Source organism: Oratosquilla oratoria, chromosome 8 (assembly GCF_046742065.1).
Source record: "Oratosquilla oratoria isolate Oo_2021 chromosome 8, ASM4674206v1, whole genome shotgun sequence".
In the NCBI taxonomy this organism is placed as follows: Eukaryota; Metazoa; Arthropoda; class Malacostraca; order Stomatopoda; family Squillidae; genus Oratosquilla; species Oratosquilla oratoria.
In genome coordinates, this window is record NC_134784.1 from 37326928 (window position 1) to 37471106 (window position 144179).

Genomic DNA, 144179 nt, shown 5'->3' on the forward strand with positions numbered 1-144179 from the left:
CTTACGTCACCCACACTTTGGTGGGTGCTAACTATCGTTGTTAACGACGTAATAATTCTGATGTATGATCTTGTCCACGACTGTTTCAATATGTCAGTGTCCCTTATATCATAACTGTAATATTGTTCATACTTTTGTTTTGTATATACTGTTGACTGTGATATTATTAACACTGCTGTTTTATACATGCTGTTGTTGCCCCTGATTGTATCACCATGTCCTCCACCACTGTGTCCCAACCTCTGGAAATTTGTACTTGTCTACAAATTGCCGCCTCAGTCGAACAGCGTGTCCTGTGAGTCACGATTCTCATGTAAATAGTTAATTTCCTATGTACTAGGCTTGCCGCTCTTTGAGCGTAATAAAATCATTTAAAAAAAGATACCATCCCAATACCCTTTCATCAACCTATCTCCCAACTCCTTTTCCACCCACGTTCTCCTTACCTCTTCGTTTCTCATTCTATCCAACCTAGTAACCCCTATCATACTTCTCAGGCACCTCATCTCAAACACAGACTCCTCTCTTATGTTCCATGTTCCTGCCCCATACAGTGTTGTTGGCACAATAACTCCTTCATACAATCCCCTCTTAGCATCCATTCACAAATGTCTATTTTTCATTACATTTTTAATCCCCCAACGCATTTACTTGCTTCTCTCAATCTATATTCTATCTCCACCTCCACCCCTCCCTTTCCCATTACATTCACACCCAAGTATCTAAAACTGTCCACTTCCTCCAGTCTCTCTCCCTTTATACTCACTTCCAGTCTGCTGCCACCTTCTCCCCTCGTACATCTCATCACCTTACTTTTATCCATATTTATAATCAACTTCCTCCTTTCGCACATCTTCCCAAATTCTGACACTAACTTCCTCAATCCCTCCTCTGATCCTGCTACAAGCGCAGTGTCGTCAGCAAACAAGAACTGACTTATCTTCCATTTTTCTCCATTTTCTTTAACCATCCCCAATCCCCGACCCAGTACCCTTCCATTTACCTCTTGCACCACCCCATCCATGTATAAATTGAACAGCCAAAGTGACATAACACATCCCTGTCGAAGTCCCACCTTTACCTCAAACCACTCAGTCTCTCCATTTCTCATTCTAGAGGAGTGTCCAGACGAGCGGGCCTGATCGACGGACATGCGCGGTAATGGGCACATTTGACGGTCAAACGGTCAAATTGCCCGATTGCTCGTCGAGCGAAATCACTAAGGCGGTGCCCGGTAGTTGGAGCTTGGACCCTGCCAGACGCAAGTTAATATCGTGAACCCACATCCCACGTTTCTTTTTCTTTAGACACAAAGCGATTATCATGGTGTACAATGTCTTCTTGACAATGCTAGGTGCCATGTTTGTCGTACCGCACTCCACACGCTACTGGCATTGTCGGGCACGCCCAGCTATTCATCAATTCGGTCGTGTGGACAACATTCACTGGCAGTCTGGGACTGGCAGGCACGGCAGAATTTGCCCGCCAACCGCGCTGCCCGACGGACACACCCGATCGTCTGGACACGGCTTAACACAAGCTCTACTACTCTCGTAAAAACTCTTGACTGCTCTTAAAAGCTTTCCTCCTATTCCATATATCTGCAATACTTTCCATAGTGCCTTCCTGTCTACCCTGCCATAATCCTTTTCCAAATCCATAAATAAATGACCGTGATGAGTGAGGAGAAATAAGGAAGGATGAAGTCAAGGCAATTGTTAAGATGATGAGAATAGATAAGGCACCTGGTCTGGATGGATGCCATGCAGAATGTCTAAAAAAAAAAAGGAGGTACAGTGATGGTGGACTGGCTGGTGAGGTTATTTAATGTTTGCTGGAGAGAGGGTAGAGTGCCGGAGGAGTGCCTATATAGTTCCAGTTTACAAGGGAAATGGGGACAAGTGTGAGTGTAGTAGTTTCAGAGCGATTAGCTCGCTAAGTGTAGTTGGGAAGGCTTATGAGAGGATCTTAATTGAGAGGATTAGGAGAGGAACAGAGGGAGTGATTGGCGAGGAGTAGTGTGGATTTAGGACAGGTAGAGGTTGCGTAGACCAGATTTTTGTGGTAAGACAGATATGTGAGAAAGCTATAGGAAAAGGTAAGGATGTTTTTGGGCTTTTATGGATTTGGAAAAGGGTTGACGTGAAGGCACTGTGGGAGGACTTGCAGATATATAGGATAGGAGGAAAGCTTGTAGGAGCTGTCAAGAGTTTTTACGAGAGTAGTAGAGCATGTGTCATGATTAGAAATGGAGAGAGTGGTTCGAGGTAAAGGTGGGACTTCGTCAAGGATGCGTTATGTCGCCCTGGCTGTTCAACTTATACATGGATGGGGTAATGCGAGAGGTAAATGCAAGGATAGTGGGTCAGGGATTGGAGATGGTTAAAGAAAGTGCAGAAAAGTGGGAGGTGAGCCAGTTGCTGTTTGCGGACGACACTGCGCTTGTAGCAGGATCAGAGGAGGGACTGAGGAAGTTGGTGATAGTTTGGGAGAGTGTGTGAAAGAAGAAAATTGAAGATAAATGTGGGTAAAAGTAAGGTGATGAGATGACAAGGGGTGAAAGTGGCATCAGACTGGGAGCATTAAGGGAGAGCGACTGAAGGAAGTGGATAGTTTTAGATACTTGGGTGCAAATGTGGCAGGAAAGGGTGGAGTGGAGGTGGAGGTAGAATGTAGATAGAGAGAAGTGAGTAAATGCTTTGGTGGATTAAAGTGTAATGAGGAATAGACATTTGGGAATGGATGCTAAGAGGAGATTGTATGAAGGAGTGATTGTGCCAACAGCACTGTACAGTATGGGGCAGAAACATGGAACATAAGAGAGGAAGAGAGGAGTTTGAATGTGTTTGAGATGAGGTGTCTGAGAAGTATGATAAGGGTTACTAGGCTGGATAGAGTGAGAAATGAGGAGGTGAGGAGAACAGGGGTGGTAAGGGAGTTGGGAGATAGGGTGGATGAAAGAGTATTAGGATGGTTTGGACACATGGAAAGAATGAGTGAAGAAAGACTAGTAAAAGAGGTATGGAAGGCAGATGTGGAGGGAGTGAACATGAGGGGACGACATAGGATGAGATGGATGGATGGGGTGAAAGGGGCTTTGGGGAAGAGGGGAATGTCTGTTGAGGAAGGACGAGAGAGGACAGAGGACAGGGGTGAATGGAGAATGGTCGTATATGGATGATGTTGTGATGCATGAGGTGGAATATGTAGGGGGATGGGGGGTGAGGTAGTATGTGTGATCAAAATTTGACGCAGCCTGAAGGGATTTCTCCCCGTCTTCTCCTTTCTGCATGAGGGGGTGGATAGGGGGGGGTCGCCAATCTAATGAAGCGGCCTTGCTGTAGATCTTGCGACACTGCCTCTGACCTAGGGCAGTGGACAAGATGCAGAGAAGACCTGTCATCCAGTAGGAGCCAAGATAAGAGGGAGGGTGGAGGGGAGTGGAGTGTATTAGGAATGGAATGGGTGGGAATGTTTTTTTTATGCCTTTTTCTTTTTGGCTATCTCCCTTGTAAGGGGGAAATAGCCTTTGGTATATGTATTTATAAAGGCCCAAAAAACATCCTTACCTTTTCTATAAGCATTCTCATGTCTTACCACAAAAATCTGATCCACACAACCCCTACCTTTCCTAAACCCACACCCTTCCTCGGCAATTACTCCCTCTCCTAATCCTCTTAATTAAGACCCTCCCATAAGCCTTCCCAACTACACTTAACAAACTGATCCCTCTGAAACTACTATACTCAGGGCCCCAACAAGGGGATAGGCAGGGGGCAATGCCAGGGGGCAGCACTTTTGGTGAAAAAAAGGTAAGGCAAATTCCCCCAAATGTACTTTTAATGCATGGTTTTTCATGAGTTGTGTGTATAAATGTTTTGTGGATGAATGTTACATGTGAATCGTGCTAGTGACCATCAGATGTGGAAGGTGGTGGTAGTGGTGGTGTGTGGGGGGTGCAGCACTTAGCCACTTACCCATGTCAGGGCCCTGACTACACACACAGTTGTCCCCTTTTTCCTTGTAAAGTAGAACTATACAGGTACTCCCCCAGTCCTCCAGCACACTACCTTCTCTTATACAAACGTGTCCATACCAATACTTTTTTGAGTGACTGTACATGAATGGTGTGGTGCAGGAGGTAAATGCAAGGGTAATAAGCAAGGGACTGGAGACAAAGAAAATGGAGAAAAGTGGGAGGTAAACCAGTTGTTTGCTGAATTCACTGTGCTAATGGCAAGATCAAAGGCAGGATTAAGGACGTTTGTGGAGTTTGAGTTGTACGAGAGGATAAAGTTGAAGGTATATGTGGGTAAAAGTATGGCGATAAGATATACAAAGGAAGAGGATGACAGCAATTTGGAAGTATTACAGGAGAGAGGCTGGAGGAAGTGGATAGCTTTAGATACTTGGGCTCACGTGGTGGGAAACAGAGTGGAGGTTGTAGATTGAGAGGCAAGTGCCTTGGGGAATTAAAGTGTAATGAGAAATAAACATTTGGGAAGGGATGGTTTTGCTGACAGCACTGTATGGGGCAGAGACATGGAACGTAAGAGAGGAAGAATTTCAAGGTGTTCAAGGTGAAATGTCTAAGTATGGTTGGTGTGACAATGTTGGACAGTGAGAAACAAAGTGAGGAGGGCTGGGATGGAAAAGGAGATAGGGTTGATGAAAGAGTATTGGGATGGTTTGGACACATGGAAAGAATGGGTGATGAAAGATTAGTAAAAAAAAAAAGTGTGGAAGGCAGAGGTGGAGGTAGTGAATATGAGGGGACAACCGAGGACGAGACAGATGGATGGGATCAAAGGGACAAGCAGGAGTGATGACTGTATATGGACAATATTGTGATACAAGGGAGTGGGTGAGGGACAGGAGGGGGAGGTTAGGGAGTGGTTATATATGAATATTTTGGCACAGCCCAAAGGGATTTCTCAGTCTTCAATGTTGCTGCATGAGGGGATGGAGAGGAGGGGTGGCCAATTAAATGAAGTGGCTTTGCTGTCTTGCTGCATTGTTTCCGGCCCTGGGGGATAGGCAATATGCAAGGATTACCTATCATACAGGAGGAGCCAAGATGAGAGGGAGGGAGGTAGGGAGGGAGGGGTGGTGAATGGGGGTGGAATTATGCCTTTTGACTTGGCTACCTCTCTTGTGTGAGGGAAAAAACTCTTGGTATATGATGTATGTACTAAAAGTCCATCAGGAGATACTACTAACCCTTTCTGAGACAAGTACCACAACAAACTTACTGATGTACATATGATATGTACCTTCAAAGTAATCAGTGTTACATCATTAGAGATAAAATGTGGTGAAAATATATTAGGTTGTCAGTTCACTAATCTAGGTTGGTTTTTTTGTAGAACCACAGATGTTGGGGTAATATGGGAAAACAAATTTATTTCATAAAAACAATTTATTCTATTACTGCATTGTTACATACACACTTTCACTCGTTGCACATAAATGAAACATACTTGTATACTTCCATATCAAGCACACAGTATCCCACATCTGTGTCAACAATGCCATTAGTACCTTTAGTAATTCATCTCTGGTTGTCAGTATTTATGTATTTATCCATTTTTATTTTTTATTTATTCATTTACTTTTTTTTTTACAAAACCCTTTAGCCTCCTGAATATTAGTCCTTGTTTTTCTTTGGTGGACGGTAAACTCCTACAACTACAGCGTGATCTCGCTCATATGGTTCCAAAGTCAACTGCTCCTGTGGCTTAAGCTGGTCTGCCTGTAATTTCTTGATTTCCCCTGCAAAGACAGCTTCTGCTGGTGCTGTAGAGTCTATGCAATTGGCCTTGATAGAAATTACATAGTGCCCACCATTTTTCAGGAAATACTGAGCATTGATGGCCACAATACGGGCCTGATCAGGCTGTGCAACATCAGCAAATATGCAGTCTACCATGCTGACAATCATGCGGTATTTGTGAGGATGACGTGCATCCTCCACAATGGGCACAACATTGGTTCGCTTCTTTGCCATATTCACCAAATCACGTCCAGAGCGGTGTGAAAATTCCACAGCGTACACTACACCGTCCTGAAAACAAAAGGCAGGATGAAAACATTAATTTAAACAAACATCAATATGTGCCATATCATAAAGTGAACACCCTTCCAAGAGGCATTATAACAATTCTAATTACATTAAAAGAATGATGACCTGAGGAAAGGAGGGAGGAAGAAGGGGAACAGGCATGTCAGGGAAGAGGAAAAGATGCTATGGACTTTTGTTAACCAGCACTTCTTTCTTTGTGGACAATTGGACACTTTGTACATTATCATATATTAGTTGGTCAAGTGTATTTATAATTTGATTACTTGTCCTGCCCAGGTTTTGGTGTAAAGTCTGAGCTTTTAATGGGAAAAAATGGAGAGAAACGTGTTATTCTGCTTCTGTTAATGGACAATTGTAGTCTTTGGGAGGAGGTATAAAATCTGGGGTAATTGTGATTCAAGGGTAGTCTTACTTTACAAATGAAGAGCATACTGACAGTGAGACCTTTTGGTCCACAACTAAGTATGATTCAGATGCTAATAATAGATCAACAAAATGAACAATTATGGGTTCACCAATGGTAAGTCATGTGTAACTATCCTTTTATACGTTAATGGCTACAAGGCAGCACATTACAATGATAATTATGAATACCTTGACTTTAGCTAAGTGTTCGACAAGGTACTACCAGAGACTACTAAATAAAACTGCACCCCATAGCATTGGAAGTGTTTGAATGGATTTTACACATGCACACACGCACACACACATCATGAGGTTTTTCCCCCTTATATGGGAGGCATCAAAAGGCATATCCACTCACACCCATTTCATCCCCACATACTCCACTCCCATTCACCCCCACTCCTTCCCTCTTTACTTGGCTCATACACAATGATCCCTGCATCTCACCCACCCCCATCCCCCACCCACTCCCATTTATCACAGCATCATCTATAAACAACCATTCTCCACTCAACCCTATCTTCTGTCATTTATTCAGTGACCCCCCTCTCTGTCCCCTCATGCAGAAAAAGAGAAGACAGGAAGAAATCCCTCTGGGCAGTGTCAAAATATCATTCACTCATGCTCTGTAACCACCCCCCATTCCCTTCCATGTACACACTGAACAGCCAAGGTGACATAACACATCCTTGGCGAAGTCTCACCTTTACCTCAAACCACTCTCTCTATTTCTAATTCTAAAACAGGCTCTACAACTCTTGTAAAAACTCTTGACTGCTCTCAACAGCTTTTCTCCTATCCCATATATCTGCAAGACCTCCCATATTGCCTTCCTGTCTACTCTGTCATAATCCTCTTCCAAATCCATAAAGGCCCAAAAAAAATCTTAACCATTTGCTAAAGTTTTCTCATTTATGTCTTACCACAAAAATCTGATCCACACAACCCCTACCTTTCCTTAACTCACTTTGTTCCTCACCAATCTCCCTCCTAATCCTCTCAATCAAAACCCTCCCATAAACCTTTAACTACACACAGCAAACTCATCCCTCTGAAACTACTACAATCGCACTTGTCCCCTTTTTCCTTGTAAAGCAAAACTATGCAGGCACACTTCTAGTCCTCTGGCACTTTCTCTTTTAGACAAACATTATACAACCTCACCAGCCAGTCCAACATCACTGTATCTCCCTTTTTAAGATACATTGCATGACACCCATCTAACACAGGTGCCTTACCTGCTCTCACCATTTTAAAAACAGCTTTCTCCTCATTTTTTCATATTTATCCTGTTTTCCTCATTCACCACTGTCATTTTCTTTGTGCCTACCACTGCAACCACCTTTCTCTCCAAGTACTTCACATTTTGCAACTCCCTACTCTATTTTGGCCATCTTCTTCTTACTGCCACTTCTTCCATTATCATCTCTCCATCAGCACCTTTTACCTTTTCTTCTCCAATTGATTCATCTCCCCTTCCTCTCTTGATTTTCTTCCAAAACATCTTTTTATTACTTTCAAAAATTCCTGTCATACCCTTTCCCCATCTCTCCTTTATCATATTTTACTTCTCTTCTTTTTTCTTTGTACTTCTCTCATTAGCTACCTCCCTTGTAAGGAGGGAAAAAGCCTTTGGTATACATATATGTATATACTTATGTTTCTCATCCTTCTTTACAACCAATCTGTGATTACTCATTTTTTCTCTTCTATAACCATTTTTGCTTCATCATCCCACCACTAACTACTCTTTCCTTCCTTCTATTTCCTTCCATCCTCCTTGTTTCACACAGCATCTTTGCACACCTTGTGACTTCCTCCTTGAACCATCCCCATTCCTCCTCCACTCCTAGCTCTACTCTATCCTTCCCTTCCTCCTACTCTTCTCTCAGCTTCTTGTACTTTTCCTTCTCATTTAAGCAGTTTACTTTAAGCACCTCCCTACCTTCCATCCTTTCCCCCTTTGTCCATCTATACTCCACTTTCAACTTACCTTCCACCATTTTTTGTAATATTTCAACTTTTTTAAACAAGTTATGATAATGTTCTATTTACAAAAATATAATTTCAGGTGTCTGATGGCCATTGCCCAGGTCTCCTACAAGAGCCCAGGGACAACAGATTGATTTCTTCCACGGGGTGCTAAAATGAGAGAAGGAATGGGTTTTGACTAGTTGTGGGATCGGTGTGGGATAGGTACGGGATAGGTGAGGAATGGGTATGTGTATGCTTAAACACTGCCACTTCCCATATGTAAAAAGGCACATGTATTTCATCTACACATGAAATCCTCAAAGCCCCCAACTTTTTTGGTTCTATCTTCCAATATGCTGTGAATATGTCATTAATACCTACCCCAACTACCTTTAAACTGAGAAAACTTCAGTGCAAGGTAACAGTAACTAAGAAGACTTAAGGGAATGGAAAAGCTGTTGTGGTACAAGAAAAATTGAAAGAGGACAGTAATGAAGGACAAATATTAGTTATAAGTGGACCATCATTCCTTTATCATTGGAAATTTAACTCCAGTCTTGAAAATAACTTAGGGCTGCAGGGATATCACTGCATTCCCTACAGTACTGGCTACATGAAAATGTTCAAAAGATCATATATAACTAAAAATATGTACAAAATACTTACTGGCCCAACCACATCTGACACATGAGAGACTGTGGTTCCATTAGCAGCTCCTAGGTACAAAACCCTGGTACCTGGTGGCATCCATATATTACCGACACCACCAACAATTGCTGCTGCAAGTTTCGATCGGAAAGGATTCCACACTCTGTACTCTAACTTTTCACCTTCTTCCTGCAATTGCAATATTCAATATAACAATTAATATTAAAATTCTTTCAGTAAATAAGTAGGTTTTGTAAATAAAGGCTAACCCATGAATCCATGCACGTTAACAGGAGATTCAATTAGTTTCTTACTCATCCATATACAACATGAAAAGCATTCAATGTGACAATACTAAAATTCAGACTTATTAATCATATAGCTACTTTATATTTCATTTAGTTTGTTTCCTTTATATCCCAATTAGTTTATATCCTTAACTTTTCATTGGAGAAACATGATTGACAACAGGAACTCTAGTCCCAGTCAAGATCTACACTAGTTCACGTGCAAGTACATTACCAAATGCTATTGCATACTTGTTAATAATTTTCATTTTTCACAAATTCATGCATTCTCTTTTAGGTCAGCTTATCACTTGTGAGAGATATGTCATATCTACTAACCTCAACACTAATCCTTTTTTCACCATATACACTTTCTCCAACAACCATATTTCGTGTAACAAGAACATCTTCTTTCCCACGGGCAATGAAAATTCCCTCATGCCTGTGTGGTTCAACCATCACAGTACGTCCACCACGGAAACCACCTGCAACACAGGACCATTTCAAAGTTTATAAATTTCAGTTTTCAACATTAACATGGGTGTTAATTTCAAACAATGACATCATTACATTAATAAAATTTAACATACCTCTTCCACCTCCACGGCCTCTGCCTCCAAATCCACCACGGCCCCTGCCTCCTCCACGGTCACCGCCACCACCTCTTCCACCTCTAAACCCTCCTCTTCCACCTCCACGACCTCCATCGAATCCTCCTCTTCCTCCTCCTCTACCTCCACCCCTGCCTCCAAATCCACCACCTCTTGGAGAAAAACCTGCAAAATAAAATTGTTAACTCTTGAATTAAGCAAGATTTAAGTAAATATTTTTAAGTTCACCTGCAGTACATTTCTGGTTTAGGCTAGTAATGTACATACATATACCAAGGCTTTTTCCCCCTTACAAGGGAGGTAGCCAAAAAGGAAAAGGCATAAAATCATTCACACCCATTCCATCCCTGAATACACTCCACACCCGTCAACACTCCCTCTTATCTTAACACCTCCTGGATGACAGGTCATCCCTGTACCTTGTCCACTGCCCTGGGTCAGAAGCAGTGTCGCAAGACACAGCAAGTAATGTGACTCGTAAACAAGATTTCAAACCCATACCACTCAATAGCCTGTATACTTAACATCTAACATTTGAGTACCAAATGTAAAATTCTAACTGAATGAAAACACCTATGTAGATAAAATTCACTACCTGGTATGTATAGCTCAATGGTGCAGTTCCCAGTCTGTCATATTATTGTTTGGTAATATTGTGCAACTTTCTCAAATATTCAAAAACAAGTCTAGATTATGATTATCCCCATTGGCAGTTTAATATCATAGTTCAATTGCAGCATCATGAAATTCTCCTAAGTACACAGAGTATTCTGATAGTTTCTTGATTGGTCATTCTATGATCTATGATTCATGATTTACCTGAGAAACCCTAGCATAATGGTAGTTGTTTAAAAGCACCTAAATACTTCTTCCATTTTCTGAAATGTTCTATGAAGCCATATATAAACAAGGTTTCTCTGCCCATCCTCTCAGTACCAAATGGGGATGCCTTGTGTTCTTATTTCTCAAATATTGTCTGGAAGTTTTATTTTAACCACTTCAGTACAAGTCAAATTCTTACGTGCAGCATCAGCTGCCATTTGTGCAATGCATCATACTACTCGCATTATAAAATATAGTCATTGCTGTATTACTCATTCCCTTTTACTATGAGTAATAATAAACACAGAAAATGTGACCAAACCAGTTCACAGAATCAGGAGGTAACTTGTGTATATATATACCATTGGCATTTTTCCCTCTTACAAGGGAGGTAGCCAAAAAACAAAGTCATAAAAATCACTCCCACCCATTCCATCCCAAACATACTCCAATCCACCACCTTCCCTTCCTCTTATCTTGGCACCTCCAGGATGACAGGCCATCCCTGCACCTTGTCCACTACCCTGGGCCAGAAGCAGTGTCGTAAGACACAGCACATCCACAGCAAGGCTGCTTCATCAAATCGGCAACCCCCCCCCCTCCATCCCCTCATGCAGAAAAGAAGGTGGAGAGAAATCGCTTCAGGCTACATCAATTTATTTCTCAAAGCCCCACAAATTTACTAATGCTCACCATGACTACATAATTGCAGTACAAAACAGCCCGGTAATAGACAGTTGGAACAAGTTAGATGAGAAAGTGGTGTGTGCAAAAACAATACATGAATTTAAAAATAGTTTAGATAAAACGAGATATGAAAACAGGACACCATGAGCATAGCTCCCCTTCCCGTAAAATACAACTAGGTAAATACACTGTGACAGTACCATCAATCATACTTCCTTAAACTGTTTGCACCATGACGGTGCTGCCAATAACACACCGCTTGTTATTTGTACAGCCACAATGGGAATGCCATATTTCAGTATTTTTTTTAGAAGTGCACACCTATGCGATATAGCATTAGAAAATTATCAATTTTCTAAATCATAATACATCAATGTAATATACATTTTTGTTGGTGGAAATAAATAAAAAAAACTGCTAAAAACAAATATACTGCCAAACGAAGTTGCATGCATAGGATCAAAACATTGTCGTCTGTCCAGTCCAGTTACTGTCAGTTAGACAATGGCTTTCACATTGTGTATCAGGTGTTCTCCAGCTCTGGGTAAGCACTGTTACAAAGACAATAGGGCTTCTTTGGACTTCATGAGTGAACACAGGAATCTGCCGTCGTCTGTTAATTGCCTGAGGTACAATAATAATTAGGCCATCAGTATCTGTGACGACGACCCAGATGATCTTTAGAATTAGAGGTACCGAATTACTAAATACATGTTAGGTTACATAGGTTAGGTTAGAACAGACGAATCCATCATCCTTTCATTCCTTCAACCTCTGCATCTATCAAAACAAACATGGCATATCATTCAATCATCACTACTTCATTCATTAGTAAATCTGTCTTAGCAGCTTTTTTGTTATTGATTTCCGCCAAGAAAATCACGTTACATTGATGTATTATAATTTATGAAATTAATCATTTTCTATTGTTATATCGCATAGGTATCTCTAAAAATTTACCCATATTTCTTTTTCATAAACATGCATCTTTATATTCTCTGTGCACCATGAACTGCCATGTAATTGTCTAACCCAAACACTACTTTCCCATCATGCCCTTAAAACTAGGTTAGCTAGATCAACATGAAAATGGAATTCCTGATATTTGAGCTGAAGTAGTTCTCATTGGATGCATAAAGTCACTATGAGTACAATGCAATTTGAATTATCCATCTAGCTGTCCTAGTTCCCGAGATATTGCATTTTGAAAGGTACCAAATCAGGTCTATTTTGTCCCAGGAAATAGGGCCAAAGTGTGTAGCAAAGTCCATATACATAACATTGTTTGTAACAACACTTTTGGAAACGTAGTGCCAAATTGACCTGAGAGGTTGGAAGTGCCCTAGACTTAGTTTTACAAGCATCAGAAAGTTGGGAGAACTAAGAAATAACTATTACCTTGATTAGCCAATATGGCAGAAATCCAATATGGTGACCCAAGGAATGACATATCAGCAAGTACAGTTATTCACACAATGTTCAATGGCAAGATATAACTGGATTATACTACCTTACATTAGGTTAGAGTACCAGTATAGATCATGATAAAGCATGCAAAGATGATCCGACGGACACGTCTGCATCAGCGGCTGAGATGCCACAATACATTTAACGTTGTCGTTACCCGACCTGATAGAAAAACTCATTTTCTACTTATGATTTCTCAGCTCTCCCGTGATACCCTGCACTGATTTTGGTATCAGAATATTCTGTGAGACTAGTAGTTTCCGTTTATTTGGGTCTGTTACCCGTTTACTGGAGTTTTCTAGCTCATTTTTCTCGTTGAAACATGAACAAAATTTTGATTTACTGCTGAATGCAGGCTGCCATGTTTTTTGCATATTTCTATGTACCAATATGTAACTGATGATGTGATTGGTTGAAACTTTTTATGATCATAGTACAATACACTCACGAGACTTTTTTATTAATTAAATTTTCCGCAATATGTAAATTTGGCCGTTTGAATGGGGTGCGCATAAAATGACACGCTATTGGCAGATGTCATAGACAGTGTCGCCTCTAGCGGTGTTTGACCTAGCTAACTAGGTATTTATAAAGATGTATAATACTAATCTCACAGCTGTCATTCTTACCTATCATCTTGTCTTGTTGTTTTGGTGTTAACTCCATCTTTTGTATGATGAGAAGTGTATTTGAAGTTTCTTTGTCATGTGGTCATCTGCTAACTTTTATCATTCTAAGTAAGGTATATGTTCAGTTTTGCACATGGGCATGATATAGCTTTAGAAAATTAAATATTAATTTTGTAAATAATAATACATGAACGTATTATGCACTTTTCTGGTCAGAAATGAAAATAAAAACTACCTTGCTACAAGCAAATCTGCTAACAAAGTCGGTAGCATAGGATCAGAATGCCATCTTGTCGTCTGTCAAGTGTTTGCCATCTGCCCGGTCTACTTGAAACGTCAGTTACAAGATGGACATCACTGCCTCGGTACTTCCGGCAGTACCTCAGGAGGTACATTTTCTTGAAGCAATGCTATGGAGCTGAAATCCATGCATTCCTTCAAGCTGCAAAAACCTTGTACACCCCGCAATCTGAGTCATTGAAAAGCCCGCCAACATCTCTCATGACGATGACGAGGATGATCCAGATGACATATACACGGCAGGTACTGATTTATTAAACACAGGTTATGTTATGTTAGGTTAGACAAATTTCAATTTATCATCATTTCATTTCTTCGATGTAGGCATCATAACAAACATGGCGTACCATTCGTCTGGCGTGACTTCATTACTTATGAAATCTATTTTAGTAACTTTTTTTTCCGCCCACAAAATTGCATATTACGTTGATACATCATAATTTACATAATAATTCATTTTCTATTGCTATATTGCACCCATGTGCAAAACTGAACATTTACCCTAAGTAATTCTACCCCCATATATAAATATCTGCAGTTAATGGCTGAACACCTTTATATTTACCAAACTGGGTTAAGTTAGATTAGGTTAAGTTAGGTACTACAAATGCAATTCTTTAGCTAGATCTTATTATGAGTATTCTGAATCCCATATACAGGTACCACAAGTCATTATTAGCATAGCAATTTTTAAACAATTTTAGAAATTTTTCACAGGTTTCACAGCTGCAATTCTTTCCTAATCATAAGCTACCTCTATATTCTGAGTATTTAGAACCCATTACATAAGTACTGCAAAATTAACAAACATCGGTATTGGCTTTTAACAGGGGCTGCCAATTATCAATATTTACCCAAAACTTAAAACTGGTGGTTTTAAAACATGCCTGCAATATAAACTGGAATAAGCATTATTGCAATCATACCAAACACTATTAGACAACTTAAGCATTTTGAAATTTAATCTTAGCACGTTAGTAAAAATTCACCAAGATGTTAGGTTTGCCAGCCAACTCGGTCCATCGCCAACTTGGCCCATTAGCTGCTTGTGACACCATCTTCATTTTGATAGATGTGGAGCCGAATTGGTCAAGTAGATGGGCCAAGTTGACCCTACAGTACACCGTTGTTAGGGTCTGGTGTATCCCGGTCTCACTAAACGCCGACCAAAGTCGACCAAAACCACACAATGACAGGTTTTGCTCAAATGCATAATTTATATATATAAAATACCATATGGTTGCATTATTTGACCTATTTTCTTTAAAATGTGTGACTTCTATGTAAAATGATCAAAGAGAAGTTACGTTTTTATCCTTTGCAAAATTACCAACCGGCAACCAACGCCGACCAAACCCAAACAATGACGGCTTTTGCTCAAATGTATAATTTTAAATAAAAATTAGCATATGGTTGCATTATTTGACCTATTCTCTGTAAAATGTGTGATTTCCATGTAAAATCATCAGAGAAGTTACGTTTTTATCCTCTGCAAAATTACCAACCACCGACCAACGTCGACCAAAACCACACAATGACGGTTTTTGCCCAAATGCATAATTTATATATAAAAAATAGCATATGGTTGCATTATTTGACCTATTTTCTTTAAAATGTGTGACTTCCATGTAAAATCATCAAAGAGAATACGTTTTTGTCATTTGAGCAAAAGCTGTCATTGTTTGGGTTTGGTCGGCGTTGGTTGCCGGTTGGTAATTTTGCAGAGGATAAAAACGTAACTTCTCTTTGATGATTTTACATGGAAATCACACATTTTAAAGAAAATAGGTCAAATAATGCAACCATATGCTATTTTTTATATATAAATTATGCATTTGATAAAAAAAACATCATTGCGTGGTTTTGGTCGGCATTTAGTGAGACCCGTGTATCCAATGATACAAACACCAACTGGACAAGCGACTGATGAACCACAAATTTGATTTGATTTGGTTTATTTAAATAAAATAATTTCACAAGCAATTCAAGCCCATACCAATACAAATGAAGTAATAGACATATACAATTATATATTATATAAACTGAGTCACAGGTAAGAATATCATAATTTGATAATACACAACACTAACCAGGGATAACTAAAAAAAAAAAAAAATGAGTGGCTTACTTCCATTAAGGTCTCAGGATATACTAGCACATCTCCAACTACTCTGCGAATTTAGAAACAATGAGCTGACTTGGAGTTGATGCTTTCTCTCATAGCACGAAATCATACACAGTAAACAGCTATTTCTCCACCCGTGTTAAAAGCATATATATGACCTTACGCAGGTTTATTCAACTTTACTTCGAGCATACCAGGTGACTTCAACCCCATCTTTCTTTATAAATAATCCTTATACATTTGAGTTCGCTTTAACTCGCTGAAAAATATAATTTCAACTAAAACCCTTACCAGGCTTACCCATACTTAGCCCACGTGTTTCTTGTAAACAATTCGTTCTCGCTTGTACACCGCTGAACTCAACCGTCCCTAGTTCCCAACTCAATTAATTATTTTGTTTTAGTCGTTAGATTTTATGAAACATATATGATAATATATAATGATTATATAATGAAATATAAAAATCTATAATGACGTATTATGATATATATGGAATATATAATATATTGTAGGAAATATATACGATATACGATACATTATAAATAACATATAATACTTAATGAGGACCACAATGAAAATAAAGTTTCAAATTTTGCTCTGTGTCATCCTTACAATTTTATACATTGTATTTTTATATATGTGTATTCGATTGCAAAATAGAAAATAAAATAAACTAATGTGTGCATAACATATAATATTTAATGCGTAATACATATGATATATAATATACAATACATTATAATATATAATAATGTATAATATAAAATATATAATATTTAGTATATATTACACCCTATCCGAGAAGTGACACCTTGACTTGGTGGGTAGGCTTAAGATGCTAATCCTAATGATTACAAAAGTTATGTCGATTGAGAGGAAATATATGTAGGGTCACCCATATCGAACAGGTTTAAAAAAAAATCAGACAAAGCAGGTCACACACACAGTCGCAGGACCCACTGCTAATTGACATGTTCCTGATGGTGAGCAGGGAAATTCCTCATAGATATATGGGATGCCGTTATAATGACGGCGTGGACCATTTGGAACCCTATAGATATATAGGGCTTCACCTAATATAATGAATAAGGTGACACCAGAGAAATATCTCACCAGAAATCGGTTGGCAGGGAGGTGAGATTACTACCAAAATCCCTTCACAGCAACCATGAGTAGCACAACAAAAACAAAACCGGGTATTCCTCTTAGATCATCGTCTCCTAAAGGTCCAACCGCATAGCCTCGTGTGCTTACGGGCAATGTGCCACCGAATGTGAGCACTGTCCAAGCAGATCCAAGTCTTGGACATTAAACAACATGAAGAAAATCAAAATCTATACTTACATCGTTAGAACTCTTTCAGAAGACCACAGGCTAGAGAGTTTAATGGAAGAACTAGACAACATCAAATGGGACATCGTAGGACTGAGTGAAGTCCGAAGAGCCGAAGTAAAATTTATACAATTACAAGATGGTCACCACCTGTTCTACTATAACCTAGAGGTAAGGACAAAGAAAGATCTAGTGGAGTAGGATTCTTAATAAACCAAGAGGTTGCTGGTAACGTAATCAAGTTCAGTAGTTTATCGAACAGGGTAGCTTGGACTGTGATTAGGCTGTGTAAAAGGTACACTCTACAAATAGTTCAAGTTTATGCACCAACTTCACAGAATTCAGACGATGAAATTGAGTCCTTCTATGATGATTATGTCAGGGAATTAATAAAGAAAAAAGTAAGTACATGTTGGTAACAGGAGACTTTAATGCTGAAGTGGGGAAGAAGATGGGAAATGAATCGTGCATCGGGAAGTTTGGAGTAGGTGAAAGAAATGATAGAAGCGAGATGTTAGTAAAATTTGCAGAGAACTACAACATGAGAATAATGAACACTTTCTTCCAAAAGCATATAGGTCGTGAATAGACCTAGAGAAATCCAAATGGAACAACAGAGAACGATGTAGACTTCATATTAGGAGATGAGAGCAAGAGCGTTAGCAATGTTACGGTCATATACGAATATAAAGTCAACATAGGTAGTGACCATAGAATGATAGGTTGCACAGCTAAATGCAATTTTAGAGTTGAAAGAAATAAACTACTTTTAAAAAAAGAAAATAAGCCTTGCAAAGGTTAAGAATGATAAGGAGAAAATTCAGTTAGAAAATAAAAGTATATTCAAAGCTCTAATAACTATCGAGGACACCGTCGAAGATATGAATTTGAATTTAGTGAATATCATTAGGGAATCGGCAGAGAAAGTAGGAAGTACAAAAAATATTAGAGAAAACAAATACTCCAAAGCTACAAATTACCTAATTAAATGAAGGACCATGCAGATTAAAAACAGGAGAGACGAAATAGTAAGAGTAGAACTTGTGGCAAGCCCTTCCTTACTTAATTATTGTATATATTTATTGTATATGTATCTCCTTTATTGTATATGTAACACTTCGTTATTACACATGGGTACTTAATATCAACATATACTTATTGTAAATGTTTTGTATAAGTAAGCCTATGTAGTCATTACATTATATAAGTGCCCTATACATAATTATATAACCGATTATATATACGTCATTAGGCGTACGCTCCAGGCGTATGCGTCATGCCAATTGTACGTCTCATAGCATTGAGGTATAAAATATGTTACCCTCAACCATTTTGCATGCATATTCCTCAGTATATGTAATTGTTCTATTGTTTCTGTATATTCTTATGTATATACCTAGAGATGCTTGTATGTATTGTTTTGCCTAATCTTTTTCCCGCCTGGCAACATTGTATCAGGAAATAGGGCACGGGCGCGTCATGATGCCCCAAGCATTCGCTTGTGAGAGATCACTTCCTGCCATACTTGTGTATAGACCTACGCAATAAACTCCTACCAGAAAATACTATGTGTTTGGCACTTACCACAAACTAAAGAAGCTTATCAACAAAAGGCAGAGATCAGAGAAAAGAAAGAGAAACATGGATGAAATAGAGGAAAGTATTTGGAAAGGTAAAAGTATTAAAGGGACCGAGCGCAGACATGTTTTAGGAAGACAGCAAATTATATGTTTGAAAGATAGGTCTATGTCTTCCGTATTTGTATGTCATCATGGCTTATCGTCGTGCCGAGTGATTACCTTAATGTGTCATCAGTCCCGATATAACTCGTTCCCTCACACATTTCTTATATCTGGGACCCGTAATTCTGAGTGTTGGCTACTCTATTTTCCTACAATATCCTACAATGCAATATATATATATATATATATATATATATATATATATATATATATATATATATATATATATATATATATATATATATATATATATATATATATACCAAAGGTTTTTCCCCCTTACACAGGAGGTAGGCAAAAGAAAAAGGCATAGAAACCACTCCCACCCATTCCACCCCTAACATACTCAATTCCCTCCACCCTCTTATCTTGGCACCTCCTGGATGACGGGTCATCCCTGCATCTTGTCCATTGCCTTGGGTCAGAAGCAGTATCGCAAGACACAGCACATCCACAGCAAGGCCGCTTCATTAATTCGGCGACCCCCCCCCACTCTCCGTCCCCTCATGCAGAAAAGGAGAAGACGGGGAGAAATCCCTTCGGGCTGCGTCAATATATTTCTCATACATACTCCCTCACCCCCATCCCCCACCCACTCCCCTTCATGCATCATAGCATCATCCATACACAACCCTTCTCCATTCACCCCTATCTTCTGTCCTTCCTCAACAGACATTCCTCTCTTTCCCAATGCCCCTTTTACCCCATCCATTCATCTCATCCTAGGACGCCCCCTCATATTCACTCCTTCCACTTCTGCCTTCCATACCTCTTTTACTAATCTTTCTTCACTCATTCTTTCCATGTGTCCAAACCATCCTAATACTCTTTCATCAACCCTATCTTCCAACTCCCTTTCCACCCCTGTTCTCCTCCTCACCTCCTCATTTCTCATTCTACCTAGCCTAGTAACCCCTATCATACTCCTCAGGCATTTCATCTCAAACACATTCAAACTCCTTCTCTCTTCCTCTCTTATGTTCCATGTTTCTGGCCCGTACATTGCTGTTGGCACGATCACTCCTTCATACAATCTCCTCTTAGCATCCATTTCCAAATGTCTATTTCTCATTACACTTTTTAATCCCCCAAGGCATTTACTCGCTTCTCTCAATCTACATTCTACCTCCACCACACTCCTCCCTTTCCTGCCACATTTGCACCCAAGTATCTAAAACTATCCACTTCCTCCAGTCTCTCTCCCTTAATACTCACTTCCAGCCTGCTGCCACTCTCTCCCCTTGTACATCTCATTATTTTACATTTACCCACATTTATCTTCGACTTCCTTCTTTCACACACCTTCCCAAACTCTGTCACTAACTTCTTAAATCCCTCCTTTGATCCTGCTACAAGCGCAGTGTCGTCAACAAACAACAACTGGCTTATCTCCCACTTTTCTCCATTTTCTTTAACCATCTCCAACCCCCTACCCTTGCATTTACCTCTCGCACCACCCCCATCCACGTATAGATTGCACAGCCAGGGCGACATAACACATCCTTGACGAAGTCCCACCTTTACCTCAAACCATTCATTCTCTCCATTTCTAATCCTAACACAAGCTCTACTACTCTCGTAAAAACTCTCGACTGCTCTTAACAGCTTTCTTCCTACCCCATATATCTTCAATACCTCCCACAGTGCCTTCCTGTCTACCATGTCATAAGCCTTTTCCAAATCCATAAAACCCAAAAACATCCTTACCTTTTCCTATAACTTTCTCATATATGTCTTACCACAAAAACCTGATCTACACAACCTCTACCTGTCCTAAAATCACACTGTTCCTCACCAATTACTCCCTCTGTTCCTCTCCTAATCCTCTCAATCAACACCCTCCCATATATATTTTCTATCCAGACATTCCATATTCCATTGAACCAGTATTATAGTTTTTTTTTTTACCATTGCAATCTAATTTATTTACCATTTCCTCAATATGCCTTTGCAAATAGCTTCAAAATGCTTCTAAAATTGTTTACATTTCAAATCCCCCAGCTGATTCGGGTCGCTTCGCTCGCTTCCCACTCATGCATAGTTCAGCCACCCCTCAGTTATTTTTATATATAAGGCATAGTGAATATTTAATGAAGATATAGTGAACTCTAGTGAAGCTCTAATTACTTAATGGAAATTCCTTCCACATCATTCAGCTTGGTATGAAATAAAAGCTTAGAGTCTGGGGAACAAATCTTATTGAATATATCTTTTCAAACTAATACCTCTGATTTTTAATTAATTTTTCTCTAATTAAAAATGCTGCAAAATTCAGGCTTCATAAATATATTTTAATTCAAAATCCTTTTATTTTTTACTGTAGAAGATAAAGAGCATGTTTTCTTTCAAATGAAAAAAAATGAAAAAAATCCATAAAGAACAACCGAAGATATTACAACAGAAAGAACAAAAACATAAAATTTACAGGATGGGGGATCTAAATTTTCGCGGCCATTTGTTTGATGGTTGCAATGTATAGCAAATCTCCAATTTTCTCTTCTTTGCTGATGAGGTGTGAGGTGAGAGTGAGTGGTGTGGCGTGGGTGGATGAGGTGTAAGGTGGGCGTGGCTAGTAAATGCTTGCGGAGTGCTGGGTGCAGCTGTGCTTTTCTCTTCTTTCTTTTTCCTTCTTGTTTCTATTTCAGGCATTCACGGGACCTCTCTATATTCTGCCGCTTCACTCTCTTGTTTCTTGTTAATTTTCCCATGATCACAGCAACAATACAGGGCGAGGAATCAAAATTGCTGCATACGGTGAAAGCGCCAGGAGCGACGTTACCTTACTTTCACCTTTTAAAGAGTACTGGTGCCCTGTCCACAGTCTTTGTCGGGTATGCTGGTGGGAGTCGCCAAATATCTCCATAAACACAATTCTGTAGTAAGACGAAACGGCTATAGAAATGTTGACGTTATTTCAATATACAGAATGTTTTTTATGGAATGGGGTTGCCAGAGGTTGCCAATATTTTATCTATTTTATGCTGTTTAAAAAATAGAAACGAAATACAGTTGTACAACTTTGTATGAGTGTTGCCACCGTCATAGAGATTCCTTTGAAATTTTTACCTAAAATTCGCTCATGTACCAGAATTTTTCGAATGATCGCTGGCGACGCTCCCTTAATGAATAGATTACGTCTACGTAGATCGCCTCTGCCGGTTTCAGCACGCTTCCCTTTCATAGTGACTGTATTGTTCACTATTGTTCAATCTTGTATTTATATATATATATTGTTAGTTATGCATGCATGTCAAATTGTGTTATCATGATTCTGTTGTGATAATTGAACAATAGTTAATTTCGCTGGCCAGGCTGCTATTTGTTTACATGACAGTGAGGCGGCCATATTTGTTACATCACGTTCAGCCATTTTGCTTTATTTTGTTTTGTATGGTTACCTCTTGCAGTGCAGTTTTCCTGTTGCGAGTTATAGAAAATTTGTGTTATTATTGTCATCTTTTCAGGCATGATTTTCGTCGCTGGTCCAAGTTTTCCTTATTGGAGCATGTGTTTTTCTAAGTGGTCACACTAATTAATGCATTTAATAAGAATTTCTTGTTTTTGTTTTATTGCTATTAAGTAGATTACAGTTACCTTGCTCTACTTTAAATATATCTACAAAGAGTAAATTACCTTTGTTTATTAATCCCTGAACTCCATCCTTTTGCATCAGGATCCTTCCATAGTTAAGTTTTCAAGTCAAGATCCCCAATATAAGACTGCAGATTTCATTCGCCAGTGCATAGTAAAGTCAATACTAACATAACTACTGGGTCTGAGAAAATCTCATTTGTGAGATCTCAACTTGTGCTGAACTCGTTGGCTTCTGAAATGTCAGCCTCCTGTCTTGACCCCAAAACATTGAACTATAATTACGATACTTTTAAGAGCTAATTTCCTCAAAATATTTTCTGATACCCCTGTAGATGGTAATTTTCAATGGTGCTTCAAGTTAGTTGTCCTTACATCCCAATTGGGCACTCTTACCTATATGCATACTCAGGCCAGCAAGATTGCTTTCAAAACATTAGAGTCATTTCAATCAGATTGGGTAGATATGCTATCACTTTGGATAGATTCCACCTTATTTTGGAATTTCTTTTTTATATACTATTATTAGTGCCTTTTGAGAGAAGAGTACTTCTCAGCTATAAGATGGTTAAGTCCCTATTGTCTCTTGTAACTTTGCTTTCAAGTAAACTAAAAGTACCTTCTGGTTCTTTGTGTATTAGCAATGCACAACATACCAATGTTCCTAGTTCTCCTCCACCCCCTCAGCCATTAGTACCTACTTAAAGCTCTTGTCTACATTTACACCTGTACTTACATGTACTGTACCTATTGTAACAAGTCAGGTCACTCAAAAGCTTTTTGCTTTCGCTGTAAGCGTCATGACCAGAAGTCAAAGCAGTCCCCTGTCCATGGTAATTTCTCTGATGCCTCCCCTAATGTGACACCTGACCTCTCTATTGTACCACCTCAGGATAAACTTAGCTATTGTCATACCCATGGTCAATGTAAACATTTGACTGATCAGTGTTCAAAGATTCTGAAACTTAAAGCAGAGACCTCTCATCAACTTAGGCAAACTCAAGTCCTATTTTCACCAGCGCCCATATCACAAACCAAGGGATTGACCAGTAATACCTGGTTTCAGATCATCCCTTTGGTGGCTGCTGAGTCTTCTCAATTACTCACCTTCCAACTTCTTACAGAGAACACACTTAAAGTTTGATGAGTGGAGGCAAAGATGGGACCCCTTCAGGAGAGTTCCAACTGCATGTTCTACAACTAGGCAAACACATACATTCACTTTATGCTTACTTTATTACACTTTATCCCATATTTACATCTCAAATATACCAGTACTACATTTAAGATGCCTTAACTGTGACACTTGCTTGAGGGGCAATGGGTGGTTTGATGGCATTGGCTGCCTTTGCTTCCTCCAATATTCTCTTGGCTCCTTTCTCAAGGAGACTCTTTGCTAGAGTAATTCCTAATTCATATGACTGTTTGATTTTACTTAGTTCACCAGGGGCAGGCACTATACCACAGAAGGCTGGGGAAACTCTAGGTTGTTTTGCAGGAGTTCCTTCACTTGAGTTGTCAGAATCTAAACTTTCATTATCTTTGGAAGATAATATCCCTTTGATCTCCTCACTACCATCCAAACTCCAAACCCCACCTTCTACAGTAACTACACCATCTTCTACCTGTCCAAAATAATTAATTTCATATTAACAATACATCAAAATGTGTTAAAATATTACCATATTTCAATAGCATATCCAAGGAATATATCATATCAAACATGATCAAACAGGGCAATTCAAAGACTGAAGAACTCAATATATGTACAAACCTTTGTGCTAACTCCAACTGGTGCTGAACATCCTCCTTCTAAAGTGAACATAAATGCTCTTTCTGCTACAGTTGCCATTGTAGTGGGTTTGTGCACAATATGAGAGAGGAGGTCCAAGATGTCTTGGTCATTTTCCCGACACTCGACAGCAAGTGCACCCTGACCTACTGCATACATGCAACTATCTTTTTCCAAAGCCTGTATATTTAATAATAGTAAAACTATTTAGCAAAATTATAACAGAAAAATTACTTTTCAATAAATTTCTAATTATTCTACAAATCTTTGGGACCAACAAAGGTATTTGTTAAAGTTCTATGATATATATATATATATATATATATATATATATATATATATATCTATATATATATATATATATATATATATATATATATATATAAATATTTGTCGGTACCAGCTGATCAATCATACCTAAACATGTCTCAAGGCAATCCTATCAATAGACAACATGAAGCTACTTGTATAGAAGAAACATTACTGAATAAAAAAATAAATAAAAAACATAACAATAAATCCCAAGAGAAATACATCCATCATATGAAGTGGCCTAAGAAGAATGACTGGTTGTTACCATATCTATCTATATACCAAGGACTTTTCCCCCTTACAAGGGAGGTAGCCATGTCAAAAGGCACAAATTCACTCCCATCCACCACCCTTTCTTCCCTCTCATCTTAGCTCTTGGGAATCATGGAGAGAGCCTGCCTATGGTGATCCCTGCAATATTCCCAGGAAGATATGAATCTCTATCAGTGTCTCTGCTGTGAACCCCGACCCTAAGAGTTGCAGGCCAATCAGCTACAGCACACCCCTGCCACTGGCACTTACACAGGTGGCACCAATCCCTGGGAGCAGCTTTGGTTACCCAGGCCAGTATCCAGAAGCTTGGGTGTGTTGACTGTGGGGATGGTGGGCAACTGCTCTAGTGTTACTAATGTAGATTGTTCTCAAGTTTGGGAAGATAGGGCCCTTTTTGCTCCATTCACCAGTGAGTACTGTGGGACAAGGTGGAAATGCAACAGAGACTTTGGTTTTGGGACAACTAGTGGATCCTCCCTGCTGTTATTGTTATTATTATTCACACCTCATATGGGTGGCCTTGGTGAGGGGCTGCTCCCACACCCCTTTCTGGGGTCAGCAGAGTGGATCCTGAATAAGGCTACTTAGTTGTGCAGAATATTGCTGAGCTGTTTTGTTCTCTAATTCCACCACAGGGCAACCATTGTGCCTACACCTGCTGTGTGGGTTGTGACTAAAGAAGTCCAGAGGTCCCTATCTTCTGCCCCCATTGTTATGCACCATCACCCAAGGATTTCTGGATGTTAGCAGGAAGAACAAAGTTGTTAGTTACTGGGAGAAAAGCTTAACAATGACTACTGGATATACTGTCAATTTATTCTTACTACCTCACTTTCAGCATCAACTCCCAGATAGATATCAAACCCAAGGGCACAACAAGGTGAGACAGCAGTTGGTTTTCCTTCATTCTACTTTCAAATCCTTCTTTGTAATCTTGACCCCCTCTTCTTTGGCAGGACAAAATGGAGAGGGTTGCAAGGCCTCAAAATGGGATTCACAAGCGGTAGGGAAAACCTCACCCTACCCCAATCCTAAATTGAGAGAGAAACCAAAGACTTGAGAATTTTGGTGGAAATACATGTAACCAACTGTTTTAGGTATAAGACTACTGGAATAAAAAGTCATGATTATTAACCTGTGTTATTCTTTCTTCCCATCCCATTCTGATCACACCGGCAGCTGCAAGAATGAGGGCAGTGTACTTGTCTCCTTTATCTAATTTTGCTAAGCGTGTATTCAAGTTTCCTCGCACACTCTCAAATTTCAGATGGGGGTATTTTCTTTTTAACTGGGCTTCTCTCCGTAAAGAACTCGTACCTGTAAAATTTATAGAAAAGAATGCATGTTACCAGTATGATAAACCAAGATATGAACTCGACATATCAAATTAAATTTTTGCAACAATGACATACACCAGGGTCTCAATTTATGTGAGTTTGGTTCTGCCAAAACCTTGCATGAGCTGAATTTGCATAAATCAAATAAACCTTTACATTAATTGCATTGGTTTATATTCCATGACCATTTTTTACCCCCTTTATGGTAATATGAAACTGAATTTTTTTTTACCTTGCATTATGTGTGCATATGCATGTGCAAGTGTGCATGAGTGTGTTTAAAAGTAGACACTAAAATGGATAACCATGACTTTAGAAAACAGGCACATACTTGAATCATTATACATTCGTTTCCCTTTCAACCTTCCGGAGTAAGTACAGTACAAAGTAAAATAATTTCACTTATGTAAGAAATAAACTAAGCACATGAAGCTCTCTTCACTAAAAATATTTATACGAGACTCAAGTACAACAGCGCAATGAGGCATATGTACAGTGGTAGGAAGAGTAGGGTATATAAACTTTGTGCATCTGCCTCACACAGACATACTTGTCTTGCATTGTTTCACATAACTGAAGTTTTCTCACATAAAAAGGGTTTTGGTAGGTTTTGGGTCATTGCATAACTTTGAAATTTCATATACCAAACACATTTAACTTGAGATTTTAGTGTCCTTTACAGAGTATTCTACCAAACACCAAATAATTCTAAAAATTGGACCCTGTACTGAAGGGCTCCCTCAGTTTACTTCTTTACGATGATGATGCACTTTTAGATTCATTCCTGATAAATGCCACACAAATGTATTCAGATGAGTATTACAGCAATAAAAGATACCTGGAAGTGGTGGTCCTGCAATATAGACATCTCTACACTTCTCACCTTCAAAACCCATCTACACCCTCACATCCAACTGGTGATGACTCGAGTGGCTAATTTCTGTTTTAACTTCAAAGAGGTGGGATTAAGGCAGCTAGTAACAGAGTTTGGGAAGGAATGCTATTGGAGAAAGTTGAAGGCAAATGAGGGTAAAAGATGATGAGATGTAAAAGGAGAGAGGATGGAGGAAGCCAATAATTTTAGGTTACTCTAGGTCACATGCAGCAGGAAAGGGAGGGGTGGGGGAAGTAGGTATATTGTAGATTTTGGGGGATTATAAAATGTCATGAGAAATAGGCAGCTGGGAATGGATGTAAAGGGGTGATTGTGTCTACGACACAGCATGGAGCAGAAACTTGGAATTTAAGAGAGGCGGACTGGAAAAGTTTAATTGTGTTTGAGATGAAAAGTCTGAGAAAAATGGTAAGGGTTACAAGGTTAGATAGTGGGAAAGAGCGTGGCGGTGGAAAAGGAGATGGCAGATAGGGATGATGAGAGTATTTGGGATGGTTTGGACATATGGAAAGAATGAGTGAAGAAAGGAAAGAGCTGTGGAAGGCAGAGGTGAATGGAATGAACTTGAGGGGATGTCTGAGGATGAGATGGATGGATGGATGGGGTGAAAGGGGCTTTGAGTCTGTTGAGCAAGGAAGGGAGAAGGCAGAAGATAGGAGTGAGTAGATAATGGATGTGTATGGATGATACTTTGCTACAAGGAAGAGAGGAAGTGGGGATGGGGGGAGTAGGGAAGGGTTGTGTGTGGTTGACATCTTGATGCATCCCAAAGGGATTTCTCCCCCCATTATCTCTATTTTCAGCATGAGGGGACAGAGAGGAGGGGTCATAAATTAAATGAAGCAGGCTTGCTGTGGATGTGATGTGTCTTGCTATATTGCTTCTGACCCAGGGCAATGGGCAGGAGACAGGGATGTCATCCATGATGACCTAAGATAAAGAGGGAAACATGGGTGGTGGATGGGAAAAGAATAGGTGGGATATAAATAGGTGGGAGTGGGTGTGTGTCTTTTGACTTGGCTACCTCCCATATAAGGGGGAAAAAGCCCTTGGTAAATAGATTGATAGGTTGAAGAGTGTGACAGATGAAGGATGAATCAGCAAAGTACCATCCATTAGCCTATTCCTCATGGCTCAAATTCCTGAAGATGTGTGGCCCTAAGGAGATGGTACCTGCTCTATAGAAAAGACCTAAAGGTAACTAAATAAATTATATTATCTAGGTATTTAATTGAAATAATATCTTATCTTATGCACACTCTTTACATACACAACATGTGACTTGCCATACCAATGACTGATCCTGATGGAAGTGATGCAAGTGTTTCACTCTTGTATGATGGATGCATGACAGCAACATCTCGTGGGTCTTCCCGTTCACACACAGCACCAATAACCATTCCTTCTGGTAGTGTAGTAGGAAGGTCCTGCAAAATGTATGGATACTGGTAATTCCTTCATTAGGGGCTAAAAAGAATAAAGAAAAAAGTACATACTTTATATGTATATATATATAATAATTTGTTTACTAATTTGTACTGGTTATTGGCTTTACCTGCTTATAAAATGATTGAATACAAAAAAACAACTAAAAAAAAAAAAAAAAAAAAATAAAATTAAATATATAATATATATATATATATATATATATATATATATATATATAGAGTTTGAGTCTAGGTATGTTAGAAAATTGGAGAATACGAGACAGGACCCAATTAGGCACGTTTTTTTTTTTTTTTTTTTTTTTTGGGGGGGGGGCACTTTTGGTGAAAAGAAGGTAAAGCAAATTCCCCCTAATGTACTTTTAATGCATGATCTATTTATCATGAGTTGTGTGCATGAATTATGTGTGTATAAATGTTTTGTGGATGAATGTTACATGTGAATCATGCTAGTGACCATCAGATGTGGAAGGTGGTGGTAGTGGTGGTGTGTGTGTGTTTTTTTTTTTTTGGGGGGGGGGGTACTTACCCATGTCGGGGCCCTGCAATTAGGTAAATATATTATTATAGTTGGACAGCAAATCCTCTTTTAGGCAGATATTATTGAATTTTGCTTCAGCTTCTGTATTCATAAGTTCTTTTGCTGGCATTCTCAACTTTTTTATGCTGGGGTGCTGTGTGGTGCTGAGTTCTCTAATCAACTGGCCAAACAACACTGGAGGTTGAGGTAAAAGCATGGGAACTCTCTTCTTAGTTTCATGCAGAGATTTTGCCTAACAGTTAGGCATCTTTAATACTACTGAGTACAAGGTGCAAGGGTCAAATATCTATACGTAAAACTCGGGTCACAGACACTACATTGTTGATCCGGACTGCCAATCAGGAGGCATGATGTGTGGCTCTGCCCACTAGCTGATCAGATGTGATTCTAAAGCGATGTGCAACTTCTCTGGATTTGGGGATAATAAATGGGTCCACATTTTGTCTGTTCATGGTATTTTTTTTTTTACTTCATATATAAGGCCTCCAGGATATGAAGAAATATGTGGTTGGTTTCTGTCTGCAGGATGGTGGTGCCCTCCTCCAAGATTTTCCTTGTCAGTGGGGTTTGATGCACGTCTTCATGGTGTCATTCAATAGCTTCTTTGAAGAGGTGAAGGGTAAGGTGCCTTGTTAGCTTCGTCACAGTCACCCCTATATATGTTTCATTAAGGGCATCACAGTTCCCTTTCCAGCAGATGTATTTATATACGAAATGGCTCTGCTGAAGTTCCAGGGTCCTCTGACAGGGGTTGTTCTTAATAAAGGGTTTGGATGTTTTTGTAGATGATCAGGTCAATTTTGTAGTTGCCATTGGTGGGTTTCATGTCTGTTGATTATTTTTCTGAGGGCATCCTCATCAGCTCTATAATGGGTGGACATGGTGTTCTTGTAGAAATTTTTTATTTTGTCTCCTCTTTCTGTGCTTTCAACTCAAAGCACAGAAAGAGGAGACCCATTCAAAGGTGTGCAACAGCCAGGCTTGATTGTTTTAATTACCTCACTGCAACAAGAGATTTGTTCTAAAACAATTACAATAACAAAGCAAATTAAGGCTTAGTTACTACCTTGTTCTCTGTTGTCTTCATGTTTCATAGAAAACAGGCTTCAGGGCTGTATATTTCAGCTGTCCCAACCCTGGGTATAAGACCATATCAGGTTTCAAACCCTTTGTACAATCTGAGTGGTTGAGTGGTAACACCTGGGTCTCAAGCTGAGGGACCCAAGTTTAAAGGTGCACAACAGCCAGTCCTGATTGTATGAATTACATCACTGCTACTAGCTATTTGTTTTATAATAGTTATGATGGCAATGTGAATAAAAGCTTAGTCACAGCCTTGTTCTCTGGTGTCATCATGTTTTGTAGAAAATGGGCTCCAATGCTCTAGATTCCAATTACCCTAATCCTGGATATAAGACTATACCAGGTTTGCAAACTTTTGTACAATCTCAGTATAGAGCAGTAATGCTTAGGACTCATACTCAGAGGGACCAAAGTTCAAAGCTGTGTGACAGCCTGGCCTGATTGTCTGAATGATATTGCTGGTATTAGCAATTTGTTCTATAAAATATCTATGTATGTAAAATATATATATATATATATATATATATATATATATATATGACTACATATTGACAGGTTGTGAGAGAGGCAGAGGGGAAAACACACATAGTATGAGAGTTTATTCTTTAACTAGTTTTGCACTATGGTACGAAACTAGTTAAAGAATAAACTCTCGTACTATTTGTGTGTTTTCCCCTCTGCCTCTCTCTCACATATATATATATATATAGTATATATACATATATGAGAAAATGTAAGTTAAGCATGTGATACAGTTATAAGAGCATGATAGAAATGCACTGATGAGTGCGATTTCCTACTGTGAGCCCCTTGATCTTTATGCACCAGTGACCATATTTAGTCTCCCATCATAGCAGTGTCATATCTTCCTTGGTAACTTTTCTCAATTGCACCTTTAATAACCTTCTTCATTCTAAGTTCTTATAACTTTCCAAAAGTTTTGCTATGAGGTGCTTGTAGTTTGGATCTTTATTATTACCAAGGAATCCATTACTTGTACCTTGAAATGCACACCACACCTCTCTTTCAACATCACCCATTGCATTCTCAAGTTGCATTGGCTTTAACATTTTCCTTACTTGCAGACCAGTAAATATACCACTCTTAACTTTAGCCTCTAACAGTTTTGGAAAGAATAGATAAATATCTTGAAATGATTTTCCACCATTATCTAATGCTTTCACACTCTGACAAAAAAAAAAAAAAATAAATAAATAAATAAATAAATAAATAAATAAAAATAAATAATAATAATAATAAAAAATATAAACATAAACAGGAGGTGCCGAGATGGGAGGGAGGGAGGAGGGTGGAGGGGAGTGGAATGTATGGGAAATGGAATGAGTGGGAGAGGTTTCTATGCCTTTTGCTTTTTGGCTACCCCCCGTGTAGGGGGAAAAAGCCTTTGGTATATGTATGTATGTATGTATGTATAAACATAAACTGCCTCCCCTAGAGAAAACATACCTTCAATGAATGTACAACAATGTCAACACTTCCGTCCTCAAGAGCCATCTCCAACTCTTTAGTGAATAAACTTTTACTGCCAATTTTTGACAAAGCTTTGTCTAGGATCTTGTCACCTTTTGTTTTCATAGTTGCTGAAAAATAATGCTCCATGTAGTAATAATAACACATGATATGAAAAAATTATGACCATGTACAGCTACAAATTTCAATGTGTGAAACTTGAAGCAACTCATTATTATTGTTAACATTTCTATCACTATTATAATTATCATAACTACCATCATACTTGAGAAATGTTTACCTTATTTGCACATGAAAACTTACTTATTTCAAAAACAAGCTCTGGGTTTTGGTTGGCCAGCAAATCTCTCACAGTATATGTTTGCTTCATGGCTAACTGCAAAAGAACATCATAAACAAATCATACATATGTAGCCCAAAGGCTCTTTTTCCACTTATAAGGGAATGGGGAGTAAGAAGTGGCTAAGTCAAAACACCCACCCTATATCGGTAAGGACAGTCACTGTCCTTACCGTTTAAGCACTATAAATGAAGCCCCCCCCCCCTGCACACAAACAAAAAATTATTAAGAAAACTGCAAACCATAGGAGGGATACAAGGTAAACTACTGAAATGGATGGAAGAAAAATGAGAGTAGTTCTCAGGGACAAAAGTTTTACTTGGGAAGAGGTGATTAGTGGAGTTCCACAGGGATCAGTATTGGCTCCAATGATGTTTGCTATTTATGTAAATGACATGGATGAGGGTGTGGAATGTTACATGAGCTTCTTTGCAGATGACACAAAATTGCTGAGGAAAGTGAGTACTGAAACGGATTGTGAGTTGCTGCAGAGAGATCTGAACAGGGTTTGGGAATGGAGTCAGAAGTGGGAAGTGTACTTCAATATTAAGAAATGTACCATAATGGTACAAAGGAAGTAAAGAATGTGGAATCTGAATAAGACCTAGGAGTAATTATCACAAAGGACATGTCCCCTGATAAACAGATAAACAAAATTGTTGGAGAAACCTACAACTTGCTAAGATCAATAAAGGTGGCTTTTACCCACTTAGATGAAGAAATGGTGAAAAAAATACTAGTCATACTGATAAGACCAAGACTGAAGTACACAGCAACACTACGATCACCCAGTACTAAAAAGAATACAAGGAAAATTGAAAGAATCCAAAGAGCAACTAAAAAGATGGCCCCAACACTTTCAAAATTGTCATATGAGGATAGATTGTCAAAACTGGAATTACCAACTCTGGAACAGAGAAGAGAAAGAGGTGACTTGTTGACCATCTATAATATCATGAGAGGCATGGAAGTCCTTGATAGAGAAGACTTACTAAATTGGGATAAGAGAAATATAAGGGTGCATGAAAGAAAGTTCAAAAAGGACAGTTATAGAAGAGACCTGAAAAAAAAAAAGCTTTCCACACAGAATGGTGGATGTATGGAACAAACTGGACAAAACAATAGTGTGTTCAAAAACCATACATGTATTTAAGAGCAAACTAGACACTGCGAGATACAGAGACGGAACACCACGAGCATACTCCCCTTCCTGTAAGATACAACTACAACTAGGTAAATGCACAGGGATTGGTGCTAGCTCCGATAATGTTTGCTATGTATGCAAATGATATGGATGAAGGCATTGAAAGTTACATGAACTGCTTTGCGGATGACGCAAAATTATTAAAGAGAATAAACTCCGAAATAGACTGTGACTCATTGCAGAGGGATCTGAACAAATTCTCAGAGTGGAGCAAGAGATGGGAGGTAGAATTCAACATCAAGAAGTGCAGTATAATTAAATTTGGAAAAGGCAAAAAGAGAATATCAGGACAGTATAAAATTGATGGAAAAGAAGTAAAGAAAGTAAATTCTGAAAGGGACCTAGGAGTAATCATCACCAAATAAACATATAAATAAGATAGTCGGAGAAACATACAATTTGATGAGATCAATAAAGGCAGCCTTTAAATACCTGGATAAGGAAATGATCAAGAAAATATTACAAACACCGATAAGGCCAAAACTGGAATATGCAGTGCTCATATGGTCACCCAGTACAAAAAAGAATATAAGAAAATTAGAAAGAATACAAAGAGCAGCGACAAAGATGGTCCCAACACTTTCAAACCTGACATATGAACAAAGACTGGCCGAACTGGAATTGCCAACCCTGGAACAAAGAAGAGAATGTGGGGACCTAATAACCATCTACAGAATTATGAAAGGAAAAGAATGCCTTGATAGAGAGGACTTATTAAAGTGGGACAGAGGAAAAACAAGAGGACATGCAATGAAACTCAAAAAGGATAAATACAGAAGAGGCCTGAAAAAGAACAGCTTCTCAGAGTGATAGATATATGGAATAAATTGGATGAAGAAATAGTGTGTGCAAACACAATACAAGAATTTAAGAACAAACTTGATCTTGCGAGATACAAAAATGGGTCACCACGAGCATAGCTCCCCTTCCTGTATAATACAACTAGGTAAATACTCACTTTATAACAAATGAAAGAATCAGTCTTCTCAATACCATAAACACAGGCGCAGATACATATGATGAACAAACTACTGAAAGTCCAAAACACCTGGTTGTTTGGACAACAAAGGTATACAGCAGATTCTAAAGAGATCATGGAATAGCAGAGAAAAGAAATTGTTAGGTTAGAGGGAATAGTGAAAGATAAGGATATATATATATATATATATATATATATATATATATATATATATACAGGTAAACGTCGACTTACGATGGCCGCGACTTACGATTGTTCGACTTTACGATGACGACGACGACGATATGATAATTTAACCCCTTCCATACGGTGCCGCACACGTAGGCGTCATGAGGAGCAAGTGGATTCGCGACGCTGCCATATTGGCGTCTTGATTATATTTATTGTAGTCGCCCCTGTGTTTTTACATTCTCTCAAATGTGTCCTAAATCCCATTCTCTGTGGTTTTCAAAATTCGCGGGTGAAAGAGAGAACGATCGATATAAGCGGTGACTATATTTTATGATGCGAGTATTATTACGTCACGTCGTACGGCTGGCATTGGCTGCTGCCCGCGAGATTTAAGTCCGTACTGAAAATACATATTATAGTGTTTGAATATGGTAAAAAGGATAAAAATAATTAAATAAACTACTGTACATGTTTAATAGGCTATATTCAGTATCTCTGGTGGTTAATATACAGGTAGGCTAGGTACAGTGACCACGGAACAGAGTGGGGATCGACTTACGATGAGATCGTCTTACGATGGCTCTATCGAAACCTAATGCCATCGTAAGTCGACGTTTACCTGTATATATTTGAGGACAGAGGAAATGAAAACATAAGAACTTGGAATTTATTACTGACATTTTGATACTGATCTTTTTCAAGGTAAACTAGATCTACTGGATAGATAAACAGTTACATATATTTTACAAGTGTTGTTTGCTCCTCCCTCTTTTTTGTCTTCTCCAATCATTGATTGTTAGTGTTGCCACTGGGAGACATCATGTGATGAATCCTTCTCAGTTGTTATCAGAATTATTTTTACCAATTTCTGCAGCTTCTATAATTTTTCTCATTTTTTTAAGTCCTTGTAGTTTTTCTGTTTTTCTAATTTGGTAGAGGTCCTGTTTTGTCTATGTGTGTTACAACCGAGTTGCTGGTTCTGTGTGTTCTGGCATAATTTTTGTGGTTGTTTATTCTTGCTACATATTCTGTATGTGCATAGGAAGAATCCAGTGATTATACCTGATTTAATTCTTTCACTGTGACCTGATAGATAGTGGACATAATTTTCTTTCCTTCCACTGATTTAGCTCACCACTCTTCCACTCATAATTTTCTTTGTTGGTTTGTTTTCTGCGTACATCATATTTTGGGCAGGAATCTGTTCTAATAAACCAATTATTGTTATGTCTAAAAATGATAAACACCTTTCTTGTTCTTCTAAAGTGAACTTGATCTTTTTGTGTGCATTATTTAGTAATTGGAGTTTGTTTTGGATGTTTGTTCTTATTTTGTTTTGGGTGTTATGATTAATATGTCGTCTACATACCTTAGCCATGTGGTGTGTCTCCCTATTATTCTTTCAATGTTGTCTATTTCTAATGTCCCTAAGAAAAGATTTGCAGCTACTGCCATAAACAGCAACCCCACAGGGAGACCATAATGTTGTCTATATTCTTCTTGGTTGAATGCAAAGGGGTCGAAGATAAAGCTTAATGGTATGTAGATGACATATTAATCATAACACCCAAAACAAAGCTAAAGCAATCCACCTGAAATTTAGAATTGAATGGATAGAAGAGACCTCATGGTGACATATGTCCCCACCCCAGAGACAACAACTTGGAATGATACTGGTTATCAGGAAATGTTGTGCACAACTCTCAAAAATGTCCTTGATGGATATCTCAATTGGAGTGAGGTCAACTAGAAGTGGGAATAAAATGGCAAGGTAGATTCTTGTGGTTTACTCACCCTAAACATCTTTTTTTTTTTTTATCTAGGTTTAACCCACCTATTTGGGATATTCTGAGGGTGTGTGTATAAAATCCTATGTTACAGAAACTACCTAATTCTTCTATCTCCTCTGATTATGCAGAATATTTGTAGATAACCTCAGGTATGGATCTGTCTCCTTGGGTTTGGACAATCAGGCCACCCACACTGGGTGTGTTTTAGGTGCAAAAACAAGGAGGATGTGGTAGGGGTGGAGAGGAGGGTCTGGACCCTGTTGCTCACTGTGCACTCCATCCAAGTCATGTAGACTTGGAGACAGAAAGGGGGGGGGGCATACCTTACATGACATTACTATGAACAATAACACTATATACATATACATATATAAATGTCAGCACTACAAATGTAAAATTGAAGACCACAATGAGGTGATTTACCGCGAGTTGATTTGTGTAAGAAATTATACTCGTTTGAAGCTGAACCTATTGTCTACCAGAGCCAGATATCATTAGCTCTTTGAAATATCTTTGCCCCATCGGTAAAAGTGATCATGTAACATTTTTATCTCACATAGAGGATGAGGAAATAGAGCCAAGAAATGACTCACACAAAGCAGACTCAATCTTGGGAAGGCTGATAACTAAGGCTTTATGAAACCTTTTGAAGAAGCAAACTGGGAGGAATTCACAAATCTCACTTGGACTATGAAATAATGGGAAATCTTTCTTCAAAAAGACAACCTGGGAGTGTATAAACATGTGCTGAAGATCAGTAGAAGGAAGGAGAAATATGACTGGTTCAACACAAACATGATAACAAAAAATGACAGAAAAGTGGCTTAGGGAATATGGAGAAATAGATTCATCTAAACAGAAGAAGCTTATAAACAAACTAGAAATAACCAAACAAGATTCCTTTGGGAGAAGGAAAGGAATCTTGAAAGGGGGATAACAGGTAAATGCAGAGATAAACCGAAACTGTTTTATGGTTTAACAGAGTTTGGTGAAAACTGTTATCCAGAAGGACTATTGCACAGATTACAGGAAAAGGTTTTAAAGACAGCAAAAAGAAACATAAGGAACAGAGAAGATGTGACCAAAGTTGACAGTGGTGAATATCTACCCCTATCCAATTAGAGACACATGGGTGAGATGGGACATCTGATCACTAGAGCCAGTATTATAATCACACTCAGCACAGCAGTAATAGGAGATATTGTATTAAAAAAAAAAAAAAAAAAAAAAAAAAAAAAAAAAAATAGAACAAAATCATAGAACTAAAAAAATCACTGAAATGTTAAAGGTGGCCAAATCCAAAATCAAGAAATAAATGGTACAATTTCAGGCGGAAGGAGGGCTGGAGATACCATCACAGAAACCTAGGATAATGCATCATAAGAAGACTTCTCCAAGGGTTTTGAACATCATAAAGAGTTATTTGGGGTCAAATCCACTAACAAAAGCAAAATCTCTGAATAAATCTTCTTAGAACCCTCTGCACCAGGTTAATGGGAAGGTATCACCAGCCCTCCTCCCTCCCAAAATTGCACCATGTATCTCTTGACTTTGGACTTGGCCACCTTCAACATTTCACTGATTTCTTTAGTTCCATGGCCTGCCTTCTTTAGTCCAATGATTTGGGCAATTATTTCTTTAGTTAATTCCTTTGTAGGAGCCATGGTAATAATGCAGACCCTAGGGAAATGAAAAAAGCCAGTGTGAAAAAAAAGGCAGGTCCCAAAAAATGCTCTTCCTATGGCAGCATGGGAGTGATTGGCTGGGTTCTCCCTCCCATTCCGCTCTGTTGGCCCGGCATGACAGCAGGGGGTTGCCAGATACATTCTATCTACATAATTTCATCTTAGAAAATGCCTTCCTATTTTAGTCATAAATATGTACCCACAAGGGGTAGACCTGCATTTTTGACAATTACTGTGTGTGTGTGTGTGTGTATATATATATATATATATATATATATATATATATATATATATATAAATATACTTTAACACACATTTCTACTTTTATCATATTTTTGGGTGGGATTTTTGAAAACCCAGCATTTTCATATTTTTCACAAGTCAAATACTGCTACATAAATTCCCCACCCAACAATCCCACTTTCCCATGTCCCCAAAACTGGAAGAGGGGAGGGGAGTATTTGAAAACGAGTAATATCCCATAGAAATCAATCAGATTCATATGAGTCACAGTATGAAACACTGATCTGTGAATTTTTTTAGTGGTGGGTGTGGTGAACCTTAGCGCAAAATTATATAAAAATCTATAGAATCTATCCAGACATCTGCCTCACTGTCTTGATAATGTTTATTAAATGTTCTTTTAGTGTACAATCATCATTCATCCACTCTCCAACTGTATGTTGGAGTGCTTTGAGATTCTCTTGCTTCCCTTATTTAATGACCTCAAATTTACTTCCATTAAAAGTTACATTTCCTTGAACTGAAATATCTTATCCAAATCTTTTTCTAGGTTATTCAAAGTTTCCTCCTTATTCATTAGGTAATATATCCTAGTATCATCCACAAATGATGTGAACCTAAGAAAATTTCACATCCTTGTCTATATCTGCTATCACGATGATAAAAAGGACTGGGCCAAGTACAGAACCCTGATGGACCCCACTGATGACTTTGGATCCCATGGAGCTCTCTGCCACCTATCTGAAAACAAATTGTGAATCCAGCACCTAAACATGCCAGTTACCCCCATATCCTTGATTTTTACAAAGGGGTAACCCATGGTCAGCCTTATCAAAGGCCTTGAAGAAGTCTAGGTATATCATATCCACTTTCTTGCTACTAATGACACTCCAGGGCATTTGCATATTGAAATTTGGGTAATGGAAGGATTTGGAGGCTGTGGAGAATGTACAGCGGAGAGCCACTAAATTAATGCCATCCCTCAAGGAGTTTTCTTACGAAGAGAGACTGAGGAAGTTGAACTTGCCCACCTTGGCATACAGGAGATCCCAGGGGAACCAAATTGAGACCTACAAAATCGTCACTGGTGTATATGATAGAGACTGCATTGAGGGTCTCTTTGAATTTAGAAAGGGGTCCAGTACAAGGGTAAATAGTTGGAAAATATCTAAGCCAAGAGCACAGTTGGACCTGAGAAAGTACTCCTTTAACAATAGTCATTAATAATTGGAATGAGCTGCCAGAGTGGGTAGTAAATGCAGACTCAGTCAAAAAGTTTGAGGCAAGGCTAGACAAATTCTCAGAGGAACAAGAGCAAATATTTAACTATAGAGCACAAATTAACACTGCACGCGGCCAACACCATACTAGAAATCAGGCTGCCACACTGGAGTCACAGGCCACATAAGGCCTCTTCCAGTAAACTTTAACTGTAATCAACTGTAAATCATAGCTATTTGTTAAAAACAATTACAATAAATATGGCTCCCTCAGGTAAGGTGTTGAGCCTAAGCCAGGAAGAGCATAGCTACTGCTGTAGATATCACCTTTACCCTATATGGTTGGACTGTTGGAGTGGGTCGTACTAATTAACGCCTGGCAGCAACCGGCAACACCCAGTAGTGACCGGCGATTTTCTAAGGTGCCTGGGTGTTGTGTGTGTGTTTTTTTTTCAGTTCCAATGGTTCATATCATATGAATGATTTGTCTACTAGTGAATTCACAAAAAAATTGGTGAATTTAGCAGGAGAAATGATGCACAAAGCAGAAAATCCTTTGATGAATTTAGTGCCTGGACCGTGGCGGTGATATAGGTTAGGTTAGCTCCTAATCTAACCTAACCCAATTTAGCCATTCCACATTTTCCAACGACCGGACATAAACAAAGATGGTGGCATCTCCATGGTCTGGGCGCTAAATTCAGCAAAGGATTTTCTGCTTTGTGCATTGTTTCTCCTGCTAAATTCAACAATTTTTTTCCCGAATTCACTAGTAGACAAATCATTCATATGATATGAACCATTGTAATCGAAAAAAACAGGCTTACATAATGCCCGGGCACCATAGAAAATCGCCAGTCGCTACTGAGCGTTATTTAGTAGGACCAGTTGGGGCAGGTAACAATCACTAGATTGGGAATCAGAGAGAGGTCAGAATTCAAAGTGATGTTCAAAATGTGGAAAAAAAATTACCAATTCATTATAATAAAACATAAAACACAAGAGCCAGTAGAAATCCAAAATCATACAAGCACATATGTTCAACATGAAACTTATGTTATCTAATAGCTTCTTACCTAATATACCCATTCCATGGAAAAGCTTCTAACCTACCATAACCTAACAACCATTCCATGGAAAAAAATTATAAAAAGAATTAAAAACGTGCTTGCATGATACTGAACACCCAACAGCACTGTTATTAATTTAGTGTTTGATACAATTTGTCTAGAAAATATAAATATATTTGAAAGTGGACTGATTATGGTCCGAAACCCTGCTCGCGCCGGTTAGGTTAGGCCTGGTTAAGGCTGAAAAAAAAGTTTTGAACGACCCTGTGGTTCACTCCCATAATTAATCACTTGCTTAACTAGTTTATCCACCCGAAATCCTGATTTCCCAACGTGTTTCCGCTGATTGTTTGGCAATTCGTGTGTGAAGGATGGGGGGAATTAGTTCACATCGTCAAGAACTAGTTGCATCAATCATTCAAAAAGTTGGGAGAAAGTTCAAGAATTCCAAGTACACATGGGACTTGTAAAGACCAGTATTGTAAGTTTTAGTCATAACCTTACCGTACTATCTCTCGAACCAATACGTATAACTTTGTTCTTGGTCCCATTGCTTTCATCAGACATTTTATGCTTGTTCCGGAATTCACGTGTTTACAATCTTCGTACGGCTCCTTCCTATGAGTTCCGGTGATCACCCTGTACTAAGGTGATTTCTCTGGATGACTGGTACATTGCAATACAGTAACTGAAGCCTATTACAAGAGTAAACAAATTATGCAATGGAAATTGTTCCAGATAAAATTGTTAATGATATTTGATAGTTCGGAATAAACACCATAATTTAAGATTTTACAAAAGTAAACAAATGATGCAATATTGCCATGGGCTGTAGTCTACCATCGTTGTAATAATGTAGGGCAATCTCGCACCTTATTTACAATTTGGTTTAATTGGTCGAGATTAGAAGTTTGTCCAAGTTTTTTTTTTTAATGTATTCATTGTACACTTCATTTCTCTCACTTTTTTGAGGGAGGGCATTTAATATCATGGCTGAAGTCTGAGGCTAATGAGGTCTTCATCCGCCCTGATGCACATGCTACCAAGGTACTTGACATTTCTTTCTGGTCCTTTTAATGTCATAGGCATAAACTTTGGAATACAGAAGGTCAGGCACAATGTTTTCCAGGATTTTTCAAGTGTATTATCCTACAGTCCTTTCTATGTTAGGAGTAGAGGCTCTTTTTTTCTGGTGAGCCTAGTATCATCATCCCTGTGATTTATCTAATGAGGTCTTGGTTCTATTCCAGTATCATGCAGACATATTTTTCACTTCTCTCTCTTTTGCATTTGAAAAATCCACTTTATTCTGTGAAATGGTTACTTTAAGTTAGGTTATATTAGGAGCTATTGGACAACGCAAGTTTCATGTTGGATATCTGTGTTTGCATGGTTCTGGAATTTTACCAAAGATTCATTGTTCATTTTCTAGTTCTTGGATATTACTCTCTTTGTGTGGAGACCACAGTTGACTGTGGCAATCCAGTATGGGCTGAACTAGGGCTTTCCAAAGAGTTAGCACCTCTTGCTCTCTGTAACAAATGGTACAATAGTGTGTTTAGCATACCAAAGAAACAGAAAGAAATCCATGACCCCACAACTTTTTTCAATCAAGAGTCAACAAACCAAAACCAACTTACCGATATTCAAGTGACAGTAGAGGACATCAAAAAGGCAATAAAGGAGCAAAGGATTAACTCGGCCGCTGGACCAGACGGCATTCTGGCGATCCTACTCCTAAAATGTAGCAAGGTCTTAGCGATCCCAATCCATATGTTGTGGCTATCCTCCCTAGACAAAGGTAAGATCCCGGCGTTACTGAAACAAGCCATAATAAGCCCAATATATAAAGGAGGAGACTGGACCTTGCCAAAGAACTATCGACCTGTTGCCCTCACGTCCCACATCGTCAAAGTAATCGAGAAATGCGTAAGGGACAAACTGTTCACACACCTCGAAGAGAACAACCTCATAAAAGAGAACCATCATGGTTTCAGAAAAGGTTGGTCCTGCCTCTCAAACCTACAAGACAAGGGACCTAGGAATCTCAGGGAAGCTAGGAGTATGGCTTCACAACTTCCTGACAGACCATACCTAAACAGTCGCAGTCGACGGCATGAAGTCCAGTGAAACCAAGGTAGTAAGCGGAGTACCACAAGGCTCTGTCCTCGGCCCCCTCCTATTCCTAATTCATATGAATGACATAAATAGGAAAGTGGACTCAACCATCATGTCCTTTGCCGATGATACCCACATCAGCCGTGCTGTGCTGGAAAGTGAAGATGTACACCATCTACAAAATTACCTTGACACAGTTTATGCTTGGGCTAATGACTGCAATATGCAGTTCAATGAAGAGAAGTTCGAGGTCTTGAGATACGGCACCAACCAAGGCATTAAAGACAACACCGAAGTGCACATGGAAAGGGGAATGAAAATCACACCCAAAGCCCATGTAAAATGTCTGGGCATTTATCTAGGTGATGATGCCACTTTCCAGCACCACATCATGCAGATCATGAAAAGAGCAAGGGGGATGGCCAGCTGGGTACTAAGGACTTTCTCCTCAAGAGAGGTACAAGTAATGCTTACCCTTTGGAAGGCACTTATTCAACCAATCCTGGACTACTGTAGCCAACTCTGGTCACCACATAAACGAGGAGACATCCAGAAGCTTGAAGCTGTCCAAAGGAACTACACCAGGCACATCAGAGGGATGAAGGATCTCAACTATTGGGATCGCCTGGAAGTTCTGGGTCTCTACTCCCAACAAAGGAGGAGAGAGAGGTTTAGGGCCATCTATACATGGAAAATCCTACAGGGCCTTGTCCCTGACCCCACGTCCTTAACAATCAAGCTGTATCACAGCGTATGGCACGAGCAAAAGTGTGAGAGACAAACTCTCCCACCAAGAGCCCCAGAGAGGCTTAAGACTTTACTGGCATCCATCCTAGGTCACGAGGGTCCAAAAATTTTCAACACCCTACCAAAAGAAGTGAGAGAGAGAACCAAATGTTTGGTGGACATCAAGCATGTGCTGGACAGGTTTCTACGGAAGGTGCCAGACAAGCCCCCAGTGCCAGGCTACATCGCCATCAGTAGGTTCTCATCAAACACAATGACAGACCAACTGGCCCTTGCAAGGAGGGACAGCAGGTCTGGCAGCAGTGGTAGATCACTATGGCTGTGAGGACTGACCTCAGAACTTCACCAAGTAAACCAAGTAAGTAAACCAAGTAAGTAACCCATCTTACCATTACTATGATTCTCTTCACAGTTTCTGTGGTGTGGCATTGAAAGGTGTCATCATCACTGAGGTGCACTCCAAGACGTTTTATGTGGATATTTGGTTTGGTTTTCTGGCTACCCTCTGTGTGTAATGATGTTGCCTGGTTTAAACAATTTGTACTACATCTCAGCAGCTTAAATTTGTCTTCATTGCATTGTAAGTTAAATTTTGAAGCCCAAGTATAAGTTTTGTCTAATTCATCCTGTAGTTGACTGACATGTTCTGCAGCATCTGTTGCTAGGCTGATATTTGTATTTTAAGCTGTTGAGGGAAGAATAACACTGTTTAGTGCACTATCTATATGATTCATGTGCAGCAGGAAGAGAAATGTTCCGAACACCAATCCTTATGGAACTTCACTGGTTACTGTGGCATTTTCTGATGTTTGATCATCCACAATAATTGCCTGAGTTCTTCCAATGAGGAAATTGTGAACCCATACTCCCAACTTGCCATAAATGTCAATAGCTTTTAACCACTTCAGTATGATGACACCTACATTGGCGTCATGAGACACAAGTGGGTACATAAGGATGCTGGCATTGGCATATTGATTATATATATTTTTTGTAGTTGTACATGAGTTACCCCTGGATTGTGTGGACTGATTTGATCACATTTTCTGTGTTTATTATTATGTACATATACCAAAGGCTCTTTTTCCCCCTTACATGAAAGGTAGCCAAAAAGAAAAAGGCACAGAAACCACTCCCACCCATTCCAACCCCTACATACTCCACTCCCCTCCACCCTCTTCCTTCCCTCACTTCTTGGCACCTCCTGGATGACAGGTCATCCCTGCATCCTGTCCACTGCCCTGGGTCAGAAGCAGTGTCACAAGACAGAGCACATCCACAGCAAGGCCGCTTCATAAATTCGGCGACCCCCCTCTCTCTGTACCCCTCATGCAGAAAAGGAGAAGACGGGGAGAAATCCCTTCAGGCTGTGTCAATTTATTTCTCATACATACACCCTCACCCACCATCCCCCACCCCCTCATGCATCACAGCATCATCCATACACAACCCTTCTCCATTCACCCCTATCTTCTGTCCTCTCCCGTCCTTCCTCAACAGACATTCCTCTCTTTTGTAATGCACCTTTTACCCCACCCATCCATCTCCTAGGATGCCCCCTCATATTCACTCCTTCCACCTCTGCCTTCCACACCTCTTTTACTAATCTTTCTTCACTCCTTCTTTCCATGTGTCCAAACCATCCTAATACCCTTTCATCAACCCTATCTCCCAACTCCCTTTCCACCCCTGTTCTCCTCACCTCCTCATTTCTCACTCTATCTAGCCTAGTAACCCCAATCATACTTCTCAGACATTTCATCTCGAACACATTCAAACTCCTTCTCTCTTCCTCTCTTATTTATTATTACTCAGAGTAAAAGAGAATGAGTAATACAGTAGTGACTTTATATTGTATTATACAGGTAGTGTAATACAAATTATATATGGCAGCTGATGCTACACATGAGAATTTGAGTTATACTGAAGTGGTTGATATGTGCAGTAGGATGCCATTATCAACTTTGTCAGAAGCTTTGGCAAAATCAAAAAACAAAACACATTTTTTTGTCAGCCAAATTTTTCAATAGCCAGTCATAGTATAAAAACATAAGAATGAAGGAGACTGCAAGAGACCATAAGGCCTACACTAGGCAGTTCCATGTCCATTACCACATGTCTTCCCCATCCATAAAGTTGTCTAATCGTTTCTTATAAAAAATAGTTTCAGTGCTCACTACATGGTTACTAAGTCTATTCCATTCATTGACCACCCTATTAGTAAACCAATTCTTGCCTATTTCCTTCTTAAATCTAAATTTGTCCAATTGAAATCCATTACTGCACGTCCTGCCTTGTTGTCTTAATATGATGACCTTGTTTGCACCACCCATGTTAAAGCCTTTGATCCACTTGAACACCTGTATTAGATCAACCCACACTCTGCATCTTTCCATAGAGTGTAAGTTAAGCTGCCTAAACCTCTCTTCGTAAGGTAAATTTCTGAGCCCATGTATCATTTTGTCCATTCTCCTCTGTACTGATTCTAGTGAATTGATGTCCATTCTATATGGCAGAGACCAAAACTGTACTACATAGTCAAGGATGGGTCTAACTAACACTAGAGTTTGATAATTACCTCTGCACTTCTATTTGTACCTGTCCTAGCAATGAGACCTAATATCTGTTAGCTTTATTTCTGGTGCTAATGCACTGTTTCCAGGATTTAAGGTCAGGACTCACTAGAACTCCCAAATCTCACACTCAGTTTTCTCTAAAAATGTGTTATCTAATCTATATCTGTTTTTGGGATTGTGTAGCCCTATGTTTAACACACTACACTCGAGATATTGAAGTCCATTTCCCATTTCACCAACCATTTGAACAATTTGTTAAGATCATCCTGCAGAATCTCAGTGTCATCTCTTGACCTAATTAGGCATCCTATTTTATTGTCGTCTACAAACTTACTAACATCACTATTAATCCCATTGTCCAAGTCGTTTGTGTACATAATGAACAATAAGGAACCCAAAACCGAGCCCTGAGGAACTCCACTAGAAACACTCCCCCACTTGGATTTTACTCCATTTATGGTGACCCAATGTTTTCTGTTACTGATCCAAGCTCTAATTCATTCTAACACTTTTCCTCCTATGCCATGGGCTTTGATTTTATTTAGTAGTCTCTGGTGAGGCACCTTGTTGAACGCTTTGCTAAAGTCAAGGTAAATAACATCGTAACTATCATTGTTACCTGATGCCTTATATACATTAGTGTAAAAAGAAGATTAGTCACACAGGACTTACCCTTGGAGAAACCATGCTGTGAGTCATGAATCAAATTATGTCTCTTGATGTGATCTCTGAGTCTATTAACTATTATTGATTCAAGCATTTTACCTATAACTGATGTCAAACTGATTGGACTGTAGTTGCATATAGACAATTTATATCCCTTTTTGAAAACAGGAACAACATTTGTCTGCCCCCAAGCAATAGACACAAAAACAGTCTACTGATTTATCAAATATTTCTGTTAACTGGTCGGAGATTTCAATTTTACACTCTTAAAAACACTCTTGGAAAAATTATGTCTGGAACCAGGATTTTGTAGCTTTAAGTCTTTCAATCTGTTTGACTACTTCTACCTAACTAATGCTGATATTTGATAGTCTGCTTTCTTCATCCCCACTAAAGACTGGATCGCAGTCAGGTACCTTATCTAACCCCTCCTTAGTAAACACCGAGAAAAAATGTTTGTTAAATGCCTTGCTCATTTTTTCCTCCGATTCTATCATGACATTTTTAATTGGACCTATCTTTTCCTAATTTTTTGTTCTTTAGAGATGAAAGAAGCTCTTTGGGTTGGATCTAGTTTATTTGGCAACCTTAATTTCACAGTTACATATCGCTGTGTGCATGTTCTTTTTAACCAGAGGGTACTTGTCCTCAGAGCGATTATGAACGGAATTGGAGTGGTGATAAGAATGGATACAATCAGGCAGCTGGTCGGGGTTAAGTTTATTGATGGCAGGTGAAGCTTGATTGGCCCAATGGCTAGAGGAACAGGAACCGCCGAGCGTCATCAAGGGCCATAAAATGACGGCGAGGACAGAAGAGAGTAGTGTTACTGTAGAGCGTGATCATGATGAGAGACGTCCACGCGGGAGACACGTGACGAAGTGGATAGAACTGCGCTTTGTACGACTGAGGATGAAAACTTCCTTGCTACATTCGATGGGGTCACCTGGAAGGTGGAGTTGCATCTAAAGGGAGGAGTGCCTACGCTGAGTAACAGAATCGGTTGCTACAAACATACCCTCAGAGAGGGAGTGCGAGGAAACTTTGATAAGGAAGTGCAGCAATGGATTGAAGAACGCATCCTGAGGCCTTGGAGGGAGCCGGTGGAGAACGGAGTTTTGCCACTAATGCCGGAAGTGCAGCCGACAAAGAGTAAGGTTTGCCCCGTCTTTGACTTGAGGGAATTTAATCCTTTTGTGAAATGTCATACGGGCGATGATTTCGTGGACGTATGTAGTGAGACTCTCCGTAGGTGGCGGTAGGTGAGCGGGGCGTGTACAATTGTGGATCTGAGGGCGGCGTACCTGCAATGCAGGTTCATGTAGGAGAGAAGCTGTAGCGATATCAACTAGTGAAATTTGGGGGGTGGGGAAGGGCACCGCGTTTCGGTCGCAAGTGCTGAAGGAAATGCTGGACAAGTGGAACACAAAACGCTTTTTTTAGAGCTGCCCACAGGCCAAGTGCAAACGGGATAGTAGAGCGACATCACCGCGCCATCAAGACCATCGCCTAGAGGACACTAATGTCGCTTGTGGAGGTAGTCTTCTAGTATAATATGTCGTCCAGGTCGGGAGAAGATGAAGAGTCGGTCCCCCAGAAGGCCATATTCAAGAATGAATGACGACATCCAAGCGTAGCGCCGACAGTGCTTACTAAAATTGAGGAACTACGTCGGTGCGAGTTGAGGAGAAGTGGGTGAAGCCACACGCTAACAAATGTATCTCGCAGTGGGCGAGGGGCGTTGTGACACGTGAATTCGCAGAACACCGCGGCATATCATGGACCTACGTCGGGTAGTTGACGGCGGAAAATGCAGTACAAAGAGCATCGATATGGCAGCAAAAGGAGACGCGACGATAAGGCGACTGCAGCAAAACAGACGTTTTCCGGGATGGTTAGAAGACGATGGGGGAGATGAAGAAAATTATTATCTTGAGATCAAGGGTGGGGGGGTGAATGTGATGGATGAACGTACGAAATATGTGAGATGAAGGGGGGGGGCGTTGGCACCAAGGATTGGGACACGGGCTTGGGTGTTTGGGTAGACGGGAGTGAATGAAGACGTGGGCGGTAGGATGTACGGCAGAAAGTTAGGTTGTTCGTGACAATTATGCGGTTAGGATGTAGATAGTGTAGCACGCAGTTGTTAGGAGCGTGGAATGGAACCTGGCATTTATTCACAAGAAAAAGTCCTCCAGTTCTAAAATTTCGCACAGACTTAGATCGCAGTGTAATTTATTTATGTTAGTATAATGGGGGAAAATCCTCTCCGAGCAGAACGTGAAGTTTGGCACCCTTTACATACATTAACTGGTCAGGAGTACTTAGGTTAGTTAGAAGCACTCAAATCATTTCCCAGTGCAGACTACGGATACTGCAGTAGACCGCACGTTAAAGTAGCATCAAATTTATTTTGCAATCATAGAAAAGTTATTGTCACAATTTTTGAAATTGTGACACCCGGCTCGCTGTCTTCCCTTCCCATTTTCTCGTCTGATTTCTCACCGTTACGGCCCTTCATTCCCTATACTCGGGGGAATTACCAGAGTCCTTAAGACTTCTAGTAGCTACATCCTGTCCTTTCTCCTCCTCGTTATCCTCTTCAACTGTCGTGCCATTTTTGACAATCAATTTCAGTGCCTTAACGAAGGGAGAGACTTCTAATTATCTAGAAACACCCCCCTTTTGATTTGTGTTCTCAGAGCCAAGCTCAACGGTTTTCGCGCCCAAACAAAGCGCCCAAACACACCCCCTCCCCCCCCTGCGCTGCCACATATTTGTTTTAAGCTAGGCAATTAGAATAATTAGGATTGTATCTAACCCGCTCGTGAACAGTGTCTACCTCATGGAACAATTGGAACTGTGTCATCTCCCACATGAACATTATTCGTAGTACCCTTCGCAACTAGGGACGGAGACATAGAACTATTGGCAACGTCGGAAGCCGGCTAGCGGGCATCACGACCTCACATGCCGCGAGACAGAGGTCAGTCTATCCATTAGGGTCAAGCAGGGAGGTTCGGGCCGCTCACGTCCTTGAGAGCCCAATCGCGCCCTATCCTCCCTCATGTGGCTATTAAGGATTTACATCCTTAAGTGAGCGCTTACGCACTGTAGACATTCGAAGAGTGATTGCGGGACAAATCCCCTTCCGAAACTTATCAGGTGGAGTGCTGTGTGTGACATCCCGACCATCATGGGGGTGTGAATAGTGTCTAGAGGCATCCAGCCTCCAGTGAACAAATCATTCGTGTATCAAGGGGTCACGTACGTACCTGTACCCCTTTCCTCGGGACACTGACCTGAAAGGAACTGGATAGCGAATACAAGAAGCCCCCTACGTGTTCAAACCCGCTCCCCCACCACGAGGCTAATCACAAAGGATGACCCGGGTTCCCGCCGTGATCGACAACACCGATATCCTTCAATAGCAAAAGCATCCTGCCAGAACGAGGAACAGTACCCCATGGAAGTCATCCCCTCACCCAGCAGAGACCCTCTAAGGATAATAGCAAGTAACAAAGAGTATTTACTAGATAGGACCCCTAGATAGGCGCGCAGGGAGATAGGATAGATAGGATGTATGTGTGAATCCAACTGTTAAAACCCTTATTTAATGTCAAGTAGCATATTTCTAGTGTTTAATTATTCAATTCATTAAAACTCACAATAGGAGTTCTGGGTTTCATTAGCCTAGGACGGTTCACTTAATGAGTTGTCCCATCATACCCCTCCCCCCTCTTTGATCTACTCTCACGCTTGCCTTGGAGGGAAGGCGAGTGGTCCCGAGATGTGATACAAATCGCCTGGACTTCGGTTCCCCAACTGCAGCTATCTTCCCCCTCCCTTCATCAATCACTTAAGGTACGTGTTACCCACACCACCTCATCTACCACCTTCTTCCACTGTCCAGGAATTTGCGTCAGTTATGTTATATTAATAAGATGTGATATAACATGATAACAGGCGAATGAACTGACTTTTAATCTTGTTTATAGACTTGGATTTGGCCCACTCTGATGGTAAGAGGCTTTTTTCCGCTGGGATTTTGTCAATATGTTTTTTGCCTGGTTAAGAGACCAAACAACCATATATTTTTATATGATTTAAAAAAAATTAATTACTATTTACAAGGTTTTATTTGATATATATATATATATATATATATATATATATATATATATATTTGCAGTAACGGAGCGACGTATCGTTTACTTTCGCGTTAGTTCTTGGTTCTTCATTTAATACGACATTCGTCTCTAATTTCTCTTTCACTTGTATCGCCACCTAATCCTAAGCTAGCTAAGCTCTATCTATATTTTTCTTCTAATGCGCCTCTATCATTTGTACCTCCCCCCATACACTTCACATACGCACTGGCCACGCACACCAGCCAACGTCCCATTCGCCTTCCTTCTAGATGGTATCCTTTGACCCCGTGCCGGGATGCCAACTGTACATCCGTACCCGTACCACATTCAAACCACAATACTATATTATTTTTCATTGCAACAATTCATGTTTCATTTCTTGATGGAAGTGATAGACGCCAAAATCCTGGATGTTTAGAAAATGGATTCTCGCCCGGACGCCCACTTTGACACTTTAATCCAGGACATGTCCGGGAAAATACGGACGTATGGAAACCCTAGGTTAGCCTAACTAAACTTGAAGAGTGACAAAAATAAGGAAGTTATAAAAAAAAGTGGTGTCGGGGGAAAATACCCAAATTACCTTGTGATACCTTGTTTCTGTCTTCAAATTTTTTATTATGGTTTTATTTATCTATTTGTTTATTTTATCTTATTTATTTATTTGTCTTTTTTTTTTATTCACCTAGTATCTTACAGGAAGGGGAGCTATGCTTGTGGTGCCCCGTCTTTGTATCTCGCAGTGTCTTGTTTGCTCTTAAATTCGTGTATAGTTTTTGTACACAGTATTGTTTTATCCAGTTTGTTCCAGATATCCACCACTCTGTGTGGATTTTTTTTTCAGGTCTCTTCTATAACCATCCCTTTTGAGTTTCCATGCCCCCTTGAATTTCTCTTATCCTAGTTTAGAAATTCATCTCAATCAAGGACTTCTGTGCCTTTTGTGATTCTGTAAATGGCCAGGTCGCCTCTTTCTCTTCTTTATTCCAAAGTAGGTAATTTCAGTTTAGCTAGTCTCTCCTCATATGACAGGTTTGAAAGTGTTGGGGCCATTTTCGCTGCTGCTCTCAGGATTCGTTCAATTTTCTTTATATTCTTTTTGGTACTAGGTGACCATAGTGTTGCAGCATACTTCAGTCTAGGCCTTATTAGTGACTAATTTTTTTTTTTTTTTTTTTTTTTTTTTTTTTTTTTCTTTCCTACAATTTCTTCGTCCAAATAGGTAAAAGCCACCTTTATTGATCTTAGCAAGTTGTAAGAATCTCCGACAATTTTTTTTTATCTGATTATCAGGGGACATGTCATTTGAGGTAATTACTCCCAAGTCTTTTCCAGATTCCACTGTATTACCTTGTTCCAATTTTATATTGTCCTAATATTATTATTATTCTTTTTCCGAACTCCATTATGCTACATTTCTTTATGTTGAAGTCTACTTCCCACTTTTGGCTCCATTTCCAAACCTTGTTTAGGTCTCTCTGTAGTGATTCACAATCCGTTTCAGTATTCACTTTCCTCAGCAATTTAGCATCATCTGCAAAGAAGCTCATGTAACAATCCACATCATCCATGTCATTCACATAAATAGCGAACATTATTGGAGCCAATACCGATCCCTGTGGAACTCCACTAATCACCTCCCAAGCTGAACTCTTTTCTCTGAGCACTACTCTTATTATTATTATTGTTATTATTATTATTATTATTATTATTATTATTATTATTAATGCCATGCAAGAAATCCTCCATCCAGTTGAATAATTTATCTTATATCCCTTCTATGCTTTCCTTTTTTTTTTTTTTTTAATAATAATTTTTTGTGTGGTACTTTGTCAAAGGCTCCCTGTAAGTCTAGGAAAGCACAATCAACCCATCCATCCCTTTCTTATATATATATATATTAGTCTTGAATAGAAGCAGATTAAGTTTATGGCACATGACCTTCCCTGTCTAAATCCAAATTGTCTTGGGTTTATATTGTTTTCCTCCAGATGTTTTATCCATCTATTCTTGATAAAATTTTCACAAAATTTTGCTACAGAGAGGGAGACTGGTCTACAACTTGTTGGTTACAAAGGATTACAAAGGCGGAGCATGCCGACAGGAGACCTTTTGGTCCATTATTAGGTCGGATGCGAAAAAATATAATTATGATAAATAAATAAAGAATAAAATAAATAAGTAAAATAAAAATAATGATAATAAAATAAATAAATGGATAGGTGTAGTTAAATAATAAACAAATAGGTAAACAGTAAATAACAATAATAAATTGACAGATAAATAATGATAAATGAAAATCAAGCAAATAATAAACAGACAAAAACAAACATAAACAATATGAAATAAACGGCAGTCATTACAGCATCTTGCTTAGATGTTTATCTAAACGAGTCAGCTTCGAACTGAACTACATTGCACTGCCTCTGCAGGAAGTTTATTCAATTCATTGACTACACGGTTGGCGAAGTTGCTTCTACCCACTTCCACGTTGAATTTATTTCCTGACAGTTTGAGACCATTATTTCTTGTCGGATTCTCAGGGTAAAATTTTGTCACTTTTGATGCCAATCCACTTTAGAATCAAGACCTGCATCGAGTCAACTCTAAGTCTACGCTTTTTTAGGGAAAACAGATTCATGTGTTTTAGTCGATTTTCGTATGAATTATTTTTCATGTTTGGAATCAGTTTTGTGGCCGTTGTGTCACAATTTTTGAAATTGTGACACCCGGCTCGCTGTCTCCCCTTCCCATTTTCTCGTCTGATTTCTCACCGTTTCGGCCCTTCATTCCCTATACTCGGGGGAATTACCAGAGTCCTTAAGACTTCTAGTAGCTACATCCTGTCCTTTCTCCTCCTCTTTATCCTCTTCAACTGTCGTGCCATTTTTGACAATCAATTTCAGTGCCTTAACGAAGGGAGAGACTTCTAATTATCTAGAAACACCCCACCCCTTTTTGATTCGTGTTCTCATAGCCAAGCTCAACGGTTTTCGCGCCCAAACAAAGCGCCCAAACACACACACACACACCCTGCGCGCTGCCACATATTTGTTTTAAGCTAGGCAATTAGAATAATTAGGATTGTATCTAACACGCTCGTGAACAGTGTCTACCTCATGGAACAATTGGAACTGTGTCACCTCCCACATGAACATTATTCGTAGTACCCTTCAACACTAGTGGCGGGAACGTAGAACTATTGGCAACGTCGGAAGCCGGCTAGCGGGCATTTTGACCTGACATCCCGCAGGACACAGGGCAGTCTAAGCATCGAGTTCATCAAAGGAGGTCGGACCGCTCGTTCTCGGAAGTCCAATCGTGTCCTTTCCTCCCTCATGTGACTGTTGGGGATTTTCATCCTTGAGAGCCAATCGAGTGTCGATTATTTGGGTACAAACCCCCTCACTCAAGAACTCTAATAGTGCAGTGCGATTGACCGGGACTACGTCGGTGAAGTGACTTGCAAGCCCATCACAGCGCCCGCCCAGGCCGTCACCCCCCGCCCCCACCAAATGCGGAGCAGCGCCGGTCGGAGCTCAGCAGGAGACCACGCTAATTGAAGACGTCTCCACAAGCAAGACACATATTAAGTACAAATACTTTAACAATTTCTTAAGCTAGGAACGCGCGCAGGGAATAGATAGGATGTATGTATGAAAGCCAACTGTTAAAACCCTTATTTAATGTCAAGTAGCATATTTCTAGTGTTTAATTATTTAATTCATTAAAACTCACAATAGGAGTTCTGGGTTTCATTAGCCTAGGACGGTTCACTTAATGAGTTGTCCCATCATACCCCTCCCCCCTCTTTGATCTACTCTCACGCTTGCCTTGGAGGGAAGGCGAGTGGTCCCGAGATGTGATACAAATCGCCTGGACTTCGGTTCCCCAACTGCAGCTATCTTCCCCCTCCCTTCATCAATCAATTAAGGTACGTGTTACCCACACCACCTCATCTACCACCTTCTTCCACTGTCCAGGAATTTGAGTCACGTTGTACGATATAATTGGTTCTTTGTTTCCTCCTTTATAAACTGCTACAATATTGGCATTTTCCCAGCCCTTTGGTATGTTTCCTTCTTTGTCCATTAATTCTTCTTTACATTATTTTAATATCCAGTTTGCAATTCCATCTCGGCCGTGTGCTTTCTTGACATCAAGGTTCGTTAGTTGATCCATTATTTATTTTCGTGTTATTGTTATTTCCTTCATGGGAGGTGATTGCACTTCAGTTCCTTCGTCCCAATGTTATACTTTTTCTCCAGTGAAAACAGTTTTGGAGTTGTTGTTCATGACTTCGGCCATTTCAAAATATTCTGTATAATCTATATTTGCGTGGCGTAGTTTCACCATTTTCTGTTCATTTTTAAGTTTACCATTCACATATCTATAGAGTAGTTTGGGTTGATATTAAATTTTTCTGTGATATCTTTTTGTATTTTTTTTCCTTCTTCTTTGCGCACTTTTACATGTTCATTTCTATGGTTGACATATACTCGTATTTTCCCCCTTTCCTTTTTTTTTTTTTTTTTTTTTCCCAAGCTTTATCTTTTTCATCTTTCGCCTCACTGCATCTTCTGTTGAACCAGCACTTGATGTACACCTTTTCCTGTTTCTGTCTTGGTACGTATTTATTCACTCCTTCGTTGTAAATTTCCATCAAAACAATCCATTTCTCTTCCATTTGTGTCTCTATAACATATGAGTGTGTTACTTTGGACTAGGTGACAGGGAGAGAGTGATGCGCAGTTTCATTGTATATTTTATTTTAGTGCAGGTACATGTGTCAGATGCGGACGTGGCGTGGTCCCCAAGTGGGGGACCGACCGCGAAGGCCTAGTAACTTGTAACAAGTTAACAAGTCGACCCATAAGGGGGCCATTAAACCTGGTGTGAAGTTGTTCAATCTCTTCGTTTTTTCGTTTTCTTGTTTAGCCTGCTCGCTCGGGGCAGGCATTACATATATGCGGGACTGACCCGACACCATGACCAGGGCGCGGTGCAGACGACGTAATATCCATGATCACTCAAGGGGTTCAAAGACCGCCAGACGGTCGCCCTGGTAAGGCCATTTTGGTTTGTAAGGATGTGGAGAAGGCATTCGATATTGTCTGGCATGAAGGCCTTAAGTACAAATTGTACCACAATTTCGACTTTGCCCTGCCGTTCACAAGGTTGCTCTGCAACTACCTGGACGACAGGACAATAAGAATAAAGTGGCGGGGCTGTCTGTCCCAACCTTTTGTGCCGAAGGCTGGAATACCGCAAGGGTCAGTCCTTGCCCCCACTCTGTACAATCTATATACGAATGACCTGCCAGAGCCAGCTTATCCACGCAACCAGGCTCTAACTCTTTCGTATGCGGACGACTCTAACCACATCAGCAGACACAAAACGCTGCAGGGAGCGTTACACGTAATGCAAAACATCCTTAACGGGGCACACGCGTGGGAGCAACAGTGGTGCATAAAGACCAACGCGTCGAAATGCAATGCTGTATACTTCTGCTGCAAGCGAACCAACAGAACAATCACAAACACTCCTCTTAAAATAAACAACACAAACATCCCAGTAAAGGACCATACCTGTGTGCTGGGTAGCACACTTGATAGTGGCCTTACCTGGACCCCACACATCCGCAAGCAGGGAGCGAAGGCTAGGGCTGTGCTGGGAAAGCTAAGACGCTTCAAAACTGCAACACTGACCACCAAACGTCGATTGTACCTAGCCCTCGCCAGACCGATTCTGTGCCAGTCCCCGGGACTAAGCCAGCTGACATGTCCCACTAATAACTACGAGCATCAGAAGGTTCAGAATGCCGCTGTCAAGTTCATCATGGGTTCGCGATGGAGCGACTTCAGAACCACTGAGTCTCTACATCGAATTTCCAACATCCGTCCACTCAACCAACACAAACACAAACTTCACTCAAGACACCTAGAAAAACTGCATGACAGACACAAACACCTGATACAACACATTGCACCTAGACCACACCGTACAGACTATCTGTCAGCTGCGCCCGTCCCACGTGCGGTATATACAATAAGACGTGTATAACCGTACCTATTAATAATACACCCCTTCACCAGCTTTGACTGGTGATAGCAATAATGATGAAATAATGGGTTTGGTACGATTGGTCTAACGACGATTGGTCTAATACCGATTGGTCCAAAGCCAATTGGTCTAATAGACCAATTCGTCTAAAACCGATTCGTCCAATATACTATTTGGTCTAATGACGATTAGTCTAAAATTGATGTAAAGACAATGATAGAAATACAAGAATTTAAATCAGAGACTTTTATTTAAGATACACAGATGAAATTATTTTTCTATAGATGCTCTGTCTTAATGGAAAAAAACAACCCTTGTTAGTTGTTCCAGGCATTTCGGATTTAACTGCATTTATAACACTAATTTCGAAGTCAGTGATTATCATCTGAGGAGAAAGGTAAATTTCGTTTTCCGCAGCATAATCTTGTAGATCACGGAATAACTGAATATAACTACATCGATTCGATTGGCTTCCACAGATCCACAAGTATGATCACTTTGTTTTGTTACAATGTGACAATTATCTTCACAGTGAGTTACGGCAGATCCTTTACATGATCTTGTTTCGCATCGCCAGTAAAATGTTTCTTTACCACTTGTCTTTTGAACCCTTTTTGAGCGCAATGTAAACAGATAACCATCTGCAGCAAGCTTTTCCTTTCCTCTTTCGGATAGCACAATTTCACACACAGGAAACTCCATGCTAAGGGCTTAGGAGAATACTCCAAAATGCAAATACTCTAAAACAAAGTAAGAAAGAACTTCGACACAAACTATCTCTTAGTTAAATCGGTAGTTAGAATAAAGAAATTTTGCACAAACTATCCTCTAGGTGAAGCGGTAGTTAGCTATGGTAATTAGACGAATCGTATATTTGGTTTTAGATCAATTCGCTTTGGACCAATCTTAGTTAAATCGGTAGTTAGAATAAAGAAATTTTGCACAAACTATCCTTTAGGTGAAGCGGTTGGTTTTAGACCAATCGTGTTGTTGGACCAATCGTACTATTGGACGAGATGGTTTTAGACCAATTGGCTTTGGACCAATCGGTATTAGACCAATCGTCCGGGACCGGAAATAATAATAGTAATAATAATATTGCATGTAGCCCAATAATTGACAGGCTACAAGCATACACAACTCAAACCCAACCTGGGGAAAAGCAGGAGAGCTCATGCCTTACCTGGGGCTAATCAGGAACGCGCTCTACACGCGGGAAGTGAACTCTACTCACTTCCCGTAAGATACACACACACACCTCTCACGAACATAGCCACGACCCACGCACAAACATCTACACTTACTTTTTCTTCGACTAAAATTCGCTTCCTTTCGAACTTTCTCTTATACTACATCTCCTCATTTCAGTTTACCTCCCACTAAAGATTTTTCCGTTTTTCCACCTTTCCTACTACGCCTCCTACCATTTTCTGAACTTTTGGTGATTGTAATCTGTTTTTAATCCCGGCGTCGGCGCCGCCGTCCAAGCTCCCAGTCCATTTCTCCCGAGCCACGACCACCAGCAGCCCCTAATCGCTCGCTAATTCGCCCGGTGGCAATAGCCCTCTTTTATACACTACTATCTTTTCATTTTCTTACAGACATTTTTCCCCTCCCACAAAAATCGATCCCGCGTAAGCGGGTGGTCTTTCCTAGGAATTCAGAATTCAGACCAGACGCGATCTAATTGCGATAACCCTTTCTGGCCTGTCAACACCAGCGTCAGGTCCTATACACTCAAACTCCAAATGCACACAATTTGCACTGATGCTAGAATGATTGTGGGGTGCATGTACACCACATCTTTGAAAAAGTTTTCCCAATTTGCATTTTGAAATAATTTCTTAAGTTTCCCATAGTCCGTGTTGTGTTTGTGTGTGTAATTCACAATGGTCTTGGATCACGTGTTGGACTCGTGATCGAGTTATTAACCTCCCGGATGAGAGCTCAGAGCTCGTATGACTGATGTATGGGTAATACTGTGACCTTACACCCATCTCCCCGCCCACGAGAATTAGAGTAACAACCCGCAGCACAGCGATAGTGAAATTATTTCATACCTGGACTGGATTCGATCCCGGGCCACCATAGTGGCAGGCGAGAACTCTAACAACTGCGCCACGAGGTGTGTGTGTGTGTGTGTAGTTTAGGGAACCCCCCCCCACCCCCGGCCTCAATTTTCTAGCGAACCTGAGCATAAATATAAATAGAAAATAGAAAACCTTCTGCCCTGTTTGTTTACATATGACGTCATAGCCCGGCCAGATTGAGATACACAGATTCATGCCTAATGAGTAAGAATTAATTCACAATTTTCGAGGATATGTTTTGAAAAGTACCAAACTTGGGTTCGTAAGTGCAATTATATAATTGTAAGGTAGTTTAGTGCATGCTTAGTGTGTTTGTAAATGGCATTTGCTACACTTCAATGCCTGTTGAGCAGTGTATTACTGGCATTCTGAGTAGGGGTGAACGTGTGCATCCTGTTTGCTTATATTCTTATGAGTTAGGGGTGGGAAGTGGGATCCATCTTTACTTTATCGGCACGAAAATAAAGAATACAAGAAACTCACTTCGGACTCATCAACTCATTGCTGACGGTTTCCATGATAAACATTAATGATTAAATTGAGGACAATCCACGTTCAAAAGAAAACGGATGAGAAACACGGATACTAATAAAATAAATATTAGCACCTTAATTGTATGCTGATGATTATCTACAACTTTACCACAGGAAAGACTCATGGAAGATGCACAGAAATATCAAAAAGTTAACAGACATTGGTAGAGAGTGGCCTGGAAATGAAGAAAAAATCAATATAATTATAATTTGCAAGACCAACCAGAAAATATACAGTAGAAGGAATAGCAGTGGTCAGTGAAATAAAATACCTTGGAATAATACTAACAATAGAAATGTATTTACATGGTAGAAGAATGTAATGACAGGGTACAGAAATTAGCCAACCTAATATAACTGTTGCTAGAAGCTGCCACAAAGTTGAAAGTGAAACTTTCTTCTCTGTAAAGATGTGCCAACTGTCCTGTATAGATAATAGTGTATCCTAATCCCAACAGAAAAGTTATAAGCTATATAAAATAATGTCTATAGACAAATTTTAGGGGCACCCAAATATGTACAAAAATGTGGTTCCATTCCAGTATCATGCAAACACATTTTCCACTTTTTATTTTCCATTTATTTTTTTCCTTGTGGAATTGTTTGGTTAATTTAGGGTAAATTTTTAGAAGTGCACACTTATGCAATATAGTAATAAGGATTAAATAATAATTTTGTAAAATATAATACATCAACATAATATACATTGTTCTTGATGGAAATCAGTAAATAAAACAGTTGTTATAAGCTATTAACAACCAAAAGTAGCCGCTTGAGATGCCATGTTTGTTTTGGTAGAGGTTGAATAAATTAAAGTATGTTAAATTGATATATTCTAACCCAGCCTAACCTACCTAACCTAACCTGCATTTAGTAATGCAGTACTTATAATTGTAGAGGTCATCAGGCTGTTGTCATCTCTGACCTCCGAATTTATCAAAACAAAGATGGCATCTAAAGGAGTAAGCAACTTCATTTGCTTGTTTATAGCTTTTGGCAACTTAATTGATTTCCAACAAGAACAATGTATGTTACATTGATTTATTATAAGTTACAAAACTATCTAATTTTCTATTACTATATGTAGGTGTGCACTTCTATAAAGATACCTAAGGTTACCTTAGCTTATCTTAGGTTAGGAGCCATTGGACAATGTGAATTCGCGTTAAATGTCCGTGTTTGTGTGATTCTGGGATTTTACCAAAAAATGTACTCTGAGGGAAGAAATTAGAACATCAAACATGAGGGCAATATTAATAAAAGGAAAAATTATGTAAGTGAAGTTGTTGATAGACAGAGATTGTAATCAAGAAATTAGAAACAAATTATTGGAAGAAGTAATGTACCAAATGCAAGAGAAAAATCACAGATTGATGAGGGGTTTAGGTAAATACCTTTATTGTGTGAATTTAACATCAAGAGACATAGAATAAAAGGAGTTAAAAGCAGGAATGAACGAGTGGAACACTAAAAATGGCAAAATGAAATGAGAAACCAAGTCTCAAATATACAGAAGATATTGGCCAAAAATATGTGAAAAACATATATGATAATACATATTCATCAGTACTACATTATAGAGAAAGAAGTAGACTTGTGTTGTTCTACATTGGTTGGAGGCATTGGAGATGAACTGTTTGTGGCTTCTGGTCTTTATTGTGTCACTGCTGTGACTGGTGCTTTCAAACAACGGAGGTGATGAAGAAAATGGTGGCAGTTGCTAACAATATATTTTACATTTATTTTTCTAATATCTTCTGTCTGTTTATTTACATTTATTGGAACTGAGTATGGACACTCAGTGTTAATTTAATTCTATATAAGTTTATACAAGAACACACTAAAAACCCACTTTTGATTGGATTTAAGAAAAGAGGAAATAACAATTTCCGTATATTTCGATCACTGACTGTAATCCTCTTCAGCGGAATACAAATTCAAGAGAAAACACATATCTTATATACAGAGGAGTGGAGTGAGGGAACATGGACATGACATTTCAGGTAGCATCCATGCTGTCCATGTTCCCTCACCCCACCCCTCTCCTCTGTATAAAAGATATGTGTTTTCTCTTGACTTTGTATACCACTGAAGAGGATCACAGCCAGTGATCGAAATATACAGAAATCATTATTTCCTTTCTTTTCTTAAATCCAATCAACAGTGGGTTTTTAGTGTATTTACTAAATTGTTATGACATTAATTGGCAGTTTATACAAGGAATGATAAAAATACGCTAGCAGCTATCATATGGTAATGTTGTATGACTGATTCCCTGTTTGGAATGCAGGTGGCATGACTGATTCTAAGGTCAAACCAAACTGACCACAGGTCAGATCAGACAATGGGTGGTTTGTCGCTACTTCCAGGCTCTGACATCAAGTAGCTAATGTATGCACGTGTGTGCATGTACATTAGCATAGAATAAATCAATGACACTATAGGCATTTCTTGCAACAGATGCTTAACACTGCGACCACTCACTGACCACAGAGAGGTTAATGCTCAAAGGAGATAAAAATATAATACATACATACATATACCAAGGCTTTTTCCCCCTTACAAGGGAGGTAGCCAAAAAGGGAAAGGCATAAAAACACTCCCACCCATTTCATCCCTAAATACACTCCACACCCCTCCCACCCTCCCTCCCATCTGAGCACCTCCTGGATGACGGGTCATCCCTGCACCCTGCCCACCGCCCTGGGTCAGAAGCAGTGTCGCAAGACACAGCACATCCACAGCAAGGCCGCTTCATTTAATCGGCGACCCCCCCTCTCCGTCCCCCTCTGCATATAAGGCGAGGACGGGGAGAAATCCCTTCGGGCTGCGTCAAAATTTACTCACCCATACTACCCCGGCCCCCACCCCCCCGCCCATTCCTCCTCATGCAGTCACAACATCATCCATATACAACCATTCTCCACTCACCTCTGTCTTCCGTCCTCTCCCTTCCCTCCTCAACAGACATTCCCCTCTTCCCCAAAGCCCCCTTCACCCCATCCATCCACCTCATCCTAGGACGTCCCCTCATGTTCACTCCCTCCACATCTGCCTTCCATACCTCTTTTACTAGTCTTTCTTCACTCATTCTTTCCATGTGTCCAAACCATCCTAATATTCTTTCATCAACCCTATCTCCCAAATCCTTTTTCACCCCTGTTCTCCTCCTCACCTCCTCATTTCTCACTCTATCCAGCCTAGTAACCCCCACCATACTTCTCAGACACCTCATCTCAAACACATTCAAACTCCTTCTCTCTTCTTCTCTTATATTCCACGTTTCTGCCCCATACACTGCTGTTGGCACAATCACTCCTTCATACAGTCTCCTCTTCGCATCCATTCCCAAATGTCTATTCCTCATTACACTCTTTAAACCACCAAGGCATTTACTCGCTTCTCTCAATCTACATTCTACCTCCACCTTCACTCCACCTTTTCCTGCTACACTTGCACCCAAGTATCTAAAACTATCCACTTCCTCCAGTCGCTCTCCCTTAATGTTCACTTCCAGTCTACTGCCACTTTCACCCCTTGTACATCTCATCACCTTACTTTTATCCACATTTATCTTTAGCTTTCTTCTATCACATACTCTCCCAAACTCTGCCACCAGCTTCCTCAATCCCTCCTCTGACCCTGCCACAAGCGCAGTGTCGTCCGCAAACAACAGCTGGCTCACCTCCCACTTTTCTCCATTTTCTTTAACCATCTCCAATCCCTGACCCACTACCCTAGCATTCACCTCTCGCACCACCCCATCCATGTATAAGTTGAACAGCCAGGGCGACATAACGCATCCTTGACGAAGTCCCACCTTTACATCAAACCACTCACTCTCTCCATTTCTAATCCTGACACATGCTCTACTACTCTCATAAAAACTCTTGACAGCTCCCAAAAGCTTTCCTCCTATCCCATAAATCTGCATAACCTCCCACAGTGCCTTTCTGTCTACCCTATCATAAGCCTTTTCCAGATCCATAAAAGCCCAAAAAACATCCTTCCCCTTTCCTATAGCTTTCTCACATATCTGTCTTACCACAAAGATCTGATCTACACAACCTCTACCTGTCCTAAATCCACACTGTTCCTCACCAATTACTCCTTCTGTTCCTCTCCTAATCCTCTCAATTAAGATCCTCCCATAAGCCTTCCCTACTACACTTAACAGGCTAATCCCTCTGAAACTACTACATTCACACTTGTCCCCTTTTCCCTTGTAAAGAGGAACTATACAGGCACTTCTCCAGTCCTCCGGTACTCTACCCTCTCTCCAGCAAACATTAAATAACCTCACCAACCAGTCCACCATCACTGAACCTCCCTTTTTCAGACATTCTGCATGGCATCCATCCAGACCAGGTGCCTTACCTACTTTCATCATCTTTACAACTGCCTTCACCTCATCCTTCCCTATTTCTCCTCCATTCTCCTCACTCATCACTCTCATTTTCTTCGCATTTCCCACTGCAACTATCTTTCCTTCCCTATCCTCCTTCACATTTAGCAACTCCCTAAAATATTCTGCCCATCTTCCCCTTACTGCCATCTCTTCCATTATCATCTCTCCATCTGCACCTTTTACCTTTTCTTCTCTACTTGATTCGCCTCCTCTTCCTCTCTTAATTTCTTTCCAAAACATCTTTTTATTACTTTCAAAATTTTCTGTCATACCCCTACCCCATTTCACATCTGCTCTCCTCTTTGCCTCCTTTACCTTTTGCTTTACTTCTCTTTTCTTTTCTTTGTACGTCTCATACGACTCCCCCGTCCTCTTTTGTAACCAATCTGTGAATGCTCGCTTCTTCTCTTCTACAACCTTCTTCGTTTCCTCATCCCACCATTCACTACCCTTTCTTCTATTTCCCCCTGTCCTTCTTGTTCCACACACCATCCTTGCACACTTTAAGACTCCCTCCTTGAACCATCCCCATTCCTCCTCCACACCCATCTCTGCTCTATCCTTTACTCCCTCCCACTCCTCCTTCAGCTTCTTTTCGTACTCCTTCTCCTTTTCCTTTTCACTCAAGGAGTTCACTCTAAGAACCTCCCTACCTTTTGTCCCTTTCCTCTTTCTCCATCTATCCTCCACTCTCAGCTTACCTTCCACCAAAAAATGATCTGATATTCCCCCACCCTCTCCCCTTAGCACATGTACATCCTTAACTCTTCCTATCATAATCCTATTTACCACTACATAATCCATTAGCGCTCTATCTACCACCCTTCCCTCCACCACCCTCTCCCATGTGTACTTATGCTTGACTTTCTTCCGAAACACTGTATTTGCTATCATCAACTCTCTAGACACATTTCCACCATCAACTCTCCACTACGATTCTTTCTTGGAACTCCACACTTCCCAACCACTCCATCGATTGGACCATTTCCCACCCTAGCATTAAGGTCTCCCAGTACTATTACATTGACATTTCTTCCTAAACCCTCTATGCACTCATTTAAATCTATCCAAAAGGCCTCCCTTTCTTCCACGCTCTTCTCACTGCCAGGCCCATATGCACTTACAAAGACCCACATCTCCTTTCCCAGTTTCACCTTCATCCACATTATCCTTGAGGAAACCTCCTTCCACTCCACTACCTCTTTACCTATCTCCTCACTCACTAGAATAGCCACCCCTTCCCTCCCTCGCCCTCTCTTCACTCCTGATAACCTCCCACTTACATTCCCAAACTTACACTCACAGGCAAATTCCTAAAAAGGAAAGTGAAGGCAAAATATAATAATTTTACATATAAATATACATGGGTTTTTAGCAATTTCATTACAGGAAAATACTACTGTTATTTCATAGGCAAGAAGGGGTGGCTTGACTGCAAAGGTTGTAACAGGGGAGAGGAGTAGGGGAAGAAGTTGAGAAAGTTGGTGAGGGTCCTCTATAGTAGGGGTAGTACTACTGGGTGTTTGAGATAAATTTGATCATTTTTTTATCTTTTGTCATTTCAGAACCATTTGAAGGATTTAATAATGATAAAGTGCAACAGATAGCTGATTCTGTGTACTATTGGTGGGTGTGAGAGCGGTCAAACACCCAGTTGAGCCTGGGATACTCTGGTTCTTCTCAGATGAGAAGAACTTCTGCCAGGACCAGTTGTCCAATGTGCAGAACAACAGGTAGCTAGCCTACAGTCCACACAAAGTCCTGCACTTCATGAAGACCAAGTTCCCTCAAACTGTTATGGTTTTTGGGTGTGTTTCCAGCAAAGGGCAAGTCATGCCACCCCCAACATCTTTGAAGAGGGACTCAGACTCCCTTCATATGGCTATATTGAGTTGCTGTCCACTGTTGTCAAGTGCTGGGTAGAGAGGGTGGCTGCAGGAAGGCTATAAATGTGGCAGCAGGACTCAGGTCCATGTCACACCTCTGGGAAAGGCCAGAAGTAGCTATCTGAGAACTTCTACGACTTCACCAGTCCCAACATCTGGCCCCCTCAACTTGCCTGATTGCAACCCCATGGACTATTATGTGTGGGGCACAATTGAAAAGGGCACCAATTGTACTGCCTGTAACATCACGGACAAGCTGACTCCCAGGATCAAACTGGTGTTCAGGCATCTCTTGAAGGACACCATAGAAGCCACATGCTACAGGTTCAGGTCCTGCCTGGAGGCCATGGTGGAGGCAGCAGTTTCTTCAAGTGAGCTGTATTTGGCAAAAGATCCTCTAAGAGATGCACTTTGAATTTTAAGAATACATAAATTTTGGGGTAAGATATGATGTGTCAAATTTATCCCAAATACCCTGTATGTTGAGGCCACGGTGCACTCTTTTGATATGATCTTTGTGCAATATGGACTCTGTAAGATTGTGCAACCTGAGTGCTTTGACTTTAATGTTTGACTCCTCATTGATATGAAAAGATTCAGTGAATTTATGGGAGAGCTTTGAGGTGGGGGTGTGGTTGAGGGTGTGAATAATGACTCCAAGTCCAAAAGTTCTGTCTCTGGCTGATTTGTTATGCAGACAGGCCATATTGTCCTTAGCCAGATTAAGAGTATTAAGGATTCTTTTGAAAAGACTATTGAAATTTGCTACTTTGACATTAACATGATTATTGGAAATAGGAGTTAATTCTGAAAAAAGTCATATGGGAATCTTTTGTCCAAGTCAAAGAGGTGATTCTATTATTGACCTGTTTATGGCACTGTTAATGCATGTTCAACCCAAGAAGGGTAAAGATCAGAATCAAAGTGCTGAAGAACATTGAGAATTTTTCAGTTCTGGTGTTCAACTAAGCCATTTGAACTAGGGTGGTAAGCAGTAGTATTACATTTTGTGATTTGAAAGTATTTACAAATATTTGAAAGAATCTCATTGTTGAACTCAGTCCTGTTGTCAGAAATCAGAGTTTTGAGTGTAATGAAAGGGCATATGAACTTGGGAATAAGGGTCTTTGCCATGTGTTGTGCTGTCTTGTCTGATGGGGGGAAAAGAATACAGAATTGGGAAAAATGGTCAACACAGACAAAGGGGTAGTGGTTTCTGCTGCAAGTGGTAACTTAAGGAGGTGAATAACTACTGTGTTGAATGGTTTGCAAGGGGTAGCATAAGTTAAGATGGGAACATGACTACTGATATGACCTTTGTGTGATGGGCAAGAATAACAAGCATTAATGTGGGAGTGTATATCCTTTCTCATGGTTAATCAGAAGTAGTGCAATCTAGCTTGTGTAACATATTTCTCCTTGCCAGGGTGTGCAGCAATGGGAGAATTGTGTAGAAGATTCAGAACTTCAGCAATGATGTCTGTAGGGACTATGAGCTGAAACACTGACCAGTAATGTTCATTTTTGTTCATTAGTGTTGTTTTGTGATAGAGTATGTCATCAACTAAATTATATTTGTTGAGATTGGGAGGGAAATTAGCCTTATCAGTTGTGTCTATAGATTTGAGGAAGTAAATAACACATTTCCAAAGAAGGTCTGATCTTTGCACTGCAGCTATCCACACTTGTGCAAGAGTTACTGAAGTGGGATGTTGATTAATGATTGCAATATGGCAACTGAGAGTGTCTGCTACTAAGTTCGCTTTACTGAACAAAATGAAGGGTGGACATGAACTCATGTATTATGAGGACCCAGCGAGCAAGTTTTCCAGATAGATTCTTAACTTTGAAGAGGTGTAAGATTGGTTGATGGTCTGTGTAGATGTGTATGTCATAACCAAGGATGATCTCTTTGAAGTGTTTGAAGGTGTATACTACAGCTAATGCTTCTATGTCTGTGACTGAATAATTTTGTTTGTGTTGAGTGTGCGGCTAGCATAGGCAATTGGCCTGAGTTTTGTGTTGTGTTGTTGCATGAGAACTGCACCAAGTCCGGTGTAGGATGCATCTGTGTATATTGTGAAAGGAAGCATATGTTTGGGAAAGCAAGGACAGATGCCATGGTTAAGGCTCTTTTTAAGTCATTTAAGGCTTTCATTTGGTCTGGTGTCCAAGTGGAGGTGGGTGTCCTTCATAGGTAGCTACGTTAATGTTGCTGCTCTGCTAAGGTAACCTTGAATGTATCACCTGTAAAATCCTGATAAACCAAGGAATGAAGGTATTTGGTCAATAGGAGTTAGGCATGGAAAATCAATGACTGTCTTGACCTTGTCCCATAAGGTTGAAATTCTTTGTGAGTTAAGGACATGCCCTAAGAAGCATATTTCTTTCTGAAGGAAGTAGTACTTCTTAAGCTTCAGTTTGAGCCCTGCTTACGCTAGTCATAAGTAGACAGTGTTAAGAGTGTGTAAGTGTTTGCTAACCAATTTTGAAGTGATAACATCATCAAGGTATATACACACAGAATGGCCTATGAGACCTGAAAGAACTGAATGCATAAGTCTCATAAACATTGAAGGAGCTGAAACGAGATCTATGGCTAGTCATTTGAAGTGATAGTGTCCTGTGGGGGTATTGAATGCTGTCAGGGGTCTAGACTCTGGAGTAAGGGGAATCTGTAAGTATCACAGCATAAAGCCCAAGGTTGTGAACACTTTTTTTCATCAGTGGAGTGTAAGAGGTCTTGCAGTACAGAGATGGAGTGTCTTATCTGGTATAGTGAGCTTATTTAATTACCTGAAGTCTACTACTGGGCAGGAGGAACCATCATGTTTAGGGATAACAAAGAGAGGGAAATTCCATTCACTGATTGATGGTTTAGTAGTGCCTTGGATAAGGTTATTTACAATCATGCATTTACTCTGTGGCATTCTGTATGAGGTAATGTAATGTGGTTTGGAGTTCTCACAAAGGAGTATGTGATGCTGAATGAGGTAACTGAAGGGTTCACCTGGAGTGGCAATGTTTCAAACAGGATTTCATTTTCAATCCAGGCTTCCATGACTCATGTTGTCTGCACAGAATGATCCAATCTTTTTTGCAAACAGGATCTTTCAGAAAAGAATGAAAATGAAATCCATCAGCAGCAGAATGTTTTGTCGAATCACTGTTGCAATTTGCAGCTACACAAACCATTTTCAATGTAAATACTTGATAAAACCTTGCTAACACATGAAATATGACAGATCATTGATCAAGTTGACCGTGCGGCTCAGCATTTTATAGTGCATACGGTACATATGGATGCATCAGAATGTAAACAGCAAGGTTGGCATCACAGCCTCATGAGAACAGCCAAAGATCGGTGAAAGAACGTTTGTCTGCTACCAATATTTTGATAGGCCTTTATTTCACATTGTATAATAATTAGGATTAATTTTTGCATTATTTTATAAAAAAAAAAGTGACTAAGCCATACATCTAGCAAATATTCACCACCTCTTTGAAAACCTTAGTTGACCTTTTAAGTCATTCTGGTTATGGTCATGGAGGTGTGAGTATGCTTTATATTTTAGATGATTTTTGGCACATTTCTAATGAAAAAGTAGAATGCAATATATTATAGCACCATTTTTAATGAGAAAGTAGAATGCAGTATATTATAGCACCATATCTGTTAGTGTTTCTACTTATTTTATGTTAGAAAATGGCATGTACAAAGGGTCTGTTTAGGTACTAAGGGACATGAGTATGATGTAGATTGTGTAGAAACATCCACAATCTTATTATTACACAATCTCAAAAAGTTAAATGTCAATCTTATATATTCTCTATACATTTTCCCCTCATTTTTCTTTTTCAGGAAGAGGGTAACTATCATAATATCTTTGGAAAAGCTATCCATAGATTCCATATATTTGTCATGCAATAAAGAGAATCTGGCATGATATCTGGAGCACAGGTATCTCACAAGTCAACTTAAATATTGCATGATGACCCACACTGAAGAGAAGCCTTTCCAATGGGACCTATGCAATGCAGCTTTCTCAGGTGATGATCTCAAATGTCATGTGGTGTCTCACACTGTAGAGAAACCATTCCAGTGTGACTTGTGTGATGCAGCCTTCACAGAAAAAAGTAGTCTCAAACGTCATGTGTTGATCCACACTGGGGAAAAGCCATTCCCATGTGACTTTTGTGATGCAGCCTTTGCACGAAAAAATCAGCTCAAATATCATGTAATGACCCACACAGGAGAGAAGCCTTTCCAATGTGACCAGTGTGATACAGCTTTTGCTCGGAAGAATCATCTCAAAGATCACATGGTGACTCACACTGGAGAGAAGCCATTCCAGTGTGACTTATGCAATGCAGCTTTCGCACGAAAGAATCACCTCAAATATCATGTGATGACCCACACAGGAGAGAAGCCTTTCCAATGTGACCTGTGCGATGCAGCTTTCACTCGAAAGAATCTTCTCAAAGATCACACAGTGACTCACACTGGAGAGAAGCCTTTCCAATGTGACCTTTGCAGTTTTACTTTCTCACAAAAGGGTGATCTCACACAGCATATGATGACCCATATTCATGAGAAGCCTTTCCAGTGCGGCCTGTGCAATGCAGCTTTCACACGACAGGGTACTCTCACACGGCATATAATGACCCACACTGGAGAGAAGCCTTTCCAGTGTGACATGTGCGAAGCAGCCTTCTTAGGAAAGAGTGATCTCAAACGTCATGTGATGACCCACACAGGAGAGAAGCCTTTCCAGTGTAACCAGTGTGATTCTGCTTTCTCACGAAAGGCTGATCTCTCACGGCATATGATGACCCATACTCGTGAGAGGCCCTTCCAGTGTGGCGTGTGCCATGCAGCTTTCTCACAAAAGAGTCACCTTAAATATCATGTGACGACCCACACAGGTGAGAAGCCCTTCCAATGTGACCTGTGTGATTCTGTTTTCTCACGAAAGGGTGATCTCACACGGCATATGATGACCCATACTCATGAGGGGCCTTTCCAGTGTGACCCAGCCCCATGCAGCCCTCTCAGGAAAGAGTGCTCTCCAGTATCACATGATGACCCATACTCATGAAAGGCCTTTCCATTGTGACCTGTGGGATGCAGCTTCCTCACAAAAGAGTCATCTCAAAGATTAATTGGTGACCCACACTGGAGAGAAGCCTTTTCAGTGTGATTTATGTGATGCAGCTTTCTCATGAAAGAGTTTCATCAAATTCCATATGATGACCCATACTGGAGAGAACCCATTCCAGAGTGATCTGTGTGATGCAGCTTTCTCACGAAAGAGTGGTCTCAAACACATACTCACTGAGGAGAAACCTTTTCAGAAGATTGATCGCAAATGTCATGTACCCACTCTGTAGAAAAGCCTTTCCAGTGCAACCTGTGTGATGTAGCTTTCTCATGCAAAGATGATCTCAAATATCATGTGATGACCCACACTAGAGAAAGGCCTCTATAGCAGTGTGACCTGTGATGTTCAACTTACTGACAAAAGGATGTTCTGAAATGGCATGTTATGTCCCACGTGGAGAGAAGCCTTTCCACTGTGACCTGTGCAGTGCAGCTTTCTTATGAAGGAGTAATATCAAACAGCATATGATAATCAACACAGGAGAGAAGTCTTTCCAGTGTGACTTGTATGATGCAACTTTCTTGTGAGATGTTTTCAAAAGTCACATGATAATCCACACAAGAGAGAAATTTTTCTAATGTGACTTGTGTTGTACATTTCTCACTAAAAATGGGGCTGTGGGGCTGTTAGATTCAAACTTGGGCCAATGGCATTCAAGGCAGAAATGAATATGACTACTCAGGAAAATAAAAAGTTTTATACTTTCTACCAAGTTCTTACCCTTGCATTTACATCTCACACCACCCCATCCATGTATGAATTGAACAGTCATGGTGATATGACACATCCCTGGTGAAGTCCCACTTTTACCTCAAACCACTCTCAATTTCTAATTCTAACACAGGCTCTACTATTGTAAAAGCTCTTGACTGCTTTTAACACATTTCCTCCCATCCAATATATTTGCAATACCTCCCACAGTGCCTTCCTGTTTACCCAGTCATTAGCCTTTTCCAAATCCATAAAAGCCCAAAAAAATATCCTTACTCACATGTCTGTCTTACCACAAAAATCTGATCTATGCAATCCCTACCTGTCCTAAACCCACACTGTTCCTTACCAATTACTCCCTCAGTTCCTCTTAATTCTTTCAATTAAAAACCCAAAAAGCCTTCCCAACTGCACTCAACAAACTGATCCCTCTGAAACTACTACATTCACACTTGTCCCCTATTCCCTTGTAAAGTGGAACTATACAGGCACTTCTCCAGTCCTCCAGTACTCTACCCTCTTTTAGACAAACACTAAACAACCTCAACAGCCAGTCCACCACTACTGTACCTCCCTTTTTTTGACATTCCACGTGACACCCATCTAACTCAGGTGCCTTCCCGGCTCTCATCATTTTAATAACTGCTTTCACCTCTTCTTTTCTCTCCTTCATTTTCCTCATCACTGTCATCACATACATGGATGGGGTGGTGTGAGAAGTAAATGCAGGGGTAATGGACTGCGGATTGGAGATAGTTAAAGAAAATGGAGAAAAATGGGAGATAAGCCAGTTGTTGTTCGCTGACAACACTGCACTTGTAGCAGGATCAGAAGAGGGATTAAGGAAGTTTGGGAAGGTGTGCAAAAGAAGGAAGTTGAAGATAAATGTGGGTAAAAGTAAGGTGATGAGATATACAAGGGAAGGATGGCAGCAAATTGGAAAGGAGTATGAAGGGAGAGACTGGAGGATATGAATAGCTTTAGATACTTGGGGGCAAATGTGGCAGGAAAGGGAGGAGTGAAGTTGGGGGTAGAATGTAGATTGAAAGAAGCAAGTAAATGCCTTGGGGGATTAAAAAGTAATGAGGAATAGTCATTTGGGAATGGATGTAGGGGTGATTGTGCTGACAGCACTGTATGGGGCAGAAACATGGAACATAATAGGAAGAGTTTAAATGTGTTTGAGATGAAATACCTTAGAAGTATAGTAAGGGTTACTAGGCTGGATAGAGTGAGAAATGAGGAGGAGAGCGGGGTTGGAAAGGGAGTTGGGAGATGATTGATGAAAGAGCGTTGGGATGGTTTGGACATATGGAAAGAATGAGTAAAGAAAGATTAGTAAAAGAGGTATGGAAGGCAGAGGTGGGGGAGTGAACATGAGGGGATGGCCAAGAATGAGATGGATGGATGGGGTAAAAGGGACATTGGATAAGAGGGGGATGTTTGTTGAGGAAGGAAGGGAGAACACAGAAGATAGGGGTGAGTGGAGAATGTTTGTATATGGATGAGGCTATAATGCATGGAAGGGAGTGGGTGGGGGATGGGGGAAGTATGTGTGAATGATATTTTGACACAGCCCAAAGGGATTTCTCCCTGTCTCTTTTTCTTCATGAGGGGACAGAGAGTGGGGTCTTTAATTAAATGAAGTGGCCTTGCTTTGAATGTGCTGTGTCTTGCTACATTGCTTCTGACCCAGGGCAGTGGGCAAGATGCAGGGATGACCCATCATCCAGGAGGAGCCAAGAAAAGAGGGAAGGAGGGTGGTGAATGGGAGTGGAGCATGTGGGGCTGAAATGGGTGGGAGTGGATTTATGCCTTTGACTTTGGCTACCTCCCTTATAATGGGGAAAAAGCTCTTAGTATATGTATAAATGTACCAAGTTCTTTCAACACAGGTGTTCTGTATGAACAAATACTGTATGAAATTGTTATTATTTATTTAATGCTGTGGTAAAGTCTACATACACCAGTGAAGTAGTTTTAGTATATATTTTATAGGACCAGAAGATTCAAAATCTGTTCATCGTTTCAATTTACATTTATTAGAAATGGTCTAATTTAAGGTTGAATGTGATATGTTATAGAAGCAGTGGAATACCACTTGATCTGTACAACACAATAAATAGATAAACATAAATGAATTATAATAAAAACAAAAATCAAACAAAATTGAAATTATGTTTTGTTGCAGTGCCTAAACACATGCCTTACAGGCCACACTCACTTTATCACTTACTGTTTTAACCCGTATCCATGATATGAAACACCCTATAGTCCTTGTGCTCCAAGGAATTTGTTGAGGGTGAGAGAGAAGTGGGAATTTCCTGAGTGCAATGTTGCCAATTTGACCACCAATTATTGGCTCGTCATTGCCACCTGTCACCAGTGAGACCTCAGCACTGCAACATGGAGAAAAAGCACTGCTATATCATAGAATTTATTTAAATCATTGTTACAATCCTAAAAAGTGATACTCCTTTTACCATGCAGTTTTCTTTAATATATTAAGAATATATATACTAACCAAATTACCCATGCATTGCTGTGGGCAAATGATGATCATTTTAATTTTGATAGAATTTGTGGAGAAAAGTTACATGTATCAATATAACTCAATGGAAAAGGTAACACAAATAGAATGTTAAGAAAGTAAGAAAAAAATCAATTTGAGTAGGGAGACACCCTTTGGAAATAAAATATACTCTGCTATAAGAGAAGAATTGAACTAACTTTTAATTTTCTTTGAGCTCGGTTTTATTACCGACTGCAAAAAGGAAAAAATATGAAATATTTAAACATTTGGTAAAATTATACAATCATTTTACATCCACATGCTTTCTCCTTACAAAGGCTATCTTAGTTTGTGGCAACATTCATTTCACAAATATAATATGAACACATACAATGGTTTGTTTAATCATATTAATTTTTGTCACAAAAATGCTATACATGTTAAGGGGACACTACAGTAGTGGCATGTTACCACACCATACCCCTTTAACACTTAACCCTGGCCAATTTTATTTATTTATTTTCTTATTTATTTTCTAATTATTTTTTTATTATAATTTATTTATGAAATATAGTTATCCAAGTACCTGGAGTGATAGGGTATCAGAATATACTGTATATGGTTATGGAGGTCTATCTCCAAAACCCTAGGAGTTCATAAACAAACAGACAGAGGCTACTACTTTATTATATATATATATATATATATATATATATATATATATATATATATAGATATATATGAAATAATCAAATAGGACATAAGAAATAGAGAGAGAGGTGTGTACAGTACTAAGGTTGGTTTGGCACAATGGCTTACAATGTATGCCACACCCTGAATGGACTCTTTGAAGCATAAGGATTATAGTGTAATGTTATCAACTTATTCATGTATTACTGCTTGGTTGTTGAGTGATCATGTAAGCACTGAAGAAAGAGACCCCTCTTTCTGTATATGAAAAGTATTGCAATTTGATATTAAAGTGAACAAAGAAATGAGAATCGAGGATGGGGGGGGCTCCAAATATCTGCATATTATGTTGACAAGCATGGCTAGTTTAATGTATTTCTCCCCACAAAAAATCATAAGCTGCAAAGGAAACCTGTCACAGTGTGTTCAATAGAAATATAACCAGGTGAGAAAAATCCATCATGGGACGCATAGCACAATAGGTTGTTGCATGAAGAAGAGACTGGAATAGGACACAATGACTTGAATATTTTTGTTTGAATGCATTCTATTCTAGCCAAAATTGTGACTTTTCCTGTGACTTTATTACCAGTCTCTGTGTAATGATTGTGACTTTTTCCTAACCAAAAGTTTGACTTTTTTCTCTGACTTTATTACTAGACACCCACACTATAGCATAAACTGGAACGATACAATAATTGAAATCTATGTATGATAATTAGATGATAAGGATAGAGCCCAAGTTGAAATTTACCTAAATATTAAATGTACACATGAACCAAATATACACACAGGGAGTTCTTAATGGGGTTCAACCAGTAAGGGGCTCTTATCAGGGTTGCCTCAGTGGAGGATCATAATGAGGGCTCCCTATTGGTGGGGTTCTATACAGGGTTCTTGCCCCTCCCACATTTTTCTTCTTCATCTTTTTCTTTCTCTGGAGCTTTCTTAATAGGATTTTAGTGGTGGTGGTGTTGGTGGGGGAGGTGTCAACCCTGAGAAAAACCATTCCCCTGGAGAAAAACCATTTAAAACATAAAATCAAAATAATAACAATAGTAATAATGCATTGGGGAAATACCGATAGGAACCCAACTGAGGAAACTAGTGTACAGCTTATACACGATTACATTAAGTAAATTTTGCACAATGGGTACATATTTTATATGGATACATTATGTAGATTTCTGCATTTGCTATACTGTATATATCCTGTATAATTGCACGTGTACATTTTGTGTATATATATATATATATATAGATATGTATGTCTTTGTGTGCATATTGTATGTGTATATATTTCATGTGCTCACTTTGAATGTGTATATTTTGCACATTTACATTATATATCTATACTGTATTTGATGGCTTGTAAGAGGCCAGTTTGAAAGAAATTGTATTATTTATTATTTGTAACATAAGCAGTTGCATAGGTGCATTTCTGCATAGTTGCATTTCTGTGACTCCACTTTTGTTGAGGTAAAGTAATCTGGAAACTTCAAACTTTGGTGATTATACAATCAACAAAATTACATAAATATTGTGCAGACCCTACCTCATATTTCTCTCTTCATTTATAAACTCTGTTTTGTTAGGTAGTTAGTAATTTTCCACAAAAGCAATAGTTTCTCATGAGCTTAAGGTGTTATTGAACATGTATGTAAGGTAAGGATGTTGAAAAAGATAGGCACAATTTCAATTAAACAATGTTAAAGAGCTGTATGACTGTCTGTCTTACCTCAAGAACAATGGCATCATACTAAGGAAATACATCAGATTTGATATGTAACTGACCTCTAGTTTGTTTTAGTACATGCATGGTGAAGCATCATCTCTTAATTTTATCCTGACTGGTGTCATTTCATATGAATTTCTGGTAAGTGTGACTTGTTATACATTATTACCTCAGAAAAAGAAAAAAATGAGGTGTAGAAGTAATCACGACTTTGTTTACATGTGTGTAAATTTTTATGGTTTGATTAAACCAGCCATTGATGCTGTACACTTGCCTCTAGCCACTGCTACAAAGCTGATCCTTGGTCTAATAAGATGCAAGCTGATTTTTTTTAACACATAATCCATCAAATATGTGTATATATACATTATATATATATATATATGTATAATGTATATGTATATATAATATATATAATATGGAAGCTCCCTGGCTGAGTGGGTTAGGACATCATTACTTATGGCAAAAGTCTAGGGGATGGCAGTTCAAACCATGCCACTGGCAAAGTTGAACCAAGGGCATGGTTCGTTAAATTCCATGCTACTAAGTCCAGTGGAAGGGGCACCATCCTAGCCTACTGATAGGGGAGCTTGTGACATTAAACCATATCATTATCATTATATATGTATATATATATATATATATATATATATATATATAATATATGTATATATGTATATATATATATAATATATGTATATATGTATATATATATATATATACATATATATATGTATATATATATATATATATATACATATATATGTATGTATACATATATATATATATATATATATATATATATATATACACACACATAGCATAGTTGGTTAGTTACTACGGCACTTGTCATGTGATCACTGAGTTTGAGTCCTCAGCAGTACCACATTTCAATTTCTGCATGTGGCCCCATTGGGTCTCCCGATGTTGATGGCTTAGAATTAAAGTACATTGTGGTCGTTAAAATGTGTATATATACATACATATATATATATATATATATATATATATATGCAAAAAAAAAACAAGGAAAGTAACAGAAATGAGACCGAGCACTTTTGTTTATTCAGACATTTTCAAGGTACAAGCATTAAAGAGAAGCAAGAATTTATACCCAAAGGATAGGTCTCTCCCAGTGACTTATGGACTCAGATTCCAGAGAGTTTGGTCTACAATTTTCTTAAGAAAAGTATCCCATTTGTACAATCCATGACTTAAATTTAAACTGTTAACAAATGTATCCTTGATCAGACTGGACTCTATGATATTTCTATTCAAATATGAATTACTCTTAACAATTACATGAGCTTCCTCCCAATTAATGCAATGGCTGAAATCCCAAAAGTGAACGAATATCCCATTGGATATTTGTCCACTTCTGATGCTATACTTAATAACATAAGAATATATATACAGAGTGAAATACTATAAAAGGGAACTAGGGAAAACTCAAGTCACATCAAGCCCTTGATGGGGTCAGACATTTTGTTCCTTGGGGATAAATTTGGTTACTGCGAAGCTGGTAATAGCATCTGGTGACCATTAACCTTTTGATGTATTGAAATTTGGAAATTATTTAATAAATGAAGATTCAAAATTTTTTCTTTTGAAACTACAATGTGATTGATATACTGTGGCTGTTCTTCCAATCTATTTGATCACCAAATAGATTGGAATAATGCAGGGGCAACAAAGTCAAATAATTTGTCAGAGAGCTATTTCTGAGATTTTCTAGAGGTGTGACATGGTGCCGAGTCCTGTTGCCACACATAGTGCCTACTAGCAGCTACTTCCTCAATCCACGGCTTCACATGGGTCTATAGGATGTCGATGTACACTTGAGTGCTTATCCTGAGCCCCTGGGGAAAGAACAGGGGCATGACTTGGTCTTTGCTGCAGACTACCCCAAACACCATGACAGTTTCAGGAAATTTTGTTTTCATGACTCTTAGCACATCCATGGGACAAACAGCCAACCTGTTGTTTTGAGAGTTATGGGTCTAGTCCTGGCAGAAGTTCTTTTTGTCTGAAAAGAATCGGAGCATGTCATTCTCCAGAGGGTGCTTCAGTTTGTTGAGCATTTTTTTGCTCTTCTTGAGGCAGTTCTTCTGCATTGTTGTGGAGAGGAGTTGACCCTTATGCATCTTGTATGACTTGTATCTGATATCTTCATGCAAACACTTCCTTACAGTGCCCTCAGACACTTGCAGCTCTCTGGCAATGGACCTCATGGACCGGCTGGGGTCTTCATCAACCATGGCTTGCAATTGAGTGACAAATTCAGCATCCCTGATGGTGTCCTATCATCGAGAATGATGTTTCCTCTCAGCAACACCTTCATAATTGTAGTCAGAAGAAATCAGCTCCCTCCTGACAGTCCTGATGAACTGTTCAGTCACTTTTAGCAGTTCTGAGATCTTGCTGCTGCTGTGTCCAGCAGAGATTAACATAAGTACTGCATGCCTTTTCCATAGATGAGGAAATGTAAAGCTCTCCATGGATGCAAGGTGTTGCCGGGACATAATTTCAATGTATACTAATAGGTTGCTTTTGTTTTGAGTGGTGCGGTTATCCACATCTTTCCACACTGTGTCCCTGAAACAATGAAATAATTACCATACACACCCTGTATATTCTTGTCTTCATACTCTATGTATGTACCTGCTGAAGAGGACCACAGTCAGTAATTGAAATACATGGTTTACTCAGTATCTCAGCTTATCTTTCTCTGAGAATGGGTCTTAAGTTTTATGTATACATATGTGTGTACATATATATATATATATATATATATATATATATATGTTTTCATCTTATCAACCACAATAACTTTTCCATGTTAACTCCTTGCAAACATGATTGGGATTAACAGGAATATGTACCTTGATGGAAGCATTATACGGGTACATACACCTGTTAGTCTTGATCATGTTACAAAGAATTAAGATGGACAAGTTACTGTGGTTGATAAGGTGAAAATATGAGTACTTGGGACCATTTAGTATCTGTGGATATATATATATATATATATATATATATATATATATATATATATATATATATATATATATATATATATATATATATATATATACACACACACATAGATGTACACATACATATACCAACAGCTTTCTCCCCCCATACAAGGGAAGTAGCCAAAAAATAAAGGCATAAAATCCACTCCCACCTATTCCATCCCCACATACTCACTCCCATTCACTCATCTCCCTCCCTCTTATCTTGGCTTCTCCTAGATGAAGGGCCATCCCTGCATCTTGCACAATGCCTTGGGTCAGAAGCAATGTAGCAAGACACAGCACATCCACAGCAAGGCCACTTCATTTAATTGGCAATCCCCCCTCTCCATTCCCTCATGCAGAAAAAGAGAAGATGGGGAGAAATCCCTTTGGGATGCGTCAAAATATCATTCACACTTACTCCCATCCCTCACCCACTCCTTTCCATGCATCACAGCATCATCCATACACAACCATTCTCTACTCACCCCTGTCTTCTGTCTTCTTCTTTCTCCACAGACATTACCCTCTTTCCCAGTGCCCCTTTTACCCCATCCATCCACCTCATTCTTGGTTGCCCCCTCATGTTCACTCCTTCCATCTCTGCCTTCCACACCTCTTTTACTAATCTTTCTTCACTCATTCTTTCCATGTGCCCAAACCATCCCAATACTCTTCATCAACCTTAGCTCCCAACTCCCTTTCCACCTACATCCCTTTCCACCCACATTTTCCTCCTCACTTCCTCATTTCTCACTCTATCCAACCTAGTAACCCCTACCATACTTCTCCAGTATTTCATCTCAAACACATTCAAACTCCTCTCTTCCTCCTATGTTCCATGTTTCTGCCCCATACAGTGCTGTCGGCACAATCACTCTTTCATACAATTTCTTTTTAGCATCCATTCCCAAATGTCTATTTCTCATTACACTTTTTAATCCCCCAAGGTTACTTGCTTCTTTCAATCTTCATTCTACCTCCACCTCTTGGGTAGGGTGATGTTGTAGGCAGCAGAAGTCTGCTCTTTTTGCCCTGTGGGTCGTGGTACAGGCCGCGTTCCACTAGGGAACTGATTGTCAGGATGTGGATGGTGAGGTCATTGGTATAGAGTGGAAAGCTGCTGCTGTTATGTGGTCTGTGAGGGTCATGTCAATTTATTGCAAGTTTTCTGTTTTCCATTGTGTGTGTTTTTGTTTTGAATGTCTTTCAGTTTGCCAGGGAGAGTGAACATCTAGGTGGGGGTGGAGCAGGAGTTATGTAATGGATGAGGAGGATTGGAAAGTGGTCACTGTGGTGGAGGTCAGGTGATAATGACCACTCAAAATCAAGGAGTAGGCTTGAGTTTGTAATGCTGTGGCTTGTGTTGTGTTACGCAGTGGTATTGAAGAGTCAGTAAGAAAAATGGTGATCACTCCCTTGTTGGGTTGTGGTCTCACCCCAGAGGGGTTGTCGAGCATTGAAATCTCCTAGTAGGAGGGTAATTGTAGTATGAGATTAGTGGACAAGAGTATCGCGTCTGCGGTGTAAGTCGAGGCCTATCTACGCCGCTACGACCTCGCCTGCAAGCCGTCTGAGCGGGTGTCGGAAGGCGCTCGCGTGCTCGGCATCGGCGGTCTGTTCTAGAAGCGTGATAACGCGGTCTACGTAATGCCAGAGAAGCTCAGAGTCAGGGGCCAGCACCGCGGTCTTTTCTGGAAGCGTGATAACGCTGTCTGCGTGATGACAGAGAAGCTGACAAGACGCAAATTTTACTCTATTTGTGGACAGCGGCCGAGTCACCTGCCAGTGAGCGGGTGGCTGAGAGTAGCGGCGTCATGCATGAAAAGACGTGCCAGTTCAGCCACTAATTCGTGGGGAGACAAGGTTACCGATTCCGAGTTGCGTAACATGCTCGTTCAGACGCTGAAGTGGGTGGAGGCGTCAGACCCTATCTGAAGACGTTGGAATGTAGTAGGAGACGAAGCTATGGTGTGTGTGGATGCGATCTCAATTGCACTGGTATCCACTATAGAGGTGAATGGCAACACCATAGAAGAAGCATGCTGGCTTCGAAAGAACGAATACTCCCACAACTTTGCCGAGTTGGATGATGTGTCAAGGGTCTGAACCTCGCTGTCTTGTGGAAAACGAGAAATCCACCGTGGCTACCGGCACGCAAACGGTGTTCTATTGGATTATAGACAATTTGTCGGGAAAACCGCGAGGGGAAACCAAAGCCAACGCCGAAATATAGGTTCGTAGGCGTCTGGAGACTTAATACTATCACTGATAAATATGGCTTGAGCCACGATGTGAAATTTGTGCCTTCTGCCGAGAACAAAGCAGATGTATTAACCAGAGTACCGACAAAGTGGCTTCTCCCTAGGGATGAACCTGTGGCATGTGGAACGGTCAGTTCTGAGGAAGACATTGCCAAAATCTATGAAGCCACCAGACATCCGGGCATTAAATTATAAAGCGCACGTTGTATTTCTGCAGAGAAATCAGTCGGAATGTTCAGCGGTGGCAGGATGAAAGCATCATCTGCGCGTCAAGCGTGCCGGTCCATCGACCCGACGCCCGAGAGATGGGAATAAGCGCTATAATTTGCAAGTTTGCCTGTCGCTGGGGGCATAGTAGTTGTGATACTGCTGTGCACCTTCCGGCAACGGAATACCGGGGCAGTGTCACAGAACGGTGAAAACCATACAGGCGCGGAAAGGCTGTTCTAAGCCAAAGACAGTACCATTACAATAATATGCCAAAAGGTGATGACGCTGCCTCCACCCCTGCAAACCAGACTCTCCGGTATGAGGTCAGGTTGCTCGGCATAGATCAGGGGTCACCAAACTTTTTTTCACTGCGGGCCGGATAACTGAAAGAATGACGAGCGCGGGCCGCATAATCATTCTGTTCAATACAATAAACAAGAAAATCTAGATACAATAATTTAAAATTTACAATATTAAATTTAAGACACATAACAGTCAGGAGGTCTCCGCACGCGTGAAGATCTCCTAGTCTTCTAAACATAATATTCAAATTTAATTTGTATCACAAAGTTTCGTGTTCCATACGTTTTATCAAGCAAATTCAAGTACCGTCGGCGGGCCGGATGAACTGACGTCGCGGGCCGTAGTTTGGTGACCCCTGGCATAGATGAAGTGAACCAGGAGCATTGATCGGTCGACAACTTTCGTTTGAGTGATGAGGATCGTGTGTGAATTCTGCATCTCAGCCGATGCTGTGATGCAAAGAGCTCAATGGGCACGGTAACGAGAGTGGTATCGGCTTAGAACGTTAAGGTGGATGAGAACTCTCACCAAGTGCGACGTCCGTTTAACCACATCGCTGTTACCGCCGCTCACCCGGGAGCCTTCGGTTGAGGAAAAGTCGGATGTGGTGGCCAAGGACGACGAGTTGCTGATCGACCTTGGTTTCGAGGAGGGTACCTGAGCAGAGCACCGACAAACACTCAGATGGCGACGACAGCCTGGGAAGACCGTTGCCCCGTCGGGGATCGAGAGAACGCCAGTCGGCCCGACCAAGGTCTAAATATACAGGTCAGACCGTTTGAATTATTGTGCGCAGCTTCTGACGTCATTAGGCTGGGGCCGTTTTCTCTTTGTGAAACACTGAAGAAAACTGTGAAACGCCAAGGAAGACAGGAACTATAATATTTTATATATATATATATATATGTTATATATATATATTATATATTCATATATATAGACAGGAACTATAATATTTTATATAATATTTGTCAGAATATAACTAATTGCGTGGAGCGGTGCGAGCGAAGGTAACGTCATTCCCGAACGACGCGCCAGCTTCAACTGACAGCTATAGGGCCCGCGAACCCGACTTTGAACAGCCAGGTGACGTTCACGGGCCCGCTGTGCCAACTCCCTCGAAATTCGGTCGGAAGTGGTTAGACCTTATATTCTTAGATCTTGGGCCCGACTATTCCAATACAGTGATCTTCCGTAGGATCAGAGGGGAGTGTAGTGTAAGTATTTTCGTTGGCATGTTTGTATGTAAATTACATTTTTGCTAAATGTGTTGCTGAACTGTTGTTATATATGATAGGACAATGTTCTTTAAGTGGGGTTCTCGACCTTTTCCGCGTTACGCACCCCGAGTCGTCAGACCGACCCGTATTCCCATTAATCTGACACTGAATATAGAATGATATTAACCTCTCCAATACAAATAAAATTCTCGCGAGCAGCATCGGGCACCTAATGTACGATGCATCACACTACTCGTGTAATAAAACATAGTCACTTTTGTATTACTCATTCCTTTTCACTGAGTAATAATAAACAGAAAACTTGATCAAAATATTTCACAGAATTCGGGGGATCACTTAGCTACAACTACAAAATAGATATAATCAAGACGCCGATGGCGGCATCCTCGTATATTCACGCGCGCCCCCTGTCGCCTACGTAGGCGGTATCGTATGGAAAAGGCTAAGACTAACAGTGGTACCGCAATGTATATAAAATGGTAATGACCTTATTCGTCAGTTAAACATTAACATAAAATGTAGTGATACTACACATGCAGGAATGAATCTGTTGTTACTTTATTACCAACCAGTATTAAACTTCAGTGTGAAGGCTGTGCCTGATTTATGCAAACAAGTTTTTTCATTCTAGGAGCAGTATAAGAGAGGCATACTCGAAGGTCATGTTGAACATAAGCCATGCTCGATATTTAGTTTTCATGTTCAATAGCGATGAAAGTCCCTGATCACACAGGCAAGTACTAAGGAACATCAGCAATGGGTTCAGAGCAACATTAGCCACAACAGGGTAAACCGCACTCATTTTAGACCAGAACTCAGTCATGGATAGTGTTTTAAATGCATCCTTTGCAACTGAGTCGTTCATCAACTCTAGGAATTCTTCGTGCATGTTATCTGGGAGGAAATACACATTAACAATGGATGGTTTTCAATTTTTTTTTTTTTTTCAATCCGATTCAGTTCATTGAAGCAATCCTGCAACTCCGTCCGCAGGGAATCCAGATGTGTTTGTACAAGCTGCACCAACTCTAGTTTTGCACTATGTTTTGCTTTTATCAAGTGCCTCATCAAGATGTTCAAATGTGCTAAAATGATCAGTTTTGACCTTCCCTTCCCAAAGTTCCAGCTTCATGTTGAATGACCTTAGTTTGTCCATAAAATCAATCTCTGTGGTAAAACTACCTTGAAGGGATAAATTTAACGAGTCGACGTGAAAATATTTTCAGGTAGGCCAGCTTCTGAAGTCACTGGCTGTCTGTCAATTTCTTGGTGAACTCGAGCGACTATGTCTTCTCACAAATTAAGAATTCCGAAAACTCCGTGCTGGGGCCCATTCCTGTTTCTAGTACTCATCAGCGGCATCGACAGCATAATGGAACTCTTCAAAATTTCCCCGTTCACAGATGACACCAGTCACCAAAGAAATAAGGGGGGTTGAGGACACCAATCTCGTTCAGGAGGACAGTGAAAACGTTTACACTTAGGCTGTTGACAACATGAAATTCAACGACGCGTGATTACCATTTGTCATCAGTCCCGATACGACTTGTTTTTCCTTCACACACTTCTTATCTATGGGACCCGTGTTTCTGAGTGCAGGCTACTCTATTTTCCCCATACTAGAATACAATACAATGCAATATTGCTAGGTGATCCTGCCGTCGCTGTCCTTAGCGAACTTTTCAATCCTAAACCTAATTCCTAATAATTCTATCGAGGCAGGAACAAAACCTAAGACTGACAACTTAATGCTCTTGCAATAAGACAACACTTGTACAATTTATATAAGTAGAAATACATGTATAAATATAAAGAACACGTATAATACACAACCTAATAGTACGTATTATTGAGAAGCAGAAACTATGGTTGCACAGAGAGAAATAAGAATGTTTAGGTAAGTGTGGTTTGATTCCTTAGATTATAAGAGTGAGTTACAAAATGTATAGGGATTCCCAGTAAAAGTGCGCAGGGGGAAAAATAAACTATGAAAAAGATATAGAAAAATGTAAAGATCAGCCTAAACTATCTATAGATATGTGAATGGTAAACTTGAAAAAAAAAGGAAATGATGATAATTTCCATGGACTGAATGAGGTAGGGGATGCCAACCTCTCCCGATTAGCAAGTCTAGAGGAAAAATTAGAGAAAATGAACGAACTGTGGGAGGTGTGGTTAAGTGCAAACACACTGTTTTTCTGTTGGGAGTTTATTACGTAGGTCTACACACAAGTATGGCAGGAAGTGATCTCTCCCAGACGGATGCTAGGGGCCCAGCCTTTGGCATCAGCACGCTCTCCCGACCATCTTTTATGATACACTGTTGCCAGGCGGAGGAAAGACCAGGCAAAACAATACAGACAACACATCTAGGTATATACATAAGAATATACAGAAACAAGAGAACAATTACATATAATGAGGAATATGCATGCAAAATGGTTAAGGGTAACGTTATACTAAGTACCTTAATGCTATGGCACGTAAAATTGGCAATAGCGCATACGCTTGTAGGGTACGCCTAATGACGTATATATAATCGGTTACATAATTGTGTATAGGGCACTTATATAATGTAATGACTACAATGGCTTATTCAAAATATTTACAATAAATATATGTTGATATTAAGTACTCATGTATAATAAAGAAGTATTACATATACAATAAAGGAGATACATATACAATAAATGTATACAATAACTAAGAAAGGACTTGCCACAGAGGTTAGGTTCGGCCAACTTACACGGATTACACAGAGTTGATAAATTATGTGCCTCCTAAAATGGCTTCGTAGGAAGAGAGAGAATACAAAAAATATGTAAGAAGACAAAGATAACACTAAATAAGATAATGGAAGATGTAGGAAGAATAGTTATAATGGGTGACTTTAATTGTAAAGAAATCTGCTGGAAAGAGATGACAGTAAAGGGGGGAGACGACCTATGGGGAAATCTACTAGATATGATTATAGAACATACAATGACGCAATGGATACAAGAGAATACTAGGTATAGAAATGAGGAGACTGGACCTAATAATCACATCTGAACCAGAAATAGTGGACAAGATTGAATATAAGACGCCAATCAGTAAAAGTGACAACATATTGGTTGAACTGGAAATAAATAAGGAAAAATACATGGTAAAAAACGAACAATATAGATAGGGAAGATTGATTATGGAAAAACAAATTTTGATAAATTACGAGAATTCTTTAAAAAAGCAAACTGGGAAAGGATACACAAGGAGGAAACAACAGTAGAAGAGAAATGAAATATTTTGACAAAAATTTATAAAGAAAGAGTGGAAAAGTATGTTCCAAGACAAAAACAAGAAAAAGGATATGTAAAGTGTTGGTACAACAAAAGATGTAGGGAGTTAAAAGACAAAAGGGATAAAGCTTGGATAAAATTAAAAAAGACAAAAGACCTGAAAAATGGAAAATATATACTAGTTATAGAAATGAATATGTACAAGTGTGCAGAGAAGAAAAGAGAAAATACGAAAAAGATGTCATAGAAAAATGTAAAGATAAACCAAAACTATTTTACAGATTTGTAAACAACAAAATTAAAAACAAACAAGAGTTAGAGAAACTACTACAAGGAGGAGTTGAATACACAGAGGAAATAGAAATGGCTGAAATTATGAACAAGCATTTGAAATCGGTGTTTACGAGGGAGAACATACAACCTAGAGATATCAAATAGGAAGAGAGAGTCCCCCTATGAAAGGGATGGAAGTAACAAGGAATGAAATAATGAATAACTTGAGTAATCTCGATGTCAGAAAATTACATGGACCAGATGAAATGGCAAACTGGATTTTGAGAGAATGTAGGAATGAACTAACAGACAAAATACATAGTCTAATAAGGAGTTAATTGAAAGAAGGAAAAGTTCCAGAAGATTGGAAAAGAGCAAATATAGTACCAATATATAAAGAGGGAAACAAGGAAGACCCTACTAACTATACACCGGTCTCACTTACAAGTACGATAGCTAAATTTTGTGAAAGAATGATCAAAATTAGATATGTAAGGCATTTGGAAAAACAACGTACTAAATCCAATGCAATTTGGATTTGGACAAGGACGATCATGCGCCACAAACTTAATGTGTTTCTATTCAAGGCTAATAGATGTAATACAAGAAAGAGATGGATGGGCTGATTGTGTATTTCTAGACCTGAAAAAAGCTTTTAATAAGGTGCCACATAAGAAGTTGCTAAAGAAATTAGAAACTGCAGGAGGAATACAGGGTAAACTGCTGAAGTGGATGGAAGACTTCTTGCATGAAAGAAAAATGAGAGTGGTAATAAGAGACAAACACTCTAATTGGGACGAAATGATTAGTGGAGTTCCACAAGGAACAGTTCTGGCCCCAATAATGTTTGCTATATATATTAATGATATGGATAGAATAATTGAAAGTTAACACTGTAGAAGATAGTCGCTACAGAGTAATCTCAATAAAGCATGGGGATGGAGTAGGAAGTGGGAGATGGAATTCAATATTAAGAAGTGTAGTATAATGGAATTTGGAAAAAGCAAAAAAAAAGAATAGTGGGATCATATAAATTGGGAGGGGAAGAAATTAAAAAGAGTAGAACATGAGAAGGACCTGGGAGTCATTATTATGAATAATATGTCCCCTGAGTAACATATAAACAAAATTTAATAAGAACAAAGTGGCATTTACATACATGGACGAAGAAATGGTGAAGAAAATACTGGTCACTTTGATAAGACCAAGATTGGAGTATGCAGCAACGACGTGGTCACCAAGTAAAAAAAAAAAAAAAAAAAAAAAAAAAAAAAAAAAAAAAAAAAAAAAAAAAAAAAAAAAAAAAAAAAAAAAAAAAAAAAAAAAAAAAAAAAAATGTATAACAAAACTTGAAAGAATACAAAGAGCAGTTACGAAATTTGCACCAACACTCTCAGAACTATCATATGAAGAAAGACTAGCAAAACTCGAGCTACAGACATTAGAGCAAAATCACTATAGCATTGCACCACGCATCAGGGATGCTTTCTTGACGTAAGCGCTGGGTGTACAACCGAGCTAATTCAATATGAACTAATTTCCCTGCGGCTTTCAACAGATCTATTGATATACTATCTTCCCCAGGTGCTTTCCCTCATTTCATAGTTTTTAGACCAAAATCTAATTCTTCCTTTAATAACAATAAAAAAAATCCACATATGTATGCGCATATATATATATATATTTATATATATATATATATATATATATATATATATATATATATATATATATATATATATATATATACATAAATATGCAGAAAAAAAGACTGAGAAATAAGAAGCTTAGTCCGTAAGTTTTCGTCTATTTAAGACATTATCCAGGAATACACAGTTACAGTGACAGAGGTATATATATATATATACATAAAGTAGAAGACAAGCATATATATCCACCTTTGTCTCTGTAACTATTCCTTGATAATGTCTTAAATAGACGAAAACGTTCGGACTAAGCTTCTTATTTCCCAGTGTTTTTTTCTGTATATTATTTTCACGTGTGCCTTGTGAATTACTGCAATACACACACACACACACACACACACACACACACACACACACACACACACACACACACACACACACACACACACACACACACACGCACACTTCAACGAATGGACGGCTTAGAAGACGTTCTGAAGAAAAGTGAAGTCTGTGGATCCCAACGCAAAGAGAAGTGCCTAGTGTTTTTGCAGGGTGGGGGGGAAATTGCTCGTGGAGTAGTGGGAAAGTAGGGAAAGAGGAAAAGGGGAGGGATTACTGAGGGAAATGGAAGGAAATGAGGAGGGAGTAGACTTTGACCAGCCAGACAAGCGGAAGGTAAACAAAAGACTTAGCGAGAATCAAATGTCTAATAAAAATGTAAAGATTAGAAGTATAGAGAGGAGCAATACAGAAGAAAGTGACGAGAATATGTTCCAGGGATTTAAAGAGGGTGGGGGGGACACAACCCCCCCCCCCCGACTGATAAGACTAGAGGAGAGAGTTGATAAGGTGATCGAGGACTTGGAGCGTAAGTTAGGTAACGTAGACTCCATTTTTCAAAGAATTGAAAGGTTGGAACAACTAGAGAAGGCTAACAGAAACTTAACTGAAGAAATAGAGGACCTAAAAAGACAGTTAGGAAATGTAAAGGAGGAGAATGAGAAATTGAAGAAGAATAGTAATGAAAACAGAGAGAAACTAGCTACAGAAGCTAAAAATTGGAGAATAACTCAAGAAGGGAATAAGGTTTCATTCACTGACATAGTCAAACAGCAATTGAAAGAACATAATGAAGACTCAGTTATTAAAGTGATGAGACAGAAGGAGAATATAGTAAGAGAATTAGCTGACAAAAAGAAATGTATAATTATATTAGGAATGGAAGAGAAACATAACCCAGATAGAACTGCAAGAATCAAGGAGGAAAATGAAAGAGTAAGCAGTTTATTAAAATTAGTCCAGGAAGATGAACCAGAAATTATAAAGGAAATTGAGGAAAAATTCAGACTCGGAAAATATAGTACAGATAAGACCAGACCAATTAAGATTAAATTCAGGTCACAAACAACAGCAGAGAAAATTCTATCCAAGACAGGGAAACTAGCAACAAATGATCAATATAAAAAGGTATGGATAAAAAGAGAAATGAATAAGGAGGAAAGAGAGGCAGAAAAGCAGAAAAGAATTGAAGCTAAGGCAAAAAACGAGGAAAGAACGGAGTCAGAGAAAGAGAGATTCTATTGGAGAGTAGTGAACATGAAAATAAAGCAGTTCGACATACTAAAGAAAAACATAAGGGAAACAGAGAATACAATGGAAGTGGCAGAAAACTAAGAGTGTCTTACACAAATATAGATGGATTGATAACAGGATTGAATGAACTGAATGATTATTTGAAAGAAAAAGAACCGGACATAATGGGAATTGTAGAAACAAAATTAAAAGGCCCACTACCACCCAACAGTGTAGGACATGATACATACAATTATTGGATTAGAAACAGAGAGAAAAAACAAGGGGGTGGAGTTATGTTCCTGACTAAGAAGGATATAAACGTGAAAGGTGTCATATATGGAAAGAATACAGTAGAGATGATTATGATAGAAGTGGAAGACCGAGATAAGAAGAGCAGAAAATTTGTGATCAATTATGTGCCTCCGAAAACAGCCTCATGGGAGGAGAGTGAACATAAAAGTATGTTAGAGGACACAAAGATAGCATTAACTAAAATAATGGAAGACGGAGGAAGAATAGTTATGATGGGCGACTTTAATTGCAAAGAAATCTGCTGGGAAGAAATGACAGTAAAGAGTGGTGATGACTCATGGGGAAATGCTCTACTTGAGATGATTACTGACCATTCAATGACACAATGGATACAAGAGAACACTAGGTATAGAAATGAAGAAGAACCATCGAGGCTAGACTTAATAATTACATCTGAACCTAGAATAGTGGACAAGATTGAATATAAAACACCAATAGGTAAAAGTGACCACATACTGATTGAACTGGAACTTAATGAAGAAAAATATATGAAAAGAAATGAACAATATAGAAAAGGAAGAATGATGTATGAAAAAACAAACTTTGATAAAATAAGAGAATTCTTCCAACAAGAAAACTGGGAAGAAATATACAAAGAAGAAACAACAGTGGAAGAGAAATGGAATATTTTGACAAAAATTTACAAAAAAGGAGTGGAAAAGTATGTCCCAAGACAAAAACAAGAAAAAGAATATGTAAAATGCTGGTACAACAAAAGTTGTAGGGAGTTAAAGGACAAAAGAGACAAAGCCTGGAACAGATGGAAAAAAGACAGAAGACCTGAAAAATGGAAAATATATACTGGTTATAGAAATGAATATGTACAAAAGTGTAGAGAGGAAAAAAGAAAATATGAAAAAGATGTTATAGAAAAGTGTAAAGATCAACCAAAACTATTCTACAGATTTGTAAACAATAAACTGAAAAACAAACAAGACTTAGAGAAATTAAGACAAGGAGGAGTTGAATACACTGAGGAAATGGAAATGGCAGAAATTATGAACAAACATTTTAAATCAGTGTTTACAAGGGAAAATATACAACCTGAAGAGATTGAGTGGAAGGAAAAAGTCCCCCCTATGGAAGAAATAGAAGTAACAAAGAATGAAATATTGACACACTTGGGTAATTTTGATGTCAGAAAATCGCATGGGCCAGATGAAATAGCAAACTGGATTCTGAAAGAATGCAGGAATGAACTGGCAGACAAAATACATAGCATAATAAGCAGTTCCTTAAAAGAAGGAAAAGTTCCAGAAGATTGGAAAAAAGCAAATATAGTACCTATATATAAAGGAGGAAATAAAGAAGAACCTACCAACTATAGACCAGTCTCTCTAACAAGTACAATAGCAAAAATATGTGAAAGAATTATCAAAAGTAGATGGGTAAAATACTTGGAAAAAAACAACGTACTAAATCCAAGGCAATTTGGATTCAGACAAGGACGATCATGCGTCACCAATTTAATATGTTTCTATTCAAGGCTAATAGATATAATACAAGAAAGAGATGGATGGGCTGATTGTGCATTTCTAGACCTAAAAAAAGCTTTTGACAAAGTACCACATAAGAAGTTGCTTAAGAAATTAGAATATGAAGGAGGAATACAAGGTAAATTGCTAAATTGGATGGAAGACTTTTTGCAAGAAAGAAAAATGAGAGTAGTGATAAGAGATCAGCACTCAAAATGGAATGAAGTAATAAGCGGTGTCCCGCAGGGAACAGTTCTGGCCCCAATAATGTTTGCTATATATATTAATGATATGGATGAAGGAATTGAAAGCTATATGAGCTTCTTTGCAGATGATGCAAAATTACTGAAAAGAGTGAAAACTGAAGAAGATTGTGAATCACTACAGAGAGATCTAAATAAAGTACAAGAATGGAGTAGGAAGTGGGAGATGGAGTTCAATACAAAAAAGTGTAGTATAATGGAATTTGGAAAAAGCAAAAACAGAATAACAGGATCATATAATTTGGGAGAAGAAGGAATAAAAAAAGTAGAAAATGAGAAGGACCTGGGAGTCATTGTTATGAATAATATGTCACCTGAGAAACATATAAATAAGATTTTTGGAGAAACTTATAATTTAATAAGAACAATCAAAGTGGCATTTACATACCTGGATGAAGAAATGGTGAGGAAAATCCTAATCACCCTGATAAGACCAAGATTGGAATATGCAGCAACGATATGGTCACCAAGTACAAAAAAATGTATAAAAAAACTTGAAAGAATACAAAGAGCAATTACAAAACTGGCACCAACACTCTCAAAACTATCATATGAAGAGAGACTACAAAAACTTAAACTACAGACACTAGAGCAAAGAAGAGAGAGAGGAGATTTGATAGCTATTTACAGAATCATGAAAGGCATAGAAATTACTGATAGAGAGAATCTGATAAAATGGGATGACAGAAATACAAGAGGACACGGAAAGAAAATAAAAAAAGACAGCTATAGAAGAGATTTTAAAAAGAACAGCTTTCCTCACAGAGTAATAGACAGTTGGAACAAGTTAGATGAGAAAGTGGTGTGTGCAAAAACAATACATGAATTTAAAAATAGTTTAGATAAAATGAGATATGAAGACGGGACCCCACGAGCATAGCTCCCCTTCCCGTAAAATACAACTAGGTACAACTAGGTAAATACACACACACACACACACACACACACACACACACACACACACACACTTTCAACGAACGGACGGCTTGACGAACGCTCTGAAGAAAAGTGCAGATTGAGGATACCAACGCAAAGAGAAGTGCCTTTTTGTATTTGCAGGGGGGGGGGAATTGCTCGTGAGGTAGTGGGAAAGTAAGGAAAGAGGAGAGGGGGAGGGATTACTGGGGAAATGGAAGATAATGAGGATGTGGAGGACTTGGCCCAGGCAGACGGGCGGAAGATCAACATGAAACGACCACCGGATGACGAAATGGCAAATAAAAATGTAAAGATTAGAAGTATAGAGAGGAGAAATACAGTAGAAAGTGACGAGAATATGTTCCAGGGATTTAAAGAGGGTGGGGGGGACACAACCCCCCCCAGACTGATAAGACTAGAGGAGAGAGTTGATAAGGTGATCGAGGACTTGGAACGTAAGTTAGGTAATGTAGGCTCCATTCTACAAAGAATTGAAAGATTGGAACAACTAGAGAAGGCTAACAGAAACTTAACTGAAGAAGTAGAGGACCTAAAAAGACAGTTAGGAAATGTAAAGGAGGAGAATGAGAAATTGAAGAAGAATAGTAATGAAAACAGTGAGAAAATAGCTACAGAAGCTAAAAATTGGAGAATAACTCAAGAAGGGAATAAGGTTTCATTCACTGACATAGTCAAACAGCAATTGAAAGAACATAATGAAGACTCAGTTATTAAAGTGATGAGACAGAAGGAGAATATAGTAAGAGAATTAGCTGACAAAAAGAAATGTATAATTATATTAGGAATGGAAGAGAAACATAACCCAGATAGAACCGCAAGAATCAAGGAGGAAAATGAAAGGGTAAGCAGTTTATTAAAATTAGTCCAGGAAGATGAACCAGAAATTATAAAGGAAATTGAGGAAAAATTCAGACTCGGAAAATATAGTACAGATAAGACCAGACCAATTAAGATTAAATTCAGGTCACAAACAACGGCAGAGAAAATTCTATCCAAGACAGGGAAACTAGCAACAAATGATCAATATAAAAAGGTATGGATAAAAAGAGAAATGAATAAGGAGGAAAGAGAGGCAGAAAAGCAGAAAAGAATTGAAGCTAAGGCAAAAAACGAGGAAAGAACGGAGTCAGAGAAAGAGAGATTCTATTGGAGAGTAGTGAAAATGAAAATAAAGCAGTTCGACATACTAAAGAAAAACATAAGGGAAACAGAGAACACAATGGAAGTGGCAGAAAACTAAGAGTGTCTTACACAAATATAGATGGATTGATAACAGGATTGAATGAACTGAATGATTATTTGAAAGAAAAAGAACCGGACATAATGGGAATTGTAGAAACAAAATTAAAAGGCCCACTACCACCCAACAGTGTAGGACATGATACATACAATTATTGGATTAGAAACAGAGAGAAAAAACAAGGGGGTGGAGTTATGTTCCTGACAAAGAAGGATATAAACGTGAAAGGTGTCATATATGGAAAGAATACAGTAGAGATGATTATGATAGAAGTGGAAGACCGAGATAAGAAGAGCAGAAAATTTGTGATCAACTATGTGCCTCCGAAAACAGCCTCATGGGAGGAGAATGAACATAAAAGTATGTTAGAGGACACAAAGATAGCATTAACTAAGATAATGGAAGACGGAGGAAGAATAGTTATGATGGGCGACTTTAATTGCAAAGAAATCTGCTGGGAAGAAATGACAGTAAAGAGTGGTGATGACTCATGGGGAAATGCTCTACTTGAGATGATTACTGACCATTCAATGACACAATGGATACAAGAGAACACTAGGTATAGAAATGAAGAAGAACCATCGAGGCTAGACTTAATAATTACATCTGAACCTAGAATAGTGGACAAGATTGAATATAAAACACCAATAGGTAAAAGTGACCACATATTGATTGAACTGGAACTTAATGAAGAAAAATATATGAAAAGAAATGAACAATATAGAAAAGGAAGAATGATGTATGAAAAAACAAACTTTGATAAAATAAGAGAATTCTTCCAACAAGAAAACTGGGAAGAAATATACAAAGAAGAAACATCAGTGGAAGAGAAATGGAATATTTTGACAAAAATTTACAAAGAAGGAGTGGAAAAGTATGTCCCAAGACAAAAACAAGAAAAAGAATATGTAAAATGCTGGTACAACAAAAGTTGTAGGGAGTTAAAAGACAAAAGAGACAAAGCCTGGACCGGATGGAAAAAAGACAGAAGACCTGAAAAATGGAAAATATATACTGGTTATAGAAATGAATATGTACAAAAGTGCAGAGAGGAAAAAAGAAAATATGAAAAAGATGTTATAGAAAAGTGTAAAGATCAACCAAAACTATTCTACAGATTTGTAAACAATAAACTGAAAAACAAACAAGACTTGGAGAAATTAAGACAAGGGGGAGTTGAATACACTGAGGAAATGGAAATGGCAGAAATTATGAACAAACATTTTAAATCAGTGTTTACAAGGGAAAATATACAACCTGAAGAGATTGAGTGGAAGGAAAAAGTCCCCCCTATGGAAGAAATAGAAGTAACGAAGAATGAAATATTGACACACTTGGGTAATTTTGATGTCAGAAAATCGCATGGGCCAGATGAAATAGCAAACTGGATTCTGAAAGAATGTAGGAATGAACTGGCAGACAAAATACATAGCATAATAAGCAGTTCCTTAAAAGAAGGAAAAGTTCCAGAAGATTGGAAAAAAGCAAATATAGTACCTATATATAAAGGAGGAAATAAAGAAGAACCTACCAACTATAGACCAGTCTCTCTAACAAGTACAATAGCAAAAATATGTGAAAGAATTATCAAAAGTAGATGGGTAAAATACTTGGAAAAAAACAACGTACTAAATCCAAGGCAATTTGGATTCAGACAAGGACGATCATGCGTCACCAATTTAATATGTTTCTATTCAAGGCTAATAGATATAATACAAGAAAGAGATGGATGGGCTGATTGTGCATTTCTAGACCTAAAAAAAGCTTTTGACAAAGTACCACATAAGAAGTTGCTTAAGAAATTAGAATATGAAGGAGGAATACAAGGTAAATTGCTAAATTGGATGGAAGACTTTTTGCAAGAAAGAAAAATGAGAGTAGTGATAAGAGATCAGCACTCAAAATGGAATGAAGTAATAAGCGGTGTCCCGCAGGGAACAGTTCTGGCCCCAATAATGTTTGCTATATATATTAATGATATGGATGAAGGAATTGAAAGCTATATGAGCTTCTTTGCAGATGATGCAAAATTACTGAAAAGAGTGAAAACTGAAGAAGATTGTGAATCACTACAGAGAGATCTAAATAAAGTACAAGAATGGAGTAGGAAGTGGGAGATGGAGTTCAATACAAAAAAGTGTAGTATAATGGAATTTGGAAAAAGCAAAAACAGAATAACAGGATCATATAATTTGGGAGAAGAAGGAATAAAAAGAGTAGAAAATGAGAGGGACCTGGGAGTCATTGTTATGAATAATATGTCACCTGAGAAACATATAAATAAGATTTTTGGAGAAACTTATAATTTAATAAGAACAATCAAAGTGGCATTTACATACCTGGATGAAGAAATGGTGAGGAAAATCCTAGTCACCCTGATAAGACCAAGATTGGAATATGCAGCAACGATATGGTCACCAAGTACAAAAAAATGTATAAAAAAACTTGAAAGAATACAAAGAGCAATTACTAAACTGGCACCAACACTCTCAAAACTATCATATGAAGAGAGACTACAAAAACTTAAACTACAGACACTAGAGCAAAGAAGAGAGAGAGGAGATTTGATAGCTATTTACAGAATCATGAAAGGCATAGAAATTACTGATAGAGAGAATCTGATAAAATGGGATGACAGAAATACAAGAGGACACGGAAAGAAAATAAAAAAAGACAACTATAGAAGAGATTTGAAAAAGAACAGCTTTCCTCACAGAGCAATAGACAGTTGGAACAAGTTAGATGAGAAAGTGGTGTGTGCAAAAACAATACATGAATTTAAAAATAGTTTAGATAAAATGAGATATGAAGACGGGACCTCACGAGCATAGCTCCCCTTCCCGTAAAATACAACTAGGTACAACTAGGTAAATACACACACACACACACACTTCAACGAATGGACGGCTTAGAAGACGTTCTGAAGAAAAGTGAAGTCTGTGGATCCCAACGCAAAGAGAAGTGCCTAGTGTTTTTGCAGGGTGGGGGGGAAATTGCTCGTGGAGTAGTGGGAAAGTAGGGAAAGAGGAAAAGGGGAGGGATTACTGAGGGAAATGGAAGGAAATGAGGAGGGAGTAGACTTTGACCAGCCAGACAAGCGGAAGGTAAACAAAAGACTTAGCGAGAATCAAATGTCTAATAAAAATGTAAAGATTAGAAGTATAGAGAGGAGCAATACAGAAGAAAGTGACGAGAATATGTTCCAGGGATTTAAAGAGGGTGGGGGGGACACAACCCCCCCCCCCGACTGATAAGACTAGAGGAGAGAGTTGATAAGGTGATCGAGGACTTGGAGCGTAAGTTAGGTAACGTAGACTCCATTTTTCAAAGAATTGAAAGGTTGGAACAACTAGAGAAGGCTAACAGAAACTTAACTGAAGAAATAGAGGACCTAAAAAGACAGTTAGGAAATGTAAAGGAGGAGAATGAGAAATTGAAGAAGAATAGTAATGAAAACAGAGAGAAACTAGCTACAGAAGCTAAAAATTGGAGAATAACTCAAGAAGGGAATAAGGTTTCATTCACTGACATAGTCAAACAGCAATTGAAAGAACATAATGAAGACTCAGTTATTAAAGTGATGAGACAGAAGGAGAATATAGTAAGAGAATTAGCTGACAAAAAGAAATGTATAATTATATTAGGAATGGAAGAGAAACATAACCCAGATAGAACTGCAAGAATCAAGGAGGAAAATGAAAGAGTAAGCAGTTTATTAAAATTAGTCCAGGAAGATGAACCAGAAATTATAAAGGAAATTGAGGAAAAATTCAGACTCGGAAAATATAGTACAGATAAGACCAGACCAATTAAGATTAAATTCAGGTCACAAACAACAGCAGAGAAAATTCTATCCAAGACAGGGAAACTAGCAACAAATGATCAATATAAAAAGGTATGGATAAAAAGAGAAATGAATAAGGAGGAAAGAGAGGCAGAAAAGCAGAAAAGAATTGAAGCTAAGGCAAAAAACGAGGAAAGAACGGAGTCAGAGAAAGAGAGATTCTATTGGAGAGTAGTGAACATGAAAATAAAGCAGTTCGACATACTAAAGAAAAACATAAGGGAAACAGAGAATACAATGGAAGTGGCAGAAAACTAAGAGTGTCTTACACAAATATAGATGGATTGATAACAGGATTGAATGAACTGAATGATTATTTGAAAGAAAAAGAACCGGACATAATGGGAATTGTAGAAACAAAATTAAAAGGCCCACTACCACCCAACAGTGTAGGACATGATACATACAATTATTGGATTAGAAACAGAGAGAAAAAACAAGGGGGTGGAGTTATGTTCCTGACTAAGAAGGATATAAACGTGAAAGGTGTCATATATGGAAAGAATACAGTAGAGATGATTATGATAGAAGTGGAAGACCGAGATAAGAAGAGCAGAAAATTTGTGATCAATTATGTGCCTCCGAAAACAGCCTCATGGGAGGAGAGTGAACATAAAAGTATGTTAGAGGACACAAAGATAGCATTAACTAAAATAATGGAAGACGGAGGAAGAATAGTTATGATGGGCGACTTTAATTGCAAAGAAATCTGCTGGGAAGAAATGACAGTAAAGAGTGGTGATGACTCATGGGGAAATGCTCTACTTGAGATGATTACTGACCATTCAATGACACAATGGATACAAGAGAACACTAGGTATAGAAATGAAGAAGAACCATCGAGGCTAGACTTAATAATTACATCTGAACCTAGAATAGTGGACAAGATTGAATATAAAACACCAATAGGTAAAAGTGACCACATACTGATTGAACTGGAACTTAATGAAGAAAAATATATGAAAAGAAATGAACAATATAGAAAAGGAAGAATGATGTATGAAAAAACAAACTTTGATAAAATAAGAGAATTCTTCCAACAAGAAAACTGGGAAGAAATATACAAAGAAGAAACAACAGTGGAAGAGAAATGGAATATTTTGACAAAAATTTACAAAAAAGGAGTGGAAAAGTATGTCCCAAGACAAAAACAAGAAAAAGAATATGTAAAATGCTGGTACAACAAAAGTTGTAGGGAGTTAAAGGACAAAAGAGACAAAGCCTGGAACAGATGGAAAAAAGACAGAAGACCTGAAAAATGGAAAATATATACTGGTTATAGAAATGAATATGTACAAAAGTGTAGAGAGGAAAAAAGAAAATATGAAAAAGATGTTATAGAAAAGTGTAAAGATCAACCAAAACTATTCTACAGATTTGTAAACAATAAACTGAAAAAACAAACAAGACTTAGAGAAATTAAGACAAGGAGGAGTTGAATACACTGAGGAAATGGAAATGGCAGAAATTATGAACAAACATTTTAAATCAGTGTTTACAAGGGAAAATATACAACCTGAAGAGATTGAGTGGAAGGAAAAAGTCCCCCCTATGGAAGAAATAGAAGTAACAAAGAATGAAATATTGACACACTTGGGTAATTTTGATGTCAGAAAATCGCATGGGCCAGATGAAATAGCAAACTGGATTCTGAAAGAATGCAGGAATGAACTGGCAGACAAAATACATAGCATAATAAGCAGTTCCTTAAAAGAAGGAAAAGTTCCAGAAGATTGGAAAAAAGCAAATATAGTACCTATATATAAAGGAGGAAATAAAGAAGAACCTACCAACTATAGACCAGTCTCTCTAACAAGTACAATAGCAAAAATATGTGAAAGAATTATCAAAAGTAGATGGGTAAAATACTTGGAAAAAAACAACGTACTAAATCCAAGGCAATTTGGATTCAGACAAGGACGATCATGCGTCACCAATTTAATATGTTTCTATTCAAGGCTAATAGATATAATACAAGAAAGAGATGGATGGGCTGATTGTGCATTTCTAGACCTAAAAAAAGCTTTTGACAAAGTACCACATAAGAAGTTGCTTAAGAAATTAGAATATGAAGGAGGAATACAAGGTAAATTGCTAAATTGGATGGAAGACTTTTTGCAAGAAAGAAAAATGAGAGTAGTGATAAGAGATCAGCACTCAAAATGGAATGAAGTAATAAGCGGTGTCCCGCAGGGAACAGTTCTGGCCCCAATAATGTTTGCTATATATATTAATGATATGGATGAAGGAATTGAAAGCTATATGAGCTTCTTTGCAGATGATGCAAAATTACTGAAAAGAGTGAAAACTGAAGAAGATTGTGAATCACTACAGAGAGATCTAAATAAAGTACAAGAATGGAGTAGGAAGTGGGAGATGGAGTTCAATACAAAAAAGTGTAGTATAATGGAATTTGGAAAAAGCAAAAACAGAATAACAGGATCATATAATTTGGGAAAAGAAGGAATAAAAAAAGTAGAAAATGAGAAGGACCTGGGAGTCATTGTTATGAATAATATGTCACCTGAGAAACATATAAATAAGATTTTTGGAGAAACTTATAATTTAATAAGAACAATCAAAGTGGCATTTACATACCTGGATGAAGAAATGGTGAGGAAAATCCTAATCACCCTGATAAGACCAAGATTGGAATATGCAGCAACGATATGGTCACCAAGTACAAAAAAATGTATAAAAAAACTTGAAAGAATACAAAGAGCAATTACAAAACTGGCACCAACACTCTCAAAACTATCATATGAAGAGAGACTACAAAAACTTAAACTACAGACACTAGAGCAAAGAAGAGAGAGAGGAGATTTGATAGCTATTTACAGAATCATGAAAGGCATAGAAATTACTGATAGAGAGAATCTGATAAAATGGGATGACAGAAATACAAGAGGACACGGAAAGAAAATAAAAAAAGACAGCTATAGAAGAGATTTTAAAAAGAACAGCTTTCCTCACAGAGCAATAGACAGTTGGAACAAGTTAGATGAGAAAGTGGTGTGTGCAAAAACAATACATGAATTTAAAAATAGTTTAGATAAAATGAGATATGAAGACGGGAACCCACGAGCATAGCTCCCCTTCCCGTAAAATACAACTAGGTAAATACAACTAGGTAAATACACACACACACATATATATATATATATATATATATATATATATATATATAAATATATACATATATATATATATATATATATATACTGGTACGTGTGTTCACGTATGCAAAGTATACCACTTAGAACAAGAAACTAACGAAGCAGAGCGCTTTCGTGTATTACATCTAGTACAAAAAGTACGCTTTGCACTGGATGTAATATACGAAAGCGCTCTGCTTCGTGAGTTTCTTTATCCAAGTGGTCTACTTTGCACATTATATAATATATATATATATATATATATATATATATATATATATATATATATGTGTGTGTGTGTGTGTGTGTGTGTGTGTGTGTGTGTGTGTGTGTGGGTGTACAGGCGCGGATATAAGGGGGGGGCCCAGGGGGCCCGGGCCCCCCCCTTTTGGCTTTGGCCCTTTGGCCCGATTTCATTTCAGTTCACTATTTAATTTTTATAATCCATGTTTAATCCATGTTATAATCCATTTTTATTATCATTGTATCATTTATGAAAGTTATGGAAAGTTCTTTAAGGTTCGATAACATCTTGATTTCCGCTGACTGTTTTTCCGCTAATATCCGCCTATATAAGTGACCGCTGCGTTCGACTCTCTCTCTTTCTGTTGGTATCTGCCGCATTGAATGGTTGTTTTGCTGTTTGGTTAAATATATGAAAGGTTTATCGCTGGAACTCACTACATTGGTGCCCCGTGTGAGGATTTTATTGTACGATTCAATAAAGTTTTGATAAGATACAAAATTCCTCTCTCATTTGAATCCGAAGAGAAACACTGGCACCTAGAGCAGATGGTTATGCCCATTCATTTAGGTCAGTCCGCCAGTTATTAACAAATAAGAATCCCGTGTGTGGAGAAACGGTAATGCTAATGCTCGTTAAACAACCGAAAATTCTGCCGTCGGGCCCCCCCCAAACTTTGTTCCTAGATCCGCGCCTGCATGTAAATATGAAAAAAATAGAAATTAAGTGATAATTACACAGCTTTATAGTGTTCAATATATGTTTTAATATCTTATTTATCTTTTTAAAAATATTGAATAAAAAAGAGACTGCTATAACATGGACGATAGACACCCATGTTTGAATTTATATTGCGCTCATTTGTTGTAATCTATGATGAATACCTTTCACTAGATTACTACAGTTTGTGATCGATGATTCCTAGTAAAGAATGTAAACATAACAACCTGTGCAGTTATGACAGCCGGATTGCATAGTGAAGTAATGAATGTGAGGACAGGAACATAAGATCCATCATAAAATAATATCTGGTAAAAGCATTACGCCCTAAGGGGTCCCATTTAATAATTAATGACGACTTCTTCCTCTTTACTATGCTGCAGCTCGATTACTGTATAGATCAGGGGTTCCCAAACTTTTCAGCTCATCGACCCCCTAATAAAGTTTAAGATTTTCTATAGACCCCCAAACTATTAATTTACGAATTATGTCAGTTTATTATTATTATTGGTCTTGTTATTGTTATTAATGCTAGTAATATTATTATCATGATTATAGTAATCATTATCATTATTATTATCATTATTATAATTATTATTATTTTTATTATTGTTATTGTCATTATAGTTTTAGTTATCAATAGTGTTATTGTCATCATTATGATTATCATTTTTGTTGTTGATATTATTGTTCTAATTCTTTACTGTAGTTCTTGTTTGGTCTCATGAATCACTTGTGGTAATTCTAAAGTCACAGTTTTTTTTTCTAGGAGGCTACACATTCACTGAAACTGATTGATACAAAATGCATAATTCAAATAAGTTAGTGTACATTGATGCTAGTGCATACACTAATGATTTTTTTGTCCAAAGTGCAGACTATTATGACCCATGTATTTTATTTGCATTAATGTTGTAATTCTTACAAGATAATAGTAAGTCACTTTTTATTTTAATTTAATTACCTTTTTATTTTGTTTCATGCCCACAGGTAACACACAGATGAGGCCATGTTGCCTGGATTCCCAATCCATCATGTCAAGGCCTCCCAAAACTTGACAAAGGTGCACAAAAGACTTTTCAGTGAAGTCATCCATCTATTGAGCATCCGTGTATCATTACAACCAGTAAAGAATCATTTTAGAAATTCACACACAAGAATTATCTTACAGAAAACTGATTCATTAAAGTTATGCACAAGCCGAATGGTATCTACATCGAATTCTGCTTTTTCTCATATTTTGTCTCAAGGATCAGAAAATCGTTCACGCTTAAAGATTGACCTTTTACAAAGCAAGGTCTCTTGTACCAGCACAGCATTTCAAAGACATTTATTTTGGGAGAAAGATGTCAAAGGTGGATATGCTAGTAAGGTAAGGCATTGTGATATACCAGTATAGTTGTACAGTATGGAGTAAGTGTGTGACCAACTGGGTAGATGCATGTGGTGGTCCTATATGATGCACACACCAGAGAGGAGTACTGGACACCTCCACATGCTGTTCTGCACCTTTGCTCCATATAAAAGACTGAAATGGTGTGCAGAAGTGTAGTTGTGGCCACCTCCATAGAATGGTGCAGAGGTGCAGGTGCAGAAAATGTGAAATTGCCCTCTGCACTAACATTTTCCTGTATCCTTGCAAGCTGTTGTCACATGAGATTTGGATGCCTGATGTGCTAAGGAGAGTATGAAGAAAGTTCTGCAGCCTGCCATGTTCTCCCTGTTGCACTGCACTAATTGGCTAAATCTATTTTTGAGGTACAACACTTCTCTTTCCAGCTCTATTGCTGTAGAGGGGATGTTCTTCTTGGGGGAAGGGTTCATATGTAATAAAACCAAAACAGCCCAGTCTGCATATGAGAACTTTGAAAGATTTGTCTTTCTCAAAGGAATTCAAAAGCTCCTGACTTTTGTTACTAAAGAAGAGGAGGAGAGTGAAAGTAGAGTGAATTGCACTACATGAGGTACCCATTATATAGTTTTTAGATAGCCATATATACTTTCTATAGTATAATTGATTTTCTCTTTAACAAAATATGACCTTTATTATGACTCAGAGGGTATGTTAATACTAAATGTATTGTTTCCCTGTACTAAAATTTTACTTGCCATTGACCTATGATTGGGTTATATTTTGACCAGCCAATCATAAGTCGATATGTTCACATGTCAGTCTTAGTTACATACATTATGTAGAAATATTTGAATTATTGATCGAATCCCCTCATCAACAAGAGCTAAGATAAAAGGAAAATGGGTTATGGATGGGAGTGGGATGGGTTAGGATGGGTGCTTGTTTTGCCTGGCTACCTCCCTTATAAGGGGAAGAAACCTATTAATAATTTTATCAAACCTCAAGCTTCAAATATATTTGCATCAGTTTTTTGATATAGTTTACATGCTCAAGAGTTCCATATGAGAATGATTTAGAAAAATAGAAATACAGATACTGCAAATGTATACAGTGAAGTGTGAAATTGAACCAACCTGTTGCCCCAGGTCTTTTTTGCAGGAGACCCACATCTCCCAGGTATCCAGCAGTGGCCATGGGACAGGCTCATAGGTCACTCAAGGAAGAAATATTGCATTGTTGGCTAGGGATAGTGTGGGGCAGTGTAGGATAAGTAGACGAGATTTGCAAAGGATAAGGGTGGCAGAGAGCTAGGTAACTCTTAAAGGAGAGAGATTAGAGGAAGTGTATAGTTTTAAGTATTGAGGGTCACATGTAGAGGGAACAGAGGAGTGGCGAATGGAGGCAAACTATGGAATGAGGGAAGCTAGACTTGGGGTGAATGAAAAGTGTCATGAGAAATAGGCATCTGGGAATGGATGCAAAGAGAAAGTTCTATGAAGGGGTGATTAACCTAGCCTCAAAATGATTTACAGTTCCAGTTTATTCTATATCCTTGATTCCCAATTATATAGATTTAGGTTAAAGATAATGGAGGGAAGTGGGAGGTGAGCCAGTTATTGTTTGCAGACGATGCTCTGCTTGTGCTAGGGTCAGAAGAGGGATTAAGGCAGTTAGTGACAGAGTTTGGGAAGGTATGTAGTAGGAGAAAGTTAAAGGTAAATGTGGGTAACAGTAAGGTGATGAGATGTACAGGGAGAGAGGATGACAGTAAGTTGGAAGTAAGTCTTAACCATTTCATATGACTCAAATTCTCGCACACAGTATTGGCTGCCATATGTAATTTGCATCATACTACTAGCATTACTCTAAGTAATAATAAACACAGAAAAAGTGATCAAACCAATTCATTGAATCCAGGGGTAACTCATGTACAACTACAAAAAAATATATCAAGACATTGATGCTGGCATCCTTGTGTACCCACATGCGCCTCATGACACCTATGTAGGCATCATTGTACCCAGGTGGTTAAAGGAAAGGGGCTGGAGGAACTGATCAGTTTTAAAGTGTGACCACTTTGAAAATCAGAATTGGTTTTTAGTACTACCCAAATTCTATGAACTTGCTAAAGTTCATAAGGAAGGAGTCCCTCTAAGGCCTTTCATTGCCTTTAGAGGCTCCCCCAACTTACAACTTAGCAAGGGTGTTGCGAAATGGTTGAAGCCCGTAGTGGAAATATTGGAGGGGATGCTGAAAAACTCTGCTGAATTTGTTTAAAAACTACATGGAATGAGCCTGGAAGAAGGGGATTGTATGGTGTTTGACATTTAGTCTATGTTTACTTCCTTACCACAAGATTTGTTAAAGCTGGCTGTGCTGGCCACAATTGAGGGTGGGGGGACTTTGTGGATAATGAAAAATTGTCATCAGGGGAACCTGTGAGATTAATTAGTTTGTGCCTGGACTCCACCTTTTTCAGGTTCAGGGACAAGGTTTACCATCAAAAGGTAGGAATGCCCATGGGCTGACCTATCTCAATGGTGCTGGTGGAAATGACAATGCAGTGATACAAGGAGGGGGTAGCAACTGTGGATCTTATACCTGGATGATGTCTTTGTTGTAATTCAGGAAGAGGAAGTGGAACCTTTCTTCACCTTCTTAAATGGGAGGAATGAGGCCATCTAATTTGAGATGGAAAAGGAGGAAAATGGGAAACCACCATTTCTTGACATGGCTACAAGAGTTGGAACCAATTTGACCATGGGAGTGTACAAGAAGGCTTTACATACTGACTGGCTTGTTGACTATGACAACTGTCACTTGATTGAACACAAAAGAAGTATTGTTAAAACATTGTGGTTGAGAGCAGAGAAAGTGTGTTCTGTGAGTGAGAATATCAGGAAGAAGAACCACCTTAGAAAAGTCTTCAGAGATAAGTGGTACCTCATATCAGTGCTGAAAAGGTGGACAACAACACAGGAGAACAACATAATGGGTGAGAGAAACCATAGCATGTTGAGAATTACAATGCTGTATGTGAAAGGGGTGTCAGAAGTAACAGCGAGACTGCTAAGAAAACATGGGGTAGAAGGGGTGCACAAACCAATGAACACACTACATGGGGCTTTGATGAAGGTGAAGGATGTAGAAGGTGTAGCCAATCAGATGGGGGTGGTATTTACCTAGTTGTATTATATGGGAAGGGAGCTATGCTCATGGTCACCCGTCTTTGTATCTTTCAGCATCAATTTTTAAAATCTTGAGTAGTATTTGCACACACTTTTTTTTTTAATCTTAAGTTATTCTGGATATCCAGCACTCTGTGTGGAAAGCTTTTTTTTTTTTTTTTCTCCCTACTGTTATCCTTTTTGAGTCTTTTCATGACCTCTTGTTTTTCCATTGTCATTTTTTAGTAAATCATTCCTATCAAGGATTTCCATTCCTTTCATGATTCTATAGATAGTCAGTAGATCACCTTTCTCCCCTCTGCTCTAGTGTTGGTAGTTCCAATTTGGATAATCTTTGTTTCTTTGTTCATATGTTAATTTGGAAAGAGCTGGTGCCAACTTTGTCGTTGCTCTCTGTATTCTTTCTAATTTCCCTATATTCTTTTTAGTACTGGGTGTCCACAGTGTTGCTGTGTATTCCAGTTTTGGTCTTATTAATGTAACTAATATTATTTTGATCATTTCTTCATCCAAATAGTCAAATGCCACTTTCATTGACCTTAATAGGTTGAAGGTTTCTCCAACTATTTTGTTTATATGTTTATCCGGTGTCATGTCTTTGCTGATTATTACTCCAAGGTCTCTTTCCGAGTTCACTTTTTTTATTTCTTCTTCACCAATTTTATAATTTTTTGATATTCTGTTTTTACTTTTTCCAAACTCCATTATACTACATTTCTTGATATTGAAGTTCACTTCCCACTTTTGAGTCCATTTCCAGATTTTGTCCAGGTCTGATTGTAATGATTCACAGTCCTCCTCTGTTCTTACTTTCTTTAGTATTTTTGCATCATCTGTGAAGAAATTCATATAACACTCAACTCCTTCATCCATGTCATTTATATATATGGCAAACATGATTGGAGCCAGCACCGACCCCTGTGGGACACCATTTATCATTTCTTCCCACTTAGAGTATTTGTCTCTAATTACTACCCTAATTTTTCTCCCAGTCAGGAAATCCTCCACCCATTCTAATGAATGACCTCCGATGCCACCTATTGATTCTATTTTTCTTATTAATTTCTTGTGTGGTACATTATCAAATGATTTTTGCACAGTCTGCCCATCCATCCCTATTAGTCTCGAATAGAAGCAGATCAGGTTTGTTGTACATGATCTTCCTTGTCTAAATCCAAAATGATTTGGGTTCAGTATAGTTTTTTCTTCCAGGTTTTAACCCATCCACTTTTGATCACTTTTTCACATATTTTTGCTACTGTGCTTGTTCGGGAGACCGATCTGTAGTTAGTTGGATTTTCCTTGTTTCCTCCTTTATATATTGGTACAATATTTGCATTTTTCCAGTCTTGTGGTACCTTTCCTTCTTTGAGCGAACATTTGATTATACAGTATTCTATATTTTATCTGTTAACTCCTCTATGCATTCTTTCAGTATCAAATTTGCAATTTTCTGACGTCAAGGTTTTTTTATTTGGTCACTGATTTCCTTCTTTGTTATAGTTATTTCCTTCATGGGGGGGGGGGGATTTCTGTCATTCTATTCCCTCACAGTTAGGTGGGTTCTCACTTGTGAATACCAATTTGAAATGATTGCTCATAATTTCTGCCATTTCTTGTTCTTCCGTATATTCATGACTTCCTTGGCGCAGCTTTTCTATTTCATGTTTGTTTTTTAGTTTACCATTCACATATCTGTAAAATAGTTTAGGGTGTTCCTTGCATTTTTCTATTATTTCTTTTTCATAGTTTCTCTTTTCTTCTCTTCGCATTTTTACATAATCGTTTCTTAGTTTGATGTATATTTGCCATTTGCTTTTTTTTTTTTTTTTTTTCTCGTTTCCATTTTTTCCAGGCTTTGTCTCTTTTATCCTTAGCTTCACTACATTTTTTGTTGTACCAGTTCTTTATGTATACTCTTTCTTGCTTTTGTTGTGGTACATATTTGTTCACTCCCTCATTATAAATTTCTTTTAGTATATTCCATTTCTCTTCCATCCTTGTTTCTTCCTTTAGGAATTTTTCCCAGTTTGCATTATGAAAGAATTTTTTAAGTTTCTCAAAATTCATTTTGTTGTACATTGGTCTTCCTATTCTATGTTTCTCATTTCTTCTTAGGTCTATTTGCTCTTTTAATTCAAATTCTATTAGTACATGGTCACTCTTTCCTATTGGTGTTTTGTAATCTATTCTGTCTACAATTTCAGGTACTGATGTAAGTATTAAATCCAGTCTCAATGGTTCCTCATTGTTTCTGTATCTGTGTATCTGGTATTTTCCTTTATCCACTGAGTCATTGTGTATTCAATGGTCATATCGAGTAGCATGCTGCCCCATATGTCTTCACCCCTTAGTGTCATTTCTTCCCAACATATTTCTTTTGAGTTAAAATCTACACTACTACAAATTTTCTACTCTTTATGTGGTTGCTTTCAACTTTTATCATAATTGATTCTATATTGTTTTTTCCTTCTGTTAACTTTGTCACTTTATATGATGTAAAGTGCAAGGATTGTGAAGCATATTATTTAGGACATGAAAAACTGGCGACACAACTACAAGAACACCAGAGGGCAAAACAGGAGGGATATGAACTCAGCGATACTGAGACACTGCAAAAAATAGTATGAAATGGATTGGTAGAATGCAGGTGTCAAGTAGAAAGGGAGTGGAAAAGGTGTGAGGCTGTTTTTAGAAGTTTGGGCAAGTGACCATGCTAGCATTATTAGATGTGTCAATTTGAACCCCATTTATGAGGGCGTTAGGGACAGGCTGGACAGAAGACACCTGATCAGTTAGTGAAGTCTTGTTCCTCCTATAGGTGGAGTAGCACTATGACCTTTCCCCCACCCCTCCTTATGATGGTATCAGTTTCTGGGTTTGCTTATGTCTTTTTACTTGTCTGCAGGCCATATCCCATGTTTCAGGTTTTTAGTGCAGACAATGTGCTTCAAAACACTAGCTGGGGGCTTTTGTCCTCTTGCTTTATTTGTGGGCATAATGCACTGTACATTATTTATTTATTTATTTATTTTTCTATGTGTTTATTCGTTATTTTGAGATTAAAATCTGCTCAAGCATGCAGCTGAGACTTTAGAGTCTATATGGGGTACCTTTAAAGAACCAGAGTCACACATCATTTTGTCTGTGATGGAGGTGAATGGATAATTTTTTTGTGGTAAGGCAGATTTGCGAGAAGTTTTTGGCAGAAAGTGTTTTTTTTTTTTTTTTTTTTTTTTTTTTTTTTTTCCTTTATGGATTTAGAGAAGGTATATGAAAGGGTGGAAAGAAAGTCATTGTGGGATGTATTGCAGATATATGGGGTAGGAGGAAAGCTGTAAACCCCTTCCATATGATGATGCCTACATAGGCATCATGAGACATGAGTGGATATATGAGGATGCCAGTGTTGGTGACTTGATTATATTTATTTTGTAGTTATAGTGGAGTGACTCCTATATTCTGTGAACTGGCTTGATCATGTTTTCTGTGGTTATTGATATTTGGAGTGAAAGAAAATGAGTAATATAGCTGTAACTTTATATTTTATTATAAAAGTATTGTGATGCATATTTGTATTGAAGAGGTTAAGGGCAGTTAGGTTAGTAGTAGAGCTGGTGTATAAGTTGGGAATGGTGAGAATGAGTGGTTTAAAGTAAAAGTGGGACTGTGCCAAGGTTGCATCATGTCACCATGGCTGTGTGTACATGGATTGGGTATTATGGAAGGTAAATGTGAAGGTTATAGGCAGAGGATTGGAGATGAATAGAGAGACTGGAGGGAAGTGGGAGATGAACCAATTGTTTGCTGATGACACTGCTTGTGGCTGGGTCCGAGGAGAACCCAAGGCATTTGATGACAGAATTGGAAAGGTATGTGATAAGAGGGAATTGGAAGTAAATGTGGGTAAAAATAAGATGAAATGTATGGTAAGGACAAAACATCAGTGAATAAAACTCCAACTGTTCCCAGTGTTTAGCTCACTGCCCTTCCACTCATTTGTCTTCCATACTTCAACATAATGAGATGTACAAGGAATGAATTAGAGTCTTAAATGGGAGAGGTTAAAGGAAATGGGTAGTTTTAAGTATTTAGGGTCACATGTAGCAGGAAGTGGAGGGCTAGGGTGGAGGTAATCTGTAGAGTGAGGGAAGTAAGTAAATGTCTTGGGGGAATGAAAAGTGTATGAAAAATAGGTATCTGGGAATGGATGAAAACAGATTATATGAAAAGGTGATTGTGCATATGACACTGTATTGGGCAGAGACTTGGTATTTAAAGGAAACAAAAAAGGAGAATTATTGTTATTGATATTCCTCCTATTATTTATTTATTTTTCTTATTTCATTTTATTGTATATATATATATTTTTTTAGATGAAGTGCTTGAGAAGAGTGGTGGGGGTTATGAGGATGGATAGAGTGAGAAATGAGGAGGTGAGGAGAGCTTGTGTGGAAAGGGAACTGGTACAAAGGGCACATGGAAAGAATGAGTAAGTACAAGCAACAATAGTGTGGAAGCCAGAGGTGGACTGAGTAAACTTGAAGGGAAGACTGAGAATTGGATGGTTGTGGTGAAGAGGGCCTTGAGTAAGATGGGAATCTGTTGAGCAGGGAAGGGTAAAAGTGAGAGATAAGTGTGAGTAGAGAATGGTTGGGAATGGACAATAAATTGACCCAACTGGAAGGGATTTCTCCTTGTCTTCTCTATTTTAACATGAGACAAGGAAGGAGGGTTGCCATACAAATGAAGTGGTGGGGATAAACCAACCTAGGCTGTGGTCCCTGCTATGAATGTGTGTCTTGCTTCTGACCTAGGCAGTGGGCAGGAGGCAAGGATAGCCACCCTTTTTTCATGAGGAGCTAGGAGAGAAGGAAAACGAATGGGTGATAGATTAGAGTGGAATGGGTAGGGGTCTTACTACCTATGAGGGGAAGAAGACTTTTGATATATAAATAGATAACCTCCTAAAATGTATCTCTTACAGGCTGTTTGAATGGCCACTATTTCTTTCACTGCTCTAAGTTCTTTTCTCTTTCATATCTTTCCATTTTTGCAGACATATCTTTGGTTAAACCAAAGTTTTCTTCAAAGATCTTTTCTACTCAGGCTCAGTACGTATTTTTTCATTCCCAACAGTCTAGTGGATTTCCAGTAATACATGATCACTCTTCTCCATGGAACAGTGATAAACTAAGGAATCTGTAACATTGGCTATTAAGTCAGTAAATTAAATTTGGCTGGTGTGTCATCATCTCTCATCCTTGTTTTGTGTATACAGCTATTTGGTGTGGATGTATCCTATATGTATTAGTGTTTACTCTTTTCAGATAATTAACTTTTTCATATATTTGATAATAGTAGTGTATAGGTTTGACTGTACAAAGGAATTCTTAATTTTGTGCAGGAGAAGATAAGTCGAAAAACAATGATTCAAGAAGGGATGAAACAGCTGCGAGAAGAAATATCATTGTGGAAACAAGAAGTTAAGGAAAAGTTTGAAGATGATTCGATTATTGTTAGACCAGGTAAGCTTCTTATGGGTATATTGATTTCTTTGATATGACACACATATTCAGATTAGGGGAGCACCTATTTACTAGAGTATCACAGTGCTGATAACCCATTCTGGGGTAGTGATTAGATAGGTATATGCAATCATTACTTTAGGGACTATGGAAGCACCTCTGTGGACCAGAGCCTAACAATATTTTTCTGTATCAGAGATAATCTCTACTTATAGAGGAATGCTTAAGCAACTTTTTTTGCTTTGGTGTCACTCTTTTCTCCTGTTCCATTAAATCAATACTTTACCACCCTTAAATCTCCACCTCTTTATTTTACTGTGCTCCTGTAGGGAACAAGAGAGCTGCCACTGTGTTGCCATGCATGTCATAAGATGTGACTACATGGGACTGAATTAGGGGATTAAAGATCCTTTCTTTAAGTTTCTACTGTGAAGAGTCAAGGCAAAAGTATCTGAGAGGAGGACATCAACCAGAACCGAGGCAATTATGTCTGAATGTGCATGAATGTGGAAGAAGCAAGGACAGAAAAAAGAGGGGATTGTAGGGTTTCTATGAGAAAAAATATGAATGTTTTAGCATCAAGTGAAACAAAACTGAAAGGGAAAGAAGAGTTTGTGCTTGGAAGTGTGATTGGCAGGGTTTCAGGAGTGGAGAGAGGGTAAAGGTACAAGAAGGGTAGTTGTCTGATCAACAGAAGGATACAGTAAATTTCAAAGAAACCATGGGGCAGCAGAGAAGAGAAGAAAATGTTGGGCTAAAAGAGTGAATAGTAAAGATTATTATAAAAAAGGAATCTGTTGTCAGAGGTATAGTTGACAAGACTAGATGTATCACAATTTTTGACTGGCAAGAAGACCATTTCACTGTATGGAATATTTGCCAGAAACATGAGATGCAAGAGCCAAGAGAAACTCTGTGATTATGGGAAATGACTTTGATGCAATTGATCAAATTGTCTACATGTTAGGTCAGTGCAGGCAAAATGGTTATAAGGTTGGATAGAGTGAGAAATGAGGAGGTGAGAAGAGTGGGGATAGAAAGGGAGCTGGCATATAGGGATGATGAAAGATTATTAGGATGGTTTGGGCAAATAGAACGAGTGAAGAAAGATTACCAGAAAGAGTGTGAAAAGCAGAGATGGATGGAGTGAACTTGAGGGGATGACTGAGGATGAGATGGATAGATGGGGTAAAAGGGCTTTGAGCAAGAGGGGAATGTCCAGTTGAGCAAGGAATGGAGAAGCCAGGGGATAGAGGTGAGTGGAAAATGGCTATGTATGGATGATATTCTGATACAGTCTGAAGGGATTTCTACTTTTTTTTTTTTTTTTTGCATGAGAGGATGAGGAGGGAGGGTTACCATGTAAGTAAAGCAACCCTGCTGTGGATATGTTGTGTCTTGCTGCATTACTTCTGACCTGGGCAGAAGACAGGATACAGGGATGACCCTTCATCCATGAGGAGCTAAGATGAATGGGAAACAATTGTTGGTGGATGAGAGTGGAATGGATGGGGGTGGGTATGTGCCATGGTTGGCCAGGTCCCTTATAAGGTGGGAAGAGTGGCATGGTACATAGACAATTGATAATCTGACAATCCCCTTCTCTTATTCCTTTATATGTTAACATCCAGAACTTTTCCCATCCTCTCTTTGGATACCACTACATATTCCATTAATGCCTTGTCAACACCCTCCCCTCTACCACTCTGTCTCACAGTTACTTATATTTGTGTCTTTTCTTAAACACTGTATTCACTATCATCAACTCTTTTTTTATTTATATATATATATATATATATATATATATTTTTTTTTTTACATGTCTGTAACATCTCTCCACCATAGTTCTTACCTGACACCTGGTATCTCTATACTACTCCATCTAACAGCTCTTTTCTTTGTCATTCAGAATCCCCAATACCATTACATTTACATTCCTTCCAATACTCTGCTCTTATTTAGATAAATCCAAGAGTTCTTCCTCTCCTCATTGTTGTTCTTACTACCATGACCATATTAACTCCCCCCCTCAAAAAAGAAAAGAAAAATTCCCTCCACTCCACCATACAAGTATACTTACCTATCTTATCATCCAGCAGAGCCACTTCTTCCCTCCCTTACCTTCTTGTCACTCCTGACACTACATTATCCATCATGCATACAAGGTCAAGTCATCCTTCTCATTCAGCACATCCATATCATGTACATATTTACAATCTCTTTCCTTTTATTCTTATCTATACCACATCCACTCATATTGAATGGCCTAATTATGAAGGCGCTGGTTAGAGTCCTCCCAAACTCCTTTATGCATTGACTTTGATGAAAAGAAAATTACAGAGTAGGAGATCTGTAGTTCCTTCACTCCATTCTGCTCAGTCTGGTGTGACATATATGGAAACATGGTGGCAGCATTCTTCCCTCACCCTCTCCCTGGGAATTAGTAAGAGGTAGAATCATGGAAGTGGTAAAGGACAGGTTCAAGGAAATACCATGAATGAGGGATAGCAGTAGTATAAAAGTATCACCATTCCTAACATCGACAAATGCGTGATTCTGATTCATAGGGGCACCAGAAAACAATCCCTAAAGTATGAAGTATTCACTGTATGGGGTATTGATGGTAAGTTCTAGAAAAATATCAAAGTTCTAGATGCTCAATAAAATTTTGACTTTTCATCTTCTTCCTTCTTGATATTGTTGTTCTTCTTGACAGGGGACATGGACAAAGTATGGGTCTTTGACAAAAAAGAAGCCTTAGATAAGTGGATTGTGACCTGTGATAGCACACATGCAGAAGGTTTTAGTACTGCCAGCCTAGAGACATCTCCTGCTGGCCATGCTGTCTTCTCAGGAACTTTGAGCACACGTGTCCCCAAAGATGGCAAGATAAAGAAAGCAGGCTATTGTAATATGAGAAGTCTTCAACCGAGAGTAAGTTACCTTGATGATAAAAGACCCATGATTAAGGCAACTGTGGCCTAAAAAACATTGTCAGGCATTAACCAGACTAATATTTCTAGACTTACACATTTTATACAGTATGTGTATATATATATATATATATATATATATATATACATACATATATTGACTATATTATGACATATAAGATTTAATATATATACATATATTTTACAGTATTTCACAAGTGACATGTGAATCTAATTTGCAGAAAAAACCACTGGTAAATAAGAAACATAGTCCAAATGTTTTCATCTATTTAAGACATCATCAAGATGTCTTAAATAGACAAAAAGGTTCGGACTATGTTTCTTATTTACCAGTGTTTTTTTTCTGCAAATATACACATATATATATATATATATATATATATATATATATATATATATATATATATATATATATATATATATATATATACAGGTACTCCTCGTTTAACGACGACAATTGGGACCAGCGCGCCGTCGTTAACTGAATTGGTCATTAGGCGAAATTCAAACATCTTCATATACGTACATGTACTGTATGTACAATGTCCAGCAATACAATCTTTATTTTCGTGTATTTTACCTCTTTTATACAGTACATTAAAGCTTTATTTACTGTTTATTTACGGTGGTTAGGTTCCTAAAATTACCGTATATGACCAAATCCGCGTATGCTGACATTCCATATTGAATACCGGGGTATTTTTTTAGTTTCGACCATGGACGCAATATAGCAATAGAAATTTAATCATTAATTTTGTAAATTAAAATGTATCAACGTAATATGCAATTTTGTGGGCGGAAATGAAAGTAAAAAATACCATGCTACAAGAAAATATGCTAATGAACGAAGTTGGTAGCATAGGATCGGGACGCCATCTTGTTGTCTGCCAACGTCTCTCACGAGGACGAGCCGTATGACATTTAATTTGCAGGTAATGATTTATCAAACACAGGTTAGTTTAGTTTAGGTTAGACGGATTTATCATCCTTTCATTTCTTCGACATCGGCATCTATCATAACAAACATGGTGTACCATTCGTCCGACATGACTTCGTTACTTACAATATTTGTTTTAGCACCTTTTTTTTCCGCTCACAAAATTGCATATTACGTTGATACATTATAATTTACAAAATTAATAATCAATTTTCTATTGCTATATTGCGCCCTTGGTCGAAACTAAAAATTTACTGCTACCGGTATACAGGTAAACGTCGACTTACGATGGCCGCGACTTACGATTGTTCGACTTTACGATGACGACGACGACGACGACGACATGATAATTTAACCCCTTCCATACGGTGCCGCACACGTAGGCGTCATGAGGGGCAAGTGGATTCGCGACGCTGCCATATCGGCGTCTTGATTATATTTATTGTAGTCGCCCCTGTGTTTTTACATTCTCTCAAATGATTCATTCTCTGTGGTTTTCAAAATTCGCGGGTGAAAGAGAGAACGATCGATATAAGCGGTGACTATATTTTATGATGCGAGTATTATTACGTCACGTCGTACGGCTGGCATTGGCTGCTGCCCGCGAGATTTAAGTTTCGTACTGAAAATACATATTATAGTGTTTGAATATGGTAAAAAGGATAAAAATAATTAAATAAACTACTGTACATGTTTAATAGGCTATATTCAGTATCTCTGGTGGTTAATATACAGGTAGGCTAGGTACAGTGACCACGGAACAGAGTGGGGATCGACTTACGATGAGATCGTCTTACGATGGCTCTATCGAAACCTAATGCCATCGTAAGTCGACGTTTACCTGTACTGTACCCCAGGTAGTTTTTGCAGCTTGCAGCTTGCAGGATGGTAATGTAGACCTAAGCACTTTACCTCACAGCTAATATCCACCGTAAAAGTTCATTTATAACATCATACAAATTTGCCTCAGCCAACTTAATTATCGTACACGACGTCGTAACTTCGGGAGATTTACGTTAAACAAATGTCATAAAGCCCGTCGTTACTCCGAGTTGTCGTTAACCGAGTAGGTCATTAAATGAGGAGTACCTGTATATATGTATATACACACACACTCCTCCATTCAATAAGTAATGAGAAAATGTCAGGAGAGACACTATTTTCATAAGCTTACAAAACTTTGTCTCCTTCAAAATAATTGCCTCTCACATCCAGGGCTGTGGAGTCAGAGTCGGAAGCAATTATGGTGTCACTGGAGTCTGAGCCGGTAAAAATATACCGACTCCGACTCCAGTTAAATTTACACTTTATAAGGTCTTTGTTTAGTCTGTAGAGTTATGCAGTGCACACTCCTTATAAGTAGATTATATATATAAAAAAAAAATTATAAAATGTAATAAATCTCATCGTCTTATCTTCGTGGTCATTCCACTAAACCCCCAAAATGTCCTTGTGCAATGCTGGCTTTCAAATTTATACATAGACCGATTAACATCCAAAGTATTACTTGAATAAATTAGACACCTCAGTTTTACACCTGTTGACACACAGTCACAGGAGCTGTAATATTCCTGTCAAGTTCTATATGCATCATTTCCATCACTCCATCAGTTTGGTGGTTTCTCCCACTGCTGTGTTGCCAAACAGTAGGATAATTATGATTTCAACTGTAGACTAACACAATAACACTATCTCTTCTTTCATTTCCCCTCTATACTTTTTAACAATGAATTATTGAAATAAGGATATTTAAAGTTGAAAAAAAGTTTCACGTTTTAAACATGTTTAGCTGTATCTTGTTTTGTACTCGTATCAATAAGATCGGTTCTAGAACCAGAGTAATGTCCATCGCAATAATCGCATAGTAGTATCAGTATGTAGTTAAACCATGAGGTACTTGTGTCAGTAATTTCAGTACATTAAGACAAAAGAAGATATGAAAACATATGACTCGTATCAATAAGGCTTATTATCTCTATATTTACTGTTTCTTTTAAAGAAATTTGCCTAAACTTTTTATAAAGTATTTTCATTTTTTTATTTTGTATTTGCAAAACTATATATATGTTAAAAAATCTTCCATAATATTTTTTTATTATTAGGCTTGTATATCCTTTACAAAGGTTATATTTCAACCTTTGTTATAAGGTACAGTATTTTTTTTTTTTAAATGTACTTATTACTTATTTGCAAAGATATATATTATGCTAAATGTCTTACATTATAGAATCTTTTTTTTTTTTTTTTACTGAATTTTCTTCAATATCCTTTCAAAAATTTTGTCTCTACTTCACCTATAAAGTATTAATGAAGAGGTCAAACATAGGAAAGCCACACTATAACATATATATTTATTCTTTGGTATAAACCGCACTAATTTGTACTTTCAGAACCTAGTTTTCCACAGTATATAGTGTATGGTATTTCTTGTACTCATTGCAGAAACAGAAGAATGTTTTTGTAGGGTTTTCTTGGCATTGATCCAAATTTCTAATTCATGTATGAATTATTTTTCATTTAACCTTTTATGTTTCAGAAATCTTTTAAGAGAGAAGTTTATCTTGACTGGTCTTTGTATAGTCATATTGAGTTGAAAGTGCGAGGTGATGGACGGAACTACCTCATCAACATTTCTACCTCGGGTTATTTCGATGTCACCTGGAATGATATGTACAGCTATGTACTTTATACACGTGGAGGACCTTACTGGCAGACATCAAGGGTAACTGTACACTTATTTACAATCTAATTTTCAACTTGCTGCATATTTTCATATTGTGTGCCACTGTGTTTGTATGTGTATATATATATCAATCAGTCAAATCTCCTCCTTAGTCCACTGCTGAATAAAGACCTCTTTCATAGCATTCCATGATTCACACAACTGTGCCAACCTCTGCCATGTCACTCCTGCAAACTTCTCAGTCTCATCTCTCCACCTGTCTGGTCTCTTCCATGCTTCCCATCTCATGGTGTCCACCTACCCTCTTGTATATATCTCTGGGAAGAAATGTTGAACTGTTGTTTTAATTGTATTTACCTAGTTGTATTTTATGGGATGAGAGCTATGCTCGTAGTGACCTGTTTTTGTATCTCTCCGCATCCAGTTTATTCTTAAAATCTTGTATAGTTTTGGCACTCACTTTCTCTGTTTAGTTTGTTCCAGACATCAATCACTCTATGTGGGAAGCTATTCTTTTTCAAAACTCTTCTGTAACTGTCCTTCTTTAGCTTCTTTTTGTGTCCTCTTGTTTCTCTTCTGTCCCATTTTAATAAGTCATCTCTATCAAGAATTTGTTAAGGTGTTGATAGATGTAATTTCTCCAATCTTTGTTCGTATGTCAAATTTGATAGTGTAGGTGCCATTTTTGTCGCTGCTCTTTGAATTCTTTCTAATTTTCTTATGTTTTTTTTTTTTTTGTGCTAGGTGCCCATAGTGTTGCAGCATACTCTAGTTTAGGTCTTATTAGTACAACCAATATTTTCTTTACCATTTCTTCATCCATGTAGTCAAAGGCCACTTTCATTGATCTTAATAAGTTAAAAGTCTCTCTAATTTATTAACATGTTTATCAGGTGTCAAGTCATTTGAGATAATCACTCCCAAGTCCCAAGAGAGAGATGGTTGGGCAGACTGTGCCTTTCTGGACCTACAAAAGGCATTTGATGAGGTACCACACAAGAAACTAATAAGGAAAATAGAGTCAATGGCATCAGAGGAAAATTATTGGAATGGATGAAAGACTTCCTGACTGGAAGGAAAATGAGAGTAGTAATTAGAGATAAATTCTCAAATTGAGAAGAAATGATAAGTGGTGTCCCGCAGGGATCAGTACTGTCCCTGATCATGTTTGCCATATACATAAATGACATGGATGAAGGAGTAGAGTGTTATATGAATTTCTTTGCAGACGATGCAAAAATACTAAAGAAAGTAAGAACAGAGGAGGATTGCAACTCATTACAACAAGACTTGGACAAGATCTGGAAATGGACTCAAAAGTGGGAAGTGAAATTCAATATCAAGAAATGTAGTATAATGGAATTTGGAAAAAGTAAAAACAGAATATTGAGAGATTATAAAATTGGTGAAGAAGAGGTCAAAAAAGTAAACTCGGAAAAAGACCTTGGAGTGATGATCAGCAAAGATATGACACCGGACAAACATATTAATAAAATAGTTGGAGAAACCTACAATTTATTGAGGTCAATAAAAGTTGCATTTGTCTATTTGGATGAAGAAATGTTAAAAAAAAAAAAAAATTAACTGCACTAATAAGACCAAAACTTGAGTACGCAGCAACACTATGGACACCCAGTACCAAAAAGAATATAAAAAAATTAGAAAGAATACAAAGAGCAACAACAAAACTGGCACCAACTCTTTCCAAAATGACATATGAACAAAGACTGTCCAAATTAGAATTACCAACTCTGGAACAAAGAAGGGAAAGAGGAGACCTACTATCTATAGAATTATGAAAGGAATGGAAATCTTAGATAAGAATGATTTATTGAAATAGGACAATGGAAAAACAAGAGGACACAAAAAGAAACTCAAAAAAGATAATTACAGAAGAGATCTGAAAAAAATAGCTTCCCACACAGAGTGATAGATACCTGGAACAAATTAGACAAAGAAACAGTGTGTGCAAACACTATTCAAGATTTTAAGAAAAAACTTGATGCTGAAAGATACAAAGATGGGTCACCACAAGCATAGCTCCCTTCCCGTATAATACAACTGGCTTATTTCCCACTTTTCTACATTTTCTTTAAAATGGAGAAAAGTGGGAAATAAGCCAGTTGTTGTTTGCTGACGACACTGCGCTTGTAGCAGGATCAGAGGAGTGATTGAGGAAGTTAGTGACAGAGTTTGAGAAGGTGTGTGAAAGAAGGAAGCTGAAGATAAGTGTGGCAAAAAATGATGAGATATACAAGGGGAAAGAGTGGCAGCAGGCTGGAAGTGAGTATTAACCACTTCACTACGGGACTTAAATCTCGCGGGCAGCAGCCAATGCCAGCCGTACGACGTGTCGTAATAATACTCACATCATAAAATATAGTCACGGCTTATATCGATCGTTCTCTCTTTCACCCGTGAATTTTGAAAACCACAGAGAATGGGATAAAGAGCAGATTAGAGAGAATGTAAAAACACAGGGGCGACTACAATAAATATAATCAAGACGCCGGTATGGCAGCGTCGCGAATCCACTTGCTCCTCATGACGCCTACGTGTGCGGCACCGTATAGAAGGGGTTAAGGGAGAGAGACTGGAAGAAGTGGATAGTTAGATATTTGGGTGCGAATGTGGCAGGAAAGGGAGGAGTGGGGGTGGAGGTAGAATGTAGATTGAGAGAAGCGAGTAAATGTCTTGGTGGATTAAAAAGTGTAATGAGAAATAGACATTTGGGAATGGATGCTAAGAGGAGATTGTATGAAGGAGTGATTGTGCCCACAGCACTGTACGGGGCAGAAACATGGAACATAAGAGAGGAGTTTGAATGTGTTTGAGATGAAATGTCTGAGAAGTATGATAGGGGTTACTAGGTTACTATACTAGATAGAGTGAGAAATGAGGAGGGGAGGAGAACAGGGGTGGAAAGGGAGTTGGGAGATAGGGTTGATGAAAGAGTATTAGGATGGTTTGGACACATGGAAAGAATGAGTGAAGAAAGATTAGTAAAAGAGGTGTGGAAGGCAGAAGTGGAAGGAGTGAATATGAGGGGGTGTCCTAGGATGAGATGGATGGATGGGGTAAAAGGGGCATTCAAAAGAGAGGAATGTATGTTGAGGAAGGGCAGGAGAGGACAGAAGATAGGGGTGAATGAAGAAGGGTTGTGTATGGATGATGCTGTGATGCATGAGGGGGTGGGGGATGGGGGTGAGGGAGTATGTGTGAGAAATAAATTGATGCAGCCCGAAAGGATTTCTCCCCATCTTCTCCTTTTCTTCATGAGGGGACAGAGAGGGTGGGTCACCAAATTAATGAAGCAGCCTTGCTGTGGATGTGCTATGTCGTGCGACACTGCTTCTGACCCAGTGCAGTGGACGGGATGTGGAGTAAGGAAGAGGGTGGAGGGGAGTGGAGTATGTAGGGGATGGAATGGGTGGGAGTGGTTTCTATGCCATTTTCTTTTTGGCTACCTCCTGTGTAAGGGGGAAAAACCCTTTGGTATATGTATGTATATCCTTTATCTAATTTTTCATTATACAGACGCTCCTCTACTTACGTTCATTCATTTTACGTTTTTTCGATTTTACGTTTGAACTGACTAAAAAAAAATATATATATTTTTTTTTTGAGTGAATTCTTTAGTTTAGCGCACTCTCCGTAGTTCAAACGATACTTACGCATGACGCTGCATCCATTGTTTACATGGCACAAACGTGCCTTGCCTCCTCCTCCTCCCCCCTCCTCCTCCTCCACCATCTCAATTTATGTTGCTTGAATTTAATTTATTTGAAATTAATGTTATCATTTTACAATGTTATGTGTATAATTAATGATTTAGGGGTGTTTTATAAGATACGGTAATAGAATTTACGGATGTATGGTACAGTAACAACTTACGTTCATTTTCAACTTACGTTCGGCCGTTCAGAACGTAACTAAAACGTAAGTTGAGGAGTGTCTGTATTTACATTATTTCCTTTCAGGTTATGCCCCTAATATTAGGAATACAAGGGGGTTACACTAAATACCTATGTTTTCTCTGTCTGTGGGATAGCAGAACAGATGAGAGACACTGAGCATTGCGAATGCCCATCTAGAGAAATACTTCAACCTAGCTCACACAATGTGGTTGCCGATTTACTGGTCAACCCTCATCAAATTTTACCGTCACCTTTTTACATAAAACTTGGATTGATGAAGAATTTTGTAAAGTCCATCAATAAAGGAAGTCCAGCATTTGCTTTCATAAGGCAGCTATTTCCTCAAATCAATGATGCAAAATTGAATGGAGGTATTTTTGATGGCCCTCAGATTAAAAGCCTAATGAAGGATGAACAGTTCAATAGAGTAATAAGTGAAACATAGAGGAAAGCATGTCAAGCCTTCAAATAACTTGTGAACAATTTCCTTGGAAACAAAAGAAGTTCAAAAAACATGTTCATTGTTCAAGAACTGATGCAGAGTTTTAAGGCTCTGGGAACACATATATCAATAAAAATGTATTTTCTAAGATTGCATCTGGATTATATTCCTGATAACTATGGAGACTATGACGAAGAAGAAGGTGAAAGGTTCCACCAATACATTTGCACTATGGAAGAAAGGTATCAGGGATGATGGGACATAAACATGTTAGCAGAGTACTGTTGGTATCTGAAACGTGACTTACCTGGTGAAAAACACGAGAAAATAATTAATAATGTCTTATCTTCTACATTGATGTATATTGCTGCATATTTTCAATGTTAATAAAACAATATTATGATATTTAGTCATTATAACTTTGATATTAAGTCGTTATAAAAAAAATCATCATTTTGAATGAAAATATGGCTTTAACAATCTTCAATGTAATTTGATAATCTGAGCTGATTGACCAAAACCATTATGATTTTTTAATTCAGCATAACCAGATTACTTATGTTCAGTTAAAAAACACAACAGAAATATTCAAAATGCAGGCCTGTGTAATGAGAGTTCTTGGGCCTGGTTCAGAGACAAAGTGCCAGTCCCTACAGACTGCATTTCTAGATGAAGGTGAAGATATTGATGGTATTTTGAAACGAATAGCAGGGATGAGTCCAAAATATGATGGGGGGGCTTTCTGTTGACTCCAGATCATCATAAGAATTTCTACATTGTGTTGGATGTGCTGAATGTATTTACAAGTAAATAATCTTAATGTGGATTCCTAAGTTGCAGATTAAAGAAAAATTTTCAAAACTGATTCAAATGTTGATTCTAATTACTGTATTACTTCATTTTACAGATTCCATTCTCTAAATTCTTCCTCAGCAGCAAAGGTCGAGTACAAGACAAACAGTTTCCAATTCCTCTCTCCCGGGTTGTCACACTTGGGATTTCAGCTGGTGATGGAATCGATGCTCCTTTTCAACTTGAGATTGATTACATTGGGCTTTACTGTGATCCTATTCACATGGAAAGATTTGCTTATGAAATGTATAGGGTGCCTAGATTTATGGTAGGAGATTGATTTATATATGAATTTTTTTTTTCTGTACATAATGTGAATGTAATAAACAAAGAGATTGTACAGGCTTGTTATTAAGACGAACCTTGAAATTTTAGGCTTTCATATTATTACCACCAACAATTCACCAGTACTTCTATTCTCATGGACAACATTACTATGGCACCAAAAGAAATTTTAGTTCTTGGTTTAGTATGAATTAGGCATATATGAGTATTTTTCTATCTACTTATAAGCTGAAGGTCTCTTCCCTTTATATAAGGGAGGTAGCCAGACCAGGCATGCATCCACTCCCACCAATGTTTCCCTCTTATCTTAGCCCCTTTGTGGATGAAGGGTCATCCCTGTCTCTCACCTACTGCTTGGGTCAGAAGCAATGCAGCAAGACAAAGTACATCCACAGCAGGGCCACTTCACTTACATGGTGATCCTCCCTCCTCATCTTCTCATGTGGAAAATAAAGAAGACTGGGAGAAATCCCTTTGGGCCATATCAAACTATCACCCATACACAATCATCTTCCACTCACACCTATCCCCTGCCCTCTCCATTCTCTGATCAATAGATATTCCCTTCTTGTTCAAAGCCCCTTTCTTCCCCTCCATCCATCTCATTTTTGGTTGTCCCTTCAAGTTCACTCCGTACACCTCTGTTTTCTACACTATTTTTGCTAATCTTTCTTTACTCATTCTCTCCACATGCTTAAACCATCCTTATATATAATCTTTCATCTGACCTAAAAGGTTCCTTTCTACCCATGCTTTCATTCTCATTTCCTCATTTTCTACACTACCCAACCTTATAACTAACCATACTTCTCAGACACTTGATCTCAAAAACTTTTAAACTTCTCCTTTCTACATACATACATATACCAAGGCTTTTTCCCCCTTACAAGGGAGGTAGCCAAAAAGGAAAAGGCATAAAATCATTCCCACCCATTCCATCCCTGAATACACTCCACACCCCTCCACCCTCCCTCTTATCTTAGCACCTCCTGGATGACGGGTCATCCCTGCACCCTGTCCACTGCCCTGGGTCAGAAGCAGTGTCACAAGACACAGCACATCCACAGCAAGGCTGCTTCATTAAATTGGTGACCCCCCCCTCTCTGTCCCCCCATGCATAAAAGGAGAAGACGGAGAGAAATCTCTTCGGGCTGCGTCAAATTTTGCTCACACATACTACCTCACCCCCCATCCCCCAGCCCATTCCACCTCATGCATCACAACATCATCCATATACAACCATTCTCCATTCACCCCTGTCTTCTGTCCTCTCCCGTCCTTCCCCGACAGACATTCCCCTCTTCCCCAAAGCCCCCTTCACCCCATCCATCCACCTCATCCTAGGACGTCCCCTCATGTTCACTCCCTCCACATCTGCCTTCCATACCTCTTTTACTAGTCTTTCTTCACTCATTCTTTCCATGTGTCCAAACCATCCTTTCTACCTCTCTTAAATTCAGAATCTCCATTCCCAGATGCCTATTTCTCATGACATTTTTCAATCCCAAGATATTTACAATTCATATTTGTACACATGGTGCAGATTTTACTCCTTTCCATATGTTTTGGAAGTGTGGTGCATACTATCTATGATTAGATAGTCTTGGGCTATTTTCCTGAATTGAAAAGAAATACAGCAAAAATAGAACTGCTTTTTATGGTGACTTTTCTCCCTTTGGAGTATAGATTATGGCTAATTTTGGGTCAAGGGTAGCTAGAAATATCATAATTTGTAATGAACTTATTGTTTGGAACAGTACATACATACATATACCAAGGCTTTTTCCCCCTTACAAGGGAGGTAGCCAAAAAGGAAAAGGCATAAAATCATTCCCACCCATTCCATCCCTAAACACACTCCACACCCCCTTCACCCTCCCTCTTATCTTAGCACCTCCTGGATGACGGGTCATCCCTGCACCTTGTCCACTGCCCTGGGTCAGAAGCAGTGTCGCAAGACACAGCACATCCACAGCAAGGCCGTTTCATTAAATCGGCGACCCCCCTCTCCGTCCCCCCATGCAGAAAAGGAGAAGACGGGGAGAAATCCCTTTGGGCTGCATCAAATTGTGCTCACACATACTACCTCATCCCCCATCCCTGCGCCCATTCCACCTCATGCATCACATCATCATCCATATACAACCATTCTCCATTCACCCCTGTCTTCTGTCCTCTCCCGTCCTTCCTCAACAGACATTCCCCTCTTCCCCAAAGCCCCCTTCACCCCATCCATCCACCTCATCCTAGGACGTCCCCTCATGTTCACTCCACATCTGCCTTCCGTACCTCTTTTACTAGTCTTTCTTCACTCATTCTTTCCATGTGTCCAAACCATCCAAATACTCTTTCATCAACCCTATCTCCCAACTCCCTTTCCACCCGTTCTCCTCCTCACTTCTCACTCTATCTAGCCTAGTAACCCCCCTCATACTTCTCAGACACCTCATCTCAAACATATTCAAACTCCTCTCATATGTTCCATGTTTCTGCCCCATACAGTGCTGTTGGCACAATCACTCCTTCATATAGTCTCCTCTTAGCATCCATTCCCAAATGTCTATTCCTCATTACACTCTTCAATCCACCAAGGCATTTACTTGCTTCTCTCAATCTACATTCTACCTCCACCTCCACCTTTTCCTGCCACATTTGCACCCAAGTATCTAAAACTATCCACTTCTTCCAGTCACTCTCCCTTTATGCTCACTTCCAGTCTACTGCCACTTTCTCCCCTTGTACATCTTATCACCTTACTTTTACACACATTTATCTTCAGCTTTCTTCTATCACATACTCTCCCAAACTCTGTCACCAACTTCCTCAATCCCTCCTCTGATCCTGCCACAAGCGCAGTGTTGTCCGCAAACAACAGCTGGCTTACCTCCCACTTTTCTCCATTTTCTTTAACCATCTCCACTCCATGACCCACTACCCTTGCATTTACCTCTCGCACTACCCCATCCATGTACAAGTTGAACAGCCAGGGCGACATAACGCATCCTTGACGAAGTCCCACCTTTACCTCGAACCACTCACTCTCTCCATTTCTAATCCTGACGCAAGCTCTACTACTCTCATAAAAACTCTTGACAGCTCCTAGAAGCTTTCCTCCTATCCCGTATATCTGCATAACCTCCCACAGTGCCTTTCTGTCTACCCTATCGTAAGCCTTTTCCAGATCCATAAAAGCCAAAAAAACATCCTTCCCCTTTCCTATAGCTTTCTCACATATCTGTCTTACCACAAAGATCTGATCTACACAACCTCTACCCGTCCTAAATCCACAATGTTCCTCACCAATTACTCCCTCTGTTCCTCTCCTAATCCTCTCAATCAAGATCCTCCCATAAGCCTTCCCAACTACACTTAACAAACTAATCCCTCTGAAACTACTACATTCACACTTGTCCCCTTTTCCCTTGTAAAGTGGAACTATACAGGCACTCCTCCAATCCTCCGGCACTCTACCTTCTCTCCAGCAAACATTAAATAACCTCACCAGCCAGTCCACCATCACTGTACCTCCTTTTTTTAGACATTCTGCATGGCATCCATCCAGACCAGGTGCCTTACCTGCTTTCATCATCTTAACAACTGTATTCACTTCATCCTTCCTTATTTCTCCTCCATTTTCCTCACAGTAAACTTTATACATGCCAACTGTTAAATGAGAAATTAAAATTGAATTGCATGCATTTCCCTTGTCAAGCTGAACAGATTTAAGTGCCATCCAGATTGATTGATTGCTTTTGGAGCATCTAATGAAAAATTAAGTAAAGAACTAAAAAGGACTGGTTTTGACATATCCGGCAGGTAATCATGGATGCTCACTGGCTGAATGGGTTAAGGTGTCATTACTTGTGGCAAAAGTCAAGGGGGATGGTATTTCAAACCCTGGCACTGGCAAAGTTGAACCAAGGGCATGGTGAATTAAATCCCATGCTACAAAGTCCTGTAAGGGGCACCATCCTAGCCCTCCGATAGGGGGTAGTTTGTGATGTTAAACCATATCGTCAGTCATGACACTGATCTTTAACAATTTTGGGATTTATTTTCAATAACTCTGAGGAATATAATTATTAAATTTTATTGAACAAATCAATATGAATGGTCAGATGGTAAACATATATGTATTTAGGGTAATTAATTTGATATGAGATATACAAGGGGAGTGGATGGCAATGAGCTGGAAGTAAGTCTTAAAGGAGAGAGGCAGGAGGAAATGGATAGTTCTATGTATTTAGAGTTGCATGTGGTAGGAAAGGGAGGAATGGGGGTAGGGGTAAATTGTAGATTGAGGAAAGCAAGTAAACGCTTTGGAGAATTAAAAAGTGTCATGAAACAGAGACATCTGGAAATGAATGCAAAGAGAAGATTATATGAAGGGGTGACTGTGCCGACGACACTGTATGGGGGGTAGACTTGGAGTTTGCAAGAGGCAGAAAGGAGAAATTTGATAGAGTGAGAAATGAAGAGGTGAGGAGGATAGTGGGGATGGAAAAGGAGATGGCAGATGGCTGAAAGATTATTGGTATGGTTTGGACACATGGAAAGAGTGAATGAAAAAAGATTAGCAAAAGAGGTGTGGAAAGCAGAGGTGGATGAAGTGAACTTGAGGGGACAACCAAAGATGAAATGGATGGATGGGGTGAAAAGGTGCTTTGAGCAAAAGGGGAATGATTGTTCAACAAAGATGGGAGAAGGCAGGGGATAGAAGTGGGTGGATAATGGCTGTGTATGGATGATACCATGATGCAGGCCAAAGGGATTTCTCCCCATCATCTCTATTTTCTGCATGAGGGGACAGAGGGGTGGGTTGCCAATTTAGTGAAGCAGCCTTGCTGTGGTTGTACTGTATCATGCTGCATTGCTTCAGACCCAGGCAGTGGGCAGGAGACAAGGATGGCCCTTCATCCATGATGAACTAAAATGAGAGGGTAACAAGGGAGGCAAAGAGGAGAGCAGATGTGAAATGGGGTAAGAGTATGACTGAAAAAATTGAAAGTAATAAAAAATTATTTGGAAAGAAATTAAGAGAGAAAGAGGAGACGTATCAATTAGAGAATAAAAGGTAAAAGGTGCAGATGGAGAGATGATAATGAAAGAGAAAGCAGTAAGAGGAAAATGGGCAGAGTATTTTATGGAGTTGTTGTTGTTGTTGTTGTCGTTCCCTAGACTGTCTGTCCGAGCAGTCCCGTCTCCCCAAGGAAGGCCACAGCCGAAACTGGGTTTTCCCACAAATCCTTTATAGAGTGTATGTTGTGTTGTTTGCGTGCATGATTGTGTATAATGCAGTCTTCCATTATGTGTTGTATGGTATGGGGTGAAGTGTTACATCCTGGGCAGCTGTTCACAACACGGTCGTCCAGCCTCTTCTGGTAGCTTAGAAGTGCTGGGTGGTGACCGCATCGCAGTCTGGCCAAGTGGACTCTGTCCTTACGTGGGAGAGAGGATTCAGAAGGGTGGATATCAGGGGGTCTGGCATGCAGCAGTGTGTTGTCTTTCAGTGTGTTAATGGAGCGGTGAGTGATATGATTATGAATATGTTTCCGGAGGCTGGTATTTGGTGGTTGTGGAGGAAGAGAAGAGAGTATCTGTGTGTAATAAAGGTCTTTGGGTGTAGTTTTAATGTTTCTTGGTGTGTGTGGGTGTTCTGCTATGTAGTGTAGCGGGTGTGATGTGTTTGTGGTGGCTGCAGCAAGTGTTTGTGTGCCTCTCATGTCGAGGTGGTCCTTGACTTTGAGGACTTTTGTTTCATGGTGTAAATGGTCTGTAGGTGATGTATTTGTGCAGCCTGTAATTGTTTTTAGGGCTTTGTTTTGTATGATTTGAAGGGTGTTGTGGTGTGTCTCACTGAGATTAGGAGCCCATGCAGGACTCGCATAATTCATCACTTGAGTGTATGCATTGTTTGTATATTGTTATATTAGTTTCTTTGTTTTGTCCAAATGTTGTTCCAGTGATTGACTTAAGTGCGTTAAGTCTAGGTGTGCATTTGTTTTTTATGTTTGTGAGGTGTTGTTTGAAAGACATGGATGTATCGTATGTTACACCAAGAATTTTCGGTGTGTTTGTGTGTGGTATTAGAGTGTTGTTGATGTAGAGATGAGGTATGTATTTGTGTTCTTTTGTCCAGTTGGTGAGAAGTGTTGCTGTAGATTTGGTTGGAGCTATTTTGAGTCTGTTTGTGATGAACCATGTGTTGAGTGTGTCAAGGTAAGGCTGGATTATTTCTGCAGCTTTGTCTGTGTTACGATGTGTGCATGTGATTGTTATGTCGTCTGCGTAGGAAGAGATTTGTATTTCTGAGGTGTCTGGCGTGGGTAAGTCATGCATGTATAGATTAAATAATGTGGGGGATAGAACTGAGCCCTGTGGTACTCCGTTCTTAATGTTTCTGATGTGCGATGATTGGCCATTATATGACACATGAGCATTCCTGCCTGCCAGATAATTGGCCAGCCATCTTTTGGTGTTATTGTGCATGTCTGTGTTATATATTTTATTTGTTAGGTTGTGGCGGGGGATAGCATCAAAAGCTTTACTAATGTCCAATGTTATAAGAAGTGTTCTGTGGTGGGGCCTATCTGAATTGATGCCATCTAAAATTCTTTGTGTGAGGTTTGTCAGAAGAGTGTTTGTGGAGTGTAGTGGCCTAAAACCGTGTTGTGAGTCAGCAAGGGGAATATATGGTGTGACAAGTTTAAGTATTAGGCGTTCAATGACTTTAGAGGGGGTGCAGAGAAGTGTGATTGGGCGGTGCGATGTTGGGATTGTTGGGTCTTTGTTCGGTTTTGGAATGGTGATTATTTTACCATGCTTCCAGATGTCGGGTATAGTGTTGTGTGAATAGCTGTAGTTTGCAATGTTTGTGAGTGCATGTATACCTTGTGGTCCAATGTGTTTTAGGTGGATGTTGCTTATGTTATCAGGGCCACAGGCAGATGAGTGCTTGAGACTATGCATTATGAGTTTTGTCTGACTGTCTATGAAGGGTGTATAGTCTGAGTCTGTGGGAAAGTCTTTCTTACGTCGAATGGTGCGTCGGTCGTCAGGATGAGATGTAAGATGGCTCGTCTGTGCAAAATGACGTATGAGTGCGTTTGCTTGTTGTCTGTTTGAGGGTAGATTATCTGTTGTTGTGATTATTGCTGCGTGAGAGCGTGTAGTGTTAGTGTTGGATAGTGTGATGCTGTTGAGTGTTTTGTACAATTTGCTGGTGTTTGTTTTGTGATCAAGTGTATTGATAAAGTTTTGCCAATTTTGTGTTTTTTGTTCATGTATTTTATTGGCAATCACAGTGTTTAGTGTTTGTATTTGGTCTGCTATGTTTTGAGGGATAGGTGTGGGGGTATCGTGTTTAAGTGTGTCACGTCTGATGAGGCCTTGGATTTCTGGTGTGAAGTTGGGGTTGTGTGATTTTCTGTTGCCTCTAGGGATGTATCTCTTGTCTGCGTTTTGTATGATTGTATTAAAAGCGTGCACAGCATTGTTTATGTTTGTGATTGGTGTACTGTTAAGTGTTTCAAAATGTTGTTCTGTCTCTTCATTAAAGGCTTCCCAGTTAGCTCTCTTGTAATTGGTGTAAGTGTGTCTGTGGCCAGCTGGGGTGCATCTTGTTTTGGTGGTGATGATGATTGGAAGGTGGTCAGAACCAAGGGCTCCGACCACTCTCCATGATGTTGTTGGGGTTAGGCAGGGGGAGCAAAAGGTGATATCAGGAGAGGAGGGAGTGTAGAGGGCTTGGTATGGGATATGTGTATGATTATGCGTGTTGTTCATGATAGTCAATGAGTCGAATTGAGTCTGTATATCAAGCCCTCTGTCTGTGTCAGGGTTGTCGACAAACCAGGCAGATGACTTGGCGTTGAAGTCACCACCCATGATCAGGTTGGGGATTGAGGTTAGTTGGCTGAGTTGAGGTCTGAAGGTGTTTGGAACTGTGGGGGATGATTGGGGGGGAATGTACATGTTAACTATTGTTAGTGTTAAATTGTTGCCTGTGCGGATATGAATGGATTGGGTTTCTGTTGTGTTATCTGTGGTAGGGAGGAGAATTTTGGTTGTGGCACTTGTGTCCACAAAACAGATGGAATGGTGGATTAGGGTGACGAGTCCACCGCCATTGCCGTCAGTCCGGTCTTGTCTGATGGTGGTGTAATTATGAAATGATGGTGTTTTGTGTGAGTGTCTTAATTTTGTTTCTTGTAGAATTGCAATGTGTATGTTGTGTTGTTTAAGAAAGTGTTCATTTTAGGGAGTTGCTAAATGTGAAGGAGGATAGGGAAGGAAAGGTAGTTGCAGTGGGAAGCGCTAAGAAAATGAGAGTGATGAGTGAGGAAAATGGAGGAGAAATAAGGAAGGATGAAGTGAAGGCAGTTGTTAAGATGATGAGAGCAGGTAAGGCACCTGGTCTGGATGGATGCCATGCAGAATGTCTAAAAAAAGGAGGTACAGTGATGGTGGACTGGCTGGTGAGGTTATTTAATGTTTGTTTAAGAGAGGGTAGAGTGCCGGAGGACTGGAGGAGTGCCTGTATAGTTCCACTTTACAAGGGAAAAGGGGACAAGTGTGAGTGTAGTAGTTTCAGAGGGATTAGCTTGTTAAGTGTAGTTGGGAAGGCTTATGGGAGGATCTTGATTGAGAGGATTAGGAGAGGAACAGAGGGAGTAATTGATGAGGAACTGTGGGTTTAGGACATGTAGGCGTTGCGTGGATCAGATATTTGTGGTGAGACAGATATGTGAGAAAGCTTTAGGAAATGTAAGGATTTTTTGGGGCTTTATTGAATTTGAAAAAGACTTATGGCAGGGTAGACAGGAAGGCACTGTGGGAAATATTGCAGATATATGGGATAAGAGAAAAGCTTTTAAGAGCAGTCAAGAGTTTCTACGAGAGTAGTAGAGCTTGTGTCAGGATTAGAAATGGAGTGTGGTTTGAGGTGAAAGTGGGACTTCGTCAGGGATGTTATGTCGGCCTGGCTGTTCAATTTATACGTGGATGGGGTGGTGCGAGACGTGAATGCAAGGGTAGTGGGTCATGGATTGGAGATGGTCAAAGAAAATTGAGAAAAGTGGGATATAAGCCAGTTGGTTTTTACTGACGACATTGCGCTTGTGGGTGGCAGGTTCAGCAGAGGGACTGAGGAGGTTAGTGACAGAGTGTGTGAAGGTGTGCGAAAGAAGTAAGTTGAAGATAAATGTGGGTAAAAGTAGGGGATGAGATGTACAAGGAGAGAAAGTGGCAGCAGACTGGAAGTGAATAATAAGGGAGAGGGACTGGAGGAAGTGTATACTTTTAGATACTTGGGTGCGAATATGGCGGGAAAGGGAGGAGTGGAGGTGGAGGTAGAATGTAGATTGAGAGAAGCTAGTAAATGCCTTGGGGGGATTAAAAAATGTAATGAGAAATAGACATTTGGGAATGGATGCTAAGAAGAGATTGTATGCCAAGAGCACTGTATGGGGCAGAAGCATGGATCATAAGAGAGGAAGAGAGGAGTTTGAAAATTTTTGAGATAAAATGTCTGAGAAATATGATAGGGGTTACAAGGCTGGATAGTGAGAAATAAGATGGTGAGGAGAAGAAAAGGGGTGGAAAGGAAGTTGGGAGATAGGGATGATGAAAGAGTATTAGGATGATTTGGACCCATGGAAAGAATGAGTGAAGAAAGATTAGTAAATGAGGGGGTGACCTAGGATGAGATGGATGGATGGGGTAAAAGGGGCATTGGGAAAGAGAAGAATGTCTGTTGAGGAAAGACTGGAGAGGACAGAAGATAGGGGTGAATGGAGAATGGTTGTGTATGGATGATGCTGTGATGCATGAGGGGGAGTGGGTGGGGGATGGGGGGTGAGGGAGTATGTATAAGAAATAAATTGACACAGCCAAAAGGGTTTTCTCCCCATCTTCTTTTCTGCATGAGGGGATGGAGAGGGGGGTCACCGATTTAATGAAGCAGCCTTGCTGTGGATGTGCTGTGTCTTGCAACACTGCTTCTGACCCAGGGCAGTGGACAAGATGCAGGGATGACCCATCATCCAGGAGGTGCCAAGATAAGAGGGAGGGAAGAGGGTAGAGGGGAGTGGAGTATGTAGGGGATGAAATGGGTGGGAGTGGTTTCTATGCCTTTCTTTTTTTGGCTACCTCCCATGTAAGGGAAAAAAAAGCCTTTGGTATATGTATGTATGACATAATAGATAAATGAAAGGATTAACCCAGATTATTCTACAGGTATGTGAATGGTAAACTGAAAAATAAACAAACAGTGAAACTGTATCAAGGAAATGAGGAATATAGATGTAGAAATGGCAGAGGTTATGAACAAACATTTTAAGTCTGTATTCACAATAGAAAATGCACATAATTGGGGAGAAGAAAAGGTAGAAAGATCCCCTAATGAAAGAAAGAAATGTAACACAAAAATAAATAAGGGACCAAATAACAAACCCTGATGTCAGAAAATCACACGGTCCGGATGGAATTGCAAATTGGATACTAAAATAATGTATAGACGAGCTAGCGGACAATGCATATGAAATAATAGATTGCTCACTCAAGGAAGGAAAGGTACCACAACTTTTGAAAAATGCAAATATCACCCCAATATATAAAGGGGAGATAAGGAAGACCCAAAAGACTGGTCTCCTTTACAAGCACAATAGCTAAAATATGTGAAAAAGTTATCAAAAGTAGATGGATTAAACATCTGGAAGAAAATAATATACTGAATCCAAAACAGTTTGGCTTTAGACAAGGAAGATCTTGTGCCACCAACGTGATTTGTTTTTATTCAAGGCTAATAGACATAATACAAGAAAGGGATGGATGGGCTGATTGTGCTTTTCTAGATTTACAAAAGGCATTTGATAAAGTACCACACAAAAAACTAACAAGAAAACTTGAAACAACAGGTGTACAAGGAAAGTTAATGAAATGGATGGAAGATTTCTTGAACAGGAGAAAAATGAGGGTGGTAGTTAGAGACAAAATCTCGACCTGGGAAGGGATGATAAATGGAGTCCCACAAGGTTCTGTACTAGCTCCGATAATGTTTGCCATATATATAAATTACATGGATGAAGGTGTTGAATGTTATATGAACTTCTTTGCAGATGATGCAAAACTACTAAAGAAAACAAGTACAGAGAAAGACTAAATTACTTCAGAGAGATCTGGACAAAGTGGAAATGGAGCCAAAAGTGGGAAGTGAATTTTAACATCAAGAAATGCAGTATAATGGAGTTTGGAAAAAGTAAGAATAGAATATCAGGGTAATATAAGTTAGCTCTGAAAAGGACCTAGGAGTAATTATTAGCAAAGATATGTCACCAGACAAGCATATAAACAAAATGGTCGGAGAAACCTACAATTTACTAAAAACAATAGAGGTGGACTTCAATTACATGGATGAGGAAATGGTAAAGAAAATATCAGTCACACTGATAAGACCAAGATTGGAGTACACTGCAACACTATGGACACCTAACACAAAAAAGAATAAAGAAATTAGAAAGAATCCTAAAAGCTATGATAAAGATGGCACCAACACTTTCAAAATTGACATACAAAGATTGTCCTAACTGGAACTAACAACTCTGGAACAAAGTGAAAGAAGAGATCTACTGGCTATTTACAGAATCATGAAAGATATGGAAGTCCTTGATAGAAAAGATTTATTAAAGTGGGACAGAAGAAATACAAGATAACACGAAAAGAAACTAAAAAAGGATAGTTATAGAAGAGATCTGAAAAAGAATAGTTTTCCACACAGAGTGATAGATGTCTGGAACAAATTAGATGGAAAAATAGTATGTGCAAAAACCATACAAGAATTTAAGAACAGACTAGATGCTAAGAGATACAAAGATGGGTCACTATGAGCATAGCTCCCTTCCTGTATAATACAACTAGGTAAATACCAGTTCATATGGGTGTCTAAAAACAGTCCCTAATACATTGCAGCTGGAGAATACTTGTATACATAAAATATTTGTTGATATATAGGGATATGTTAATTTTGATGTAAATGAAATACTGATTTCTTTGCCAAAAGGCTTCTTTTAGATAAAACATACAAGCTACAAAGTTGTATTTTGCCATTACAAAGAAGCATGAAAACCAAACTAAATAATTATAATAAAAAAAAAAAATAAAAAAAGTAACGAGGTGGGTTTAGTATTAATCTTTGCCAGAGTACATAGTTCCTTAATACAGTCATGCAATTTCTGATTGATGTCCTCTAGAACGAAAACATCAAACTGATATTATTATCAATCTTGTGATCGTTTCTTATTGTTGAAACATGAGGTGAGGTTTGTTGATCTTGCATCTGATTCTTTTCCTGGTAACCTGAGATTTCTATAACTTTGAAACACATTTCTTTCTGGCGATATTTTCAAGTCTATGTGTTTGTACACACACATGGATATGAGGAAAGGAACAATGGAATCCTTCTAGCTCCTTTCTTTTATATTCCTATCAAGTAAATACAATGTGTGTGTTTGTGTGTATGTGTGATTTACCAAGGTCTTGGATCACACATTGGAGTCACGATTGACAGCTATTATCCTCCTGAATGAGAGCTCAGAGCTCATATATGGCCCTATCTATGGGTAATGCTGTGACCTTGCACCTGATTAAAGATGGGAAGGCTTTAAGAGGTCATGGAAATTAAGAAATACCACATGTCGAAAGGATGTGAAGAAACAGTTTCCTGTATAGATGTATAAATATGTGGAATGGCTTAGAGTGTGTGTGTGTGTGTGATTCACCATGGTTTTGGCTCATGTGCTGGACTCGTGATCACCAGCTATTACCCTCTGGATGAGAATTCAGAGTTCATATATGGCCCGATCTATGGGTGATACTATGACCTTACATGCACACACACACACCTAACTCCTATCCCACCAAAGGTGGAGGGCTGGCTAGCAGTGCAATGATGCAGAATTTTATTTTTCAGTTACTAGGAAGAATTCATAGTAGGATCTCTGAATTAGAGGTCAAGAACAGTGCCACTGCACTGTTGTTGTTGTTGTTGTTGTTGTTCACCTAGTTATAGTGTATAGAGTTTGAGCAATGTTTACGAGGTCCAGTGTGTGTGTGTTTTTGTCTGTGCATTTTTGTTTCTCCATGAATGCTTTTACCAACATTATCTGTCTTTAATTGTTCAATTCTTGTTATTATACTTTTCTTACCTAAACCTCACCTTCCTTTATCCATTCTTTTAACATCTTTTGTATTTTCACCTTAAAAAAATTAAAAATGAAAAAGATTATGTGTTTATTTTATTATTTTTTTGTGGCTTCATCCTTGTTTTGGGTAATCATTCTACTCTAAATCTATCAGGGGGCCAATCTGTTTCCAAATACCCTGTACAGAATTGGGAGACGAGATGTTATTATAAGAGTCTTCTTCAACCAATTCGGCGTGGACTTCTCTTCTTTTTGCTGGGGTTGATAATCATATTCTGCATAGTGGATTTGAGGTGCCTCTGATACTATCACTGTGGAGAGAAAAGTAGATAAATTAACAGATAGATAAATGAATATATATGCATATTACATATATATATATACACACACATGTACATATGTATGTATACATGTGCATATATGTACATATGTATACATACATTTTTATATTTGTATATATACATATATTTTTATATATACATGTGTATATTTGTATATATATATAATGTATATAAGTATATATACATATATAAATATAAATGTCTTGCAACACTTCTGACCCAGGGCAGTGGGCAAGATGCTGGGATGACCCATCATCCAGGAGAGAGGGAACGTGGTGGATGGGCATGGAGTATATTGGGGAAGGAATGGATTTTATGCCTTTGATTTTTGGCTTAAGTTTATATTTTATCAAGAGTGCCTGATATTAAGCATGATTCTATTACATTCCTTTCATACAGGTTCTTCCCTTTGGCTTAAATTGTTGCCTTAGACCAGTGGTTCTTAACCTTTTTTGGCAGCGACCCAAAATTTTGCACAAACCAAGCATCGCGACCCAAGCCTACAAATAAATTTTCTGCTTTGGAATTTTTATTTAATCATGGTCTGCTTAGAATTCTAAAACTAGGCATCATGTATTTTAATCATTACAATATATAATTATGATATATTTGTAGTGGGAAAATAATTATTTTTTGCAAACCCTTAGCGACCCAATAAAATGGCTTGGCGACCCAAATTTGGGTCGCGACCCTGGGGTTAAGAACCACCGCCTTAGACCAATCAATTTGATGGTTGTATACTGCTTTGTGTTGAAATAACACATTATTTTCCTGGGCAGATCTCACACTATATTTATTTTGGGAAATCCTTGTTTCCAAGTTTTTCCCAGTTTGTCCAATGTAAAATTTTTTACAATCTTTGCATGGAATTTTATAGACAACACCATTGTTGTTAGGCGGGCTGTTCTTAAAGTTTTCTTAATGGTGTGGTTATATTTAAAAGCTACTTTGATATCCAATTTCTTGAATATGTTGACAATACTAAGAAAGCTTTCATGAAAAGGAAAAACAAGCGTATTAATTTGCCCATGATTTTCTTGTTCTTGATTGTGTGCTTTGTTAAAACATTTCTTGGGAGTATTATGACATTGACTAAGAATATGAGTGGGATAACTTTTCCCCAATATTCCAGATAGTTCTAATTTTGTCATCAATAAATTCAGGATCTGAAATCCTCTAAGCTCTCAAGTACATGGAAATAAAAACTGATCTTTTTACATTGATATGATGAGAGTAAAAATGAACATAGGAAAGAATGTTGGCAGGTTTCCTATAGACTTTTGTTTTCAGAATACCATTATCTTTAATTATTTCAACATTCAAAAAGGGCAATCTGTTGTTATTTTCTATTTCAAGAGTGAAGTTGATGAAGAGTACCAATGAATTTAGAATAAGGAAATCATTAATAGGTAGGTTATCAGGCCAGAAATTACTGTCAACAAGTTTCTCTTCTCCTGTGGTTATTTTGCATTTTCGTATCATGTTGATGTGATTGCTTGCATATATATATATATATATATATATATATATATATTATATATATATATATATATATATATATATATATATATATATATATATATATACACACATACACACGAGAAGTGTTTTTTAAGTACTGCTTTGAAATTAAAATGAAACAAGTAGACTTTTTGTAACAATTTTATTTTTACATGAAAGCTTGTACTGTAATATACTTTTCAACATAATTATGAAATCATCTGACCATGTTTAAATTTGTGAGTATTTGAAATGCCTCCTCTGATTGAGAATGCTGTAATACATGCTGTGATTCATTTTCTTACGGCTAAAGGTGTGAAAGTGGCTGAAATTCATCATCAGATCAGTGAAGTGTATGAAGAAAACATTATGAGTGATGGGATGGTGTGGAAATGGGTGAGAGCTTTTAAAGATAGCCATACAAATGTGCATGATGAGGAACGAAGTGGACAACTTTCATTCATTACTGATGGTTTGGTGCACATTTATACAGCCATCTTTAAAAGCTCTCACCCATTTCTGCACCATCCCATCACTCATAATGTTTTCTCTATACACATCACTGATCTGACGAATTTCAGCTGCTTTCATGCCTTTAGCAGTAAGAAAACTAATCACAGCGCGTATTTCATAGTCGGCGGTATTCTCAATCGGAGGCAATTCAAATACTCACAAACTTAAACACGGTCAGATAATTCCATAATTATGTTGAAAAGTAGAGTACAGTACAGGCTTTCATGTAAAAATGAAATTGTTACGAAAAGTCTACTTGTTTCATTTTTATTTCAAAACTGTACTTACTTAAAAAACACACCTCGTATATACATATTGTAAATATATACATATATGTAAACATATATATATATGTATGTAAAGACAGACAAATATGGAGGTGAGGTGGCAAAATGAAATGCTAAGGCTAGAGTATGGAGCTTTATTCAGAACCAGATGTTTCGACCTCTTGGGCCTTCCTCAGTGGACTGAATACAGAATAAGAATGAAAGTCCGTCAACAGCTTACATGGTGATTTGACGACCCTGCGTGACCTCATCCCAGTCACGTTGTCCCCCCACACTCGCCGACCGCCAGTTGTGCGGACGTTTGAGCCCAGGACATAAACCCCTTACGAGAATTTGTGGTTTTCTCGGTGGCAATGTGTGCCGCCTCCAAAGCTTTCCTTTTCTTTTTTCCTATTTTCCTATGTAGAACATGGGCTTCCTTCCAGTTTGGCAAATGATTTTCTTCATCGATACTGATGGTTTGGTGCATATTTGTACATATGCCCTAGTAGTTCATATCGATGAAGAAAATCATTTGCCAAACTGGAAGGAAGCCCACATTCTACATAGGAAAAACGAAAAGGAAAGCTTTGGAGGCGGCACACATTGCCACCGAGAAAACCACAAATTCTCATAAGGGGTTTATGTCCTGGGCTCAAACGTCCGCACAACTGGCAGTCGGCGAGTGTGGGGGGACAACGTGACTGGGATGAGGTCATGCAGGGTCGTCAGATCACCATGTAAGCTGTTGACGGACTTTCATTCTTATTCTGTATTCAGTCCACTGAGGAAGGCCCAAGAGGTCGAAACGTCTGGTTCTGAATAAAGCTCCATACTCTAGCCTTAACATTTCATTTTGCCACCTCACCTCCATACACACATATATATATATATATATACACACATATATACACACATATATATATACATATATATATATATATATATATATATATAAATATATATTTACATACGAGGAGAGACTAGCAAAACTTGAGCTACAGACATTAGAGCAAAGAAGAAAGAGAGGAGACTTGATAACTATTTATAGAATCATGAAAGGCATAGAAACTATTGATAGAGAGACACCACGAGCATAGCTCCCCTTCCCGTAAAATACAACTAGATAAACTAGGTAAATACAGAGGAAATAGAAATGGCAGAAAGTATGAACAAGCATTTTAAATCGGTGTTTACAAGGGAGAACATACAACTTAGAGATGTTGAAAATCCCCCCTATGAAAGAGATAGAAGTAACAAGAAAAGAAATAATGAATCACTTGAGTAATCTTGATATCAGAAAATTGCATGGACCAGATGAAATGGCAAACTGTATTTTGAAAGAATGCAAGAACAAACTAACAGACAAAATACATAGTCTATTAAGCAGTTCATTGAAAGAAGAAAAAGTTCCAGAAGATTGGAAAAGAGAAGGGGGAAACAAGGAAGACCCTACTAACTATAGACCGGTCTCTCTTACAAGTACAATAGCTAAAATTTGTGAAAGAATGATCAAAATTAGATGGGTAAGGCATTTGGAAAAAAAAAAAAAAAAAGTATTAAATAAGATAATCATGTATTTACCTAGTTGTAATATACGGGAGGGGAGCTATGCTCGTGGTGACCCATCTTTGTATCTCTCTGCATCAAGTTTTATCATAAAATCTTGTATAGCGTTTGCACATACTGTTTTGTTGTCTAATTTGTTCCATGTATTAATCGCTCTGTGTGAGAAACTGTTCCTTTTCAAGTTTTTTCTATAACTATCTTTTTTTAGCTTTTTTCCGTGTCCTCTTGTTTTACCGTTGTCCCACACTAACAGGTCATTCCTGTCTAAAACTTCCATTCCTTTCATTATTCTGTAGATAGTCAGCAAATCTCCTCTTTCTCTTCTTTGTTCCAGAGTTGGTAGGTTCAGTTTGGATAGTCTTTCCTCATATGTTAGTTCGGTGAGAGTCTGTGCTAGTTTGGTTGTCGCTCTTTGTAATCTTTCTAGTTTCTTAATATTCTTTTTGGTACTGGGTGTCCAAAGTGATGCTGCGTACTCAAGTTTTGGTCTTATTAGTGTAGTTAGTATTTTCTTTATAATTTCTTCATCCATATAAGTAAATGCCACTTTGATTGACCTCAATAAATTGTAGGTTTCTCCGAATATTTTATTTATATGCTTATTAGGTTTCATGTCCTTTCCAATCATCACTCCAAGATCTTTTTCAGAGTTTGCTTTTTTTTATTTTTTCTTCTTCAATTCTGTAATCTTTTGATATTCTGTTTTTACTCTTTCCAAATTCCATTATACTGCACTTCTTTATATTAGATTTCACTTCCCACTTTTGAGTCCAATTCCATATCGTGTCCAGATCTTGTTGCAATGAGTTGCAGTCCTCTTCCGTTTTTACCTTCTTAAGTAATTTTGCATCATCTGCAAAAAAATTCATATAGCACTCCACGCCTTCATTCATGTCATTAATGTATACGGTGAACATGGGCGGGGCCAGTACCGATCCTTGCGGGACACCGCTTTTTACATCTTCCCAGTTGGAGAATTTTTTTATAATTACAACTCTCATTTTCCTCCCAATCAGGAACTCTTTCATCCATTCCAATAATTTTCCTCTGATGCCACCCTTTGATTCTATCTTATTTATTAATTTCCTATGAGGTACCTTATCAAATGCCTTTTGCAGGTCCAGAAAAGCAAAGTCCGCCCATCCATCTCTTTCTTGTGTCATAAACTTAATGTGTTTCTATTCAAGGCTAATAGATGTAATACAAGAGATGGATGGGCTGATTGTGCATTTCTAGACCTGAAAAAAGCTTGTGATAAGGTTCCACATAAGAAATTGCTCAAGAAATTAGAAACTGAAGGAGGAATACAGGGTAATCTGCTGAAGTGGATGGAAGACTTCTTGCACGAAAGAAAAATGAGAGTGGTGATAAGAGGCAAACATTCTAATTGGGATCAAGTGATTAGTGGAGTTCCACAAGGAACAGTTCTGACCCCAATAATGTTTGCTATATATATTAATGATATGGATGAAGGAATTGAAAGTTATATGAGCTTCTTTGCGGACGATACAAAATTGTTGAAAAAAGTGAACACTGTAGAAGACTGAGTCGCTGCACAGTGATCTCAATAAAGTATGGGAATGGAGCAGGAAGTGGGAGATGGAATTCAATATTAAGTGTGGTATAATGGAATTTGGAAGAAGCAAAAAAAAGAATAGTGGGATCATATACATTGGGAGAGGAAGAAATTAAAAAAGGGGACAAAGAGAAGGACCTAGGAGTCATTATTATGAATAATATGTCACCTGAGAAACATATAAAAAAATTTTTTAGAGAAACCTATCATTTAACAAGATCGGTCAAAGTGGCATTTACATACTTGGACGAAAAAATGGCGAAGAAAATACTAGTCACTTTGATAAGACCAAAATTGGAGTATGCAGCGACAACATGGTCACCATGCACAAAAAAATGTATAACAAAACTTGAAAGAATACAAAGATCAATTATGAAATTGGCACCAACACTCTCAGAACTATCATATGAGGACAGGCTGGCAAAACTTGAGCTACAGACATTGGAGCAAAG

The 144179-nt window shown here is 38.7% G+C and overlaps 6 protein-coding genes across 13 annotated transcripts in view; 3 read left to right on the forward strand and 3 right to left on the reverse strand.

Moving 5' to 3' along the window:
- Positions 1-5400: 5400 nt before the first annotated feature.
- Positions 5401-16474, reverse strand: Fib (rRNA 2'-O-methyltransferase fibrillarin). Of its 2 annotated transcripts, none has more exons than XM_076189157.1 (5): positions 16338-16474; positions 9987-10172; positions 9736-9881; positions 9128-9298; positions 5401-6064 (listed from the first exon to the last, which is right to left on the reverse strand). In XM_076189157.1, the coding sequence occupies exons 1-5, from the start codon at positions 16339-16341 to the stop codon at positions 5648-5650; spliced, it is 924 nt and encodes a 307-aa protein (XP_076045272.1). In that variant the 5' UTR covers positions 16342-16474; the 3' UTR covers positions 5401-5647. The 2 variants fall into 2 exon arrangements, with proteins under 2 accessions (XP_076045272.1, XP_076045271.1); XM_076189156.1 differs by having other exon boundaries at positions 16329-16356.
- A 7445-nt stretch (positions 16475-23919) lies between these two features.
- Hmbs (porphobilinogen deaminase-like protein l(3)02640) lies at positions 23920-41402 on the reverse strand. 2 transcript variants are annotated; one of them, XM_076189158.1, is made up of 7 exons: positions 41078-41402; positions 32175-32247; positions 31848-31981; positions 28603-28738; positions 26215-26396; positions 24477-24674; positions 23920-24327 (listed from the first exon to the last, which is right to left on the reverse strand). In XM_076189158.1, the coding sequence occupies exons 1-7, from the start codon at positions 41138-41140 to the stop codon at positions 23986-23988; spliced, it is 1128 nt and encodes a 375-aa protein (XP_076045273.1). In that variant the 5' UTR covers positions 41141-41402; the 3' UTR covers positions 23920-23985. The 2 variants fall into 2 exon arrangements, with proteins under 2 accessions (XP_076045273.1, XP_076045274.1); XM_076189159.1 differs by lacking the exon at positions 41078-41402 and having other exon boundaries at positions 32152-32247.
- Positions 40349-76598, forward strand: LOC143027703 (uncharacterized). Of its 3 annotated transcripts, none has more exons than XM_076189163.1 (2): positions 40349-41054; positions 69674-76598. In XM_076189163.1, the coding sequence occupies exon 2, from the start codon at positions 69801-69803 to the stop codon at positions 70908-70910; it is 1110 nt and encodes a 369-aa protein (XP_076045278.1). In that variant the 5' UTR covers positions 40349-41054; positions 69674-69800; the 3' UTR covers positions 70911-76598. The 3 variants fall into 3 exon arrangements, with proteins under 3 accessions (XP_076045278.1, XP_076045275.1, XP_076045276.1); XM_076189160.1 differs by lacking the exon at positions 40349-41054 and adding an exon at positions 59015-59246; XM_076189161.1 differs by lacking the exon at positions 40349-41054 and adding an exon at positions 59415-59771.
- Positions 42804-43763, forward strand: LOC143027351 (uncharacterized). Its single transcript, XM_076188629.1, has one exon. It carries the CDS (start codon positions 42804-42806, stop codon positions 43761-43763), a length of 960 nt encoding a protein of 319 aa, XP_076044744.1.
- A 26192-nt stretch (positions 76599-102790) lies between the features above and the next one.
- Positions 102791-124818, forward strand: CIA30 (complex I intermediate-associated protein 30). Of its 4 annotated transcripts, XM_076189165.1 has the most exons (7): positions 102839-102934; positions 103393-103444; positions 103614-103995; positions 112573-112693; positions 115410-115627; positions 119121-119306; positions 124534-124818. In XM_076189165.1, exons 3-7 carry the CDS (start codon positions 103633-103635, stop codon positions 124756-124758), a joined length of 1113 nt encoding a protein of 370 aa, XP_076045280.1. In that variant the 5' UTR covers positions 102839-102934; positions 103393-103444; positions 103614-103632; the 3' UTR covers positions 124759-124818. The 4 variants fall into 4 exon arrangements, with proteins under 4 accessions (XP_076045279.1, XP_076045280.1, XP_076045281.1 ...); XM_076189164.1 differs by lacking the exon at positions 103393-103444 and having other exon boundaries at positions 102791-102934; XM_076189166.1 differs by lacking the exon at positions 103393-103444 and having other exon boundaries at positions 102855-102893.
- A 13199-nt stretch (positions 124819-138017) lies between these two features.
- Positions 138018-144179, reverse strand: part of LOC143027705 (uncharacterized) — a 69533-nt gene continuing 63371 nt past the window's right edge. Inside the window, exon 12 of the mRNA XM_076189169.1 lies at positions 138018-138273. Within this exon, the coding sequence (XP_076045284.1) occupies positions 138113-138273 (161 nt within the window). The 3' untranslated portion in view covers positions 138018-138112. The remainder of the gene's footprint in view (positions 138274-144179) is intronic.

Coding starts and splice junctions, on each gene's coding strand:
- Hmbs (XM_076189158.1), bottom strand. CDS start 41,140: ATGTCTGATGAAAGCAATGGGACCAAGAACAAAGTTATACGTATTGGT. Junction 28,739..31,847: donor TTGTTGTACATTCATTGAAG/GTATGTTTTCTC, acceptor TACATTTTGCAG/GACCTTCCTACTACACTACC. Junction 26,397..28,602: donor TCCATCAGGATCAGTCATTG/GTATGGCAAGTC, acceptor TAAATTTTACAG/GTACGAGTTCTTTACGGAGA.
- CIA30 (XM_076189164.1), top strand. CDS start 103,633: ATGTTGCCTGGATTCCCAATCCATCATGTCAAGGCCTCCCAAAACTTG. Junction 112,694..115,409: donor TTCGATTATTGTTAGACCAG/GTAAGCTTCTTA, acceptor TCTTCTTGACAG/GGGACATGGACAAAGTATGG. Junction 119,307..124,533: donor CTTACTGGCAGACATCAAGG/GTAACTGTACAC, acceptor TTCATTTTACAG/ATTCCATTCTCTAAATTCTT.
- LOC143027703 (XM_076189163.1), top strand. CDS start 69,801: ATGATGACCCACACTGAAGAGAAGCCTTTCCAATGGGACCTATGCAAT.
- Fib (XM_076189156.1), bottom strand. Junction 9,882..9,986: donor AGGCCGTGGAGGTGGAAGAG/GTATGTTAAATT, acceptor CCTGTGTTGCAG/GTGGTTTCCGTGGTGGACGT. Junction 9,299..9,735: donor AAAAAAGGATTAGTGTTGAG/GTTAGTAGATAT, acceptor TTGCAATTGCAG/GAAGAAGGTGAAAAGTTAGA.
- LOC143027351 (XM_076188629.1), top strand. CDS start 42,804: ATGTCCTTTGCCGATGATACCCACATCAGCCGTGCTGTGCTGGAAAGT.